The 144179-nt window shown below is 41.2% G+C and overlaps 2 protein-coding genes and 1 pseudogene across 2 annotated transcripts; all 3 read left to right on the top strand.

Moving 5' to 3' along the window:
* Positions 1-28714: 28714 nt before the first annotated feature.
* Rbbp8 (RB binding protein 8, endonuclease) lies at positions 28715-99065 on the top strand. Its single transcript, XM_032885473.1, has 19 exons — positions 28715-28921; positions 32616-32819; positions 42625-42667; positions 47438-47533; positions 58795-58907; positions 62275-62341; positions 67526-67701; positions 70687-70791; positions 73868-73965; positions 75696-75808; positions 76899-77784; positions 77863-77989; positions 79448-79536; positions 81497-81608; positions 86580-86720; positions 90049-90118; positions 94257-94353; positions 96887-97028; positions 98799-99065. Exons 2-19 carry the CDS (start codon positions 32711-32713, stop codon positions 98894-98896), a joined length of 2682 nt encoding a protein of 893 aa, XP_032741364.1. The 5' UTR covers positions 28715-28921; positions 32616-32710; the 3' UTR covers positions 98897-99065.
* On the top strand, positions 55004-55309 carry LOC116884339 (annotated as a pseudogene).
* On the top strand, positions 65754-66287 carry LOC116884338 (60S ribosomal protein L23a-like). Its single transcript, XM_032885472.1, has one exon. It carries the CDS (start codon positions 65761-65763, stop codon positions 66229-66231), a length of 471 nt encoding a protein of 156 aa, XP_032741363.1. The 5' UTR covers positions 65754-65760; the 3' UTR covers positions 66232-66287.
* Positions 99066-144179: the final 45114 nt, after the last annotated feature.

Raw genomic sequence — 144179 nt, 5'->3', positions numbered from 1 at the left:
GATTAGAACAGAATTTCTGGTAATTTCTGAAATGGCCTAAACTAATTTCAGTCACTCTATACTACGTTCTGTGTATCTGTTGTTTTCTTTACAATGTATTTTATGTGAAGCAGTGTTTGCAGCAACTATTATAAAAATAAAACATCAACCAACTATGAAAAACATTATTAATGGTCAATCAACTATACAAAATATTACTAATGTTCTACATCCTGCAGAATGAAATATTTAGCCAAGAATAACTCTTTATGTAAAAATAAACAGAGATAAACTTTCATTAAATTAGATTCTTCTTTAATAAAATTATAAATATAATATATAATAAAATTGTACATATAGCAAAAATGATTTTAAAGTGAATTTGTTTTTTATGATTTATTGTAAGTAAATGTTTGGTTGGCATACCTACTCTATATTTCTAGGTACCCAAGGTGGTGTAAATATTTCTCAGTTAAAAGGGTGTTGTGAGTAGACAAAGCTTATGAAACCCAGCTTGGAGCTGAAGGCAGCTCAGTAAGGAAGAGCACTGGCTGTGCAAGCATAAAGAGAATGGTGTAGGTCCCAGCACCCATGCAAAAGGCCAGGCCCAGTGTGCATGTGTCTATAACCTGAGCACTGTACAGGGGAAAGGCAGGAAGGTAAGGTCGTCACCTAGGCTTGCTGGCTGCCAGCCTAGCTCCAGGTTCCCTGAGAGGTCCCTGTCTCAATGGGGTAAGACAGAAAATGACAACAGGCAAGGGGCAGGGCACATGACATCCTCCCCTGGCCTACACACACACACAGAGAGAGAGAGAGAGAGAGAGAGAGAGAGAGAGAGAGAGAGAGAGAGAGAGAAAGAGAGAGGTTTTTGGAAGGAGCCCTGCTCTAAAACAGTCTTCTGTAACACGTTCACTGTTCTCACAGTGGTGCCCGCTCTCTTCCCTAGGATTCCACCTTCCTCTTACAATTATAGACCTTAGGCAGTCTGATTCACAGAATACTTACTCGCAGAGGTTTTCCTGGCATCTAGCATTGCTGTTTCAGAACAGACAGTCACTTACAACATTTATTAAGCATTTCAAAATGTCAGTCATTGTTCCAGACACATTGGAAAAGTAAAGTAACTTTGTGACTTTCCTAATCAGAATGAGAAGAGTACTTGAAGTTAGTTGTGATGGCTCATGGAATCTCAGCACTTGGGAGCTTGAGGCAAGACGCACGTGAGTTCAAGTCTGCATAGTATCAGGGCAGTCTGAGTTATTCAGTGGGTTTCACACACACACACACACACACACACACACACACACACACACACACACACACACTTAATTTTTGCCTGGGACAGTGGAGCACAGTTATAACCCCCACACTTGGAAATCAGAGGCAAGAGGAACAGGGGCTTAGTCACCCTCCACTACAAAACAAAAAACTGAAGCCAGCCTGGGCTACCTGAGACCTGTTTTAAAAAGATAAGTAGAAGAGTGGGGGGTCAGGGAAGAAGAAGGGAGTGAGGGAGGAGAGCAGGCAGAGCATGGAGTCTGAGCCTTCTGGGCTTTTCAACAGCAGTGCTTGGCCACACTGCACCTATCCAAGCACAGTGCCTACGTGAGATCCGGCACTATGTTTTTAAACATCGCCCCAGTTGGATGATGCTTGAGCAGAGAAGATAATCACTGTCTCAGTACAAAACACTGTTTACACATACATGTGTTATGAATAAGAACCTCACTTGATATTGCTAAAAATGACATAAAATAAAATCTCTATCAAAACGCAGTCCTAAGTGCCCAGTGCCTCCTTGCAAACGTGTACTAGACCTGTTTAACTGAGACTTTGACATCATTCCCATCTCTCCTTAAAACTAGCTCTCCCACCATTACCCTGAAATTGGCGCAGTTCCTGGAACATACAAGATATTAATAATCGGTGTCAAACTTAATATCTGAAGTTAGAAGTTTCTAAATCAACCAGTCCCACAGCTCCCTGCACCCAAATCAGGGAGAGAGCTGAACTCCCAGAAGTGCAGAGAATCCTGAGGTCTCAGGGGAGACTGCCACTTCTGCTCACATTCCTGGCCCAAGAAGAACCTGCATAGTGGCCTCTGGATACAGGAATATAGGAGCTGTCAGCAGCAGGAACCTGCTGGTTTCTGCCTGGGCCTGGACCTGAACTGAACTGGTACCACAGCTCCCTGTACCCAAATCTCGTCGGGGGAAAGAGCTGGACCCTCAGAAGTGCAGACAATCCTGAAAACTCAGAGAAGACAACCACTTTCTGCCCACATTCCTAACCCAAGAGGAATCTGCCTAGTACCATCTGTGCCCTCTGGGTACAGGGATGTAGGAGCAGTGAGGGGCGGGATCCTTCGGGATTCTGCCTGGGCCAAGAGCTGAAAGCCACTTGCCAGGAGCACCTACACACCTGAGAGCAGAAGTAAAAGCAACTCTTCTGGACCAAGCAACCCACCTGGAGGCTTCAGGTCACACAAACCCAAGAGCTGCTCTCTGTTCCAAGATCCAGCTGAAAGAAAACAGGTCTACAGGAGTGCTGACAGAGAGGCTTACAGGAGGATCAAGCCACAGAGACAGCAAGACAAGCAACACCAGAGACAACCTGATGGCAAGAGGCAAGTGCAAGAACCTAAGAAACCAAGACTACTTGGCATCATCAGAGCCCAGTTCTCCCACCAAAGCAAATATTGGAATATCCAAACACACCGGAAATGCATGATTTGGATTTAAAATCACATCTCAAGATGATGATAGAAGACTTTAAGAAGGACACAAGTAATTCCCTTAAAGAAATACAGGACAACAAAGATAAACAAGTAGAAGCCCTTAAAGAGGAAACACAAAAATCCCATAAAGAATTACAGGAAAACACAACCAAACAGGGGAAGGAATTGAACAAAACCACCCAGGATTTAAAAATGGAAATAGAAACAATAAAGAAAGCAGAAAGGGAGACAACCCTGGAGATAGAAAAGCTAGGGAAGAGACCAGGAGTCATAGATGCAAGCATCACCAACAGAATATAAGAGATAGAAGAGAGAATCTCAGGGGCAGAAGATACCATAGAAAACATCAACAAAGTCATCAAAGATAATGTAAAACAAAAAAGCTCCTAGCCCAAAAGATCCAGGAAATCCAGGACACAATGAGAAGAACAAACCAAAGGATAATAGGTATAGAAGAGAGTGAAGACTCCCAAATAAAACAGCCAGTAAATATATTCAACAAAATTATAGAAGAAAGCTTCCCTAACCAAAAGAAAGAGATGCCCATAAACATACAAGAAGCCTACAGAACTCCGAAGAGATTGGACCAGAAAAGAAATTCCTCTGGTCACATAATACTCAAAATACCAAACACACAAAACAAAGTATTAAAAGCAGTAAGGGACAAAGGTCAAGTAAAGACAGACTTATCAGAATTATACCAGACTTCCCACCAGAGACTATGAAAGCCAGAAGATCCTGGACGGATGGAATATAGACCCTAAGAGAACACAAAACTCTCAATTAACATAGATGAAGAAACTAAGATATTCCATGACAAAACCAAATATACACAGTAGCTTTCTACAAATCCAATCCTGCAAAGGATAAGAGATAGAAACTCCAACACAAGGAGGAAAACTACACTGTAGAAAAAGCAAGTAATGGGGTTGGAGATTTAGCTCAGTGGTAGGGCGCTTGCCTAGCAAGTGCAAGGCCCTGGGTGTGGTCCCCAGCTCCAAAAAAAAAGAAAAAAAGAAAGAAAGAAAAAAGCAAGTAAGTAATCTCCTTGCAACAAAACCAAAAGAAGAGAAACACACAAACATACTACCACCTCTAACAACAAAAATAACAGGAAACAACAATCACTATTCCTTAATATCTCTCGACATCAGTAGACTCAATTCTCTAATAAAAAGACATAGATTAACAGACTGGATACATAAAGAGAACCCAGGATTTTGGTGCATACAGGAAACACACCTCAGAGACAAAGACAGACACTACCTCAGAGTAAAAGGCTGGAAAACAACTTTCCAAGCAAATGGTCTGAAGAAACAAGCTGGAGTAGTCATTCTAATACCCAATAAAATCGACTTTCAACCAAAAGTTATCAAAAAAGATAAGGAAGGACACTTCATATTCATCAAAGTTTCCTTTGATGAATCAAAGTTTCACTTTGAGTTCATCATCCACCAAGATGAATTTCTCAATCCTAAATATCTATGCTCCAAATGCAAGGGCACCTACATACATAAAAGAAACCTTACTAAAGCTCAAATCACACATTGCAGCTCACACAATAATAGTAGGAGATTTCAACACTCCACTCTTATCAATGGACAGATCGTGGAAACAGAAATTAAACAGAGACATAAAGAAACTAATAGAAGTTATCAACCAAATGGACTTAACAGATATTTATAGAACATTTCATCCTAAAACAAAAGAATATATCTTTTTCTCAGCATCTCATGGTACCTTCTCCAAAACTGACCATATAATCAGTCATGAAACAGGCCTCAACAGATACAAGAAGATTGACATAATCCCATGCATCCTATCAGATCACCATGGACTAAGGTTGCTTTTCAATAACAACAGAAACATCAGAAAGCCTACATATACATGGAAGTTGAACATGAATGCTCTACTCAATGATAACTTGGTCAAGGAGGAAATAAAGAAATTAAAGTCTTTTTGGAATTTAATGAAAATGAAAGCATAGCATACCCAAACTTATGGAACATGATGAAAGCCGTGCTAAGAGGAAAACTCATAGCTCTGAGTGCCTGCAAAAAGAAACAGGAGAGAGCATATTTCAGCAGCTTGACAGTAAACCTAAATGCTCTAGAATAAAAAGAAGCAAATACACCCAGAAGGAGTAAAGGGCAGGAAATAATCAAACTCAGGGCTGAAATCAACCAAGTAGAAACAAAAAGGACTATACAAAGAAGCCACAAAACCAGGAGTTGGTTCTTTGAGAAAATCAACAAAATAGATAAACTCTTAGCCAGACTAACCAGAGGGCACAGAGAGTCTGTCCAAATTAACAAAATCAGATATGGAAAGGAAGACATAACAACAGAATCTGAGGAAATTCAAAAAATCATCAGATCCTATTACAAAAGCCCGTATTTTAAAAAAAACTGGAAAATCTGGGGAAATGGACAATTTTCTAGACAAATACCAGGTACCAAAGTTAAATCAGGATCAGATAAATGACTTAAACAACCCCATAACTCCTAAAGAAATAGAAGCAGTTATTAAACGTCTCCCAACAAAAAGAGCCCAGAACCAGATGGGTTTAGTGCAGAATTCTATCGGACCTTCATAGAAAACTTCATACCAATACTGTCCAAACTATTCCACAAAATAGAAACAGAAGAAGCACTACCCAATTCTTTCTATGAACCCACAATTAAGCTTATACCTAAACCACACAAAGACCCAAAAAAGAATGAGAACTTCAGACCAATTTCCCTCATGAACATCAACACAAAAATACTCAATAAAATTCTTGCAAACCGAATCCAAGAACACATCCCAACGATCATCCATCATGATCAAGTAGGCTTCATCCCAGGGATGCAGAGACGGTTCAATATACAGAAATCAATCAATGTAATCTGCTATATAAACAAACTCAAAGAAAAAAACCACATGATCATTTCATTATATGCTGAGAAAGTATTTGACAAAATTCAAAACCCCTTCATGATAAAAGTCCTGGAAAGATCAGGAATTCAAGGCCCATATCTAAACATAGTAAGAGCAATATACAGCAAACCAGTAGCTAACATCAAACTAAATGGAGAGAAGCTTGAAGCAATCCCACTAAAATCAGGGACTAGACAAGGCTGCCCACTCTCTCCCTACTTATTCAATATAGTACTCGAAGTCCTAGCTAGAGCAATCAGATAACAAAAGGAGGTGAAAGGGATACAAATTGGAAAGGAAGAAGTCAAAATGTCACTAGTTGCAGATGATATGATAGTATACTTAAGTGACCTCAAAAGTTCCACCAGAGAAATATTAAGCCTAATAAACAACTTCAGCAAAGTTGCTGGGTATAAAATTAACTCAAACAAATCAGTAGCCTTTCTCTACTCAAAGGATAAACAGGCTGAGAAAGAAATTAGGGAAATGACACCCTTCACAATAGTCCCAAATAATATAAAATACTTCAGTGTGACTCTAACCAGCTAGTTCTGTATGACAAGAACTTCAAGTCTCTGAAGAAAGAAATTGAAGATCTCAGAAGATGGAAAGACCTCCCATGCTCATGGATTGGCAGGATTAATATAATAAAAATGGCCATTTTGCCAAAAGCAATCTACAGATTCAATGCAATTCCCATCAAAATTCCAACTCAATTCTTCATAGAGTTAGAAAGCAATTTGCAAATTCATTTGGAATAACAAAACAATGCAGGATAGTGAAAACTATACTCAACAATAAAAGAACTTCTGGGGGAATCACTATCCTTGACCTCAAGCTGTATTACAGAGCAATAGTGATAAAAAAAAACTGTATGATATTGGTACAGAGACAGGCAGGTAGATCAGTGGAACAGAACTGAAGATCCAGAAATGAACCCACACGCCTATGGTCACTTGATCTTTGACAAAGGAGCTAAAACCATCCAATGTAAGAAAGACAGCATTTTCAACAAATAGTGCTGGTTAACTGGCAGTCAGCATGTAGAAGAATGCAAATTGATCCATTCTTATCACCCTGTACAAAGCTTAAGTCCAAGTGGATCAAGGACCTCCATATCAAACCAGATACACTCAAACTAATAGAAGAGAAAGTGAGTAAGAATCTCGAACACATGGGCACAGGGAACTTTTCCTGAACAGAACATCAATGGCTTACGCTCTAAGATCAAGAATCAATAAATGGGACCTCATAAAACTGCAAAGCTTCTGTAAGGCAAAGGACACTGTCATTAGGACAAAACACCAACCGACAGATTGTGAAAAGATCTTTACCAATCCTACATCTAATAGAGGGCTAATATCCAAAACATACCAAGAACTCAAGAAGTTATACTCCAGAGAGTCAAATAACCCTATTAAAAAGTGGGGTACAGAGTTAAACACAAAATTCTCAGCTGAGGACTATCAACTGGCTGAGAAACACCTAAAGAAATGTTCAACATGTTTAGTCATCATGGAAATATGAATCAAAACAACCCTGAGATTCCCCCTCACATCAGTCAGAATGGCTAAGATTAAAAACTCAGGTGACAACAGATGTTGGTGAGGATGTGGAGAAAGAGGAACACTCCTCCATTGTTGGTGGGATTGCAAACTGGTACAACCACTCTGGAAATCAGTCTGGAGCTTCCTCAGAATATAGGACATTCCACTATCTGAGGACCCAGCTATACCTCTCCTGGGTTTGAGCACCCAAAAGATGCTCCAACATACAACAAAGACACATGCTTCACTATGTTCATAGCAGCCTTATTTATAATAGCCAGAGGCTGGAAAGAACCCAGATGTCCTTCAACAGAGGAATGGATTCAAAAAATGTGGTACATCTACACAGTGGAGTACTACTCAGCTATCAAAAGCAATGACTTCCTGAAATTCATAGGCAAATGGATGGAACTAGAAAATGTCATTCTGAGTGAGGTAACTCAATCACAGAAAAACACACATGGTGTGTACTCACTGATAAGTGGCTATTAGCCCAAAAGTTCGAATTACCCAAGATACAATCCACAGTCACATGAAGCTCAAGAAGGATGACCAAAGTGCAGATTCTTCATTCCTTCTTAAAAGGGGAAAACAGAAATAGTCATAGGAGGGGATATGGAGACAAAGTTTTGAGCAGAGACTGAAGGAATGGCCATTCAGAGACTGCCCACCCTGGGTATACAGCCCATGTATATTACAGCCACCAAAACTAGATAAGATGGATGAAGCTAAGCAGTGCATGTCAAATACAGAGATGAATGCTAGCAGCAAACCACTGAACTGAGAATGGGATCCCTGTTGGAGGAGTTAGAGAAAGGATTGAAAGAGCTGAAGGGGCTTGCAACCCTGTAAGAATAACAATACCAACCAACCAGAGCTCCCAGGGACTAAATCACTACCCAAAGACAGACCCAGGGCTCCAGCTGCATATGTAGCAGAGGATGGCCTTGTTGGGCACCAATGGAAGGAGAAGCCCTTCATCCTGCCAAGGCTGGATCCCCAGTGTAGGGGAATGTCAGAGGTTGGGGGGCTTTGTAAAGGGTGGTTGGGGAGGGGAACACTTCTAGAATAAGGGGAAGGGGTTGAGATAGGGGGTCTTATATCTGGGAAACTGGATAAGGGAATAACATTTGAAATGTAAATTTAAAAATCCCCCCCCCCAAAAGAAATTTCTAAATCCTCTTTTGTGTGAGAGCAGGCTTTCTTTTTTTTTTTTTTTTTTTTTTTTTTTTTTATTAACTTGAATTTCTTATGTACATTTCCCCTTTCCGGTTTCCAAAAACATCCCCTTCCTCCCCCCTTCCTTATGGGTGTTCCTCCCCACCTCCCCCATTGCCGCCCCCCCCGACAGTCTAGTTCACTGGGGGTTCAGTTTTGGACCCAGGGCTTCCCCTTCCACTGGTGAGAGCAGGCTTTCTAATTCTAGACTCTGGAATGCTGTGAAGATCAATTGAGAACAAGGAAGACAACACACCCAGGCAAATGTTTGGTCAACCTACACCTGTTTCTCTCCCTCTGGTAATGTTTCCTTCTAGCTCCTAGGGTAACTACCCTTGTAGGGAATAGTTATCTCATTCCTCAAACCTAAACTAGAAAACATACCTAGATGGATAAATGGAAAAGGTCAGGCATCATGGGATTCTTCTTCATAGTAGATAATCTGTGTAGAGCCCTTAATTGGCACGGAGCCCTAGAATACATTTTGAAACAGATTACCCACCTCTGAGGATAACAGACCACCTGCTTACACATCTCTACTGGCAGAAGCTTTTAACAATGGACTCTTGCTGTACCTGGCACGTAGCTACTCCTCCCACTAGAACTGAATTATTTTGCTGCAGGCTACAACATTCTGAGTAGTTTGTTGGGAGTTGATGGGAGGTGGGGATAACTCACAAGCTTAGCAGAGCTGAGCCGCTGCAGCATGTTGGGCTAGCCTTTGATGCAGACTGGTTGGACAGGTTCTGGATCTACAGAAGAACCAGTTTGACTGGCCTGTTATGCCAACATATTCTGGTTTGATTCCATGTTCCACAGAGCACAGGTAGAAAACCTGCCCGGCGAGTTCAATGAAAGGCATATTAGGTTATCCATCGCACAGGGTATAGCTTAGATGCAGCCGAGCTCTGCCAGCTCGCAGCAGTGTCTAGCAAACTCTGGTGTGCTCCAGAGAGGTGTCGGACTCTGATCTAACATCTAGGTTCATATCTTCAGGTTTAGTGGTGACCCTCTGACCAGGTGCCTCTGACCAGGGACAGACATTGTCTAAATGAATTGAAGGGTAAGTTCATATTTTTTTTTATATTTTCCAATTTTTAAATGCATCTTTGAAAGATTAAATTAAATGATGTTTAAGACGAGATATACTTTAACATAGCAGCATAAAATACCTGCATTATTATACTTCTCTGGAAGCCTGGTTGAATATTGTTTTATGAAGTTGCATCTATGTTCATTTGATTTATTGAGATAAACTACATATTTTGCCATACTTTTTTATAAGTTAGTTATAAGTATTGTCATTTTCAAAGCCAAGTCGAATAACTCTGCTAAATATATATCACTTATTAATGAATCATCTTCAGCCATCTATTTCTTTGATAATATATACTATTATGTTTTACAGGCTGTTGCTACATGGTAACAATTTCATATGGTAAATCTAATTGTGAATAAAATAATAATTGTTTCTTTAAGGCAAAAGAGAAAAGGTATTGTCCTGCTTGAGGATCCTAAGTACTTGAGAGGAACAATTACCAGCAAGATTTGAGGAGTGTGAAAAACAAAGATTGTGGAATCTGGTAACTGATTAATGATTGGGTTCTAAAGCACTTGCTGAGCTGAACAGAAAGGAATGAAGACAGGTTGTGTCATGCCTGTTAGGTCTGAAAGCTTTTTATGTTACAGAGTCCGTGATCTTCCTTTCACTTACATTCTAAGGTGGTTCTTTCACTTCCTTCATGAATCCAGTTCCCTTCTGTACAACTGCCATGTAGACCGTAAGCGGTCCTGTAGATTTACTTTAGTACACCATACATCCTGTCAGTCATCCACAGACAGACAGAGTGCACTCATCCTCTGGGGAATTTATTGTAACAGCTGACATTTTAATGTATCAGGGAACTTTTAAAAATTAACAGATTCGTATTGACTAACCCGTAGGTTATCTTGACAGGACTTTACCTGGGACTGAGTGGATCTTTTCACTGTTCTTAGTATCCCTAGTTTATGGATATGTCCAAACATAAAAGACTGCAATACTATAGTATGTTAATAAATCAGGGGCAGGAGATGCTCAGATGAGATTTCCATTTTTATAGAGAAAACTTCTTCTTAGTCCTGCTTCTAGACAGTTCTGCATAAACTTTCTGGTAATTCCATTAAACTGAAAAGCTAGGCAGTATGCCGCAATAGGAATGTGCTGATTCTGCAAATCAAGATTCATTTTATTCAATATACGTAAATTTTCCAAGTTTGAGGAAATATGCGTCAAAACTTTTATTTAGTTGAATTTTCTCTTTTCAGTTAGTTTTTAGGTACAATATGCATTCAGAGTGTATCATGCTGTTTCTGCCATTCTGATGCATATTGTAATTAAAACTGTAAACTGCACTGTTTAAAACTCAGGGATTTCTGTTCAGACAAACTTAAAATCTGAACTTTTTATGTTAATGGTTTTTGAAGAAAGTAATTAAGGAACCAAATACATGTTTTACATGGCTAAAATTCCAAGCCCAATCCTACAATTTGGAATAAAATTCTGTAATTTTCATTTAATTGAACTTTTACCCCAACTAACTGATTTGGATAATTGAAGACAGGCAGAGTTGTTATGAGTAAAAAATGAACTAGAATATTAAGAATTTCCAAGTTCGTCGTATTAAAGACAGACAGCCCTAAAAGTAACCAGAAACGATGGAATAATAAAAGAGTCCTTCCAACTAAGGCCATGGACACGATCAGAAAAAAATCTCAAATGCACATGTTCAGTAATAAAGCATTACCATCTTTACAAACAGCTATGTACAACTGGTTTGACTCCCATCTACGCATGCAAACTTGTACGTTTTTCTGAGGTGGAGCCAGGTTTGAGACAGCATCTCTCTATAGCCTTGGCTCTCCTGGAACTTGCTGTACAGACCAAGCAGATTCTCTGTCCCTGCCTCCCAAGTGCAGAATTAAGGTGGGCCACCATGCATCAACTTCTTAAATGTTTAATACCTTTTCATTAGTGAAGAAATAGTGAAACGAAAACCTCATGTGTCTCTTACCCCCCAGTCAGTGTCCTCCACAGGAAGTAGGGCCTGCTCTGCTGGTCGGTGTGTAATTCTTTATTTGGGAAGTCATCCCAGAATCAAGACTGAGAGAAGAAGAAGAAGAAACAGGGAACAGCCAATGCAGACCACACTTTTTTAAAAGATTATTTTAAAATATGTATGCCTGTGTGAATTTATGCCACCTATATTTAGGTGCCCATGGAGATGAGGAACTAAGACATAGGTGGTTGTGAACACGTGATATGAGGAAAGAGAACTGAACAAGTGCTCTTAATCATCTTTCCAGCCCCTAGACCGCACTTTTAAATCCATCTGCAACTTCAAACAAGTAGTACTCAAAGGCCAACATATTCTTAGGAGTCATGAAACAACCTCAGATTTTCCTGTCAGAGAACAGAGGCAAACAGCACATGTGTACCAGCTCTGACTTCCAGCTAAGGGGCCTCGCAGGCTGTTAATTCGTACAATTTCAAGTTGTGTAGAGTCTCCAGTAGTTTCAAAGAAAGCCACAGGCCGAAAGGTCAGGGAAGAGCTTTCAGGTTTCATCTGCCTGGATCTGATTGTCACTTAAACAAGAAAGCCCCCCAAAGTGTCTGATATACTACAGGAAAAACATTAGCAAAGTGGTTTTTCTTTAGTTAATCAATAGAGTTCTTTAAATCTAATATGAATTTTCTGAGCTAATAATACAGCAATTTCAAATGGAAAGTAAGGAATTTTAGCTTTATTTTTTGTTTCATGTATTCAATCCATTCACACAAAACCTGAGATGCACTGAAACCTGACTTTCTGTGAGAAAGGCATTTTCTAATAAAGGACAACTCATTTCCTGAATTTGGCTGCAATTTTAAAGGGCCAAGCAGCAGAAAAATGATCAGTTAGTAATCACTCTATTCCCAAGATTGATCCAAAGACTTCATTAAAGTCATTGGTAAAATTCACATAAAAACACATTGTCTACGTTGGACTCTTAAGTAACACCTTTCATTCTGCTGAAGCACAGGGTTTTGAAGAGTACAAGTTTGTTTGGGAATGTTTCCAAGAGGGTCTGGTTACCAGAAGTAATTAAGTGTGACCTATAACCTGATGCCAGAGCCTTAGCCTGCAGAGTACACATGCAGGTTCTAGTCAAGTAGACTAAAAATGGAAAAGCTCACCAGCCGTAGGCATGTGTTCCAACTACATGGATGTCACATGGGTTTACATAATGAGTTGAACTTGGTCAGAGAACCTGAAAGAGATGCCTGGCATGGTAGTTCTCCCCGTAGTCCTAGTTCAAGGGAGGTGAGGCAGGACTGAGGCAAGGCGGAGGCCAATCTAAGCTATAGCATGAGACATGGTCTCAGTAAAAATCAGAAAGAAAGCGAAGGAGAGACAGGTGCAGATGAAAGAGAAAGCTGGCAATCTGACAAGGCATATCTTTTCGTGTAGCTTGAATTCTACTAGAACAATTATGCTTGAGATTAAAAAGAAACGCGAGTTGTTAAGGTGACTGATGAACTGAATCAGTTTATTCTGCTTTATTACAAGAAAACCAACCCTAATGCACAGCAAATAAGAAGAGAGGATACGCGTGCTGAGCAGACCCCAATAATAACAGATACACTTTCATAGGGAGAACATAGTCAGGTATTTACGACTACACAGTAGCAAAGGTAAAAATGTACCAATGTCACCTTCCCCTGGTCATTTACCACCGTTATGAAATAATTCCAAACAAGCAATAACTTCTGACGTTTGAAACTGGGATAGATAACGTTTTAAATGCTTGTATTAATTTCTTGAAAATTCTATATAATGTATATAGAATTCCATTCCCACCTCCTACCCATCCATATTACTACTGCTACTGCTACTACTACACAGCCCATCCTGTCCAGTTTGTGCTTCCCAAATATTCGCAGACGTGAGGCTATCCCCTAGATTGTGGTCAACTGAGTGGGCTCATCCCTTTGAAGAAAGCTGACGAGCCTCCCTCTTTCAGGAGCTATTAGTTGCCAGTAGCTCCACAGCTGGGAGTGGGGGGTACTTTGTGTTCACCCCCTTCTCTCTGCTTAGATTTCCGTCTGACTTGAGTGTGCTGTTAGAACTGCCGTGAAGTCATATGTGTGAAGGCCCTGTTGTGCCCAGAAAACTGTTTCATTGTAGCCATCCGTCACCTTCGGCTCCCACGATCTTTCTACTCCCTGTTCTGGAATGGTCCTTGAGCCTTGGGAAGAGGGTATGACATGGACATCCCACTTAGGGCTGTGCACTCTGCAGTCTCTTATGTTTTTCTTATTTTTTTTTTTGTCATTCTTAGAGCAATCTCTTTGGGTATAACAAACACTAACTTGTCTCCTTTCTGTTGGAAAAATAAGAGCAGTCTAGAAAACATGTAGGTAGAGATAGGGCCAGAGCTTGAAGCCTGGTCCTACTTCCAGCTCAGAACTCTTGCTAAGAATAATAGGCATAGGCCATCTTTGATAATGGGATATGATCAGGTTTGCTGCTGCTGTTGGTGGTGGTGGTGGTGGTGGTGGTTGGTTGGTTGGTTGGTTGGTTGGTTTTGGAGCACTTCCTGCTCTGCTCTTTTCTGAAATTCTGAGATAAGGCCCTTGGATCTATGGTTTTGTTGTTCTGATTTGTTGTTGTGGCTTTATTTTGGTTTTAGTTTTTGTTGTTTGTCTTTTGAAACAAAGTTCTTCATACATAGCCGAAGCTAGCCTCGAACTTGCAGTCCTCTGCCTTCAACATCATGCATTCTGGGATTACAGATAAGAGCCACTATGCCTAGCTCAATGTAATAAATCTTTGGCCTGGTTTCGGTTTTTGAACGAGCCTTCAAAACGAGCCTTCTTTATTCAGTAGCCAGACTGGCCTGGAACTCAGGGCAGTCCTCCTGCCTCAGGTTCCTAAGTGCTAGATTATAGGTGTAAGCCACTATGCCTGCTTTGATTATTATACTTAATTTAGTACATGAGGATGTGGAGAGAGATGACTCAGTGGTTAAGAGCACTTGCTGCTCTCGCAGAGAAGCTGGGCTCAGTGCCCAGCATGGACATGGCGGCTCACAGCCCTTTCTAACTCCAGCTCTTGAATCCAGTGCCTCCTCTGGTCTCTGCAGTACCAGGTACATGCGTGGGTCACAGACATACACTCAAGCAGAACACTCCTACACCTCAAAAGTAAATACATCTTCAAATTTAGTACTTGAGAGAATCCACAACAGAGGAATGGAAAAGCTAGTACAAATTATTATTACTAATTCCATCAGAAGTTGATTTATAGTCATCTTCATCTTTCATACATGTGTGTGTGTCTGTGTGTGTGTGTGAGTGTGTATAGTAAGATGAGTAAAAGTCTATGAATAATAAAATTTCTTAAAAAAGAAATTATTAATGTAAAAATGTCTAAAAAATTGACCCCAGTATTGTAGTGTATACCTGTAACCCCAGCACTTGGGAGATGATGGCAAGAGGGTCAGGAGTTCAGGTCATTTTCAGCTGCACAGTATAAGTTTAAGGCCAGCCTGGTCTGGGTCCTGGTCTGGATCTAGGGGAGTTAGGGAGAGAAGCCAGGGATGAATATTACATATATATGTATATATATACATATATAATATTATATATCTATATTCATATATATGAATATTATATATATGAATTATGAATTTCTCATAGAATAAAACAGGTCTTTTTAGTTAATCAGTTTCAAGACAGGGTGTTCCTATGTAATCCAGGCTGAATTTGAACTTGTCATCTTCCAGCCTTAGCCTCCTGGGATTATAGATAATGTGCTACCATGCCTGACCAAAAAGGGCTTATAAATTTGATGTAACATAGTTAGTTTCACAATTAAGAGGTTCTCACATACATAGGCATTTAGCCAATGCTGCACTTAAGAACCTGTTATAAACCACCTCCATTCATTATTATTGAAATTTACTTCACAATTTTTAAGAAATGTGAAACGTACCGGGATAAAGTTTTCCCAGTTTATTCTGTTTAAACTTTTAAAATATATGATATTTTATTCTAATTTTGTAATTTAGAAAGCTTTCTGAAGTAAGTTGATATATTGGGGCTATAAGTTAACTTCTATGTAATGATTTTTTGTTAAAATTGAGGCACTATTTTTTTCCAAAATATTTTTTAAATTAAAAAGTTGAGGTCGGTGGGTGAATGAATGCCTGTACTTCAGCACTGAAGAAGCTGAGACAGAACTGGAAGTCTGAGGTCAATCTAGAACAAAAATAAACTAGAAAACAGAAAGTGAACAGGATGATTAAATGGATTTTAAAAGAGAAGCAGCTGAAAGCTTTCGTACGGATTCGATCATTAACAACTACACAGCCCCTGAGAAGACTACGGCTGCCAACAAACCCACAAGACTCACAGAGAGCTGAGGCAGGAGCCTTGGGTCTCCCTAGGAGTTATTTAGTCTTCAGACTCTGTCATTGCTTAGTTTGATTTTCTGAGAGCAGGACTTGCTTTGTAGCCCTAACTGGCCTGTTCCTTGTTACCTGCCCAGTTTTTCCTCAGACGTGTTCAGTCCACCAGTCAGCCTGCTGAATGTAGGATACATCTCCTTTATTGAACCTTAAAGCAAGTCACCGAAATAAAACAGGTACAAGTTCATCTGTATGTCCTAAACAGCTCACAAAGAAAGTCACTGAGGGTGTGCTAGCTTAAAGCAGGATTTTACTCCAAAATTTCGTAGTCTTGATTACAACTAAGAAAAACTGAAAAAGTACTAACTGAAACTCAGTCTGCTAACTAGCCTGTGGGCATGCCAATAAGGCATTGTCTTGATTGCTAATTGATGTGCCCTGCCCAGTATGTGCACTTCCACTGCTGGATCCTAACTTCTATAAAGAATGTGGCTGAGCAAGCCGGAGGAAGCAAGCTGGAGGAAGCAAGCCGGAGGAAGCAAACCAGAGGAAGCAAACCAGAGGAAGCAAGCCGGAGGAAGCAAGCCAGAGGAAGCAAGCCAGAGGAAGCAAACCAGCAGCAGCTTCTTCAGTGGTTCCTGCCTCTGCTCCTGCTTGAGTTCTTCCCTTGGCTTCCTTCAATGATGGACTCTGTGTTGTATACACCAAATAGACTCTTTCCTCCCCAAGATACATTTGGCCAGTTTTAACACAGTGAAAGAAGCAAACTAGAACAGAGATGAATGTTAAATGTGTTTGTTTTCATAAACCTATCGAGGAATATTTTAACAAACACATTCTAAATGCTTTCAGAATACTTTCTGTTTCTGTAACTATAGATAAGTATTAAGTATTATTCTCACTTTCTGACATGGTTACAACACACACACACACACACACACACACACACACACACACACACGCCAATAAAGTATATTGACTAGATAAAAGAATTGTTTTTCAAGATTCCTAAAATAAACAAACCTTTTCAGTTTTATAGTCTTGGTGATTGTGTTTATGCTTTTTTGGCATCTCTGTGGCAGTTAAGTCCTGAGGTTCTCCTCAGTACCAGTGTTAAAAATGAGACCTAAAAGATAACTACTTAAAATTCTTAGACTTCATAAACCTATAATGTAGTCATAGAGATGAAATATTGCCTAAATGACTACTACATTGTAAGTAGATGTCCAGGGAGAACTATCTGTCCCTGTCCAGGACACGTCATTTTGAAAATAGATTAATAACATTCTTAAACCATCACAACATCTACATCTAGAAATAAACTGTATAAGAACCTTCTTTATCAAGCATTTCTGTATTCCTGAACTGAGAAAACCATATTCCAGGAAAATTTGCGCATTATTGACATGAAATGAAGCTCAGTGAATGATTTTTAAAAACAAACGAGAAGACTGGTTGGATGATTCAGTTGGTAAAGGTGCCTACTGCCAACACTGATCACGAGTTCAATCCCCAGAGGACACACATGGCAGACGGAGAGAACTGACCCCTGCAAGTTAGCTCTGATTCCCACATTTATCCTGTGTCTCCAGATTCAGTAAACAAAAAAAAGCAAAAACCACATCATAATGTACTTTCCATCCAAGCATGAGGATCTAAGTTCAAATCCCAGGCACCCAAAAAACTCCAGTGAGTGGAGACAAGTGGATACCTGGGGTTTAGCACCCAGTCAGTCTATTTTAATCAGTTAAGTTCCAGGGCCACTGAGAGACCGTGTGTCAAGAGATAAGATGGAGGGACTGGAAAGATGGCTCATCGGTTAAGAGCACTGACTGTTCTTCTCAGAGGTTCTGAGTTCAATTCCCAGCAACTACATGGTGGCTGTAATGGAATCCAATGCCTCTTCTGTCGTGTCTGAAGGCAGCTACAGTGTACTCTTACACATAAAATAAATAAATCTAAAGGAAGGAAGGAAGGAAGGAAGGAAGGAAGGAAGGAAGGAAGGAAGGAAGGAAGGAAGGAGGCCAGGCTTGATGACACATTTTAGTTCCAGTACATTTGAGTCAGAGGCAGGTAGAGCTCTGTAAGCCCAAAACCAGTGTGATCTACATGGCAAATGTGAGATCCTGTCTCAACAAACAAACAAACTAGCTAACTAGCTAACTAGCTAACTAAAAGGAAGCACAGCTGAGGAAGACATATGATACTGACTTGGCCTCCGCACACATATGCATGCATGCCTGTATGTGCACATGCAAGTATCCACACTAACAGGTACACACATTACCTGTTATGTAACAAAAATACACACCAAAATCAAACACATTAAATTGTATTAAAATAAAAACACATGCCATTAGGTCCAGTAGCTCATGCATATGATCCTAGCCATTTGAAAGGCTGAGGTAGGAAGATTGTCTCAACAAGACAGAGTAAGGCCCTGTCTTAAAACATTTAAATAGTTTCTAAAGGAAAACTAAGAAGGACACTTACTCCAGTATAGCTATAGCTTCACATTTAGCCAAACTTAACAAAGCTTCTAGCCAGGTATGATGGTACACGTTTGTAATCCAGGCTGAAGGGGGTGGGAGGGATTAAGGCTAACCTGGATTACATAGGGAGTCAAAGTCTATAAATAAATAATAAAACTTGCTGATCTGGGCTTAAAATTGGCCAGACTAAATGAGGCTATTCTCATTGAAAGTAATGTGTAATAGTTTGTGTTTATGTATGCATAGTGCTGGTATGAGGGATCAAACACAGGGCCTGTGCATGCTAAGTAAACTACCAATGAGCTGCATTCCTTAGCTATGGGTACATTTTTTTCTGAGAAAGGATTTGTTATTATGTAGCTGAGGCTAGCTGGAACTTTCCACATAGCCAGGCTAATCTGCAACTTGTAGCAATCGTACCTCAGTCTTCTAAGTACTGGGATTCCAGATTTACAAGTGTAAGCTACCATACCCTCATCACCTTTAATGCCTGCTATAAGTACTTACGTGAACACCAAAGGCACTGTCAACAGAATTACATCTAAGGCACTATCAACATAAAAACATTGATGCTGACATGACCCATGGATGCTAAATATATCTTTTGAAGTTATTATAAAATCACTGAAACTGACTGGAACTTAAACACTTTTCTTTCTTTCTTTTTTCTTTCTTTTTCTTTTCTTTTCTTTTTTCCTTCTTCTTCTTCTTCCTCCTCCTCTTCTCCTCCTCCTCCTCCTCCTCCTCCTCCTCCTCCTCCTCCTCTCTCCTCCTCCTCCTCTCTCTCTCTCTCTCTCTCTCTCTCTCTCTCTCTCTCTCTTTTTTTATCAAAACAGGATCTCACTATGTAACTTTGTTTTTTCTGGAACTCAGTATGTAGACCAGGTTGGCCCTGAACTCACAGAGATGCACCTGCCTCAGCCTTAATCCTGGGATTAATGTTGTGTGCCACTATGCCTGGCTAAACTTCATTTGGAGCAAAATCATTAATAGATGTATTGCCCACCTACAAATACCATTTACCAATAACTATAAACAATTCGTTAAAATTTATCAAGTGCTCATTTAACTTGCCCCAATATTTTTAGTTAATATGCTTCTGTCTTCAAGTCCTATTGCCTTTTGTCTCTCCAATAACTTCTGGACTGATTTTCACATAATGTTGACTGCAAGTATGCCAGCTCCCTCTAATTTTCTAGCATTGTGTGTTTATGTTGGAGGTAGTGTTTCGTTTTGTTGTAAATTCCCATAATGGATTTAATCACTGGCTTAACTGTTGAGCCAGGAGATATAGGTTCTCACTAAATGGTATGGAAGAGGACAATATGAAGGGGAGGAGATTAAAGAAAAATGGGGAATTCCAAATGCAAATAGAGGACAATGAGATTCAGATACTCATTGCCTTACTTCTGGTTCCGTCTTGGGTCTATATATGAATCAGATCCTTAAGCACTAATTTGTTCATTATATACAGTAGGCCTATATCCAAAACAGTAATCACTAAACACATGCCTTTGAGCACATGAAATGTGGCTTGGCTAAACTGAGATGAGCCATTTAGGTAATGTCTTAGTCAGGGTTTCTATTCCTGCACAAACATCATGACCAAGAAGCAAGTTGGGGAGGAAAGGGTTTATTCAGCTTACATTTCCACATTGCTGTTCATCACTAAAGGACTGGAACTCGAGCAGGTCAGCAAGCAGGAGCTGATGCAGAGGCTGTGGAGGGATGTTACTTACAGGCTTGCTTCCCCTGGCTTGCTCAGCTTGCTCTCTTATAGAGCCCAAGACCACCAGCCCAGAGACAGCACTGCCCACAGTGGGCTGGACCCTCCCCACCTTGATCACTAGTTGAGAAAACGCCTTACAGCTCGATATCATGAAGGCATTTCCACAACTGAGACTCCTTTCTCTGTAATAATTCCAGCTTGTGTCGAGGTGACACACAAAACTAGCCAGTACAGGTAAGAGACACATTAGTCTCAAAAACTTAGTACGGAAGCAGGGTGTCACTTAGTTTGAAAGTAGTGTCACTGGCCTATAATCCCAGAATGTGGAAGATGGAGGCAGGAGATTTCTAAGAGTTTGAGGCTAGCCTGAGTTAATATGAGATGCTGCCTCAGAAAGTGTGTGTGTGTGTGTGTGTGTGTGTGTGTGTGTGTGTGTGTGTGTGTAGACATGTGAGCACAAGCACTGGCATGGAGTGAAAAATTAACTTCAGGAGTTGGTCCTTGCCTTCCTGTCATGTTTTGCTGCTGTGCTCACCAGGCTAGCAGGTTCTTGAGTTTGTCTCTGCCTCTCATTCTCTTAAGTTCTAGGCCTCTACCTACTAAATGCTGAAATTACAAGCGTGACTGACCACGACCAACCACATTCTGTTATCTTTTTTTCAATGTGGCTATTAGAAAATTTTATTTTATATCTGTGGTGTTATGAGATGGCACAATGCTGAGACTCTCTGGCAAGAACTATGGTAATAGATGACTTGAAGCAAGCATCCTCTGGTATTTAGAAGCTTACAACATTGCTGAAAAAGATAAAAGCTTTATGAAAGTAATTAGAATATAGTAGCATTAGAGTACTGCTAGAGATCAGTGTTGAGACATGGGTGAATGAGGAGGGCCTCTGTGGAAGTCATGGTGAATGAGGAGGGCTTCTGTGGAAGTCATGGGTGAATGAGGGCCTCTGTGGAAGTAAGTCATGGGTGAATGAGGAGGGCCTCTGTGGAAGACAAGGTGAAGAGAAGTGTCAGATCAGTGGAATGGAAGCAGCAACACCTAAACTGAGTCTTAATGAAGAAGTAGAAATGGAGGAAACAACTGGGTAAACCAAGTCAAAAGGAAGAAGAGTTCTGTGCTGCCCCTAAAGGAGGTGAAGGTGGAGTGGACGAAAGTCTCTGTGACACTGGGTAAAGGGTCTCATTCTAACCTCCATGCAGCAGAGCAGTCAATGCAGGTTTTAAAACAGTGGTAAAATCAGAAATACTGGTTTTGGAACTTAGGCAAGTGTACAGACTCCACTACAGTGGACAGAACAGCAGAGGTAAGAAATGGTCTAAAGTAGGGCAAAAAAAAAAGTATGAATGAAAGAAAGCAGTGAGCCAATCCTATTTAGGAGAAAACATCGATAGACTTGGGTGTCGGTGACTTGTCCTGACCACGTGGGAAGTGTTTGGAACTTTTTGGATCTAGCGTGGCAGGAAGAGCCTGGCCTGTTTTGAGGAGGCAAATGCAATCTGAGGCTTTTAAACAACTGTCCCTCCCTGGAAGGAGGGACTAAAGGATATGTGATGCCAAAACACTAGTGGAGCCTGGGCTACTGGTCACCTCCATCAAAGTGGATGCAAAGAAGGCGGTGAGGAGCAGACCTGCTGGAGCTCACGCCTGTCATCCCTGCACTGGGAGATGAGGCAAGAGGCCAGCCTGGACTTTAGTGATTCCAGAAGAGTCTATGTGATGGTGTGAGGTGCTGTGCCCTTAAGAAAGAAAAAAAGGCAGGGAGGGAGGAAGGGAAGGAGGAAGGGAGAGAGGGAAAAAAACTGTCTTACTTAATCTGGACAAGCTTTTAGCTGAAAATGAAAATACTGAACAGAAAAGCTTGAATAATACACTGAGGGTTTGGAAGACAGCAAAGGAAATTGAAGGAGCCAAACAAAGGCGATTTGAAAGATTAACCAGTGCCTCCCATGAGGTTTAAAGCCCTGTAATTTTATTTCATTACTCTAATCTGACATGTGATTTCCCTTCACATTACTGTTATCTAGCTGTGGGAAGTAGGCATACACTGTAGAATCAAGAATTTCATTTTTAAAATGGTGAGAGTTACGTGATTTAGAAAGCTACATGAGTCCTAAATTCTAAAAATCCTGTAGTTGTATTGCAGGGTAAGACACAAGAAATTTAAATTGGTTAAACATACACAGCCAAGACAGAATTTACCATTTTAACTATTTTATCAGAGCTTTTAAACTGAGATCCGAATAGAGCAACTAGTGTATGGAAGGCGTTCTGAGACAGTGCATTCACAGTCCCGAGACAGCTCTGTGTGTGCGTGCTGGGAACCCGCCTTATTCTACCACCACAGTACAATATACAAACACAGATGCTCCTGATCTTAAAACAGGGCCATGAATTAAAAATATTTTAAGTCACAATACATTTAACAAAACTGGGAAAATAGCTCAGTGACAGAACACTTGCGCAACATGAATAAGGTTACTCATTCATGCACATTCTCTCTCTCTCTCTCTCTCTCTCTCTCTCTCTCTCACACACACACACACACACACACACACACACACACACACACACACCAACACACACACCAAAAAAAAAATCAACAACAAGAAAAAGTTAACATCTGAGCTTGGCCACACAGTACTTCATGTGACTCTGTCTCCTCTAAGACCAAGCAACTGTCTGGGGGCAGCAGCTCTAAGGGGATGTCCAGAATTACAGCAGAATCCTGTTATCACTAGCCTAGGAAAAGGTCAAAGGTCAAAATTCTGAAGTTTGGTTTCCACTGAGCACATATCACTTTCACACCAGAGTGAGGGGAAAAATACATAAATATACAAAATTTCTAAACTACAAGTTATGAGGGCAGCAGTATTATAAAGAGTTCGAAGTAACTTTGAACTACTTTGCTAAGTATGCTTTCTCAGAAAATACTTGGAACTTCCTAATTTATTCCCATGGTAGTTCTTCAAATTCCTTCTTGAAGCCAATATCTAGGATTAGGTTCTCCATTTCCACAATTTAAATGAACATTATAAAATCTCAGAAAAACAATGGTGGTATACCCTGGTATTTGTGGTGGGATACCCTGGTATGTATATGTGGTGGGATACCCTGGTATGTATATGTGGTGGTACACCCTGGTATGTATATGTGGTGGTACACCCTGGTATGTATATGTGGTGGGATACCCTGGTATGTATATGTGGTGGTATACCCTGGTATGTATATGTGGTGGTATACCCTGGTATTTGTGATGGTATATCCTTGAGAGGTAGAAAGCCAGATGACCAAAAGTTCATGATCATCTTCCAATACACAATGAATTACAGGCCAGTCTGACCAACAGAGCCTGGACTGCATAGTAAACCTGCTTCAAAAAACAAATGGAAACAAAAAAAGAAAACAGAGACAGAAACAGCACCTTAGGCATCATCTCTTGGATTTCCAACCTTCAAAAAAACAAGAGCTAAATAGACCTCCTTTTTCCTGTCTAAAGTAAAATGTGGTCCTTTATATCATTGCTCCTGAGCATGTGGCAGACCTTTTGGAGCTGGTTAAGAGGGAAAGGCCGGGGAGTCTAGAGCAGCAGGCTCCTGGAAGATCAGACTGCTGCATAGCCTACAGTCTAGGTGAGGGCCCAGAGAACCGGAAGGCCATGCTGATGAGGTTTCTGATAGAAAGGAGAGCTGTCTTGGGAACTGGAGGAAAGGCCATCCTTGTTTCCTTGTGGCCAAGAGTTTGGCTTCCTTGTGTCCTTGTCCAGAGGCATGTTGGAAGACTGAACTTCCAAGGGATCTACCAGTGCACCTAGCAGAGGAGATCTCGAAACAGCAAGGCGTCTGGGCTGCAGCATGGCTGCTCTTAATGGCTTACAGTCAAATGAGAGAGAAAGGGATCGTTTTAAGACAAAGTTTACTAAAAAGAAAAGCAGAGTGGCCCGGCGTAGCCAGAGGAGGAGCAGCCAGAATGTAAAGATGAAAGGCTTCCCAGAACAACCTGTCCCAGGAGACTAAAGCTGAGAAACAGAGGGTGCTGGCGGTAACTCTTGGCAATAAGGATTCCTTGAAGGGACCCCCGAAGAGAGCCCCAAACTAGACTGGGAACTCTAGTTTGCTGGCAAAGGAATCCTTGACTTCAGCCATGACTCCGAGGGGCCCGGCTGCAGCCTCTACAAGCAGCAGGCCTTAGCAGCATCCATGCTGCGCGGGGACTGTAGAGGCCTGAAGAACAGAGCTATGGAGTTCTGGTGGCTCTCACCCCGGCTGAAGAGGAAACCCAGGAAGACCAGGAAGACCAGGACGAAGACTGCCTTCAGTTTGGAGTCTCTGTGGAAAGAGTCTGAGGTGATGATGTCTCGTGGCTCTGTGATGTCTCAAGCCACAGTGGAAACCCAAGAAGAACCCAGCCCCTTGAAGACTGAAACATGGGCGGAGTCCAGGAAGGCCTCACAGGAGAGAAGGTAACTTTGAGGACTGGGATTAGATGTTCGCTCCATTGGCTTGGTTTGGCTTCCTTCTTGGGCTCATTAGACATCAGACCATCCCTTCGCCCGTCCACCCTGTATCTTAGAAGGGTGTACCTTGTTTTGTTACTCCAGGCTCACCGCTACACGAGGTTGTCAGCTATATCAGATGAGCCTTGTGAACCTACACTGGGATAAATTAAGACTTTGGGATTATTTAATGGGATTTTTGTTTGTGAGAAGGACAGGAGTTTTAGGAGCCAGTAAGAGCTAGGAGTTGAATGCTGCAATTTGTTCCCTGAACTCAATGTAGGCATTTCTTCCTCTAAATTTTCACTAATGATAGTAAGAGGGTAGAAACTTTTCAAATGTATGCAAAAGTTTCCACATACAAGAAAAATGGAAGTCGACCAAGGGATGCCCAATTTATCCATCAACCAGAGTCCTGCTTAGGTTAGTTTGAGGAGATTAAAAGTGAACAAGGAAGCCAGTGTGGTGGGGCACATCTTTAATCCCAACACTTAGGAGACAGAGGCAGGTGGATCTGAATTCAAAGCCAGCCTGGCCTACATAGTTGAGTACATCAGAACACCAAGGGCCATAAAGTGAGACCCTGTTTCAAAAAACCAAAAAGACTGAAAACAAACAAATAAAAACCCAAAAACCAAACAAAGAAAAACAAAACAGCAAACCAAACAACAACAAAAGTTTAAAAAAGAAAAAAGGAGCTAGACAGATGTGTTAGCATAAAGAATAAAGAATACTTACTGCTCTTACAGAGGACCTAGGTTTGGCTCTCAGCACATATATCAGGGAGCTAACAACCACCTGGAACTCCAGCTCTAGAGGATCCAATGCCCTCTTCGGACCTCCAAGGACACCTGGTGTACACACAGTGCTCATAACATGCACGCGAGCACTCATATAGACACAGTTTTAAAAAGTGAACAAACAAGTTGTGGTTATGGAAAAAACTTAACATGCCGAAAGGTGAGAAAAACTAAGTAATTAAAGCTGTATATAAAAAAAAGTGTAAGATAGGCGGTACATGGTGCTGGAAAAGGAACTAAGTATCTACTGTGATAAAATAAAAGATGACTATTGAAGAGAAATGGGGTTTGGTGAGAAATCCAGGACCAGAGGGACAGCAAGGTCTAGGAGCACCTACAACAGAAGGCTAGTGCAGACAGAAAATGGAAAGGGGCCTTGACACAGTGACAGGAAGCCCTGAAGGGATTTAAGCAGCAAAATGCCATTATCAGATTTAAATTCACAGCTGCTGTGCAAAAGTCCTCTGGAAGTAAGCATATCTTAAAAGGGAATTTCAATTTACCTTTAAAACAAAAAAGCTATGTTTTTAAATTTAACTACTCTGTTGGCCTGCCTGTCTCTGCCTCTTGAATGCTGGGATTAAAGGAGTGTGCCACCACACTCAAATTAAACACAAGTTTAATTTTAAAGTATTTACTTTTGTTTTTGGAGACTACACCTTTAATTCTATTATTCAATTTTTTAAAATTAGTTTTGTGTCACAATATTTGTGTCAGGAATACTGATAATAGCTAACTTGTACTGAGCATATACATATTTGAACACTATTGTAACTGGCTTTCACATACTCATTTAATCCTTTCGCCCCGGGAAGTTTGCACCACTATCCTCATTTTACAGGCAGGGAAAGTATGACAGAAATCAGTCAGTCAGTCAGGTAATGAGAGCAGGATTCAAATTCAGTTCTGTCTCCAAATTCTCTTACTAATTAGACTATGTATGTTTCTTTACAAAACAAAACAAAATATTTAGCAGCACACTCAAATAGTAAATATATGCATCAATTGAGAAAAGATGCTCAAGTTTTCCTTCAGAGACTAGGAAGGTCTAGATAGGTGACTGTGTGTGTGGAATGGAGAGTAAACCAGTAGTAGTTTAGGTCAGAGATTGATAGCGTATGACTGTAATCCCACTGCTCTGCAGGCAGTGTACAAACTGAGGCCATGACTGCTCCATGGTATGGTCAAGGCGAAGGTTTTTATTGTAGGTATGAGAGAAAATAACTACAGGCACCTTAAGAGTCCAGAGCAAAGAGAAGGTAGACTGAACACAGTCAGCAGACTGGACATGGCCAGAGCTATTTGGGACAAAGGGGAGAATAGCAGGGGTTAGACAACAGAGAAAACAGTGAGAGAAGCAGGAGCAGAGAGAGGGGGAGAAGGTAAGGGAGAGGGTGAGGGAGGGAGGGAGGGAGGTTGGGAGGGACGCTAACATGGACTTTGGAATGGGTACTAGGTTACTTAAGACAGTGAAGGAACTGGGGGCCTGCATGACCTTTGATATATAATATGCACCTCACTCAGGTAGCCATATGTCCCTTCTGCCAGAGGCAAGGGAAATGACTCCTTGAGGCAGAGTGGAACCAGCTTCACAAGTTCCTGAGGAATACTGGTTTTCTCTAACTGCCAGAAATCCTCCTATCCAGGTAGAGCTCACTTCTGGCTATTTGGATTGCCTTTTCCAGTTTATTGGTGTTTCATCTGGACCTGACAGATAGGAATGTCAGGAGTTCAAGGCCAACCTCAGCTACATAAAGCCAGTCTAGGTTACATGTGTCCTGTCCTAGCAACAAACAAAAATAAGAGATCATGGTAGTTAATGGGGTCAATAAATGAAGGTAAAGGGATGGATTTAGGAGATGAGTTATAGGTATGACTGACAGGATTTGGTGATAGATTTGATAGGATATTTAGGGGAGAAGTTGTCAAGGATTCTGATTTATATAAATAGATTACATACAGAGATGTGCTTTGTTTTCATTTTGCTTAAGGCGGGGTCTGGCTATGTTGTCTAGGCTGGTATTAGACTTACAGCAATTGTCCTAGCTCAGGTTCCTGGGCACCCAAGGTCTGGGATTGTAGGTGTGTACCACAATAATCATAGCTTCAGAAATAGCTTTCTAAAAAGATCTATTTTGTATTTATGTGTATGTGTCCTGTGTGAATTTATGTACTTGCAAGTGCACTCAGAATTCTGAATCCTGGAACTAACACTAACCAGTTGTGAATTGCCTAATGGGTGCTGGGAACAGAACCTGGGTCCTCCCTAAGAGGATTAAATATTCTCTTAACAACTAAGCCATCATCTCTCCAGGCCCTCAAATACCTCAAATAGCTTTTCTTTAGAAAATCAGTCTTCTTTAGTATTTGATTAAATGACAAACTGATCTTAAGTTCTACCCATCTCTATCCAAACTTGCTATTTCTACTAGAAACTATACAAGTCCTAGTATGCAATTTTTAGTATATAACTTTGTGATAGAGTGTTTGCTAGAGGAAAAATATAACCTAATTTTCATTGTCTTATAAAATAGAAAAGGTGCTGGAGAGAGATGGTTCAGTAATTAAGAACACTGGCTGCTTCACAACCATCTAGCACTCCAAGTCTAGAGGACCCAATGCCTTCTTCTGGCCTTTGAACCTTAAGCCACAGAAGACTTCTGATTTTAAAACAAAATTACATAAGGGCTAGAATGTGGCTCAGTTGATAGTGTGTTTACCTAGCTAGCACACATAAAGTCTTGGGTTAGATGCCCAGCACTGTCAAAAAATAAACTGACCTGGTGTGGTGGCTGCCACACGTCTATGATTATTATGGTACAATACCAGCACTCAGAAGATGGAAACAGGAGAGTCAGGAGTTCAAGACCATGCACAGTGAATTTGAAGCCTACCTGGGGTTACTCAATAGCCTGTTAACAAATAATTCTAGACACTTCTTTTTTTTTTTTTAACTCTGCACTTGCCAGAAACTCATCATTTAACTTTACCAGCATCCTTCTGAGTTGTGGCATTCCCACCCAGGCCTCTCAGGTGCCCATTCCTACACTGTAGGCAATGGCTATAAAGCTGAAAACTAAGGATGAGCCTATCCATCCCCACATCCTTCCATCTCATCCCTAAGTTGGTACAGCTCAGGCCCGCCACGAAACGTGCGAGAGTCACAGAACAGTCCAGGCTAACTTCGCCCAACCCAGGGGCTCGTGGTCAAGTTCCCAACAGATGGCTTATTTTCCAGACAATTCCACAAACGCTGCCAGAGTCGGGAAGCTCCTCTCAGAAGCACTTCCCACCCACCAACCAGCTCAGCCGCCGCCCCGCGGCTGGGGGCAAAGGGGCGTGACGCCGCGGGAACTCCCGCGTGACGTCACGAGATGCCGGAGGCCTCCAGGGCCGGGTGGGGCCGGCCGCCCTCCGGCCAGCCTTCGGGAGGTTCTGGCCGTCCTCTCCGTGGGTTCGGCCGCCTGGAGAGGTAGGGCACTCGGCGAGAAGTGGACAGTAACGAGCGGCGGAGCCTTCCCGGCCCGGAGGACAGATCCCGAAGACTCTGAAGGGAGGCTCGGAAGCTGTGAGTAAAAGGACTCTCCTTCCTACCCTGCGTGCAGGGTCCAAGCAGCTACTTCCGGTCGGACGCCGCGCTTTCGCAGTGGCTCAGGCGGCCGAGACGCGTGAAGCACCCGCCGACGTAGTCTGGGCTCGGGCCGGTCCGGAGGACGCGGGCCGGGCTCACGTTCCACGCAGTCTACCGGGCTCCCGCGCACTTCGGGACGCGCCCCTCAGCGCTGAGCCCGCCCCGCGCATGCGCCAAGTGCGCAGCGCGCTCTTTTCGCGTAGCGTTTGAAGTGTCTTCCGTCTGACCCGGGAAGCGCTGGGAGCTCGAGGAGCGTCTGAGGCTGATGGAGACCCGGTGGGAGTGAGGGCCGCGGCGAGTGTGCATTTTGCTTGTGAGAGGGACGCTGAATGTCCTGTGCGTTTCCCTTGTGTGGTGTGACAGTCTAGTTTTACCGAGCGTCTTCGCGTGGAGGTTATCGATGCTGTGGATACACGGAAAAGGATCGTCACTAGCCTTTGTGTCCACAGAGACCCGGGAGACGGGATGAGTGTTGTGAGAGAGAAGGGCTCAGTGCGCAGCGAATAACGGTTCAGAGCAAAAAGATTGGCTGCAAAGTGCTGAGCGAGCGTACTAGATGGAAAGGATGCTGTGAGCCGAAATTTGCAAACATGGTATTGATAGTTTTTACTGTAGCCGTTTTCAAAAGCACTTGAACAGTCGTGGTGGCTCCGGTAGACGAAAGCGGATTTTTCAGAGTTCCAGGCCAGCTTGGTCTACATAGAGAGTTCCAGGTCAGCCAGGGCTAAGTAGTGAGACCTGTTTCAAAACAACAAAAGCTCTGGATTATTTTAACTACTTTGTCATTGATGCATTTTTCTAAAGGATACTTCGATTGCACTGCTAGTTTTAACTCAGCTTTAAGTTTTCCATTAAAGTAATTAAACCTTTAAACTTTTCTTCCTTTGTTTTTTTTTTTTTTCTTAATTTGGGGGGTGGGTTTTGTTTTGTTTCTGAAGACAAGATTGCTCTGTGTAGCCCTAGCTGGCCCTGAACTCGCTCCATAGACCAGGCTGAGCTCGAACTCAGAGAGTGCGCTACCACTGCCTGGCATACTTTTTTTTTTTTCTTGCTACAGGAAGTATAGTTCAGGGTTCAAATCCTAGCCCCGAAGTAGCCACGCCCTAGCTGTATTACCTTGAGCAGGTCACTTAATCTGTATAATGGTATGCCCAACTCTACACTGAAATTAGTAATTGGACCTCTTTCTAGAGTTCTGATATGGCCAATAAAAGTCTATTCCATATGCTGTTGTACATAAAGGCAGTCTCTTGTTGGCCGTAGTATATCTTTTACACACAGGCTTGTGAAGCAAAACTGTATTAGTTCTCAGGGAGAGACAGCAGTATTGATCCCTTCATATACCCATTCGTCACTCAGCTTCAATAATTGTCAAAGTGAGCTGTTCTTGTTTCGTCTTTCCACCCACATCAGTTTTCAAACCAATCCCAGAGAACGGTACGGTAGTTTATCTCACAACGTTCCTGTAACAGACAAAGCCTTTTAATGGAAAAAGAAAAACGGGGTTGGAGACGTATCTCCGTGGTTCTCACCTAGCACGCCTGGATTCTTTTCAGGGTGCATAAGAAATTCTTTTTTTTTTTTTTTAAGTTTAAATAGTCTCATCACTATTGCATCCAAGAGGACCAACAATAACTTGGCGTACCCAAGAAAGTTAATAAGATTATTTTAAATCTACTTATGCTCGATTTTTGCTGATTCTTTTAGGAGCACCTAACTGCAGTTTTTGTAACACTTAGTAAATGCATGTATCATTTCTGTAGTGCTTTACCAAGATCCAAGTAGTTGCATACATTCTTTTACTTAAAAAGTTAACTTTTAGGCTAGTATACAAAGTAATGGGTTTCAGTTTAGACTTATTTTTATTTTGTGTGTATGAGTGTTTTGCCTGCATGTATGTCTTTGCCTGCATATATATATAATGTATGCCTTAGTGCCTATAGAGGTTAGAGAAGAGTGTGTCAGGTCAGTCTCTAGAACTGGAGTTATAGAAGATTGTGGATTCTAAGACTTGAAGTTCAGTCCTTTGAAAAAGCAGCCAATGCTCTTAAACACTAAGCCATTTCTCCAGACCCAGAAGTTGTTTTGTGTTGTACAGAGTCTGTGCATCCCAGACTGTCCTCAAACTCTCTGTGTAGCTGGAGAATAGAGCTCCTGATCCTCCTGCCTCTACCTAAGGACTAGGGTTATAGGCATTCACCACTCTGCTCAGTTTGTGGGTGCTGGGGATGGAACCCAGAGCCTTATGAGTGAGCCAAATCTCCAGGCTCTTTATAAGCCCTGCCCTTCTCTGTTCCCTCCTTTCTCTTCTGCTTTCTCCCATCATTTTTCTGTGTAGCCTGGGTTGGCCTTTAGCTTGCAGCAGTCTCTCTCAGCCTCCGTAGTATTGAGGTTCAGGCATGAGTCACCATGCCCAACATTTTACTTTTGTAATGGCTAATTAATGGTTTCAGTTAAGAACACATTTTAAAATGTGTATTAAATCACTTGAGTTTCTTAATAGACTGTTGCTTCTTTTTAGGGGCCACATAAGTTTTAAAGTTAATCATTAACTGTTACTATGAAACAATCACAACATACCTCTACCCTAATAGCTTTGTACCTCTGAATATACATATGTTCTTAGAGCTTTGCTGCATGTGTATCTTGATGACTTGTTCTCAGAAATATACATGTGTTGATATGTCAACCATCTACCTGGTTTTAAAGCATGTATATGGGAATGATTGTAAAGTCAGTAATATTTTAGAATGTTTCTAGTTCTGGTTCAGTACAGTGTTGGATTTCACATCACTCCAAAACTTAAGGCAGTAATTTTTAAGTGCTAAGGATTGCGCCCAAGGCCTTGGACTTGCTCAGCAAGCACTCCTTTCATGAGCTACATTCTCATGTACATCAGTACATGTATTTATTTACCGTGTAAGTGAATATATGTGCCCTTCCCACTGGATCACATGTGGAAGTCAGAAGCCACCTTGTTAGAGTCAGTTCGTCCCCTTCTTCCCCTTCCAAGGATCAAACTCTAGTTGTCAGGCTTAGTGGGCACTTTTACTTGCAGGTCCTTCCATTCCTTTTTTTCCCCCCCTTTCTTTTTAAAGATAGGGTCTCCTTATATAGCCCACGCTGACCTTGAACTTGAGATCCCCCACCTCTGGACTGCTGTGATTATACATGTGCCAGCATAGCTGCCCAGTAAATCTTACGAGAGTAAATGAATTCTGATTGTGGATGACTGTAAGCCTTTCAATATTATTAGAGCCCTTTTCACTTTAACATAAGTTTGGTAATTTCTCCTTCTTCGGTGGGAAAATTGATAACCTGCCTGAAAATTTACCTATATGAAGGCCAAATAACTGAAATCATAGTTTTCTCACTGTACACGGTCTCTCTGTGTAGCTCCCACTGGCTGTGAATTCACAGAGACCCACCTGCATCCACCTCCCAGTTCTGAGTAGAGGAGTGTACTGTGCCCTGCTCTGATTGTCATCTTTGCCAGCTTCTGTCAAACTCTCTGAATGATTGTAAACATTTAGGAAAACCTGAGAATAGCTGCACTTGTGCTTTCATCCTGATCTCAGGCTTACATAAAGGTGCGTGCAAAAAAATGACATATTGCAATCCGTCATTTCAGGTATTTCAACAATCCAAAGACAACGTCACACCTATGTAAGGACACAAAGGTCAGGCGAGCATCAACAAAAAGAAGTGTGGAGCCGGGTAAGCAAGATGAGCATTTCAGGAAGCAGCTGTGGAAGCCCTAATTCCACAGATGTATCCAGTGACTTCAAGGAGCTCTGGACAAAACTAAAAGAATATCATGATAAGGAAGTACAAGGTACAGTCTTTGTTTAAATGCTTGAGACTATAATAGTAAAAACTAGGTTTGATTATTTTATATATTTTTACTTAGAAATATTGAGGGGCAAATGTCCCAACTTTAAAGGGCATTTACTGTTATAATGCTTTATGATTTGTTTTATTGATGAATTGTTACATTGTAACTACAAATACTACAGAATATATAGAGGGGGATTGTTTTTTAAATTGGTATATGTGGGAGAGCCTGCATGAGTATTTATGTACAATGTGTGTTCAGGAGGCCATGGAGACCAAAAGAGGACTTCAGATTCCATGGAACCAGAGTTATTGGCAGTGAGCTGAACTTTGGTTCTCTGCAAGAGTATAAATGCTTTTAACTGCTGAATCATCTCTCCTGCCTCTAGAACATAATTCTCATATAACTTGTCAGTAGTTACTTGTGGAACTATGCTTTGTGGTGCTAAAAACAGAATTTATTGACTGCAGACAGATTTCAATTCTAACTTCATCTTCCTGCTGGCTTTGTAATCTTAGCTGTCATATAATCTTTTATCTTTTTCCTATGATTATTTGTAGGATTATTTAGAGCTGTAAAAGTGCTATTTAAGGGGTTGAGGATTTAGCTCAGTGGTAGAGCGCTTGCCTAGCAAGTGCAAGGCCCTGGGTTCGGTCCTCAGCTCCAGGGGGGGGAAAGTGCTATTTAAGCACTTCGACAAACAATTCAGGAGCTGTTTGCTATTAAACATTCATATACAAAAGTGAATGGCAGTTTGCTTCCAGAGTTTCTATAGGCTGCCAGAGATAGTCATGTACAGTGAAATAAGAGCTGTAAATGATTTATATGAAGTATAGTGAATGCATGGAAGATTAAGTAGTTGTATTTAGAATGCGTATATAAATATTTGTGTTAAAAGATACCTTAGAGACTGGGGATATAGCTCTGCGAACAGAATGGTTGTCTGGCTTGTACAAAGCCTTGGATTTAATTCCCCCAGTACCATATAAACCAGACGCTTTGTATTCACCTGTAACCTCAGCTCTTGAAGAGGGGGCAGGAGGATCAGAAGATCAAGGTTTTTCTCAGATTTTTAATGTGTGATAGATTTTGCTCATATATGTTTCCTACTGCAAGTCTGGTTGGTTTTTGTGGTGATGCTGAGGAAGGAAGCCCAGGCCTTACATATATTGACTGAGTACTCTCCCCACTTTATGAATATGTCTTGATTGCCTATTGCAACCATGTGCTTTATATTATGGTGCCCCACAACTTTAACATTATACCATAATGCCATTACAGTGTGGTCTACCTGAATCAGTTCTAACATTATGGGGGTGTATTGAATCTTTTCCATGGTAAAGTTAGTTTCTTGCAAAACCTTATGATAATAGCCTGAGTAGATTCTGACTGTGACTTCAAAGTACCTTTGCACGTCTTAGTGTACATAGAGATACTGAATCACAAGATATATTTTGGGCATTTGCTGTGACAGAATTCTGATACAGCCTATTATGTGTAGGAAGACTCAGGAAGAACCAGTGTGTGTTTTGATGTTCTTTTGCACCAGGCTTTCTAGTTGGGTGCATCTAGGCAGTACAGGCAGTAGGAGTGTGAGGAAGGCAGAACTTCTTGAGAAAAGAGACTTAGGGAAAAATAGAGATCAAACTTGATTAATTTTTTTCTCCAAAGAGTTATAGACAATTGGATGTATTTCCAAGTGGAAACATGATCTGTTAGGTAAGATGTAAGCAGATAGGTTCAGGTGAGCAGTGTGCGTGCTGAGACAGTTCTCACCAGCAGTGTTCAAAACAGGGTTTCTCTGTGTAGCCCTGGCTGTTCTGAAACTCATTCTGTAGACCAGATTAGCCTTGAACTCAGAGAGTCTCCTCCCTCTGTCCTGAGTGCTGAGATTAAAGGCATGGGGCCAACATGCCTAGCTAGGATTAGCTCTTGAGTGCCAATCCTGTTGGTTGTGGGTGGACTGGCCATAATGAGAAAGAGGCATGAGATACAGCAGCCAAGTCTGTAAGTTATAGAATTAACTACAGGTGCTAAAAAGCTATTCTCTCTATGTGATTTCAGTAGAGATGGTAACTGTACAAGTTGTTTAACTTTATACTGCTTCAGACGCCTCATGATGCGAAGGTATCTATAGTGATTGCACTGTATAACTGAGTGGAGTGTTTGGAAGGGTGTCTGCACACAGTAAGCAGTGCATGTTAGTTATCCCCGTCATTCTGAAGCCCCAACTATATTTTATAAATGCCTGCGGCAGACACCTGACAGTGGGATACTGGAAAAAACTTTCAACCTAAGTCTCATGTACTGATTAATTTTATTTATAAAACTTATTTACTTGTGTAAGAGTGTCTGTTACTGTAGTAAAATTAAAATAAGGCTGCACTAGATCTGTCACCGTAGTGCCCCATGACATCTGTTGGATGTTTTCATCTCAGTCAGCAAAGCCTCTCACCTGCTTAGCTCCATCCCATATCACACTGCCGATGGCTACTCTCTGAGCCTGACAACAATCTCTCTAGCCGCCTACTTCCCAAGGCAAGTTTCCACCATGCCAGACATACACATCTCAATTCTGTGGCAGCCCAGTGTCTCCAGCCACCACACACTCTCTCGAATTCAATTAAATCGCCACATGAAAGAACACACAACACAATAACCTCTGATCCATTTGCTAAGATAAAATTGCCTACTTAGATAAGACATAGTTTGCTCATCTAGATACCCCAAATCCTGTACACATCCATCCCTTAAGACTATTCATAGCAACCTGTAAATGTGCAGAGAAGAGTCTTTTGTTCTTTTTTTTTTTTTTTTTTTCCGAGCTGGGAACCGAACCCAGGGCCTTGTACTTTCCTAGGCAAGCGCCTACCACTGAGCTAAATCCAACTGCAGAGAGGAGTCTTAACGTCTGCCTCCATGTTCTCTCTGCTGCTCTTCTCTCCTCTCTTGCTCCCGTCTCCTCCCCCTCTCTAAAACTTTTGTCCCACCCATTCTTCCTTCTCGTCCAATGACAGGCCTAGTTCTATTCTATACCTGCCTTCACCTGTATAATGACATCATCCTACAGTCTGTGCTGTGGTGCTTGTGTGGAGGTAGAAGGCAACTCCATGAGTGAGTTCTCTTTCTTCACTCTATGGGTCCAGGGGGCCAAACTTAGGTTGTCAGGCTGCAAGCCTGTGCTAGACAGGTGGCTCCTATTGTCTTGTCTTGTCTGTCTGCCTGTCTGTCTTTCTTTCTTTACTTCTTCCTTCCTTCCTTCCTTCCTTTCTTTCTTTCTTTAACTGTTTTTTTGAGACAGGGTTTCTCTGAGTAGCCGTGGCTGTCCTGGAAATAGCTCTGTAGACCAGGCTGTCCTTGAACTCAGAAATCCACCTGCCTCTGTCTCCCGCATATTAGGATTAAAGGCAAGGGTCACCACCACCACTAGGCTTCTATTCTCTTTTTAAAGATGGGATCTAGGCCTGTCCCAAATTCCTATGTAACTCAGGCTGATCATGAACATGAAATATTTTCGCTTTCTGTAATTTTTTTCAGAAAGATTTTATAACTTTTAGTGAACAGGTCCTTTGTCTCTAAAGCATTTTATTTCCATGTTGTATCAGATAGATAGAGCAGGTATTACTTAGTTCAGGCTGGTTTTTGACCTTGCCGTGTAGTTGAGGGCAGACTTGACTGCCTACATCTCCTGGGGTGCTGGCATTACAGGTATGTACAGCCATGCCCTGTAGGCATCAGCCTTCTTCCTTTCCCTATCTGAATGCTTATGTATAAAACACCTAGATTAGGTGAGTTCAGAGGACAGCTCTGGAGATTGTTCTCCCCTTCCCTCATGAGAACGTGAGGGATCAGACTGGCTGTACCTGTACTTGCTGAGCCATCTTGCTCCATCTAATCTTTGCTCTTTCTAATTTAAATGTTTTACTGTAATGATGGAAAGTTGACTGACATACCCGTTTATAGTATGTTATATATTTAAAGGGAAATATATTTTGACAGGCTTCCTTTTTATGTTCTTCTTATAAGTAGGGTCTTCAGGAGACCTCTATCTTATGATGAAGTAACATTAAGAAAATATATATTTCTTGAGAGCAAAACAATATGTTTGTTATAAAATCTGACAAATACTACATAGTAGATAGCTCACCCTTGTTTTATAGTAAGTAACTCTTTTATATTATGCAATTCTTGTTACTGTTCTTTAATAGGCTTCATGGTCTCAGGAATGCTGGTGTGCTATAAAAAGCATTAAGAGAGTAGGGTATAAGAAGCAGGCTTTTGTTTCCTGCTTATAGATTTTTGAAGGTCTTAAATAATTGTGGTCTTTGTTTATTTGTTTAAGACAGAGTTTCACTATGTAGCCCAGCTGTTCTAAAAATTGATATGTTCTAAAAATTGATTTGCAGGCCTTAGACTCAAGATCTTCGTGCCTCAGCCTCATAGTCCTGGGATTACTGGCATATACTGCCATATTTAAACACTATTTGTAGAAACCGATGTTATTTAAAAGTTTGGTTTGGGTCACTGAATATTTCCCAGACAAAAGAGGGCTTTTGTATTATTAGTTCTTTGTCAGTGAGTTTCACATAGTTCCCTATAAAACTAGATCCTCTGACTATGTAATCACATCAAAGACCTGCCTGGAGGGTAATTTTTAAAAAGGTGATGGGGGATCGACCTAGAAAAACCAATACAAGAGACTGTTTGCAAGACATCAAACATAGACTTGTCTGGACAGTGCAGGTTTTGAAGTCTATATAGGAATCAAATTTGGCTCATTACTTTGTAAACCTTTGTGTGAGTAAAAAACAAAGGAGAATGTTAGGAAGAGTAAGTAGCACTTGAGGTGCATGATTTTATGTAGACAGCCAAGGAAGTCTACACATAAGAAATTACACACATCTGTAGATCCTACTCTATACAGATAGCATTTGGGGTTTCTTGTTGGCTTCATTTGACCAAAACATAATAAAACAACAGCGGTGATCTATAGAACCCTGTGCACACTCATCATGATAGAATAAGCTACATGCATTTCTTCTAAAACTAAGAATAAATGGTCTCCCATCCTATATTAAAAGTCAACCATTTACCAGCTGCATTATTTGCAGGGGATAATTGTGGAGAAACTTGTCACTAAGTTTTTAATCTTTTTAGCATAGTCAATTCCGTTCATCATTGTTCATCCTAGTGTCTAAGTTGTCATTGAATAGACAGCTTTCATGCTTTGATTTTAGAATAACAAGTTTTAATAGAAGTTTCAGAATTCTTTAAAATTCAAGTTCCAAGAGTATATTTGGGTAGGATTTTTATTTTTTAAAATCTCAGTATTGGATTTATTATTAAAAGCACAAGTAATAAAGTAGAATTTAGAATATTTTATACTATTTTATCATGTTTACTGTCCACACTAGGTTCTACTAACACACTCAGCTAATATAAAATTCTATGTTTCATAAACCTAAACCATTTTCATAGGAAACTAGGCTTTTGGGGGCAGGGTATAATTGCAACTGCTCTAAAGAGATGGACAGTGTGGAGGCTCTAACTTGACAGGGTGTTTATATTTCAAGTGTAGGGATTGCTTGCTTGTTTTGGTACAGCTGTTTATTGTCCTACACATTCTCCCATGTTTCATCAGCATTACAGAGAAGCATTTACAGAAGCATTATATACATGCATACCTACATATAGTACATACGACTTTAGTACTACAGAATCAACAGTTTTGACTCATAGTACTAGTGCCTATTAAGAACTCTCTAGGGCTGGAGAGATGGCTCAGTGGTTAAGAGCACTGACTACTCTTCCAGAGGTCCTGAGTTCAAATCCCAGCAACCACATGGTGGCTCACAACCACCTGTAATGAGATCTGATGCTCTCTTCTGGTGTGTCTGAAGACAGCTACAATGTACTTAAATTTAAGATAAATAAATCTTAAAAAAAACTCCCTAAGTAGTTATCATATATTATTTTATTTATAACTACTTAAGCTCAGTGAAATTCACAACAATTAACTTATATATTTTGAAATAATTAAATATTAGGCAAAGAGCAGATAAAGTATAGCTGATTTTATAAATATAGTTTTTAGTTTAGAATAGAAATAATTTATTGTATAGTTAGAGAGATAGGATTGTTTTTGGTAAAACCAAATTACTTGATCATTAGATGAAGCTCTGCTTCTGTGGTTTTTATCTAATAAGGAACTAAAACAAGAATTCATAGCATGGGTTATTGTTTATACATCATAAATTGAACTAACTCTTGCCTCCTTTATGAACTTTTAAACTTGTTTAGTGTAATGTAACAGCATGTAGTTGCCCTGATTTTCTCCAAAATTCATAGAATGAGTAGGTGTGTGATTAATTAACATCCTCTAGTGCTTTCGAGTCTTTTGAGCACTGTTTCCTCAGTAGGTTCATGGGTTGCCGCTGTTGTGATCCCAAACACTTTGTTGCACAGACTGCCTGTTCATACAGGAGCTCCATTGTTGTACAGCCTCATTCCTTCCGATGGGTGTGGAGCAGGATTAAAGCACACTTTATAGGGGTTCTAATTGTACATTCCTAATTGACTTGATGAATAGCAAATGCTAAAATTTAAACACACGCATACACACATACAAGCCTGTTTCAGGGCTGATGTACGTGACAGAACAGATACCTCACAGGTGTTGAATGCTTGTAAGATAAAAGAGTAGTCTTTCCACATTTCTCAAGAATTCTCTTTTGAAGTTTATATGGATTTTCCACTTCATTGTTTCTTTTCTAAAAAAATAAAGAATCTTTATTTCATGGCCAGAATCCATTTCATCATTGGCTACTTCTCACTTGCAGAAGCAGACCTGAATTTTAGATGTTAGCCAAAATTAAAAACAAGAAAATCTGTCATCAATTAAAAATTCCCCACAATTGGGAGGAAGAGACAGAAATTGCTGACTGTAGTCTTCATTCTAATGGGGGTCATAGTTCTTGTTCTGCAGGAGGGCTGCTTTGCTGAGGGTTTCCAAGGTCTCTTGAGTTTGTCACCCTTACCCAACGACAAGGAAGCTCTCTTCAGCTCAGCAACTTGGCAGCTGGGAAGGCTTTTTTTAAACCAAAGCATTTTTTAACCAGTTTACTCTTGCCAATTATAGCACAGTCTTTCCTTTTCATTATCTCGCAAATATTTTAAAAGTAAATCACTTTTTCTTATTATTGCTTTTTATTTCAAGCTAATCATAGACTCACATGTAATTATAAGAAAGAATGCAAAGGCATCTCATGTACTCTTTCCACAGGTTTTCCTACTGGCAGTGCATTGACTGTTTTTTTGTTTGTTTGTTTGTTTGTTTGTTTGTTTGCTGTTTTTGAGCTAGGAGCTCACTCTGTACCCCAGCTTGGCCTTAAACTCATGACAAACCTCTAGCCTAACCTCCTAAGGATGAGATTATGAGTGTGAACCACCATACCTGGCTATACTTTATCTTAGACACATATGTTATCACAACCAAGACATTTGTATTGTTATAATTTACTGCTTTTATTCAGATCACGTCCATTCTGTGTGCATACTTATGTATGTGTGAAACCTAGACTTGTGTGTTTGGTTCTGTACAATTTAGTAATATATACATTGTGTCTACTTCTCAAGATTCCATGCCACTTATCTAGATCTGTAGCCTCCTTTCTCCCATTCTTCTCCAATTTCTTACCATTAGTAATCTGTTCTTTATCTAATTTTATTTCAAGAATGTTAAATAAATAGAGTCATACAAAAAGAACCCCTTTGAATTTGGCAAATTTTACTCAACACAGTCCCCTTTAAGATCTATCCAAATTTTGCTTGTTAATAGCTAATTGTTTAAGACTTTCTCGTTTGAAGCCAACCTGGCCTACATAGTTGTGTTTGAGGTCAGTCTGAGCAACTTAAGCTACTTTGTCTTAAAATTTTTTAAGTATATGTTATTTTATGTATTTTATGATTGTTTTGCATTAATGTACCTGTGCCTGGTCCCCATAGAAGCCAGAAGAGCATATCAGATCCCTTAAGACTGGAGTTACAGGCAATTATAAGCAGCCATGTGGGTGCTAGGAATTGAACCTGGTTCTCAGGAAGAGCAGCCAGTGCTCTTAAACACCAGCCATCTCTTCAGACCCATTTTTTTTAAGATTTGTTTTATGTGCATGAGTATTTTGCCTGCATATATGCATATGTGTCATGTGCATGCATGATGTCCATGAAGATCAAAAGAGAACATCAAATTCCTTGGAACTGGGGTTATAGTGGTTGTGAGCCACCATGTGGATACTGGGACTCAAACCCTGTTCCTCTGAAGAACAGTCAGTATTTTAACTGCCTTAACCATTTCTCCAATCTGGGAGATCCAACTTTTAAAAAAACAAAGGAAATGAAACTCTTAGAGAATGTTAACAATTTCTAGGCAATTTATTTTTAAATTAATTTTAATAGTTGTAGTTGAAGAAATTACAGAATGTTATAATATGAACTTAATTAGGAATCAAAGTCCTTTTATTCTCCTTATATTAATCAGATTTGTAGAGGATGAAAAGAAAAGCTATATTCAACTAGAAAACTTCAACTAATTTGACACTATTTTTTTTTAAGATAGGCTCAATTATGTATCCCAGGATGATCTCAAACTTGCGAACATCCCTCTTTAGTGCTGATATTACAGGCATGTACCACAGGGTCCAGTTCAGTGTGTGTTTCAAGAGTTTTTTGAATATTGTAAAGATTGTTTAATATACTTAATATAGTTTGATTTATTAAACAGATTTTTTTTTTTTTGGTTCTTTTTTTCGGAGCTGGGGACCGAACCCAGGGCCTTGCGCTCTCTAGGCAAGCGCTCTACCACTGAGCTAAATCCCCAACCCCTATTAAACAGATTATTATTCCAGACTATTATTATATATATTTTATGTAGACATCTCTACTTTATTGCTTAACATTGAATTTTTTATTATGTGTTTCTACATAGGTTAAAACCCAAGAAATCAGATACTAATGAGAACAACTTTTGATATATTGCTAAGTTGTTTTCCAAAGACTATACTAGTTTCTTGTATCTTCAGAAAAGTATGGTTTTATAGTTTTATAACCACTTCATTTTTGTAATTAGTAATTAACTATTTGGTTTGCATTTATATTTAGTTGCTAGTAGTGTTGTAGGCCGTGTGTGTTGTTGTAGCAAGTATTTCATGCTCATTTACTGGTTATTTTTCTATTAGATACTACCATGAAAATTAGAAATGCCCTATTACTTTTATCCGTATTTTCCCTTGCCATTTTTTAATCAGACTTAATTAAAATTGGAAAGTACATATGTCTAGAGTTAAAAATTCTAGTGTCCTTTCTTAAGTACTTTTCTATAAGCAACTTTGCTTCTAATCCAGAACTTCCTGCCACAATCTAGCTTAATCCCCAGAGACTTGAGCCTACATAGGCACTATTACTGTTAGCAAATATGTAGGCTATGTCAGAACACAGACCCAAGTTTATAGTGAACTGATAATTATATGTTTGCTCTCACTATTAGAAAGGAAATAACTCACTTTTAATCTACTTGGCTGTCATATAATAGACTAAAAGCAATAATGTTGCAGATTTATTTTCCTAGCCTGAGGGTACAAGTAAGGGGAATACACTGTACATCAAATGGGACTGGGTTCAGTATTCAGAAGCTAGTCTAAATTGGCTTAATAGTGTAGCATTTGCCTCATAAAGGAACTTAAATAACTGCTTTAGAATTGGTACAATGTGTAACAAAATACTGTGCTTTTTTTCTTTTGTTACTTTGCAGGTTTACAAATCAAAGTAACCAAACTGAAAAAGGAAAGAATTTTGTAAGTATCAGTATGTAATGCCAATGTCTTATTTATTAATTAATTGATACTAATAGCCAGTCTCATTTAAAAAAAGCAAAAAAACAAAGAAAAGCTTTATGTCTTACTTAAAAATAAATTAGCTTTGAGCTAATTAATTGTGAAAGTGGGTGTGTTACTCTTCTTTATTTTAAACTATGTCACCTTGACGGGCATTGAAATCTATGTAGACTCTGCTGGACTTGAATCAGGTGCATCTGCATCTGCCTTCTGAGTGCTAGTAGGATTAAATGGTGGCTCGTGACTGTCAGCTCCAGTCTTGGGGTCTGAGGCTTTCTTTGGCCTCAGAACACCAGGCACACGGGTGGTGAACAGACATATATGTAGGCAGAATCCTCAGACATGTGAAATAAGTAAGTAAATACATAGTTTTAAGTAACCTATGTCTTTGGAGAAATAGTGATAGCCATGTGAGGTTTATAGCATGCAAGATGAGCTATAATGGTTTGTGGTGCCAGAAAAAGAAAGTCATAGTGAGAATGGCGGTATGCTAACCATTCATTAATCAAAGATGGCTCCTGCAGCTCAGCGGTAGACTGCTTGCTTGGCATGAGCAGAGCCCTGCGTTGATTCTTTGTACCAAATGAAAACCAAGCATGTCAGACATGTCTGTAGTACCAGCACACGGGAGGGTGAGAAGAGAGGTGGTAATCCCTGGTCAGACATGTGTGTAGCACCAGCACCTGGGAGGGCGAGAAGAGAGGTGGTAATCCCTGACTCCACAGTAGGAGCCATGTAACCTGGGCTCCATGAGACCTTGTCACAAACAGTAAAAACAAAGAAAGTGAAAAACCTCACAGTAGTTAAGTGTAAGACAACTGGAAATAGTGATCAGTTACAGACCTCTAAAACAAAGTGATGACTCTTGATTAGTGGGATTTCAGTTAGTAAGTGTAGAAAGAATTGTAGACACAGAAAAATCATTGTATAGCAAGCTTTACAGCAATTGTTTTTTTTTTTTTTGTTTTTTTTGTTTTTTATTTTTTTTTATTAACTTGAGTATTTCTTATATACATTTCGAGTGTTATTCCCTTTCCCGCTTCCGCAAACATCCCCTCCCCCTCCCCTTCCTTATGGGTGTTCCTCCACACCTCCCCCATTGCCGCCCCCTCCCCCCAACAGTCTAGTTCACTGGGGTTCAGTCTTAGCAGGACCCAGGGGCTTCCCTTCCACTGGTGCTCTTACTAGGATATTCATTGCTACCTATGAGGTCAGAGTCCAGGGTCAGTCCATGTATAGTCTTTAGGTAGTGGCTTAGTCCCTGAAGCTCTGGTTGCTTGGCATTGTTGTACATATGGGGGTCTCGAGCCCCTTCAAGCTCTTTTCCAGTTCTTTTCTCTGATTCCTTCAACGGGGTCCTATTCTCAGTTCAGTGGTTTGCTGCTGACATTCGCCTGTATTTGCTGTATTCTGGCTGTGTCTCTCAGGAGCCATCTACACCTCTGCACTTTTTTGCTTCATCCATCTTGTCTAATTGGGTGGCTGTATATATATGGGCCACATGTGGGGCAGGCTCTGAATGGGTGTTCCTTCAGTCTCTGTTTTAATCTTTTGCCTCTTCCCTGACAAGGGTATTCTTGTTCCCTTTAAAGAAGGAGTGAAGCATTCACATTTTGATCATCCGTCTTGAGTTTCATTTGTTCTAGGCATCTAGGGTAATTCAGGCATTTGGGCTAATAGCCACTTATCAATGAGTGCATACCATGTATGTCTTTCTGTGATTGGGTTAGCTCACTCAGGATGATATTTTCCAGTTCCAACCATTTGCCTACAAATTTCATAAACTCGTTGTTTTTGATAGCTGAGTAATATTCCATTGTGTAGATATACCACATTTTCTGTATCCATTCCTCTGTTGAAGGGCATCTGGGTTCTTTCCAGCTTCTGGCTATTATAAATAAGGCTGCGATGAACATAGTGGAGCACGTGTCTTTTTTATATGTTGGGGCATCTTTTGGGTATATGCCCAAGAGGGGGGTAGCTGGATCCCCAGGCAGTTTAATGTCCAATTTTCTGAGGAACCTCCAGACTGATTTCCAGAATGGTTGTACCAGTCTGCAACCCCACCAACAATGGAGGAGTGTTCCTTTTCTCCACATCCTCGCCAGCATTTGCTGTCACCTGAGTTTTGATCTTAGCCATTCTCACTGGTGTGAGGTGAAATCTCAGGGTTGTTTTGATTTGCATTTCCTGATGACTAAAGATGTGAACATTTCTTTATGTGTTTCTCAGCCATTCGGCATTCCTCAGCTGTGAATTCTTTGTTTACCTTACAGCAATTGTTAAAGGCAACAACCATCCATTAAACCTAAAATAAGTACGATAAGTAGGAGAAGAAGCGGTGCTTGTGGGGAGAGAGAGACGTCTCAGTGGTGAAGAGCACTGCCTGCTCTCCACAGAACAGGGTCAGTTCCAGCACCCATGTGCCTGTTAACAATAGCCTGCAACTCTAGTTCCAAGGGTCCTGGCGCTCTCTTCTGACCTCTTCGGGGATCAGGCATACACATGGTGCACATAACATACTTACATGCAAAACAGTCTTTATCTATAAAATATGTGAAGTTTGAAAAGAAACCATACATTTTACAAATTCCTCAAAGTGTCTCTTTACATGATACTAACTACAAAGGCAGGGGTGTCATTGCAACCGAGAAACCCAGCAGACTTCATAAGTCAAGATCAAGTTAACATCACTAATAAGGAGATGTGTCTGCCTAACGTATTTCTTGATGTGGCCTATTAAGAATGGCACCATGTTGCTTTTCTCATATTCTTAGCAAAACTGTTTTATGAAACATAATCAACAAAATAACTGTGCAGTCGTTTGCAGTGATGTGACAGATGTTTCCAGGTTGAAGGAAACATGAAAGAGAAGTCATAGTAAAGGAACAGCTGGCAAAATTTAATCAGGCTTTCTTAATTAGTTTCCATTTAACATTGTCGTTATTGGTGTTAATTTTTTATGTTGATGCTTTACGTGGTCATAAGTCTGAAATTGTTTCCAAAATGAAATATTAGAAAATATCAACAACTTTCCTCCAAACCACTAAACAGTGACAAAATGAAGATTAATCTTAGCAAGAAGTAAGCTGGCACAGTGACCGTCGAATGGGGAGCTGAAGATGTTGCCACAGTCTGACTGCCACCTCGCAAAGGAGCCAGGAGAAAGTCATTACTAGTGCAGCTCCTGGAGCGTAATGTTCCTTACAGGACACAAATTTTATGTTTCATAAACTGACCCCTGCTCTCCCAAAGCCTGATGGTGGTGGCACACACCTTTAATTCCAGCACTTGGGAAACAGAGGCAGGAGGATCTCTGAGTTGGGGCCAGCCTAGATTACAGAGTGAGTTCTAAGACAGCCAGAGCTCCTCAGAGAAACCCTGTCTTGACCCCTCCCCTTCCCCTCAAAAAAGAAGTTTGCAAACTGTCCAGCCTTTTAATGGCCTTTAATACTAATGGTATTGCCTTATATTTATGAATCATGTGTGTGTATTATGTGAATATAATGAATTGTATTTGTGACCTCAGAAAAATTTTATGTTTAAGTTCTCCCTGTGGTGTACATTACTCCAAAGCTAATACATTTTATTGGATGAGACAAAAAATAGGATTATTTTATTAATATGTAAAATTTATTTTCCTATCCACTTGAAATATAATGGGAATATGTTTTACTTAGGAATAAACTTTTCTTTGCTGCTAAATTTTTTTTTGAACTGCTTGCATTTTAAAATTCTGAACTGCACTTGAATGCTGTAATTTTCAGCTTCATTTTTGTCTGTGTTAATGTCCTTTATAAATGTTGTCACTGTTACTTCTTTGTTTGTCTTTTTTTTTCTTTTTTTTTTTCTTTTTTCAAACAGGGTTTCTCTGTGGAGCCCTGGCTGTCCTGGAACTCACTTTGTAAACTAGGTTCATCTGAAACTCACAGAAATCCTCCTGTCTCTGTCTTCCAAATACTGGGATTAAAGGAATGCACCACCACTGCCCAGCTTACTTTTTCTTCTTAAAAAGGGGTTTTATTTTTGTTGTCTTTATTTGTAAGTGTATGGTTGTTTGCCTGCATATATCGCTGTGCACCATGTGTATGCCTGATGCATGTGGAGGCCAGAAAAGGTCTTCAATCTTGGAACTGCAGTTCCAGATGGTTGTGCTAGGATTCAAACCTGAGTCCTCTAGGAGAGCAGTGTTCTCCAGCACCAGTGGTTGGCTTTTCCTAATTGGGTCAATGTTTCAGAATTGATTAATAGAAACAGGATGAAATCTTTTATATGGTTCCTTGGGTCAGTGTTACAGTTACTAATGTCGTAAATCGTGAAATACAGCCACTAATTCAGATGCCATCCTTAAAGTGAAAGTGAAGATCATTTTTAAGAAGTACTAAAACTCAGAAATCACTGTGCTTACCATTTGATTATACATTTTAAATTACTTCACTACATGTTTTTGAAGGACTGTAGTTTTATTAAGATGGATCTTTCCTGTCAACCTATTGATTGTACTTTCTGAAATATTACAATTTTTTAAACATTTATTTATTTATTTATTTATTTATTTATTCATTATGTACGCACTCTTCTGCCTGCATAACAGAAGAGGATGCCAGATCCTATTACACATGGTTATGAGCCACCATGTGGTTGCTGGGACTTGTTGTTTTTTAGGTCAAATTTAGGAGTTATAATATCAGAACTGTCTTTATAATTTTCTGTAAATTTTCCTAACTTTAGAGATGCACAGAGACTAGAAGAATTCTTCACCAAAAATCAACAGCTGAGAGACCAGCAAAAAGTCCTTCAGGAAACGATTAAGATTTTAGAAGATAGGTAAGTTTGATACTCGAATGGGAAAGTATTTCCTCCTCAGTGGAGTCCATTGGGTTTACTTTTAATCATTTCTGGGGTTGGGAGTGATTTTTCTCCCTTAGCCTTGTGCCATCGTTGAGTAAGTTCTTTATAGACTGACAATATACTCCCAGGTTTTATATGTGGTTTCCAACCATGTTTAGCAGTCATAGCTTAGCCAATAAATGTTGTTTTTAATGTTAGATATAAGGGGAGCTTCAAGGTGGAATGTCCTAATCCAATGCTTATATTTCCTATAGTTTCCAAGTATATGGAAACTAATAAATTGTATTTCTGCTATCTTTTCTTACTCTGATTTCTTTTCTTTTATAGTTTTTCACTTTCCTTCAATATAGGAATTTTTCTATCTATATATTCCTGAGATAACACAGTCAGCCCTTGTATGTAGACCTTTTTCCCCCACTCAGATGAGATCTATACCCAAGAATAAAAAATACTTTTAGAATTAAGTACGTTTTATTTTCAAATGTGCTACCTACCAAAAGGCTAACGTATTTGAACTAGGATTTTTTTATTTCTTTAGTGGTGAGATAATTTCTTGTTTTACTTATTTTGTGTGCATGTGTTGTATGCCTGGATGTGTATGGGGAGGTCGGAGAACACTGTGGGGTTCCAGGAATGTTATCATACTTGACAGAAAGAGCCTTTACCTGCTATAAGATTTTAAAATAATCTAGTATTCTGCATATTCACAAACTGAAGGTGAATGCCATCTATATGGTGACTTTGAGAATATCAGTTTACTTGAACATGCAGTATTTTGTAAAAAATTTTGTGGAAAAGATCTATGTGCTTTCGGATCACATATGTATTCTAACTTTCCACTGTATCTTTAACTAAGATTTAATAACAAATATTTCTGTCCTTGTTTTACCCTAGTATTGCTCTAGGGACTTGGAGGACTATTCTCCTTAGTATTTTATGGACCTTATATTTAATTGTCAAATTCTGGAAATACTCAAACAACTAGCAATAAGAGGATTTCATATATGAAGTGCTATGAAGAAAATAGTTAAATGATATATTTGAGTGACTATAGAAAGGTTGCTTATAGATGGTCAAAGGGTGACCTTTCTGAGGCAGTGCTATTGAGATAAAACCTGAATAAAAGGGATGTGAGGAGATAGTTATCTGAGAAAGCAAGAGACTAAAGGAGATAGGATATAAAATTTTAAGGTAGGCCAGGCATGCTGGCACATGCCCTCAATTCCAGCACTTGGGAGGCAAAGGCAGGTAGATCTCTGAATTTGAAGTCAGCATAGACTGTACAGTGAGTTCCAGGCCAGTCAGAGCTATGTATTGAGACCTTGTCCCAAAACAAAACTTAGTTTAAGGTAGGAATAAATTTCAAGTATTCGAACATAAAATCTCCCGTAGTTCTGGTATACAGAACAGACGTGGTGAGGGAAGGGAGATAAGACTGCAGATCTTCAGTACGTTGTGTGTGGACATGGGCTACAAGTTTAGATTCTCATTGTGATGGAAACCATTGGAGAGTTAGCAAGGGAGTGACAAGGGGTGGGTGACTGGGAGCCAGTAGCGTCCACGTGGAGATGCCAAGTAGAATACTGTGTGTATTTTCTGAGCTGAGCTCCATAGGTCTCAGAGGACAAAAAAAAAAGAGGAAAAGCAGGCTGTTTAAGTAAAGGAAAGTTAGACCTACAGGGCATGCTGTGAAGAATAATTTCCTTGAAGGAGCAGTTTGAAAATTAAATGAGATAATAAAACCAATTTATAGCAAGTTGAGTAAGATTTCTGTACTATATCAGTTGGTGACTGTAAGTCTAACCTTCGGCACTCTAGTACAACTATATAGTGCACCCAGATTTAAGCCGTCTCCAGCCGAGCCGTCAGAGCTAGAAAGTCCTCTATCCCTCAGTTCCCCAGCCCAGCAATGAAAAAGAAACCCTGAATTGCTCTTCTGTTAGCATAAACAGAGCACTCCACCTTGGTTATGTGCTGGAGGATTTGGGAAGAATGCTGAGCACAGGCTCTGCCTTCTTCCTCTTCCTCCTCTTGTTTCTTCTTTACATTTCCCCTTCCCTCCTTCCTCCTCCCACCCCACTTTCCTTTCCTTCCATCCTCCATGCCACTTCCCATAACAGTAATGTTTTTTCTTTTTCTGTAACAAAGGAAATAATGGCAAGAGCTTATCTTCCTCTCTGTGATTCCTATATAAAAAACTTAGGGCTTGCATTAGCGTATCTCTGCCCTACCTTGAGGCACTCCGTCAGAGAGGGTTTGGGAAGTAAAAGAAATGGATCGGGAGTATGGGTGATGAAGCGGAGCTGGAGGAGGGAGAAGAGCAGAGCTGTCAGTCCACGGGTAACGCAAGGAAGGCAGGGCCCAGTGTGGTTTGCTTGGTGGGAGTTATGGAGCCACCGTATCTGTTCTGTTCACACTTGGAATCTTACCTTCTGCTGTCTTACCTGTTCACCTGTGGGACCAGGTAAAGGATCTCAGTTTATACAAGATGGAGCCAGTGATTTTACTCCTCAGAGTAAGAGATAAATAATTTAATGGCCGCCATGCTCCAAAGCTGATAGTATTAGCTACAAGTGCTACCTCACATCTATAGTCCCAGCCCTCAGGAGGCTGAGGCAGGAGAATTACCATTACCATATGTGGGAAGCCAATTTGTGCCATATAATGAGTGAGTTTCAGCCCTACTTGGGCTACAGTGTAAATTGTTGCAAAAAAAAAAAAAAAAAGAGAGCCTTGATTATATGGATTTGCCATATCTTTCCTGTGTAGTTAGTCATTAGCTAGTTATTTAGGACCCAAAGTGTAGAAATAAATTTCAAGGTTTTTTTGTTTGTTTTGTTTTGCTTGAACTGACTTCATACAATTGACTTTCAGTTTCTTCCCTTGAAGATCCACCTTTTCCGGAGTCTACAAAAGTGTTTCACTTTGTAGCTTATTTGGTCTTCCAGTTTAGTTAGCTTCTGTATTGTGCACATTCATGTATGTATGTATGTATGTATGTATGTATGTATGTATGTATGTATTTGGGGGTGGTTTTGAAACAGGGTCTCACTATGTAGCTCTGGCTGTCTTGGTGTATGTAGACCATGCTGGCCTTGAACTCACATCAGTCTGCCCACCTCTGCCTCCCAAAGGCTGTATTAGAAGTGTGTATTAGAAGTTTCTTTAAAACTTTCTTATGACCTGTCCAGCTTCTGGTCATTCTGGCCATTAATTTCATGTGGACTATGCCTCTTGCTGTTTTACACTTAAGTTTTGCCTATCTGCCTTCTTTTCTTTGAGATAGGACTTGACTGTAATTTCAGACTGTCTTCAAACTCAATTTTTTGGCCTCAGCCTTCTGAATGCTTGGATTGGGGCTTCTGTATTATCTATGCTCGATGCCATGGTTCATTTGAATGTGAGAGTTTATATGCTTTGAGGATTATATTTATACTCCGGCTTCTAGCAGTTAGTTTTCAAATTAGTACCATGAGACATAAGACACTTGATAGATCTTTTTTCCATAGAAGAAAACAGCTGGCAAACAAGGGAGAACCTTTCCCAGGATCTTATTGACTGTAGTTTCTGATGTTTTGTGATACCTTGTCTTTTGTAAATGTGATGTAAATTAATTACATCTCAGAGTATTTCTGTTTGATCTACATTACCAAAACTGACTCTCTGAAGTGTTAAATCTTCAACATTTTTAAGAGAAGATTCTCTTTTTATTTGCTACTGAATACTATCTTTAAATATACTCTTAGTAAAGTTTTCCTTTACTTAAAATTTCATTTTAGTTCTATGTCATACATAAGAATGGTACACAGAGGGTCTAGAGAGATGACTCAGTGGTTAAGAGCACTGACTGCTCTTTCAGAGGTCTTGAGTTCAATTCCCAGCAACCACATGGTGGCTCACAGTCATCTGTAATGGGATCTGATGCCCTCTTCTGATGTGTCTGAAGACTGTGACAGTTTACTCACATGTATTAAATAAATAAATAAATCTTTAAAAAACAAACAGAAAAGAATGGTTCATAGAGTAAGGTTTTAATTTTTCTTTTTTACTTTATGTTTTCATTTATGTGTACATGTATATCTGTGTGTGTATGTGTGTGTGCACATGTATAAGGGTACCTGCGAAGTCCAGAAAGGATGTCAGATCACCTGGAGAGGGAAACAGGCGGATGTGAGATGTCTGGTCTGGCTGCTGGGAACCACACCCATCTTTCCAGCTTCCTAGAACGAGCTTGAAGCTATAAAAACTGATACTTTGTTGAGAATGTTAAAAAAATAACATCTATTTTGTGAAAATGTGTTTTCTTTTTCCTCTTTAGACAGAGTCTCATATATTACAGGCTGGGCTGTAGAGCTAAGGATGGCTTTGAATCTGAGTCTCCCATCCCTGCCTCCCTCCCAGGTGCTGAGATTACAGTGTGCGCCACTGCACCCAGTCTCTGTGGTGCTGGGCGCTGGCCCAGGCTCTGCAGTGAGTATCCTACCAACTGCACTACTTCCAGCCCAGTTTCATCAAAAATTCTAGGCATTCGTTTCGATGCTTGCTACATCTTCTTAAAAGGAGGGATTTTCCTTCTTTTTAAAAGTTACATGAGGCAGTTCATTAGTGCAGTGCCTTTCATACTGACCCCTTTTCAGTGGCACCTGCATTACTGCTCATATTGTGGAGACTACCGTAGTGGGAAGCACATAGGCCGTGAGCACCATGTTAAAACCTATGATGCTGTCTTACCTGTAGTGCATTTCACTTTCATAACCTCTCTGAATGCTCCAGCAGAGCCTGCGGGAGTGAAATCAAGCATCAGTACCCACGTTTAACTTTTATGAGTTTTTCTTCATTGGTACAAGTGATGCTTTCTTGCTAGGACCACAGATGCAAGTGAGCACAAGGGCAGCTTGAAAGGGAGCCCTTGATTCTCATTTCTTAATGTTTATGTAAAACAAATGGTGTTTGCTTTTTAGGAACTGCCCAGTACATAAAGCACATGAGATGGTGAGGAGTTGTAATTTTTAAAGCACTAGCCATCTGGGCTACAGAAGCCAAGTCCTGCTGCTCCTGTTTTTAAACACCCAAGGCCCCCACTGTATCCACCATTCCTTCTCCTTAGTGCCGCAGCCTCCCTTCTCTCCTCTCCACCTCTTATCCTAAAGGTGGCTTGGACTCAGTCCTTTTAACCAGTATTGGAGGTGATTTACAGAAGCTGCACCACTGAGGAAACTAGGAGAAAATGAATGAGCCTAGAAGTTGGTGGAGTAGGAGCTTCCTTTAGAATAATTCAGAACATAATAAAAATTGACAAATGAGAGTGCATGAAATGAGAAAGTTTCTACACAGCAGAAGGAATAATGAATGAAGAGACAGCCTGCAGGAGAGAAAATATTTGCCAGCTATTCATCTGACGTTGGATTAATCTCCATAACATATGGGGTACTCAAATGCCAGGAGAGCAGAAAATCAATTAACAGGCAAGAAAATTGAATGGGTGGTTTTGAAAGATATAAAATAGCTAATACAGAAGTGGAAGGAAAAAAGTATTCAACATGTTTTATCCATCAAGGAAAAGCAAACCAAAGCTACATTGAGATTTTATTTAAAATCCAGCCAGAATGGTTATCATCAAGGAAACATCAAATCTGCAAGGATTTTGAAGGGAAAGAACCTTTTAACACTGTTCAATGAAAAGGGAATTAATGTAGTCCAAATGAAGGCCAGCATGGAAGTTCCGTGAAGTGGAGAATGGGACGGCCACATAACCCAGTCATGCTTTCCTGGGTGTGTATGCAGAATATTCAGGAGATAGACCTACACATCCACATCTACCGTGAGACTGTTTACAGTAGCCAGGTTAGGTCTTGGGAAATAGCTTGGCTAAAGCTTCCCTTCACATGCTAGAGTGGGTTCAGGATCCTCAGAGCAGGCCAGCTAGGGACATCAGCCATAACGTTGTGATCTGGATTGGTCGAGAGGCCCTACCTCAATAAAGATGGGAGAGCTATTGAGATGATCCCTGACATCTGAGGACTCATGTGCACCTGCACCCACACATGACAGTGCACATATACAAACGAGCACACTTCCCACAGGAAACAGGGAAAAGGCAATTTTAAAAAGCCAAGTTATGGGATTAACTTATGTACCCTTTAACAAATTCTTTGTTAAAAAACATATGTATACAGTGGAGTTTTACTCAGCCAAAAGAATGAAATTATATCTTTGCAAGAGAATACATGGAATTGTAGAACATCATGTAAAGTGAAATAGCTATACTTAGAAAAACAAACACATGTTTTCGCTTGTGGAATCCTTTTTCCAATGAAGAGCGGACACTTTTCGGACAGGAGAAAAGAAGCAATAGGAGAGGAAATCAAGAGTGTGAATATTATCATGTTACAGTATATATAGAAAGTGTCATAATGAAACTCATTCTGCACAGTGCCAATAAGATATTCTAATTTTAAGGCCATGCTTGGTGATTCATTACCATTAATCCAAGAACTCAGGAAGCAAAGGCAGGCAGGCAGCTCTCTGTGAATTGACTACATAAAAGATTTTGCCTCAAAAAAGTTCATAATTTCATAAACTATAAACAAGCTATAGTTCCTTTATGTTTTGCTATTACACATATAGAACTTTAGGAATCCATAATTTTTCACTAAATCTAACAGCTATTGTAGTAGAAAAGCAAATAGAATACATTAAAAGGTGTTTCATTATTGTGAATACATGATTTGTGTGTATACGTGGTGGGTTCACCAGTAGAGATCAAAAGACAACTTTCAAGAGTCAGTTCTGTCCTACCATAAATTCTGGAGGTCCAATTCAGGTCATCGTGTAGGCAGAGCAAGGACTTTGTACCTGCTGTGCTGTCTTGCCAGCCCTAGAATGCATTTTTAGAAATACCATTGAGACTGGGGACTGGGTTGACAGTAGATAAACACATTTGCTCTTGTAAGCATGAAGATCTGAGTTTGAATCCCCATTATGTACTCAAAAGTCATGTATAGTGCTCATTGCTGTAACCCCAGCTCATTGTTGGAGGTGGGTCCTAAGAAATCTGTCACCAACCAACTTAGCCAAAATGGAGAGTATAGTGACCCTGTTTCAGGACTCAACTCACTATCCTCCCCACCACTAACGAACTAGAAGACCTATGGTTTTACAACTGTTCCCTAACTTCAGAACCTAGATTGTCTTTATGCTTTTCTGTATTTCTACTGTCAAAATGTGACCCAGATTACTTTTCTGTATACTATTTTATCACCTGCCGTTCTCTAGTAGACTATGAGTTATAAAAAAGAAATGATTACTGAATACACTATAGTAGTGTTCATTGAAACCCTATTGAATAAAATGAATAAATTTAAATCATTGGGCAGGGGTAGAACAATTGTGCATGTTTGTTACTGTGGTGAAGATCTCTCAGGGAAAGGGCACAGCATTTGAAACATGGCGGACGAGGTAGATCAGCAGCAGTACCACCAGTACCATAGAGGAGCCCCTCGAGCTTATCAGGCTCAGCTTGGATGAGTGAATATGTGAAAATGAGAAATGACCAAGAGCTTTGAGACAAATTACATGCCTATGATCAACATTTAAATATGATCCTGGGAGATGTAGAAGAAACTGACAACGATGGAGATTGATGAGGAGACGTATGAAGAGATAGATAAATCCACAAAACGGAATATCCCCATGCTCTTCGTCCAGGGAGATGGTGCTGTTCTAGTCGCCCCTCTATTGAGAGTTGGCTGAGACAAAAAATGGAGCTTCTGTAGCAAAGTGGAGACTGCCTCTTGAGATGTATAGGTCACCCCTAGAGAGAGAAGCTCACACACATCTGAGAGTCAGGAATGACCTGAGGATCCTTCTACCCTCAAAGAAGTTCATTTGCAAGTAACTCACAAGCTCTCCAGTGAAATGACCTGTCCCTTTCTCCAGCCAGTGTGACTGCCTTGCTCTTTTCAGGAGTTGGTTTGCCCATTGTTCTCGTAGTTACTTTCAGGATGTTTTTCTTTAAGTTAAATTTGGTGTTTCCTTTTTTAAAAAAAAGCATTTCAATATATCAACTTAAATATAAGTATAAACTAAAATTTATAAACAATCAAGAGTTGACTCTTTTTCTTAAGAGTGGCAGTTGCTGAGAAAAACTAGCAATAATAGACAAACTAGAGGATATTGCTTTCTCTTATACTAAACAGTGACACTGTTTATACTCCTTTCGTGTTTTAAAGAGTTCCTTTAGCTTTTCTGTTTTACTGTAGACCATACTCCATATTTTCACATCTTTGCTTTCTTCTCCTTCTCCTTCATGAGGCTGACTCATTGGTGTGTTACAAGAGGACACTAAGGTTTTACCTTGCTTTTACTCTTCCTGTAGTCAGTGGTGTCTACTTGCGGCTTCAGTTAACTTACCCTTTAAAACATGAATGTTGTTACATTGTTACCAGATTGCACTCTGGAATTTTGTTGATAGATTGTTTCTCTCATGCCCCTTTGCTTTTAAAGCATATGTTATGCGATGTTCTAGGTTCATCCCCTAGGCTTTTTTCTTTGCATTTTTATACGACTTTGGTGTAAGATTTCTCTCAAGTTGTTGGGTTTTGTTGTTATTGTTTGATTGGGATTTTTCCCTACTGATATTTTTAATTTCCAAGATCTCTTATAAATGTTTGTAATTTGGAGGAAAGGTCTCATTGTGTAACTGGGCTGGCCTAGAACTGTAATGTAGATCAGGTTGTCTTAGAACTCACTCCTGCCTAACAAGGGCTATATATTCTATGTATGTCATGATTTCAAAGCCCCGAGCACCTCAAGGACTATCTGCAGAATATATTTCATCTAAGAGACCAAATTGGCAAGAGACCAATTCTTTGTTTCTTTTATCTGTAAGCTATAACTCTATTAATGAATCCTCTTCATTCAAGTCAGTATTGTTGTTAGGACCATAACTTTCAGATAAAATATCTAGGTTTTTGTTTGTTAAATTATATAGCTTTTAGTTTTTCTTTCTTCACTTACCTTAAAATTATGGCATTTACTACTGTGCTACAATTTCCATAGACATTTGAATGCTCACTCTGTAAAGTATTAAGGTAAAGTTACCCTAAAATGTATTTAAGTATTGATATATAGGATATTTCATTTTAACTACATTTCTGATTATGTAAGTGGTAAGGTTGGAGAAAGTTTGATAGTGTGTGTGTGTGTGTGTGTGTGTGTGTGTGTGTGTGTGTGTTTGTGTGTAAAACTAAAAGAATTCTCATATCATTGCCTACAAGGTAACAAATAACATTTTAGAATATATTTTCTATCCCCTGCACATACTTTTATTATATATACACTTTTCAGTACTTACAAGTTTACTAAAAGATACTTTATGATCTTTTTATATAATAATATGTTGTCATTGTTTTCTCATAATACTGCTTTCTTTGAAAGAAATATAACTTTTTCTTCCTTTGTATTCACTGATCTGTCATATTTATAGAACAAAAACATTGTCAAACATTTAGATGTGTCTTGTGTTTACTGAGCAAAACAGATGCAGAGCTACCTAAAATATCATGGCTACTCTGTACTAGGTAGGACTTACTTTTTACTATAATAGATAAAAATCAAATCTTTAGCTTTCTTTAGAAAAGTATCTTGGGGCTCGTAAGATGTCCAGTGAGTAAAGCATTGTGGGCTGGAATTTGGGTCCCCAGAACTCATATACATAGTGGTCTTCCCATAATCCCAGAGCAAGCTGACGAGCCAGATTAGCCAAAAGTGAGCTCCAGGTTCAGTGAGGGACTGTACCTCCATATGTAAAAGGGAGAGCAATTAAGGAAGGCCCCATTGTCGACCTTGGGCTTCCATATCACCCACCTGCAAGCACATGTGTACCCACATGCACAAATATACAACACACATAAACATACAAATACACACTCAGCTCCCCCAAAATAGAGAAAATAGTTCCCTCAGTTTTGGAGGCTAAGGGAAGGGAATTACAAGATCATGATCAAGGTCCACTTTTTAGGCTGTGGCATCACAGCCTTTAATTGTAGCACGTGGGAGTCTGAGGCAGGATGTTGATGAGTTCAAGATCAACCTGCTCTACATTGAGTGTTCAGACTAGCCAGGGCTACATGGTAAAACCCTGTCTCAAAATAAAAAGTACATACATACATACATACATACATACTTAGAAAAATGTAAAGGTTCCAAGGAAGGGAAAAAAGAAAAAGAGATTTTGGATAATATTTAAAATGATAATATCACCCAGAACTGCAGTATTTAAGGAATGATGCTATAGCATGGTTTCAGTTTAGGTACAATTGCACTAAAGGGTTAATGTTAAGTAGTTTGTGGTCATTGTAGTTGCCAAGTCAAGTTTTTAGATCTTTAAAAATATAAAACTCTTTCAATACGGTTACTTAGTTTAGTCATCCATAATCCAAAATTTGTAGCTGAAGAGATGGCTTCGCCATTAAGAGCACATAGTACTCTTTAAATTTTGTTTATGTATTTTTTAAATGTGGAGTGCTCTCCACATGTGAGAAGGGGACGTCAGATCCCTTTACAGAGGGTAGTGAGCCACCATGTGGCTGCTGACATTGAAGTAAGGACTTCTTGCCTGCTAAGCCACCCCTCCAGCCTGAGAGAGCACAGGCTGCTGCTCTCAGAGGACCTGACCCCAGCACCCATGTCACAGAAGCTCAAACTTCATGCAGCTTTAACTCCAGGAGATTTGGGATCTCACCTGCAGCGCCTGTACTCACATGCACACATGCACACATCTGTATACATAATTTAAAAATCTATCTTCCTGGGTGGTGGTGCCAGTTCATGCCTTTAATCCTAGCACTTAGGAGTTAGAAGCAGGTGGATCTTGGTGAATTTGAAGTCAGCCGGGTCTACAGAGTAAGTTCCAGGACAGCCTTGAAAAATAAATCTGAATGAATGAAAGAATGGACGGATGAATACGTGAATGAATGAATAACCTGAAATCTTTTCCAAAATTCAAAATTCTCTGAAATCCCAGAACTTTTCACGTCACCATTCCAAAAATTTTAGATTTAAGCATTTCAATTTTTAGACTTTAGGAAAAAATTTTTTAGAGTTTTGGCTTGTTATCTGCAAATACTATGAACACCAAGAAACTAAAATCTGAAGTGATAGAGTCACAAGTATGCGAGAAAAAGGATACTCACTCTATATCAGGAAATATGCTTTGTTTTATTTCTGTTCCCCAGGTTAAGAGCAGGATTGTGTGATCGCTGTGCAGTAACTGAAGAGCATATGCACAAAAAGCAGCAGGAGTTTGAAAACATCCGACAGCAGAACCTTAAGCTTATTACAGAGCTCAGTGAGTTCCCTTTCAAATTCACCATGTGCTTGAAGCATAATGTCTGTTGATAAAATTTGCTTACTTTTTTAAACTTTAGGTGTCTTTTATAGATTTAATCTTAGTAGAAAATTGGACACAAAAGTGCTATATATTGTTTACTTTATCCTTTAAATTTTTACCAAGTTTAAGATAATAAGCCTATTTCTGAGCATATCTTATTTGTGTCTTTTATCTTGATTGCAAGATCAGTGCTATTGTGCAAAATCAACTTGCTCTTAGGTAATGATTACTGTATTTCATATTGTGCGAATTCTATGTAACTGATTAACTGATAATTTTATATAATGCTTGTAGACAAAAGAATATTAAGGAATGCAGTCTAATTATTCATACTGAGAATAAGAAAAAATTCCATCTGGGTTATTTAGTCCAATTCTCAAATATTATATTAGATACTTACCTTGAAATAAATATAATTATAAAAATAGTATTTCCTAGTGTTCCCAAGGCTCTGGGTTCAGTGGCCAGCACTACAAATAATAACGCTGAAAATTAAAAACATACATATAAGCACATTTGTAAAATCAATCTTTCTTCTTTATCATAACTGTTAATGAATAAATATGTCCCACTGTAAGTGTACCTGTTGGAATCTGTCTTTACTATATCTTCCTATTCTTATTTAATTTTTATAAAGTAGAAAAGTAACTATAGGATGCAGTCTCCACTGGAGGCATCCCCAGGTTCCTGTCAGTGAGTTTGTATGTTACTATGGGTAAGCATTACTAAACTAAGAGAACGAGATCTCAGAAGATATCATAGCAAAATAGCCTCTTCCAATAAAAGTTAATCATATTCTAGAAGTTTGTTAAGTGAGTAGCACCTTATAAACCTGAGTAAACTACCTTCTGAGCAGAATCTGGAACTTAACAAAAAAGAAATATATGGGCATGAACCTAAACAAATAAATTGGGAAATGTGGTACATGTGGTAAATTTACACAGTGAAGTATCACTCAGCCATTAAAAACATAAAATCATTAAATCCACAAGGAAATAAATAGGACAACAAAAGCATCCTGAATGAGGTGTTCCAGGCAGAAAAACAAATACAGTATATTCACTTGTATGTGGGTATTAGCTGTTAGATCCGTGAGAGCTAAGCTACAATCCATAGACCCACAGGATTTAGATACACAGTAAGGGATAGATAGATATCCCTGGGAAGCAGATAGTTATAGATGGATTGGGGGTGGGGCTAGAACAGGAAGATCAAGTGGAGAGGGGAAGGGAATAAAGGAAGAGGCAGCTAAAATTAAGGGCCATTTGAGGGATAGTACAGAAACCTACTTTAGTAGAAGTCTCCTAAAATATAAATATATGAAGGTGATCCAAATGAAATAGTCAAATAATACAGCCCCAACTGGATATCTCGTTACCAAGTGAAGCTTCCACTATCAGACTTTGGTTACATCTAATTAATTTGTTGATCAGTGAATACCCCCAACAACCCAGGCTTTTTGTGAAGACAGTAGGTTGTTCTCCATAAACACAAAGGCCCCATTCCTGAATACAGTACCCACACAACCCACTGAACGTGGAGAAGGTTAGCATCTTTGGAACAGAACGGTATTCTGTACACTAACAAAGGAGAAATAGAAAAACCAACCCAGCCATAAACCTTTGGTGCCCTGCCTCATGCTATGCTGATGTAATGGTGGCACAAAGCTTGTGGGAGTGGCCAGCCAATAACTGACCTGACATAAGATCCACTCCACCACATGGAGCCCATACCCAACACTGCTTGGGTGACCAAGAAACTGACAGCCTAGAGATCAAGGGTATAAAACCAGATACAACTTTTCTAAAAATACAAAAACAAAGATAAACAAAATCTATACCAGTAAAATGGCTCCTACTGGCAGTCTGCCATTCTCACAAATCAGCTGGCAACAGAAAAAGGTCCTCCTGCAGCAGATGGGATGGATGGAGAGGCCTACAACCATCTATGCAGAGTGAGAAACCTTGGAAGACTTAGCCCTAAGTGGGTTGTCTCCATCAAAACAAGGCTCAGAGCACAGCAAGAGTATAGAACCAGAGGGGATGGAGGACACCAGGAAAACAGTGCCCTGTAAATCAACAGGATCCATGCACATAAGCACTCACCGAGACCAAGGCCTGCCTGGGTGTGCAGGAAACAAGAGTCTAGGACTGACTAGGGCTGAAAGAAGTGACGCCCCTTCACCCCAGCCAGAAGCAGGTCCAGTCGATAGCCTCCCTGGGAATCTCACTTAAAAGAACCAGACTTAAAGTATGGGCTGCTTAGACAGCCAACAGGAAGTGATTCACTGGCCCCTTTGGAGGCTCCTGTCTCACAGGGCTATGCCAGGGCTCTCCCCACCCCTGTATTTTTTTTAATGTTTTTTTCTTCCCTCTTTTCATCCTACAGATCCTTTGCATATATATTACGACTTCCAGTTTAGTTTTTGTGGGATTCTGAGGGTGAGATAAGTAGACCTCTGCTTCCTGTGCCTGCTCTTGCACCCCTTTCCTTCTGGTTCGTCCTATTCTAATGTTAGTTTCTGTGGGATAATACTAAAGAAGTCTGCTTATCCCACAGAAGGCTGTTTTCTAATGAGAGACAGAAAAGGAGTTGATCAGGATGGGGGAGGGCTGTAGAGGATATGGGAGAAGTAGAGGGGAGAGAAACTGTTGTCAGGGTATATTATGTGGGGGAAAAATCTATTTTCGATTTTTAAAGAAAGGAAAATAATCTCATTTTACCTGAAGCCAGAGTTATCCCAACACATGTGAAGTCATTCTGCAGAATGACTTTTTTTTTCATATGCACTAGCAATATATACAGAAGGGAGTCGTGGGACAAATGTATAAAATTCAGCCTGAGCTGGACGGATAGCTCAGGGTTGAAATGTTTGCTGTACAAACAGGAGACTCTGAAATCATTGCCCAGAATGCTCTCTACGGCACATGTCTGCAGCCTTAGTACTGGGCATGTGCATGAGGGGACAGAGACTAAGCTATCTTACGCCCACTGGCGTTTATTCTCGTTCTGTTGCATGTTTCTAGGTTGGGGTGCTTCCCACACGCTGGTTTAAGTTGGGAAGGCCAGGTGTCTAGGCTAACATCCCAACACTGCCTTTCAAGGGGTTGAGACAGGAAGATTTCTGTGATTGCTGAGACTGCTCTGGCCTGTGTGCTGAGTTCCAAATCAGCCTGAGGGACAGAGTGGTACCTTGTCTCAAAAAACACAACAAAAAAGAAAAAAAGAAAAGAAAAGAAACCAAATCCTAATTTCTTGATAAACGTTGGCATTTGAAGAGCCTGACATAATGTTAATGTGCTTTTTCCTCCATGCTACTCTGAAGTGAATGAAAAGAGCGCTCTTCAGGAAGAAAACAAAAAGCTTTCTGAGCAACTGCAACAGAAAATGGAGTAAGTATTTCCTCTTAACTGCACAGAAACTCTCCTACTTTTCCTGCTTTTATCGTACTTAGTTGTACAAGCTGAAAGTGTAGTCACAAGTTTCATTTTTTAAAACTATGCAGTGCATTTCAGTCACATACAAAATAAGTCATGCAGTTTTGTCTGTTCTATTGTCTATTGTAAGCATCTTAAAATATGTTGTTTTATAATGACATAAGCAGTCATTATAAATTATTTAAATGCTTCATATTTACTTAAGATGTTTTGCTTCTTTTTCCAGTGCTCTAGAAGCTTTATAATAAATACTTCCTCTTGCAGAATTCTTTGGCATATGAACAACTTCCCTTCCCTCTTCTTTTTTCTTTCCCTCTCTCTAGAAATAAAAGTAACTTTTTTTCCTGCATTCTCTTTCCTGGTCTTCTGTTCTGTATCATTCCTAATTTACAGAGTATCCCTAATTCTGCCAAGTAGTTTATTATCTAGACTTTACAGATGAGAGAACCAAAGCTCAACAAGGCAAATGACATGTGTATGGTTTCATCACTGGTAAACAGCACGAGCTTTAATCAAACCTAATCTTCTGACTTACTGTACAGCACTGTCTCAAGATGCAAAAAAAAAAGGTTGTTTGTTTGTTTGTTTGTTTGTTTGTTTTCTCTAATGTGGTCTGACAGATTTCAGAGTAGAAATAGGGCTTACTTCATAGTTCCCAATTGTGCTGGCTACTTACACATCAACTTAACACAGGCTGAGTCATGTGGAAAGCAGAACCCTTGGTTGAAAACGCCCCCAACAGGCCTATGGGACTTTTTCCTGATTAATGATTGATGTGGGCTCAGCCTATTGCAGGGGATGCCACACTTATGCAGGTAGTCCTCAATCGATCGTAAAAGACAGCAGGCTGAGCAAGCCATAAACAGCAAGCCCAGAAGCAGCATTTACATGGTCTCTGCTTCAGTTCTCACATCCAAGTTCATGCCTCTGGTCCCTGCTTTGACTTCTGTTCATGGTGTGTGACTAGGCTATGTAAACTGAAATAAACCCTTTCCTCCCCGAGTTGTTTTTAATCATGATGGGTTTTTTGTTTGTGGTGGTGGTGGTGTTGTTGTTGTTGTTGTTGTTGTTGTTGTTGTTGTTGTTGTTTGAGACAATTTCTTTGTGTAGTCCTGGCTGTCCTGGAACTAGCTCTATAACCCAGGCTGACTTCAAACTCAGAGATCCACCTGCCTCTGCCTCCCAAGTGCGGGGATTAAAGGCCTGGGCCTCCACGCCTGACCTTGATCTTGTTGCTTTATCACAGCAGTAGAAGCCTAAGTAAGAAACCACTTATGTAGTTATGTTGCTTTTATCTAGAGTTTTTGTTGGTTTTGCTTGGTTAGTATTTAAGTTTTAAAGTGGAGACTTGGGCCTTACTATATTTGTTAGCTAAGTGGCTTTGAAATTGTGATCTCAACCATTTGTCTTACTTACCAGTTAACAAGGACAACGGCCACACTGAATGACGGCTTCCTGTAATTTTTTAAACTTTTGGGTTCAGGACTGTACTCATAGTATTACAGGATTTTTTTTTATTGGATAGTTTATTTATTTACATTTCAAATGTTATTCCCTTTCCCGGTTTCCCCTCTAGAAACCCCCTATCCTATCTTCCCTCTCCCTACTTCTATAAGTGTGCTCCCCCACCCACCTACCCATTCCCACCTCCCCACCCTGGCATTACCTTACTATGAGGTATCGAGCCTTCCCAGGACCATGGGCCTCTTCTCCCATTGATGTCCAACAAGGCCATCCTCTGCTACATATATGGCTGAAGCCGTGGGTCCCTCCATGTGTACTCTTTTTTTTTTTTTAAATTGGATATTTTTTATTTGTATTTCAAATGTTATTTCCTTTTCCAGTTTCCTGGACATAAGCCCCCTATCCCATCTCCCTCCCCTTCTTCTATAAGGGTGTGCCCCTCCCCAACCACCCCCCTTCCTACACCCACCCCCCACATTCCCCTGGAGAATCCAGCCTTGGCAGGACCAAGGGCTTCTCCTTCCATTGGTACCCAACAAGGCCATCCTCTGCTACATATGCAACTGGAACCATGGGTCAGTCCATGTATAGTCTTTGGGTAGTGGTTTAGTCCCTGGAAGCTCTGGTTGGTTGGTATTGTTGTTCTTATGGATTGCAAGCCCCTTCAGCTCTTTCAATCCTTTCTCTAATTCCTCCAACAGGGGTCCCATTCTCAGTTCAGTGGTTTGCTGCTAGCATTCACCTCTATATTTGACATGCTGTGACTGTGCCTCTCAGGAGACAGCTATATCAGACTCCTGTCAGCATGAACTTCTTAGCTTCATCAATCTTATCTAGTTTTGGTGGCTGTATATACATACATATATATATGGGCTGTATACCCATGTGGGACAATCTCTGAGTGGCTGTTCCTTCAGTCTCTGCTCCAAACTTTGCCTCCATATATCCTCCTATGAATATTTTTTTGTTCCCCCTTTTAAGAAGGAGTGAAGCATTCACACTTTGGTTGTCCTTCTTCTTGAGCTTCATGTGGTCCGTGGATTGTATCTTGGGTAATTCAAGATTTTGGGTTAATATCTACTTATCAGTGAGTGCATATCATGTGTGTTTTTCTGTAATTGGGTTGCCTCACTCAGGATGATATTTTCTAGTTCAATCTATTTACCTATGAATTTCATAAGGTCATTGTTTTGATAGCTAAGTAGTATTCCATTGTGTAGATGTACCAGGTTTTCTGTATCCGTTTCTCTGTTGAAGGGCATCTAGGTTCTTTCCAGCTTCTGGCTATTATAAATAAGGCTGCTATGAACACAGTGGAGCATGTGTCCTTGATGTATGTTGGAGCATTTTTTGGCTATATGCCCAGGAGTTATATCTGGTTCCTCAGGTAGTACTATGTCCAATTTTCTGAGGAACTGCCAGACTGATTTCCAGAGTGGTTGTACCAGCTCGCAATCCCACCAACAATGGAGGAAGGTTCCTCTTTCCCAACATCCTGATCAGCACCTGTTGTCACCTGAGAGAACAGGTCTACAGAAATGCTGACACACAAGCCTACAGGAGGGTCAAGCCACTGTCAGAGAGAGCAAGACAAGCTAACACCAGAGAGAACCTGATGAAAACAGGTCTACAGAAATGCTGACACACAGGCCTACAGGAGGGTCAGGCCACTATCAGAGACAGCAAGACAAACTAACAGCAGAGGCAAGCTCAGGAACCTAAGTAACAGAAACCAACACTACCTGGCGTCATCAAAGCCTAGTTCTCCCACCAAAGCAAATACTGAATATCTAAACACACTGGAAAAACAAGATTTTGATTTAAAAATCACATCTTATGATGACTTTAGAGGACTTTAAGAAGGGCATAAATAACTCCCTTAAAGAAATACAGGAACCCTTTTCGCCAAAATGGCGCCGAAAGCGAAGAAGGAAGCTCCTGCCCCTCCCAAAGCCGAAGCCAAAGCGAAGGCCTTGAAAGCTAAGAAGGCAGTGCTGAGAGGTGTCCACAGTCACAAAAAGAAGAAGATCCGAACGTCACCCACTTTCCGGCGGCCCAAGACCCTGTGGCTCCGGAGGCAGCCAAAATATCCTCGAAAGAGTGCACCCAGGAGAAACAAGCTTGACCACTATGCTATCATCAAATTCCCACTGACCACCGAGTCGGCTATGAAGAAAATAGAGGACAACAGCACGCGTGTGTTCTTTGTGGATGTCAAGGCCAACAAACACCAGATCAAACAGGCCGTGAAGAAACTCTATGACATAGATGTGGCCAAAGTCAATACCCTGATACGGCCTGACGGAGAGAAGAAGGGGTATGTTCGCTTGGCTCCTGATTATGAGGCTCTAGATGTTGCCAACAAGATTGGGATCATCTAAAGTGAGTCCAGATGGTTAATTCTAAATATATACTTTTTTTTCCACCATAAAAAAAAAAAAAAAGAAATACAGGACAACACAGGTAAACAAGTAGAAGCCCTTAAAGAGGAAACACAAAACTCCCTTAAAGAATTACAGGAAAACACAACCAAACAGGTGAAGGAATTGAACAAAACCATGCAAGATTTAAAAATGGAAATAGAAACAATAAAGAAAGCACAAAGGGAGACAGCTCTAGAGATAGAAAAACGAGGGAAAAGATCAGGAGTCATAGATGTGAGCATCTCCAACAGAGTACAAGAGAAAAAAAAAGAGAATCTCAGAGGCAGGAGATCCCATAGAGTCAAAGATAATGTAAAACTCAAAAAGCTCCTAACCCAAAACATGCAGGGAATCCAGGACCCAATGAGAAGATCAAACCTAGGGATAATAGGTATAGAAGAGAGTGAAGACTCCCAACCTAAAGGGCCAGTAAATATCTTCAACAAAATCATAGAAGAAAACTTCTGGGCTGTATTCTTAAGGAAGTGGAAAGATGTGGCAGGGTTTCAATCAGATTCAGTGGCTATGGCTTCAGGTTTGATGAAACTGTTGTAAACTGCAGGGTTGAGAGAAGATGGTAAGCAGAGCTTAACAGAAGCTGGGACAGAATCCTGTTGGTCTTTAGACTCAGGACCTTATTCTGTAACTTGTCCAGAATCTATGCTAAATTCCAACTTAGCTCTTTCACTATGGAAATAAGTTACTTTACTTCTATCTATTTCCCAATTACAATATGAGAGTAATAGTATTTCATCCAGCTGTAATAATTAAAGTCATGCACTTAGCATTTTGAATAATTCCTGGAGATGTAAACACACAACAGAAGTTGGTAGTTGGACTGTCAGCATTATCATCCTTGTGTCATTTGCTGAGTCTTATTGGTTCTAATACAACAGTCACGTGAGGATTACAGTTCAAACCACAGGATCTGGCCTGTTCTTTTACAGTGACTGTCTGATTGACATCCCCTTCTTCCTGTTCCAGGCAGTCTTGTGTGCTCCTGTTACCTTTCCCATTTCTCTTATGCTCTGACATTCCAAACATTTCAAGTAATTTGGGTCAAAAATTCTACTAATATTCCCCACTTTATACTAACTTATTTTCATACATCTCTATTCCCTGAGTTTAGGGCATTACATAGGAATAACATTTCTGATATTTTTGTATTTATGTTCTATTGTAGTTACTACATGCTATTTAATATTTAATATTTACAGAATTCATTTTCTTTTTATCTGTCATTTTGCACTAGAAGTGGTCAACAGGATCAAGTAGCTGAGCTTGAATGTGAGGAAAACATTATTCCAGACTCACCGATAACTTCCTTTTCCTTTTCTGGCATTAACCGCCTACGAAGAAAGGAGAATCTCCATGTCCGATACGTTGAACAAACGCACACTAAATTGGAGCACTCTGCGTGTACAAGTGGTAAGGGTCAGAGCTGGGTTTTGTAAAGTATTCACTTACTGTTTCTATGTAACCTAGTTTGATGGAAGGAAAATGGACATTGTTCAGATAATTAAGGATACACTGTGAATTAACCTCTATTCATAAAATGACTAATAAGGTATTTTTTGCTGGCATTATATACAGACGTGAGCAATAGTTAGTCTGAGTATGTGTATGTACCTGAGTATGTATATATGTATGTGTTTGGAACCCATAGAGGTCCAAATAGAGGGTTGAACTCTCTGAACCTGGAATTACAGGAGGTCGTGAGCTGCCTGCCATGTGGGTGCTGGTGGCCTAACCCAGGAACTCTGTAAAAGCAGAAAATGCCTTACTGCTGAGCTATCTCTCCAGCCCTCTGCATAGACTTTCTAATGTATATACTTTATGGAATCTATTTCTTTCCTAGTACCCTTGACTATCCTAGAACTCACTGTGTAGTCAGGCTAGATTTGAGCTCATAGAAGTTCACCTACCTCCGCCACAGGGATTGAAGGCTTATGCCATTATGCCCAGCTTAATGCACCCCTTTTGTTTGTTTTATTTTTGCTTTTGTTTTTCTCAAAGATTTTCTGTAGAGCCCAGGTTGTCCTGGAACTTGCTCTACAGACAAGGCTGGACTTGAACTCAGATCTACCTGCCTGTGCCTCCTGAGTGCTGGTATTAAAGACAAGCCTCACCATGCCTGGCCTCACCATGCCTGGCCTCACCATGCCTGCTTGTAGAACCTATTTCTAATTCCATTCCACTTTGCTGTTTTGCCTAAATGCTTCAAAAGCTACATTTTCAAATGGTCTTGTACTTGTAGTTTATGTGGCATGATAATGTGATTATTTCTTTTATTGTTCCTTTAAAGTAAATGACAAAGACTTAATTCTTAACCCAAAATATTTGAAACATTTGAGAAAAGGTGGTTTGCTAAATTAGCTCTTTAAAAGTTAGTAGATCTATATAGCTGGAGCGATGGCTTAGCAATTAAAAGCCCTGCTGCCCTTTCAGAGAACCCAGGTTCAATTCCCAATATACACATGGCCTCACACAACCATCTTTAACTCCAGAAAATCCAGTGCCCTTTCCTGGTCTCCACACCAGGCACATACATAGCACAGACACACATGCAGACAAAACACCCGTGTGTGTGTGTATATATATAAAGTAAAAGATCAACCCTCACAAACATCACAGATTATTTACAGGGCTGTTGGTTATTCTCCATAATCTGATGGTAAGGTCCTATTTCTGAACGTATAACATACTTCTTAGGCCACTATCAAAAAGAAGTCGAAATGGTGCCCAGCTAGAAACTTCATCCCTATTGACTAGTATTCATGGTTCTGGAAGGTTTTGCATACTAGCAGAGGAGAGAAATGATTGATTTGGCCCTTTTACAACCCTGTGACGTACAACAGACACTTGCCTGCAAAATATACTACAATAGTTGCTACAAAGTGTTATTGGAGCAACCAGCCACTTTTTGAATGGATTTAAGGCCTACTTCATGAGACAGATGCTGTTAAGGTGGCCGAGAACCTGAAACTAGATAGGTCATGGGCCTAGGAGAAAACCTACTACTGTTCTGCTAAAGGAACACAGCAATAAAGACTCCTAATGACATGCTGTTAAACCCACAGAACAGAGAGCGTTGTTCAGTCCTCGTCAGAGAAGCTCTTGTAGTAGACGATAATTAACAAAGAGGTACAGCGGGATAGCATATAGCAGGCACCCAGCCCTAAATGGAATGTCCCCAGTCCGTGGAGGCTCTGGGGTATGAGCAAAAGAGGATGCAGAGATATTGTAAGAGTCAGGGGTGGGAGATGAATGACTCCAGGAAACAAGCAGCTTCCTCCAGACACAACAGGATTGACACATAGGAACTCACATCTGACAGTGTGCTCAAGACCTGCACAGGTTTAAACCAGACAGCCCAGGAGTAGTTGACAAAAACAAAAAACTGTGTGTGTGCTTTTTTTGTGTTTTCAGTTTTGATTTGGAAGTTTAAAAATGTTCTTGGTCTTGTCTTTGAGAGCAAGAACATGAGGCTGAATTGGTAGTAAGGATCTGGGAGAAAGTATATGACCAGAGTATATTGCATAAAAATGTTAATAAAAATTAATTACATCTTTATTTGAAAATGTCAAGTTGGCAGTTTCCTTCATTTTATGTGTTTTTATCACCATCTAGTGGAGAACAGCAGAAATGTTTTTAAATCCTTTTATTTGGAGCTAAATTAAAATATGTGCTAGTCTTTAAGGTACAGATAGATAGCTATGTGTATAATTTATATCATGGTTAAATTCATCCTTATGAACATCCAGAGAACAACTGCAGTGGTTTTATTAGTAGTTATTTGTATCCATAAAGGCTTATTTTCTAATTGTAAAAAACAAGCATATGACTTTAAAACTTGGTTTTAATTTTATTCTTTTTTTTACTTAGAAAGTGAAATACCTAAAAAAAATTTAAATGTCCTAATGACTTAACTAGTGGTAATTTCTTTACCATAGTTACTTATCTTAATAGTGTCAAGCACTTTTTAATCTTCATGTTATAATTAAAGTATAATTCTGTTCCTTTACCTTATCCTTTGGTTGTCTTTGAACTAAGTATTTAAGCTGTAGAGATTTCCAGTAAAACACATTTTGGTTTTCTTTCGGGACAGATTTTAGAGAAACAGGAGCCAGTAACATTTTTAGTAAACTTAGTGCCTTGTCCCCAATGAGAAGTGACCGAGCTGTCACTACTGAGGTAACTCAGGTCATAGCAACCAAGCTGTTTCCAGGCCTCTCTCCCACTGTCCTAGCCTGTAGCTGGGTTTCTCAGTAGAACTAAAGAATTATGCAAATTATGTCTATAAAATAATGGTTGTTATGCGTTAAAGACAAATTTACATTGACTTACCAGAATAAAGCTAGATAGCATTTTTTATCGTTATTTACTGTTTATCCTCTTTCTCCCCCATCTTAGAATTAAGAAAGTTTTCTAAGGGTTCAGCTCCTGCACCAGTTAACTCTGAGGAACATGAAATTCTAGTAGCCGACACTTGTGATCAGAGTCACTCTCCACTGTCTAGTAAGTAAATACTGTGGTTGTAAGTGTAAGGTCGCGGTTATTGCTAGGCAACAAGACCTACAGTCAGAGTTAGCCAGTGTTTTAGAGATATGTTTAATATGAGAAAGTAATGTTAAGGCCAATATTAATTCATGTTAATATCTAAACTTATGTAAAATGTTGATGATTAAGTAAGAAAGACTTGTGATTTTTTTTTTATCCCTTCATTAAACAAGTATTTAAGGTTCTGCTATGTCAGGCACTGAACAAAGGAAGTATTTGTTCTTTTGGAACTTTTAGTCTGATTATGGGAGGAAGAAAACAAATTTATGTCAGGTAGAGTCACGTACCTGAAGTCAACAGATGGCAAGGACAGCACCGTCTTACTAAAGTGACACTAGAACAGAGGCTAAAAGGAGTGGGTGGCGTCCAGGAGCTGTGTCCGTCATAGGGAACTCCAGTGTCAGTTGGTCTGTTTGGGGAGCACTATGGAAGTCTGTGGCAGAGCAGGATGGGTAACAGGAGAGATCTGGGCAATAGGGATAATAGAATTGCTCCTTGACAGATGGAAGGGACTCAGAGAAGCTAAAATTCAGGAGTTTGGCTTTGAAAATATTGTTTGAAATTCAAAGCAAATGTTCAGATAAAGTTCTTCTTTAGAAGGAAAGGTTTGTGTACTGAGATACGTGTGGAGGTTGTTAACATACTACCTAACGCCGTGAGGTAACCAAGCAAGTCAGTGTAGGTGGACAAATCAGTGTAGGTGCACAGGTTTCAGGTATCGAGGCCAGCCTACTTCTGTCATTGTTAAGCAGTGATTTTTTTTCATTATCTCCGTTTTCAGAGATATTTATTATCTCTTTCCAGAAATCATTTCACACATTTTCTACCCTAGTTATTGCCCCCATAGAGTTAGTACTATAGAAACACTGTATCTGTTTGTGTACTCTATGTTATTTGTACTTTATATAAAAGGGGAAAGACATGTTAGTCCCCTAAAGCCCCCGCCCCCCATACACACATAGACATACACATACACACTGACAGTGTTGCAGCTGTATCTGTTGTGATTTAGAGGTTATTAAAAGGAAGTAGATCTAAGTAGCCAGAAGAAGAGCTTCCAGTGGGAAAGGAGGACTAACAATAATGGCCAGCAGAAGACAGGAGGAGGGGGGGGGAGGGAGGGGAGGAGGGAAGGGAGGAGGAGGAGGAGGAGGAGGAGGAGGAGGAGGAGGAGGAGGAGGAGGAGGAGGAGGAGGAGGAGGAGCAACCATATTGAACTGCACTGATGGGTCAGAAAAGACGACAGCCTCTTAGACCCTACCATAGAGTTCAGTTGCATGGAGATCACTAGGTATTAAACTAGTAGCATGATTCAAAACTTGACAAGTATAACTGATTATGTGAGATTACCATAAAAACTACAAGTAGAGAAAACAGAAATCACACACACAGATTTTTCTGTCGTGCCCTCCCTCTCACCCCATGTTAGAGTCTGAAACCAGAGCTTTGCACATAGGAGACAACTGACTTTCTGCTCTGCCGTATCCCTAACCTCTCCACTTACATTTTATTGTATCTCCAGCTACTCTGCTGGACTCTTCTTGCTGACATGTACACGTATATTATCTTATTATCTTCCATTTAAAAAATCCTCTTAATCTTCACTGCTTTAGTTACAGCCTCTTCAAAGTTAGCAACGCAGTCTGTTGTCAGTGTCATTGTTTACCATCATCTATCCCAGCCTGCTCTCAAGTCACTCCTTCTGTGCTCCTGTGACAGGAAGAGCATGAAGGAGGAGGAGGAGGAGAACAGTGTAGGGAGGAGGAAAACACTGTGCACGTTCACTTAACTCTGAAGTGCTTAGAGGAAAGTCTTCACAGTGGTTATCAGAAGTGTTGGGAGCAGAGCTTGCTGCCGTCCTTCTCTCTGTAAAATCCTCACCTAGAATCAGTGCTCTGCTTCTACCCTTACACTAACAAGCTCTAAATCTGTAGCCGTTTAAGACGTTTCTCCTGAATTCCAGACCACACGTCTGCCTGCTGTTGAGTCTGCCTACACGTATTTCATCTTCAGCGTGTCCAAACCTGGACGCTGTCCCACCATGCTGTTGTCCTTCTTCTCAGTGGATGACAGTGTGCACATCGCTTTGGTTACTCCCGTCCTCAGCCTTGAGTCATCTGAGGCTCTTGCTCCTCATTTCAAACGTCCTCCAGTCTACTAATCCACTGCCTCCTGACTCCCCTACGTGTTCTCTGCCCTCTGTACTGTTCTAGCCACCAGCATCTTCAAGACTGCTTTAGACTTTGTTTCATTCCTTGCCTGTTAGATTTGTTCTTGGCTATGAGGCTGTCAGAGTCAGAATTATCCTTTTACCCAAGTATTTATGTCTGGCCTTTCAAAACTCTTGTCCCTTTTCCTTGGTCCCAGGAGAAATTCTGAACTCTTCAGCATAATCTGACCCCTGACCCCTAGCTAGCAGGTGTGAGCTCATATTATGCTTTCATCTTCCACGAGTCGGTGCCTAGCTATTAAATCATACGCAGTTCTCTGAAAAGCCATTTTGTCCCATCTATCTGGGTCCTTAAAGATACCTAAAACCTTGCTTTCTGCCCCCGGTCCTTAAATGGTGGCTTCCCTTTCCCTTCAGCATCGTCATGTTAGGCATCCAGTTGTATAGTTTGTCTTGATTTCCCTGAGCAGATTTAGGGTCCTTATGTATTTAAACCTTTATTATGTTTTTTTTTTACATGTTTCTGCAAATTCTGTTTGGTTTTTCCCTTAGAAAACAAAAGTTCTGTTTTTTACCTTTTACTATAGCAACGTATAACTGAAGTGTTGTACTAAGTTACTTAAGGAAAAGTAGAAAACTTAGATGAATGAAAAAGTCTCATAATTTGTCTGCTAAAATATCTTAACACATGGCTATTTATAAGAAAGCATTTTGGACCTTTTGAACAGTTTAAAATGTGTCCACTGTCATCTTAAAAATGGTACCTTGATTTTTTTCCTAATCTTTGTGATTTTCATGCATTGATTCTTCTATGTGATTTTTTTATATCTTTTTAAAGTTGTCTGTGTTTTTTTTCTTCTTTAGAAATATGTGGAACTAGCAGTTACCCCGCTGACAAGTTATCTTCTAACTTAGATGCTGTTGTCGCTGAGACGCTTGGACTTGATGGTCAAGAAGAGTCTGTAAGCACTCACAGTTTGATAATTATGCATTGTTAATAATTCACATGTCCACTTAAATCTGTTCTTAAAGAGTTGAGGAGGACCGGTTATGATGGCACAGGCTGCTGGGATGTGCTGGAGAGCCAGGCTCTCTCTCCGTGAGAATGAGCAGGAAAGAAGTCATTGAGCCATCATCATTGGACAGAGGTCTAGAGCAAAACTGTCACACTCTCTTTTCAGTGCAGTCAGAGCGACAGACCCTGAGGGTATGAGCTGCTTGAAGCTTAGACAATTTATTTTGCCAGTTCTTTTATGCCCCTTCTCCAAAACGTGTTTCCTTCCCATATTTATTGTAAGAAAACATCTTTAAGATTGAATTTTCTGACAGCCATTAAATTTTCATTTGGTTTGAAAAATGACCTGAATTTTAAGAACCTACCAATTCAGCTAACCATAATCTTTAAAAGTTGGGTCAGAGACTGACTTTCCAATTGTTTTAGTTACTTTAATACTTTCCTATGTCTGTCTTTCCCCTTAATCTTACAACATAAAACATTTGCAGTTCCCAGTCTTAGGTTCTTGGTGTTTGGGGGTTTTGTTCTGTTGTTTGTTTGTTTGTTTGTTTGTTTGTTTGTTTGTTTGTTTGTTTTAGATGTACATCTACCTGCTGGTTTGTATATGTTCTGGTCAGATGCCTGTGGAGGCTAGAAGAGGTCCTGAGCCCTCCCTGAAGCTGGAGCTAGAAGCAGTTGGAGCTGCTTGATATGAGTGCTGGTAGTCAAACTCCAGTCCTCTGCAAGAGCGGCAAGAGCTGCTCAGCCACTAAGTCGTTTCCGGAGGGCAAAATTAGAGAGTTTTCATCTGTCTGTAGTTCTGAGTATTAGAACCCAAGGCTCCACAAATGCTAGGTTAAGTTCTGTTTTGATACAGTTTAAGGACTGGGGATTTAAATTGGTTCAGTGATCAAGCATTTGCATAATGTATGTAAGGCCCTAAGTTTGACCACTGACAGTACGAAAATAAACAAACAAGTGACAGATTTAAAATAGTCTTCCTTTGCTTTTCTCTTAGAAAACTGTCTCGCTGTTGAGTTTCTTAAACTTGAGTTAGTTTTTCATTACATTTTGATTTTACACTTTTAAAATTCATCCTGAAGTTATAGTGGGTAATTCTTAGCTTGTGAACATTTATGTGTGTTTTATAGTCTCTAGTTCCTTACTAGCCATAGATCTAACAAGTTTAGATATGAAATCTATTAGAGGAGAAGCTATCAAAGGACTCTTCTTACAGTCTGATTCACGGTCAACAGCGTCTTTACCGTTCTTGAATGTATCACAGGCACAGGATTTCAGATTTATTGAGCTTGTGCTTTTATGATCGATTCCCAGGTGACTTGTGTGCAATCCTAAGAATTTCCTCTAAAGTTTCCTTTTACATTCGCCTGTGTTTTCTACCCTTCATTTTAACATATTTTGGTATTGAACTATTTCTATGCAGTAGTAAGTTATATAAAGTATTAAAACATTAGCACTTTCTTCTCTTCATATTTTTTATTGTGATAAAATTTAGATAACAAAATTAGTGGCTTTAAAGCCTACAGTACAGTGATATTTATATCCTCACAATATTGTGCAGCTCCATTCTCTGTCTGATTACATAGCTCTTCATTCTGATTCCTTTCACTTCATATATTTTGGGGATTTATTTGCATTGTAGCATTTATCCACTTTAAGCATGCTTTACTATTGAAGGAACCCCAAGGTCCTGTGAGCCCTCTTGGAAATGAGCTCTACCACTGTCTCAAAGAAGGTCACAAAAAACAGCCTTTTATGGAGTCTGCAATAAGGAACGAAGACAACGTAAGGTAATTTTGAGCATGGATTTTTTTGTTTGTTTTATTTTGTTTAGTTTTGTTAGTGTAGCTCCATAAAGCTTACAAGGCTGAGTGTCTCAGCACTGCACTCCCCCAAAGTGGCTGCTGGTGCCCTGTCCATATCCTCCTCCCGCATCATCAAGCATCGTCAAGGCCTCCCAGCTCTGCTTTATCCCAGTAAATAAAGTCTTTACACTGTGTCTCCACACACTACATGGTGCGAAAGACCCAGCTTACGTTACATGTGTGTGTGGGCCTGTGTGTGTGTGTGTGTGTGTGTGTGTGTGCGTGTGCGCGCGCGTGCGTACCGTGTATTCCCAGGAGGTCATGGCTCAGAAGCTCTCGAGCTGGAGTTGTAAATGTCTGTGAGCCGCTGTGTGGGTGTCGGGACTCAACCTGGATGCCCTGCAGCCGTTGTCAGTGCTTCTGACCAGTGAGCTGCCTTCTTCTTGTCGTTTTTCTCAGATATCATAATATTTACTAACAGTACTTATGTTGATAAAGCATGCTTAGCATATGAATTGATCAAAGCTTAGAGGATTTATTTTGCTGTCTTGTTCCTGCCCCTTCTCTCATGCTTTCTCCCCACATCCTGCTTAGTTTAGGTTCATCTGTTAATAACTCATCAAGTAAGTTTTATTCCCATTTCTCTTTTATTTAAATGGACAACAGAAATGTGGCTCCAAGGGTTGAATATCTTGTCTAAGATCGTATAGCTATTGAGAGCGTTTACATTCAGTTCTGCGATGTAGGAATTTTTTCTTGGGATTTCTCATAAGTTTAATAATAGCAAAAGGCTCTGGAGTCCTCCGTGGGCTCCGGAGTCCTCAGTGGCTCATTTCTACTTTCATCTGCTCTGCTAAATAAGGAGAAAGCAACACTGCTTCTTACATTTGTGTTAATCATCTGCCTCTAATAAGGAGAAAACAACACTGCATCCTACATTTGTGTTAATCATCTGCCTCTAATGGGTGGATAGCACCTTACTATTCTGTATCAAGAAATGTTTTAATGTACTGTTTTTTAAATTTTTACCCCATTTTCAGTTTTAAGAAATCTTATATATTCTTTGTTTATTTAGGTTTTCAGACTCTGCTTCAAAGGCCCCTCCCCGAGAACTCACTACTCGGGGGTCATCTCCCGTGTTTGGACCTACCTCTACCGTGAAAACTCATTTGGGTTTGAAAACAAGTTTCTCCCCTTCTCTCTTAGACAATGGGAAAAAAAACCTTCTGAGCACAGCTCCCTTTAGCAGCATTTCTGTTTCTAGATCAGAGAAAGGTAGATCCAAATCAGAGGATAATGCCCTTTTCACACAACAAAGTGCTGGGTCTGAGGTAAAGGTCATCAGCCAGTCATTTCCTGGTAAGCAGATTCTTACAAGTAAAAACGTAAGTGACTCTGTAGACGAGCAGGGTGGTGCTGATCACATGAAAGATGCTGTTAGTGATAAACACCTGGTGCCTTTGAAATCACTGGGAGGCAAAGCGTCCAAAAGGAAGAGGACTGAGGAAGAGGGTGAGCACGCAGTACACTGCCCGCAGACCTGTTTTGATAAGGAAAATGCCCTTCCTTTTCCAATGGAGAATCAGTTCCCCGTGAATGGAGACCATGTGATGGATAAACCTCTGGACCTGTCAGATCGGTTTGCAGCTAATCAGCGTCAAGAGAAGAACCACGGGGATGAAACTTGCAAACACAAACTTAAGCAAGTGACTATTTATGAGGCTCTGAAGCCCGTTCCCAAGGGCTCCTCCTCAGGCCGCAAGGCCTTGAGTGGGGCCTGCACGCTAGCCAAAGACTCTGCAGAGACATACTGCTTACAGCAGCGCACCCTCCAGTGCTCTAGTAAATTCTCTCCAGACCATAACACTCAATTACAGATAAAAGAAGAAAATCCTGTTTTCAAAACACCTCCACGTTCGCAGGAAAGTTTGGAGACAGAGAATCTTTTTGGTGATGTGAAGGTTTGTGTTAAATGTTCAGACATTTTGATTAACACTGTTTGTGATTTCATTTAGGTGCTAATAATTATTTCTATTTAGGGTATTGGGTCTCTTGTGCCAATAAAAGTAAAAGGCAGATCAGCCCATGGAAGATGTGAGCTTGCATCAGTTCTTCAGTTAAACCCCTGCAGAGTTGCTCAGACAAAGTCTCTGCCCAGCAACCACGGTGCGTGCATTGCGAACAGCATCTCTCCTCTTTAGCTGGGTGCAGTTACAGTCTCTGTGCACACATCTGTATTTATCCTCACAGCTTTCATCTCACCTTGGAGGTTTCTGCTCTTACGCTTTTTCAAAAATCATTTTAAATACATTGATATATATTTTTAGATGATTGTGGACTTACTTATGTAGTTATTTCTTACTTCCTTTGCAAAAGCTTTTAAAAAATATTTTAACTATTCAGTTGGGATTTTTGTTTGTTTTTCGTGTTTTAGTTTTCAGAGGGAGTTTAGTTTGTTTTTAGAGGGAAACAATATTAGGGATTGAGCCCAGGGCTTCACCCATGCTAGTTAAGCCGCTTGCCACTAAGCTGCACCGCAGTCCTAAACTGCGTGATGTTTAAAGTGGTTCTTCGTTCAGAACTTGCTCTTCGCCCCTTACATAGCCTTCCCTTTCTTTGCATTGAAATGTTTATCTGTAAGCCTATACAAGTTGATGAGTTTCTAACTTGTTTAACTCTTATAATTGCATGTATGTGCACACACCCCATTGCTGTGCATGTGTACATATGTGTGTGTGCACATCTGTACAGGTACACGTGAAGGTGTGTGTGCCTGGAGCTCTCTGTGGGCTAACTGCCAGCAGGCCCCAGGGATTCGTTTGTCCTCTGTCTCTACTGTGCCTGGACTTTTTGACTACATAGACTGCACTGTCCGCTTGCAGTTAGCATCATCTTGCTTCATGTTCTTAATCTACAGTTCATGGTTGTCGAGTGTTTTCTACTATAGTACATTACAATCCAAACACTTCTACAGTTCTAACTTCTAAACACTCACTTTACTGAAATACAGATCACTTGCTCTCGTGTTCAGCCCAGCGGTTTGGTATACTCACCGAGCTGTATAGATGTCTGGAACAGTCTCGAGTTTATCATCTTCAGTGCTTTTTCTTCCTTTGCAACTCTAGCTATCACTGGTCTCATAATGATCATTGGCCACTTGAGCTGTCTGGTGAGAGTCTTGCCTACTCTGACCTGGGGTATTTATTTATTTTATTTTTTGAGGTTTTTAATATTATGTATATGACTGTTGCACCGTGTGAGTGCCAGATGCAGAAGTGAGTGTCAGGTCCCCTGGAACTGAAGGTATAGATAGTTGTGAGGTACCATATAGATGCTAGGAAACAAAGCCAAGGCCTCTACAAGAGCAGCAGGTGCTTCTGCAGCTGAGCCATCTCTCTGCTCCTGGGGACAGCAGCGAGTGCTTCTGCAGCTGAGCCATCTCTGCTCCTGGGGACATCCATATTTTAGTTTGTGCTCTGGGAATTCTTTATATATCCTAGATGTCCTGCATCAGATAGGTGATTTGCAGAACATCTTCCATTCTGTGGGTCCCCTAACGTTTTAAAGCAAAAAATGGGTTTTTAATTTGTGCTTCTTTCCCTACCCCACCCTCCTTTTCCCAAGATATGTCATTTGAAAATATCCAGTGGAGTGTAGATCCGGGAGCAGACCTTTCTCAATATAAAATGGATGTTACTGTAATAGATACAAAGGTAAGTCTGAAAACTAGAACTAAAGCCCATCTGTTTCTTAGTCTAGTGAATTATCAGGCTCTCCTTGTAATACTTTTTTACACATTTCATTTATTGTGCATGTGATTGCGTGTATACATTAGTGCGTACCATGTGTATCATTCATGTAGATGTCAGACCATAACCCTCAGGTTCTCTCCTCTACCATGTGAGTCCTGAGGAGCAAACCCAGGTTGCCAAGCTCATTGACGGGTATATTTACCCAGAGTTATCTTGTTAGCTCAGGATAGGGACTTCTTAGCACTTGCACGTATTCTCTCAGGAAACAGAAATAATAATACCTTTTCTTCTAGCACAATGCTAATCTTGAAAGGCTAATAATACTTCCTGATTTTTAAAGGCCGTTGATATAAAACATTAGTTGTCTTTTTTTCCAAAGATTTCTTTACTTTATGCATGTGAGTACACTGTTGCTGTCTTCAAACACACCAGAAGAGAGCATCAGATTTCATTACAGATGGCTGTGAGCCACCATGTGGTTGCTGGGAATTGAACTCAGGACCTCTGGAAGAGCAGTCGGTGCTCTTAACCACTGAGCCACCTCTCCCACTCCCAATGTTGTCTTTTTAAATAACAAAAATATTAGTTGCGTATTCCAACTGATTTCATTTTTATCGGAAAGCATCCGTCAGATGTCCTCAGTTATTTCTGATAGGATCTCATTGTACAACCCAGACTCCTGCTTCAGCCCCAGCCCTGGAATTGTAGGTGTGTACCACCATTCATTCTATCACATGTCTTGATTACCTTTCATTTTTTTAGATTTCGGATTTATCTATTTTTTTATATGTATGAGTTTTGCCTGATAGTGAAAAGGTCAGAAGTTAGAGTCATATCCCTGGAATCAGAGTTACAAATTGTTGTGAGTGACCATATGAGTGCTGGGAATTGAACCTGGGTCTTCTGCAAAAGCAGCTAGGACTTTCAACTACTAATCCATCCCTCCAGCCACCTTGATTAGCTTTCAAAAAAGAAGAAAAAGTGCTATCAAGACATTTATTTTTTTTCCAGTTGACTTTTTAAAAATGCAGTGTGTGTGTGTGTGTGTGTGTGTGTGTGTGTGTGTGTGTGTCTGTGTCTGTCTGTCTGTCTGTCTGTGTTTGAGATAGGGTCTCACTATGTAGTTCTGCTATCCTGGAATTCAATATGTAGACCAGGCTGACCTTGAACTCATGAAACCCACCTCTGCTTCATGAGTACTGGGATTGAAGGTGTGTATCGTTACTCACAGCTATGGTAGAGGGGCGTGGGGAGGGGTTATTTGGTTTGTTGTTGTTTGTTTGTTTGTTTGTTTTTATTTTAAATTGTATTAGAAATGTGTTTGCTCTCTGTTCAGGTTCCATATAGTTTGTGAAATTCTCCTACTCTATTAGGAAATAATATAGTTTATTAAAATTACACATAGCTGTGGAAAAATCAAATTTGATTTTCAAGTTACTTTTCTTGAGCATTAAAGTTCATTACTGCCAGGCAGACTAGAGAAGGTAGGTGAAGCATGAAGGACTTGAGTGGCGACTAAGTCTCCATTTCCTTGCCCTTGCTGCTTCTTCTTCTCCTCTGATTGACACAAACTGTTTATGTACTGAGGCTAAAGTGTTCTCCTGGCAAGAAAACCTGAATCTCTGCTCCTGAGATACAAAGTAGCTTAATGCTTTAAAGTAGTGAAGTGCTGGGCGGTGGCGCACACCTTTAACTCCTGCAAGAGTTAAGAGGCAGGCAGAGCTCTGGGAGTTTGAGGCCAGCCTGGTCTACAGAGTGAGAGTGAGTTCCAGGACAGCCAGGGGTTACACAGAGAATCCCTGTCCTGAAAAAATAAAACAGTGAAACTTTGTAAGAGTTTTTAACCCTTTTTGTTGTCAGAAGCAGACATAAGACTATGAGGAATGAATAATTGCTAAACTTGGATTTTTAAAATACATAGGACAGCAGTCACTCACGACTGGGAGGAGAGACAGTGGACATGGACTGTACATTGGTCAGTGAAACCATGCTTTTGAAAATGAAGAAACAAGAACAAAGAGAGAAAAGTCCAAGTAAGATTTGCTTTGATTTTGGTCACTTTAATCAAATGTGGAATGAGATGTATAGTTACATCATTACAGTGATAAGTGCAATAACTTTCTAAACTAGATGTGGGGCTTTTTCCTCCATATAGTATATTCTAATCACACTTTCCCCTCCCCAACTCATCCCAGGTTCTCCCCACCTCCTTACCACCCAATTTAGTGCCTTCTCTTTCTATCTTAAAAACAAACGAAGAAACCACAAAAAACAAAATATACAAGCAATAGACCAATAAGACAAAAATTGCCCAAACAAAGTTATATGAGATTTAAAAAAGTCTACAAAAATGCCATTGTTTTTTTTTTTTATGTTGACTGACTACAACTGGGCATGGGGCCTACCCCAAGATGTGGTTAATGTACCCAGTGAGACTCCAGTAGAGAAAACTAGTTTTTCCTTTGCAAGTGGTTGTCAGTTGCACATAGCTTCTTGATTATGTATGGGAGCCTTTGTGCACCTTCCCTTCAGTGCTGAGACCCCATCTGGCTTGAACCTGTGCAGGCAGCTTCTATACCTGCTGCGACTGCCTCTGTAGGTCATATGTGCATTGGTCCCGGAGTGTCTGAGAGACTCTTTTTCGAGTCATCCATTGACTCTGGCTTTTATAATCTTTCTACCTCCTCCTCCACATAGATCTCTGATCGCTGAGGAGAGGGTTTGATGGTGATGTCTCACTTAGGACTGAGTGTTCCGAAGCCTCTGTACTCTGCACATTGTCTACTGTAGGCCTCTGTGTTAACTCCCATCTACTGCAAGAGGGAGCTGCTGTGATGATGGGTAGACAAGGCCAGACGTGAATATAGCAAAATGTAGTGAAGAGCCATTTTATTGCTTACAACTTCAGTATTGGTTTCTCCTTAGGCACATGGCCTATCCAGACTCTCGATTACCCTAGCAGTGTTGGGCCTGGGTTCCATCTCATGTACACGCCTTACGTCCTATCAGAACAGGGATGGTTCTACCCACACTGTTTATGGCAGCATATCTTGAAGGTCACAGGGTTTGTAGCTGGGTTGATGATTGCCTTTTTCCTCTGATAGCTTGATTACCATGAACAGTAGCTGGTAGGGGTGAAGCCTCTAGTTAGGTGCCTGCTAGGCTTCCCCATGTGTGTTGACATACATAAGTATCATATTTTTTTACTTACAGCCATAGGGCCTTACCATCAGTTTGTGGAGAGCCACCAATAGCCTTGGCAACAGCCTGAGATATTTGGGGGTTTCCATGGGGCCTCTTTGTCCAACAACTCAACTGGATGTAATCCATTCTTGGCACTGGAGATTTCATTTAAAATGTCTATTTGGCAGTGTCTCTCCCATTATTTGGTGACTCCATTTAGATACTTTTTGTGTATTATAAATTTTAAAAACCTTTACAGTAACAAGTTTCCATACAATCCCTCAAGTGGCCCTTACTATTATCGTCATATTGTATTCCTCACCCCTCTTCTATCTCTGCCATTTAATCCTCTATTCTAGTTCCCCTTGTTTGTTGTCCCCCACTCCAACCCCACCTCTCCATAACAATATATTCTATTTCCCTTTCCTTGGGAAATCTTCTCTTCCCCAATATTCCTTTACTCCGTACCTAACTTCTGTGGTTAGATGGATTGTAGCATGCGTATTGAAGGCTTAAAAGCTAACATCTCCGTATAAGAGAAAGCAAATATTTGTCTTTGGGGGTCTGGGTTACTGTACTCTAGATCAGTGGTTCTCAACCTGTGTGTCACAACTCCTTTGGGTTACATATCAGATATTTATGTTACAATTCATAATAGTAGCAAAATTACAGTTATGAAGTGGCAATGAAGCAACTTTATAGCTGGGGTCACCACAACAGAAGGAACTGTGTTAAAGAGTCACAGCAGTAGGAAGGCCGAGAACCACCACTCTAAATGATTTTCTAGCTCCATCCATTTACATTCACCTATACATTTCATAATTTAATTTTTTAAGAGCTGAATAATATTCCATTGTCTGAGTGTACCAATTTTCAGTATTTATTTTAAATTGTTTTTCCCCCTTGGTAATGTTAGGAGTGGTTTGGTGTTTAAATCTTGAGACAGGGGTCTTGTTATGTAGCTCAGGCTGTTCTTGAACTTGCAGTCTTTCTGTGTCAGCCTCCTGAATTCTGACATTATAGACTTGATTCCACCCCACCTTCAGCTATGTTAATGTTATGTTCTTACCTAGGAGAGTTCAATTCGGTTATTTCAGTGGGGGAAATCCCTTAGCCATAATAACTTTTATCTCAGGATTTATTTCACTTCAGGGGTCCACAAGATCTACCCAGTAGCCAGTTGGTAAACAAAGTTTTATTGGAACATGGCTTTGTTTGTTGAATGCATTACCTGTGACTGCTCTGTGCAAGACTACCATTGGCTAAGTGGTAGAGAATTTATGGCTCCATGAACCTAAAATATTTCCTGTCTAATTTTTTTAGAAAAATGTTTACTTATCTCTGGTTTAGACTATTTTTAGTATATAGTGCACAGGTGAATCTCAAGAGCCTTTTTAGAATTATAATTATTTTCTGATGCAATTTAATAAGATGGGAATCGGTAGAGAATAATAGATTTATAAATTATAACTAAGAAAAGAAGTTAATCTGTTACATTCTGTCTCTACCAAAAACAGGACTTAGTCAAATCAGGAGCATCTACCCCTTTGTAGTCAGAATTCGTTAATTCTTTGCTAAAACCTTGATTTTTTTAAAAGACAAGGCGACTAGGCCTGGTGGGCACTAACCCTAGCAGCATGTCTACATACAGAGGCACGTAACATGAAGAGTTGTCACACTTCACTAGGCCTGCCCGTGAAGACAGGCAGTACTAAAATCAAAGGGAAGTGTGAGGACATCCATCCGGGTTTACATTCTACATAGTTGTCTGCAGCCTGTCCCCCTCAGGCTAAAAAATCTAAAACGTCCATTCATGTTTTCCTTAAGTTTATTTTTTTAATATGTGTTTTACCTGCACATATCTATATGTGTACCACATGTGTGCATGGTCTCTATGAAGATCAGATTGTATTAGCTCCCCTGAAAGAGGAATTACAAATGGTTATGAACTACCACGTGGGTGCTGGGAAACAAGCCTGGATCTGCTGCAGGAGTAGCCATGGCTTCTTTGAGTGAAATTCTGTCTTAGTACCCTAAATGCAGTGAGAACATTTCAATAGTCTTTTAAGTTATTGGTCTTTAATAACCAATAGCAAATCATATGGCCAAGCAGATGGCTGTCATCAACATCAGATTGCAAGAACAATATTTGTAATGCTACAGCATTTGAAGCCATATTTGAAGTAGAAAAAAATGGGGGGGGGGAGCCTCTGCGTAATTAAAGTAAACCTCTTTAATCCAGAAGCGAGATCCACCAACTCTCAACTACTGCTAATATCTTTGTACCCCTACTGCATTAGACCTACAAGGTGCAATGATAGAAATATCAGAAAGTGTGTGGTATCTTTGTACAAGTACTTCACACTCGGAAGTTAGACCAACCACAAGTAAGTTAGCACCTTGGCCCTCGGTTCACTAACGGCTGTGCAAAGTATTTTGGAGAGTGTATGTATTATATCACCCGCCATATCACTAAAAGGCCTTTGTACCTTGGCAAAAAAAAAGAAAAAAGGAAAAAGAACACAATTATGTAGCCGTCCAGTAAATCAAAGAAAAATGACATCGTAGGGAATGCTCTAGAACTGGAATAAATGGAACAGGAACACCTGCTCCATGGGGTTTACATTTTAATGGGAAAGAATGAGTGAATATATAATTTGATAATGATGAATGTAAATATTGAAATAAATCAAGATAAGAGTGATAGAGATTTCTGGATTGAGAATTAAGGGCAGGTTACACTAAGCAGTCTTTGTTGGCTCTGGTCTGTCATATTTGATAGGCAACTGAATCTGTGATTTTCTTAAATTGGAACTTTTTAAATTGACTGTATAATGGGTAATGTAGTTAATATGTGGAATTGAATTCAGCATTTTGATGTAGTAAATAGTATGTGAATTCTTTATTTCTATCCATTTTAAATCACCAAAACAGCAATTTTTTTCAAAGGAGTAAATTTTTGCTGCTTCATTAGAAAAATAGTAAAATTTTATAGAGCTTAATGTCTGCTATTTATACACTTGTTTTATTTAGCATTTTCATCATATATTATAGTATATCTTCCAGTCTTCACAGTTTCCTTGATAAGAATTCTTTTGATCTCTGTGAATTATATATGATGAGAGCTGATAAAATAGGAAAGACGTCAGCATTTGTAAGAGATCCACTTATATGAAGTAACAAAAACTAGGTTTCTTGTCATAGGACAACACTTGAGTCATCACATAAACCTCTGTAAATGAACGGTAACTACTAGGACTTAGGAGCTTATTATTACCTCATGTGCCTCTTGTGAGAATTAAGCTCCACTGAAAGAATCTTGACTTAAAGGTCTCTAAATACTTAGTTATATGTTTTATAGTATGTTACCCAATTTGAGTCACTAAGTTTTACTCTTCTAACTTTACATCTTAGAATCATCTTTTTAGCATGTCGATGGCTGCCTCCAGCTCACTCCATGCCCAGTAAAACACTCTTTACACCTAGATCTGGTCTATACTGTAGTTGTGTGTGTGTGTGTGTGTGTGTGTGTGTGTGTGTGTGTGTGTGTGTGCGTTTTAAGTATCTTTAAACACTCCATTACACATATTAAGGTGTGTCGTCCATTCTTGGCAAAGTGTCAGAACACTAATGATCTTAGAATTAGAATCACTTTGACATGTGTATCTATAAGCATCTCAACACTCTTGGAGGTATAATCTACAATTCACATGTAAAAGCCTCTCTCGTTGTTTTACGGTGGTTGCTATTAATACATTTCATATTGGACTATGTAGAAGGCCAATGCTTGCTTGCTGCTTAGCTGATGCTCTTTCGTGTAGATGGAGACATAAAAATGAATGATAGCTTGGAAGATATGTTTGATCGGACAACACATGAAGAATATGAATCCTGCTTGGCAGATAACTTCTCCCAGGTACCAGATGAGGAAGAATTGTCTGATACCACAAAGAAACCTAACAGTAAGTCTTTTTTCTCTTTAATTGTATATTTTCTGTTAGACCGAGTTCACTAAATCATCAGACAAGTTAATAGAGGATTGATTAGAAATATTACAAAAGTTTCATATTTCTTATATAAATTCCTTTTTTGGTTATTAAAAAGAATTATGTGTATGTATGTTTTGCCTGTGTGTGTGTGTGTGTGTGTGTGTGTGTGTGTGTGTGTGTGTGTGTACACCATGCATGTTGCTTGTGCTCATGGATGCCAGAAGATAGCATTGGACCTCCTGAGACTGGAATTACAGAAGGTTGTGAGTCACCATGTTGGTGCTGGGAATCAAACCCGGTCCTCTGGAAAAGCAGCCAGTGCTTTGAAATAATTTCAGACTAATGGAAGAATTTTTAAAAAAGTTCAGAGTATTCACCTATACCTCTTTATGATCACCTCTTCATGCAGACATTTTACACAACTGAAATGTTTATTAGAACTAAGAAATTAATCTTGGTTTGGTAGTATAAATTTATATATAAAGAAGTTTACAGGGGTTGGGGATTTAGCTCAGCGTAGAGCGCTTGCCTAGCAAGCGCAAGGCCCTGGGTTCAGTCCCCAGCTCTGAAAAAAAAAAAAAGAAGTTTACATATTGTCTTAGGGTCTTACTGCTGTGAACAGACACCATGACCAATGCAACTCTTATAAAGAACAGCATTTAATTGGGGCTGGCTTACAGGTTCAGAGGTTCACTCCATTATTGTCAAGGCAGGAGCCTGGCAGCATCTAGACAGGCATGGTACAGGAGGAGCTAAGAGTTCTATATCTTCATCTGAAGGCTGCTAGCAGAATACTGACTGCCAGGCAGCTAGGACAAGGGTATTAAAGCTTACACCTATAGTGACACACCTACCCCAACAAGGCCACACCTCCCAACAGTGCCACTCCTCAGCTAAGCATATACAAACCATCACACACACATACACACACACACACACACACACACACACACACAAGTGTGAGAAAGTTTAATTTTATGACTGTACTATGGTAGGAAAAAGGTTCATAGAAAGTTTAGATCCATGTACTGCTCTGAGCACTTTGCTAGTGTTCTGTGGGCAGCATGGCAGACTCCACCCAATTAGACCTCTTAGCGAGATCTGTTCATCTCATAATTTCTTCCCATTAACTTTTTTCCCTTTTTGGTTTCTAGAACTTCTATTTCCCAGAGTATTCCCCTCACATGGCATTCTTTTTGCTCGTTGCCTTCATAGTCATTACTGAAAATAAGTCCAAATCTGTATTCCTGTGTTTGACTTCTGGTGAATCCCAGTTCTGCATTTGTAGGTAATTGTTAGATAACTTTGTGTCTCAGCAGTTTAAACTATAAATGCTGAGCCATATTTTTTCCATTTATTTCTTACCAAGTAATTTCTTATTTTTTCAACCATAGGGATAAATTAAATTATAAGGTTTAAATTCTCATTTTCACAACTTGCATGCCAAAGTTCTAACTGATTTTCCTTCATAGGAAAAAGAAAATTTAGGGAACACTATCAAAAGCTCATTCTGGGGGTTGAGGATTTAGCTCGGTGGTAGAGCGCTTGCCTAGGAAGCGCAAGGCCCTGGGTTCGGTCCCCAGCTCCGAAAAAAAGAACAACCAAAAAAAAAAAAAAAGCTCATTCTGACAGATTTTTATTTGGTAGACAATTGAATGGATCTATTAGTAAGTCAGTGTATGTAGACTTTGAGCAAGAAATCGAGAGTAAGAAGATCATTTGAGGACAGGAAGTTTACAGAAAGTAGGCACTCCATAAAGCCATGACACTGAATGAGATACCAAGGTGTTGAAAAAGCAGAAAACCACTTGAGGCTTCTAACCTCTGGAATATAGCAGCTGCGGGTTTGGTGATCGTCCCCTTAGTGGCAGTCATCTCTCTAGCCCAAAGGGGACGGCTACATAAAGGAAGCAGAGATGAAGCAATTCAGTGGCTCATGGGGCAAAGGCACCTATTGCCACACCTGACTGCTGAGTTCAGTCCTTGGGATCTTCATGTAGAAGGAGGGAATCAACTCCAGGATTTGTCCTGTGACCTCCACGGCCATTGTGGCACCACAGACATGTACACACACACACAATAAACGCATTGCAATATGAAGCACAGGAGACAGAGCACACAGAGATTAACAGAAGCAGCAAGGGAAATTGAGGTGACACTCTGGGCATGAGGGAGAAGGGGACAGTTGTTCTGGGCATGAGGGAAGATGTTTTGTATGCTCTCTGTTCTCTTCTCCCCTGACCCCAGACTAGACTCCTTCCTCCATGGCATCTCTAAAAGCATCAGACCTAGTACAATCAACTTAGAAATTTTTGTTTTCTTTTCTTTCTTTCTGTTTGTTTGGTTGGTTGGTTTTGATTTGGTTTTGGGTTTTGGTTTTGTGAGACAGGGTTTCTCTGTGTGGCCCTGGCTATCCTGGAACTCACTAGGTAGACCAGGCGGGCCTTGATCTCAGATCTGCCTGCCTCTGCGTCCTAAGTGCTGGGATTAAAGGCATGCACCTAGTGGTTCCCAGTACATTTTTGTTTACCTGCCCCATATTTTATGTTCTCCTGACTTTCCAGGTTTCATTATCTGTCCAATATCCAGAAGCTAAAATTAGAAATGTGAGAATCATTTTTACATAGTTCATCTTTTAGTATGTAATTCAAAACAAGCTGTAAGGTAAAGAAATGAATTAGTGTTGAGAGGAAGGTGAAAAAGAAACCCAGGAGGACATTCCTATATATCAGAAACAAAGGAATAACAGGAAAATCAGAAGTGAAAGAAATTTTATTTCATCATCAATTTTTGATAAAATTCTTTAATCTCTTAGTTTTTCAAATCATGATCTATCTTAAAGATGCATTATACAAATTAATAGAGCACATAAGTGCAATACACTAAAAGATGGCTATTGATATCTCCCGCCTTATAAAAACAGACATCTAGATAGCTCTAATGTAAAATGCTCCTCGCCCAGGTGTGGTAGGTAGGCCTTTGATCCCAGCCTTAGATCCCATCCCTGGGGAGGCAGAGGTGGGTGGGTCTCTGAGTTTGAGGCCAGCCAAGGCCATATAGTAGGCCCTGTCTCAAAATATCAACCAATTAAATATTTCCGAAATACATAAGGTAAGATAATCATCACATTTATGTAGATGTTTATGTAGATGTTATGCAGAAAATGTAAATTAATTGCCCCCCAGGACTCAAGTGTGAAAATCACTACCAAGGGAAGTTGGTATGTGCAGTAGGTTTTTCAAAGCAAACTAACCATTTCTCATCAAGCTTTGTATGTGTGAAATTCTTGTTTTGTTTACAGTACACGGTGATAAACAAGATGGAATCAAGCAGAAAGCATTTGTGGAGCCATATTTTAAAGATAAGGAGAGGTAAGTGGGTCTCATTTAACATTACCAATGTGATTGGAAATACATCTGAGCTGTCTCCAGTCTGTAAGCTATTTCATTGTTGCTTTGATTAAAACAAATAATGTATAAGGATATTCAAAGCTACATAGTAAAAACAAAAACAAAAAAAGACCTTTGTCAAAACAAAAAAGAAAAAAGAATCCTTTGGAGTCAGGCTCACATCTCTAGCCCCAGTCCTGGGAGACTGAGGCAGAGCAACTGCACGTGTGAGACCAGCTCGGCCTCACAGTGAGTCTACCTCAAAGGGAAAATCAGGTGGGGCATGGGGCAGAGAAGGAGGCCAGCGAGAAAGTGCTCACCTACAGGTATGAGGGGCTGGGTTCAGACCCCTACGCCTGTGTAAAGCCAGGCACGCCGGGATGGCTCAGCTCAGTAGCCCAGCACAGGCCTGTTTAACAGAGAAAGCGATCGTTGAGGTTCAGTTAGAGAATCTGTCTCAAAAGACGGGGACACTGTTGGGTGAGTAGGGAAGAGGGCCACTTGGATATCAATACACGGTGTGAAATTCTCAGAGAACTAATAAAGAGTGAGGGAGCATCTGAGGGCTTCCTGATGTCCTTCCACCTCTGACCTCCACGTGTGCCCTTGTGAGTGGGCAGGCACGCACACTCGCTGCCTTCTACTCTGACTGTAAACAGAGACTCGGGCTGAGGCAGACTTGGCATGAAGGCGAGCCTTCCCAGTACCACTTCTCTCCCGCAGAAGTGGCGCTTTCTCTGCTTCCTGGTGACAGATGCACTTTCATTTTGTTTTGTTTTATTTTGAACTTTGGGAATTTGTTGAACTTTGTTCTGGTAACTGTCACATGTGCAATGCCTGGTCATGAGCTTTAGGTTGCCAGGCCTCAGTTCCAAAATCCTTGGAACAATAAATTTCAACTTAGTTTTGATCATCAATGCTACTTTCTACCTTTTTCATGAAGATTGTAAATTTTGTTACTTTCAGTTATATTCTGTAAGTTTTTAAAGTAAATTTAAGACATAATACTCAGTCCAAAAAACAAATGCTTTTTTTTTCTTTATGAAGTTCTCAAAATGAATCACTTAGTCAGTTATTCATTTTTAATTACATTTATTTGTATATTACTGGGGAGGACATCTTGGACGAGCAGGCTCCCTTTCTTCCTGCCTTAGGTCCTACAGGTCACACTGTACATCAGGTCTGAAAGCCAGTGCCCTCATCTGCTGGACATCTCATCACCCAGAGTAGACTTATGTTTCTGTTGAGAATTTTTATAACCTAAAAAAAGGATCTCTGTGTAATTGTATAATTCTGACTCACAGAGACCTGTCTTCTGAGTGTTTGAAGTAAAGGCCCAACCATCACACTGAGCCCAAAATGAGTTTTTATTGATTCTTATGAGTCTCTAAAAGAAATAAGTTGACATTTTGTCATTAAATGTTTAATTCTTTTTCTTTGTCACTTTTCCAAAGAAATGGCGGCCTAGAATCCCAAGTGAAAATAGGCAGTTTTTATTTGTTTCATAAGCTCATGAGTTTGAACACCTGGCGTGTTTTTGCCTCCATTGTTATGTTTGGCATCCTTACAGTGGCAGTCCTCTTGCCAGCATAATATATTTAAGGCCCGTCCTGCTACTTGAGACCACAAATAGTGCTGAATCCTGTATGTACAACATTCTTTTCTTTGCGTATTTATGAAAAGTTTTTACCCCATTTAGAAGATGCATCTTACAGCACTTTTTCTCACACATCCAAATTGTCAGCACTACTGTTTTTGTATTTGAGGGGCATTGTGAGGTAAAATAAGGATGATGTGAGCGCAGGCATTTCCATGGCCAGTCTAATCCCCCATGTGACTGAGTGGGTAGCATATACAAGTCAGAACCTGGATAAAGGGCAAGATGGAGCATGGTGATGCAGGCCTTCTTCATACTACATACAGAGAACTTGATACACTTAAAACTCTTAGGTTGTTTAGTCCTGAAAGTGTCCATGTAACAGTTTAACAAGCAGCAGAAAATGAAGCTCCAAAGAGGAACTGCCATAGTTGTGTTGTTATTCTAAGTTCAGTTGCTGGTCCACACCTGTCCCAACTCCCCGGGGACAAACAGTTCCCTATACATCTTCCTCAGCTCCCTTGTGTCTGAGAGATGATGTTCTTGGCTGGGTTAGGGAATTAATTGGCTTAGCAGACTTGAGTTTGGTTCCCAGCAACCACATCAGATGGCTCACAATCGCTTGTAACTACAGCTCCAGGGGATCAGCTCCCCATGCCCAGCGGCCTGTGAGGAGCACCCGGAAGCATGTGGTTGTGTGTGAGGTACCTTCAGCAAGTGATGCAGTGGTACAGGCCTTTTTCCACCTTACAAGTCTTCATCTGATTGTGTATCCTGGAAGTTAGTTGAGTTGTAATAATGATAGTTTTTTAGCTGTGTCATATAACTGTACTATGATTTGTTCTCTAGCACGTGTTCTGTTCACCATGATGCTAGTACACCTAATGATGCAGTGAATAGCTTTGCTCCGTATCTTTAGACAGAGTCGTACGTTAACGTGACGTTACAGAGCAATACCTTCTATTTTAAATGTTTCTTAGCAGAGTTTCACTAAGTTTTAAAACATGAGTAGTTTTATTTCTGAAGCCAATGGATAGCTAAGGAAACAGGAAATGGATGAGGGTAGAATGATGGTAAAAGGTCTCATTACCTTGACTGCTTTCTTCTCCTGCTGAAAGTTCTAGAAAACCCTGAGGTACTAGTTACTGAGCTCACAGAAGTAACATGAAGAGAGAAAGGGTTTCCTTTGGCTCACAGTTCTAAGATGCAGTTCATCATGGTGGGCAAGTCACAGCAGCAGGAGGGGAAGGCAGCTGGCTGTATGGCATCCCCAGTCAGGAGACAGAGAGTGACGGATGCTAACACTAAGCTCCTCTCCTTTGACACTGTCTGGGCCCTGTGGAGTAGGCTCACCCACAGCTAAGGTGGGTCTCCCATCTAACCTGATCAGTACGCATAGGCATGCCCAGAGGCTAACCACAACATAGGTAGTCTCTCATAGATGTCCTGAGTGATTCTAGATTCTGTCAGGTTGACGACATTGTACTTCAAACAGTAACCTGCTTTTGTGTTGTCAGGGGCGAGGCTTACTAACCTTTTAAGTGAGGCTTCCTTTGAGGTTTTCTATGAATGCTAGTCTTCTAGTGAATTCCTTGCAGTATATATTATACTCAGGAGAAGGATATAGCAAAAATGGGCTCGACATAAACCTACTTTCATCAATCTAGGAAAAAGTATTGGGGTTGGGGATTTGGCTCAGTGGTAGAGCGCTTACCTAGGAAGCGCAAGGTCCTGGGTTCGGTCCCCAGCCCCGGGGGAAAAAAAAAAAAAAAAAGTACTATATAGCAATATGTTTTATCTGTCCATTCATGCCCTCCCTTTTTAAATTCATACATTACTCTGAAGTTGGAGTTCCTAAAAGTTAAAATACAGAAGGGACCTACAACTCAGTATAGTTGAAAATAGAGTATTTAAAATTTGTTTAGAAGAAAAATGCTTTCCAATAAAGGGGACATGATATTCAAATACTCTGAAGAGTAGATGTGCCCCCAAGGAAAATCATTTTAGAAGTTATCCTCTATGTTTCCAAGTATTTAGACTGTGTCATATAGTTGTCTTCTAAAAAACTTAGATTTAAATTTGTATGTACATACAAATCATTAAACTAAGAAGGGAACCATAAGAGAAGACGAGTGTTAAGGGAAGGAATGGGACAGAGAAAGCAAATCACCTGACAGGAGAGCAGGAGGAGCAGATGCAGAGAAGAAGGGGCCACAAGCATAGGAAACGAAGGGGCAGAGAGAGCAAGAGCGGAAGGGAACAAATGAGCAGTCATGCCTGCAAGGGCACAGTGACACCTGTTCCTGTGTGTGCTGAATTAAATATCCACCTAACGTAATACTTGGCATACAGTGAAATACTTGAATCACTTGTTTTCCTAATATGCAGAAGAACCTCTCAAATAAAATGAGTGTTTTAAGGGATTATTTCTCTTTTAAATTCTTACAGTTTTGATCCATATTTTAAACCAAACAACTTTCTAGCAACAAATAGGTTAACTTCTAATTCCTTTTTTCCCTCCAGAGAAACTAGCATACAGAATTTTCCTCATATTGAGGTAGTTCGGAAAAAAGAAGAAAGAAGGAAATTGCTTGGGCACACATGTAAAGAATGTGAAATTGTAAGTATTAATGTACACACTTCCTTTGAAGTGTGATTTTATAGCTCATAAGTGCCTGATTTAAAAATCACAGCTACCGATCCTGTTTATATTCAGAACCTTTGCTCACTCAAGTAATAAGAGAAAGAATAAGGAGGGGACCAGCTAGGACCAGCTAGGACCAGCATCTATAAACAGATAGACAAACTGAGAAGGAGAGACCCGGCTTGTCCTAGAGCCTGAGGCCTAACCCTAACTCTCTTTAAGTTGCAGGTCCTTACTTGAGTATGGAGTTGGGTGCATGTGTACCACAGAGAGGGCGTGGGCTCAGAGTCACTTGTGGGAGTTGGGTTTCTCTTCTCATCATGTGGGTCCTGGGGACTGAACTTAGGTCGTCCGACTTGGTGGGCAGCAATAACTTGCTAGGCCATTTTGCAGGTGCCTACATCCTAATTCTTAGGGCTCTCTTAGAACATTATGTGCCATTTTCCTTTGCTGTCGTCACTTGCGAATGCTGATAAATGTGTACCATTTAGGGGAAAATGATACTTCAGCAGAAAACTAACATTTACTCCTTTCACTATCTGGACATAGGTGTACCCATAACTTTTTAAAGAATCAGTACCATTGGGGTTGAGTTTAGCTCAGTGGTAGGTGCTTGCCTAGGAAGCATAAGGCCCTAGGTTGGTCCCCAGCTCGAAAAAAAAGAACCAAAAAAAAAAAAAATCCAGTACCACTATAAGCCCCATTTTTCTCTGATATACTTTTCATCACAAAATGTTAAAAATAAGTTTTCCTTCTTCCTTAGGACACTTATTACATTTTTGCATTGGGTGTCTTACGCTGAAAAAGTCAATACTAATTATCCTATTAATATGCTGTCCCAGACAGGTTCTTTAATATCTTAAAATGTGCTGTTTTTATTTTCTGTCTCACTATCAGCTGTCAGATGCCTTCCTCATTTAGACTTTCTTATTAACTGCTGTCTTGAAAATTTAATAATGAAAACGTATTAAAATAGGGTGTCAGAGTATGACTTGACTATAGTAAGGACTTGGTGAAAATATGCTCTTACAGCAGGGATATAGACTGAAGCCCTGTTTTGAAAGACAATTTGACAACTGTCATATTGCTTTCTATTGCAAAGCATTATGATTTACATCATGTATTGCTTTCTATTGTAAAGCATCATGAAAAGCAGCTTGCGGAGGAAAGGGCTGGTTGGCTCATACTTCTGTGCAGCAGTCAGCAAGGAAAGAAGTGAGGGCAAAACTCAAGGCAGCTTCCTGGAGGCAGGAGCTGCAGCAGAGGCCCTGGAGGGTGTTGCTTACAGGCTTGCTGCTCAAGGCTTGCTCAGGCTGCTTTCTTACAGAACCCTGGGGTGACCCCACCCACAACGAGCTGGGACCTCCCCTCTCAGTCACTAATGAAGAAAATCCCCACACAGTTGCCTACAGGCAGTGTGATGGAGCCATTTCCTCAGTTGAGGCTCCTCTTCCCATATGACTTTAGCTTGCATAGAGTTGATTTTAAAAAATAAGCAGCACATCAGTGTAAATGAAGCCACTTATATCTCGAATTTTATAGCACAGACGCTGTTCCTGTTTTCCTTCTCATGATGAGTTCCTTTCTTGCTTCCAGTCATTGAAATGGCAAAAAAATGATTAAAGTACAAATTTCATGTACTTAAATGTCATCTGTAGCTTAGTGTCTGTAAATTTATCCCAATTTCTATTCTATACATTGTGAAAGTGTAAGGCAAGGACCACAAATGTCACATGTGTAAAACAAATGTGTTTCCTACATTTAATTCCTATGCTTCTTTATAAGTCTGGGTTGATTTTTTGAGGGGTTTGTGTTTGTTTGTTTGTTTTTTGTTTTCCTAATTTTCCTTTGAAGAAAAGATTCTAGTTATTCACTGTGTCTTTGCATATATCCTTAATTTATCTCTCAGCGAACCCCGCTGGGTTTTACCTTCAGAGCACTCCCTTCACATTCACTCACTGGCTCTGTCACACCACAGCTGCACAGCAGGCTCCCTCTTGCGAGGTCTGCTGAAGGCCTCTGCCTTCCTTAGCACACTGTAGCGTTTAGAGCTCGAGCAGAAGGACAGTCCTCAGAAATGCTCACCTCCATATTCTCCCTCTCTTTTGGGTCTGATCTCTTACTAAACACCATTTCGGCCTTTTGTATTTTTTCCTAGTGATCTTTTAGAAAAAAGCAGTGTCTTCTCAGGTTACTAAGTAGAGCCCAGACCCAGGGGTAGCTCAGTGCTAGCCATGGCAGGCAGGGTTGGCAGTTGCCAGGGCAACTCTATGGATAAAGGAAACTGTCCATTGATTCAGCTGTGATACGAGCTGCTTCTCATGAAGGGGAAGCATTGCAGACTGAACACTGACTGTGTTCCTACTACTACTGCCGCCCTATATCAGTAAGTATTATCTCCTCAGAAGGTTTCATTCAAATAGGTTCCTAGCTGCTAGTTTACACTCAGTAAACATGCCACTCTGGTTGTTATTCCTAAGTGGAGAAACTTACCTGTTGTTATTGTTAGTATTACGCAGATTTGCCAGCAGAAGAAAGAGAAAAGAAGTTGGCTTCCTGCTCAAGACACCGATTTCGCTACATTCCAACCAACACACCAGAGAATTTCTGGGAAGTTGGTTTTCCTTCTACTCAGACGTGTCTGGAAAGGGGTAGGAATATAGATTTCAGTATCTTAGAATTTTTTTTAAAATACTGTATAGATTTAAATCTGAATATTAACCTTTTCTCTATAACTCTTTTTCCTGTGCTTTGAGTTAAGTACTGTTTCTGCAACAGACAAGTGAACTCCTGAGTGGGAAAGGCTTTCCTTTAGCTATTGTTATTTGACTTGGGACTAGACATTGCTTACAGTCATGTTGATGTGACTGTGTCTGTAGTAGCCTGGCTTGTCATTCAGACTTCAGAGAGCAATTCTATCCCGTCAGGACGACTCCTAAGTAAACAACTTAACAGAGATTAGGATGTTGGCATGCAGCCAGTGCCTTCAAACTGGGCATTTTCATTTAAGGGTCATAAAAGCTAGTTCTTGGAGCAGTGACGTTTGTTCCTCACTGTCACCAGCAACATGGGTGGTAAAACAAATGGTAACTCTGAGTTTGCTTGCAGGACTGGCAAATATAACAATGTTCATACTGTAATTTGACTAGGAGGTCTATGGCACTTAACTTATTTGTAACTTTTTGGTCGTAAGCCAGGCTTTAAAACTTTTACACAAAGAAAGATAAAACAAGGAATAAATATCAAGTGATAAAATGACCAGTTAGACTCTCAGTTCAGCTTCACACTCAGTATTTTCAAACTCACAAAGGTCTACCTGTGACTCACTCCTGGAAGTGTCTTCCTGGCTGTGGAGAGGCTCCATGTCTGTATCTGTAGGAAATACAAAGGCACTGACATCATCTCTCCTCCTGGTCACGCCCAGAATCAGATGAGCTGGCTACAGCCAGTGCCCTACTATCCTGGCCCAGAGCACAGACCTCCTCTGCAAATTATGGCTGGAGATCCCTTGGGAGAATCAGAGTGTGGAGAATGCAGAGACTTCCTATCCTATGAAATAGCTACTACAGAAGACTTCGGGGTGAATGACTCTACTGTAATAATAGTAGAGTTTAGGGTTAATATGTCCCCATGTACAGACGGGGGCGGGGGGGGGGCAGGCAAAAGAGTGACACCGAGAATTCTGGTACTGGGTTAGAGTGTGGGAAAGATTCTCATACTCTTCCAGTTCTGTGAACTTGAACACGTGATGTGTGAACTCTGCAGGTCTCCATCTCTCAGTGTAGCAGAAACTACTTAGAAGGAATATGAGAGCTATCTGAGATCCTGGATACTGACCATTTTATACATTTTGTGCTTCTTTTTTTTCTCTTGGTATAAATGAGGAAACTCTGTTTCTAGCTAGTAAAATCATTTGCCAGTATCACACAGCTAAAATCAGAAGTATCATGAAATCTAGACATTACACAGGTTAAATGTATAATGGATATATACTGAAAATCAGAAGTATCATGAAATCTAGACATTACACAGGTTAAATGTGTAGTGGATATATACTGAAAGTCAGAAGTGTCATGAAATCTAGACATTGCACAGGTTAAATGTGTAGTGGATATATACTGAAAGTCAGAAGTGTCAAATGTGTAGTGGATATATACTGAAAGTCAGAAGTGTCATGAAATCTAGACATTACACAGGTTAAATGTGTACTGGATATATACTGAAAGAAGTGCTGTTGTTCTGTTACTCGGATGGAGACTATGTTTGGTTGTGAGATGGGGCTCATACCTGGGCTGGCCTAGGACTCCTGATCCTCCACGTCTTAAGCATTGGGATCACAGACATGAGCCACCATGCTCACCCGTGCAGAAAGAAGTGTATGTTCATAATATACTGTTCTAAAGTCATAATTTGTTTTTCAGGTTATATCAAGGAAGATCTCGATCCTTGTCCTCGTCCCAAAAGACGGCAGCCTTACAACGCAGTCTTTTCTCCAAAGGGCAAAGAACAGAGGACCTAGACACTGGAGTGAAGGCAGGAGAGCAGGCCTTTTTGTGTTTCATTTAGTTATTTATAGTTAAAGTTGGAACAAACATTGATCTTTGATTTTTCTTCTATAAATTGATTTATAAATGTTTTCTATTAAAAATGTTCTAAATGGCATATACTAAACATACAAATAACTAAAATGTGGCTGTGTTTGTTTTTTCTTTTGTACCTTTAACAAGAAGGTGCTTTATTTTGCACTCTGACTTTAGGGTTTTATTCATTTACTTTATTTGGTAATTACAGCTTTTGAAATACAGCTGTGGTAGCCTATAATTTTCTCTGTATGGATCTTCTTGTTGTTTATCTGCAGAAGGGCCCTCACAGTAATCTTCAGGGGTTTTCAGTTTATTTATTCATTGACCTGGAGAGCATACCAGTTTTTGACATGCAGGTATTTTTTAGATGGGCGGAAGCTAACTTTTCAATATAATCCAGCATCTTTTGTTGAATTGAGTGCAGTGCCAGTCTGCAGTAAATTCTTCTCAGAGACCACAAATACCAACAGACTCTAAGTTAAGCATGCCCTCTGACCTGATCACGGCAGACTCTAAGTTAAGCGTGTTGCGTGTAGTTTTTATAACACACTTGGCTCTTTCTCAAGAGCTCATTCTGAGCTCCCTCAACTACTGTCCTGGCTGTGCCCTTTCTCCTGCCCACCTTAGTCACCGTGGATGGAAAGCACCAGACAGCCTTAATATTTCAAAACTAGCCAGATAACTCAGTGGCTGGCGAAGAATATCCTGCCCCCTTCCTTGGGCTCTGCCCCCTGCAGAGGCTATGAACTATAGGTGCCCTTGAGATCTATATGTCTGCCCTTCCTCTGCTCCACCGCCTTCTGCCTTCTGCCTCCTCCCTCTCATTCCCTTCCTTTTCCTTTCGCCTAGTGATTAGCTTCTGATGTCTTCATTGACACAATCAAGAACCAATTAGGGAATGGATACCTACCCTACATAAGCTTGCCCTCTGACCTGATCACAGCAGACTTAAGTGCACCCTCTGTCCTGATCACAGTATTCCAGTTCATAATTTGTTCTTTTCACCGTGTTTTCTAATAAACCAGACTAGAAACAGGGTGCCACACACCTGTAGTGTCTGCCTCCAGGAAATTCTGCTTTTTCAAAAGCAGCCTAAGCAAAGGAAGGTTGTCTGTGATGATTGTGAGACAGTAGTCTAGTAATTCTTTAATTTTTTTCTTGTCACCCCATGTAAGGTTGGGCAAACTGATGCCACTGTACCTTCTAGATACTATCAACCAGCCAGCCCTGTCTTGAAAGTAATAAACTAAAGACTTCTTAAAGCCATTTGAGCTAAAAGGCATTTACACGAAAGTGGAAGTTTATGATACAGTGCACTCTGGCCTTTTAAAAGATGGTGTGTGGGAGCCAGAGCTATGGCTGGGTGCACTTGGCCTTTTAAAAGATGGTGTGTGGGAGCCAGAGCTATGGCTGGGTGCACTTGCAGCTCTCCCTGAAGACCCAGGTTTGGTTTCTAGCGCTCATGTGACATCCATAATTCTAGTGCACACCTTTAATCCCAGCACCCAGGAGGCAGAGGCAGGTAGCTATCTGAATTCTAGGACAACCAAAACTACAAAGAGAAACCCTGTCTCAAAAACCAAACAAAAAGAATACACGGCTTCCCCACCACCACCATAAAAGCAAGCTTTTAAGAAACACATGCCTGAACATCCTATTCCACTACCCCTGGCACCTGCACCAGAATAAATTAAACTTGGAAAAATGTCACTTGCAAGCTAAACATGTGAGCTGTAGCTCATATTCTACCATCCAGCTGTGTCTTTTACATTTCTTTATTTTGTGTGCATTGGTGTTTTGCCTTCATGTATGTCTGTGTGAGGGTGTTGAGTCCTGGAGTTACAGATAGTTGCGAGCTGCCATATGGGTGCTGGGAATTGAACTAGGTCCACGAGAAGAGCAGTCATTGCTCTTAATTGATGAGCCATCTCTCCAAAATCTCTTTGTTGTTAGTTGGTTTTGGGTTTTTTTCCTAGACAGGGTTTTTCTGTCCTAGGCCTGGCTGTCCTGGAAGTTACTTTGTAGACCAGACAGGCCTTGAACTCACAAAGTTCTGCCTCCTGAGTGCTGGGATTAAAGGTGTGAGCCACCATTCCCAGTTCAGCTATTTTTTCAACATACCTACCAATTTAAGACTCTCAGTGTCTTTACGATAACTAGAATAATCAAACTTTTTTTAACATTAAGTCTAACAGGTAACATGAAGTTGTTACCTGTTATTGCACAGCAGAGGGCAGAAGAGAGCCGTTTCTAAAGAAATACGTTAGAAAGCTGGGTAACTTCAAAAGAAACTGGGTAAACAGTAACAGATTTCTCAGTGACAACTTACTGGATCGAAGAGAGTTCAATATAGTTACTAGTATAATAGAGCAAATGACAGAAATCAAGGTTTATGGTTTTGAGAATATGTCATCAAATGTTTGCTTTGAGTTTGAGATACAAAGAAATGCAAGAGGTCCAAATACTCCGTGAGAAAACACAGACATACCTTAGAGTCCAAAGAAATTCAGACTGAGTACCTAAAAACTGGAAAATAATCAGAACTCAGTTGTCTTGTTAGTCAGCCTGGAGAAGCAGAAGAAAGAGCAGTATAGTCTGTTAGGAGGTGAAACGCTAAACCTCTTAAGAGCCTTAGCAACAACTTAGTTACAGCCTCACACCATAGATGGATTAACAGTAGCCTAAAGTTTTAGCAGTTCTGAAAAGCTAAAACTAGAATGTTTTCTTCATCAGAGTAGCTAAGAGAAGGCTCCAAACATCCTTGTTGTTTTACAGTATGTAATGGTTCTGGTGTGCAGCCAAACTTGAAAACGTCCCTAAGACATTCAGTGGTATTCAGGCTTTAGCCTAGAATCACCTAAAAGGTGTCTTAAACTCAACATTGCCATACCCCACCTCAAAGTTTCAGATTCTATCAGGTCTGGATTTGAGCCCTAACATTCATATAACAATAGGTGTAAATTATTTACATTTCTAACTGATGTTGCTAGTGTGAGGGCCACAAGTCTAATCATAAAAATGACTGAGAAGCTCGGTAAGTGTAGATTCTCAGCCCCACCCCCATGGGAATTCTGACTTAGGTATAGCCTGAGCACATACATGTTTAGGTGTGTGTGTACATAAATATGCATTTTTGTACATAATGTATACATATGTATATACATAAGTACATTATGTATATATGTTACACGCTTCTTGGTATCGCCCCAATGTTCTGGATGCCCAAAAGAAAGACACACATACACACAACCTTATATTTTAAATACCTTGCACAGCCTAATGGCTGGGCCACTCTTAACTCCATGTGCCTAACACACACTCCCCTCCGAGATTCCTAAGCTAATACTAACTGAATCTGTATTTTATCTGTGTTGTCCTGGTCCCTGCTGGCTGCCCTTCTGGGGCCGCTTTCTCCCTACACCTATTATATCAGCTGCCTCACCCTCCTGCACTTTCTTGAAGTGATCCGTCCCCTATGCCCTCATCTTGGTGAATTCCCTCTTCTTCCTTCCTTGGTCCCTTCCCAGGAATCCTAAAAGTCCCACCTCTGTCTCCCTGCCCAGCCATTGGCAGCTGGCAACTTTACCAATTAGAACCAACTGAGGGCAGGGACTGGCAGTGTCTCATGTGATTTGGGGAGCCAAAATAACACAAACAGCATTAAAATCAATCCCCAACCTATGTATATGTACATACACATGTGAAGATATACACATTGCTTTAGGTATCTTTGTGTGTGTGTGTGTGTGTGTCTGTGTCTGTGTGTGTGTGTCTGTGTCTGTGTGTCTGTGTATGTGTCTGTGTGTGTGTATCTTGAAGGGTTTTTGTTTTTGTGATACAGGGTTTCTCTGTGTTGTCCTGGCTGTCCTTGAACTCATTCTGGAGACCAGGCTGGCCTCAAATTCAGAGATGCACCTTCCTCTGCCTCCTGAATGCTAGGATAAAGGTAGGCTCCACCACCACCCAGCAAATATTTATATTTTTAATAAGTTCACAAATCATTAGTATGAAGCAAGCTTAGAAATATTTCTGTGACAACAGGAAATGGCAAGAAAATAAATATCTAATAGAATCAAAGACCGACAAAGATGGAAGACTGTCAGTGAGATCCTGAGTGATAGATAGCTTTAACAACTGATTAGATACATGAAAGATAAAATTAGTAAATTGAAATGGAAGTCAATAGGAAGTACCTGGAATGAAGCACACAGTTCAGAGGAAGGAAATAGAACATGCATAACACACCGGAAAAGTTTACTATAATTGGATTCGGTCTTAGAAAATGGACAGAGGTAATATTGGAAGTTATATGGAAAATTTTTCAAAACAAAATATATCAACCTGCTAATTCAAGAACTACTTCAAATCCCAAGCAGGAGAAATGAAAAGCAAATAATTCTAAACACTTAATACTAAGACGGTGAAAAGTGGAGCAAAGTATTTAAGCCTCTGAAGGGCAGTGTCTGCCAGCCCATACTGCCTTACCCACATCACTGAAGAAAACACAGGATAAACACAAAGGAATTCAAGCCAGCGCTACAGAAAGAAAATACCTATAGCAAGCTTACATGCTGAAGAGAAACTATCCATGAGACCACAGAGAAAATAAACCTCACCGATGGTAAATACACAAAATTAGGAAAGCTTCAAACATTATCGAAATCAACAAAGAAAACAGCCTTTATTAGTAAGTCTGAACACTAATGTTTCAGCTCTCCAATCAAAGAACACAGTCAGAGCTGGGCATGGTGGCCCAGGAGACAAGCAGCCGGGTCTACATAGCCAATTCCAGGAGACCCAGGGCTGCATAGAAAAATCCTGTCTCAAAAAAAACACAACAAAACAAATAAAGAAAATAGCAACTGTGTGGTATTGGTACAGAGACAGGCAGGTAGATCAATGCACTAGAATTGAAGATCCAGAAATGAACCCACACATCTATGGTCACTTGATCTTTGACAAAGGAACTAAAACCATCCAATGTAAGAAAGACAGCATTTTCAACAAATGGTGCTGGTTCAACTGGCAGTCAGCATGTAGAAGAATGCAAATTGATCCATTCTTATCTCCTTGTACAAAGCTCAAGTCCAAGTGGATCAAGGACCTTCACATAAAACCAGATACACTCAAACTAATAGAAGAGAAAGTGAGTAAGAGTCTCGAACACATGGGCACAGGGAACTTTTCCTGAACAGAACACCAATGGCTTATGCTGAAAGATCAAGAATCCACAAATGGGACCTCATAAAATTGCAAAGCTTCTGTAAGGCAAAGAATACTGTCATTAGGACAAAACAGCAACCAACAGATTAGGAAAAGATCTTTACCAACCCTAAACTGACAGAGAGCTAATATTTAATATATACAAAGAACTCAAGAAGTTCATCTCCAGAGAGCCAAATAGCCCTATTAAAAAATGGATACAGAGCTAAACAAAGAATTCTCAGCTGAGGAATCTTGAATGGCTGAGAATTGCCTAAAGAAATGTTCAACATCCTTAGTTGTCAGGGAAATGTAAATCAAAACAACCCTGAGATTCCACCTCACACCAGTCAGAATGGCTAAGATAAAAAACTCAGGTGACAGCAGATGCTGGCAAGGATGTGGAGGTGGAGTACTACTCAGCTATTAAAAACAATGACTTCATGAAATCCTTAGGCAAATGGGCGGAACTAGAAAACATCATCCTGAGTGAGGTCACCCAGTCACAAAAGAACACATATGGTATGCACTCACTGATAAGTGGATAGTAGCCCAAAAGCTTGGAATACCCAATAAAATTCACAGACCATATGAAGCACAAAAAGAAGGAAGACCAAAGTGTGCATGCTTCATTCCTTAGAAGGGAGAACAAAATACTCACAGGAAGAAATACAGGGACAAACAGAGCAAAAAAAGGGCCATCCAGAAACTGCCCCACATGGGGATCCATCCCATATGTTAAACCCAGTCTTGGCTGATGCCAAGAAGTGCTTGCTGACAGGAGTCTGATATGGATGTCTCCTGAGAGGCTGTGCCAGAGCCTTACTGATTCAGATGAGGATGCTTGCAGCTAACCATCAATCTGAGCATGGAGTCCTCAGTGGAGGAGTTAGACACAGGACTGAAGGAGCTGAAGGGGTTTCCTCATATGAAGAACAACAGTATCAACCAACCAGATCCCCCAGAGCTCCTAGGGACTAAACCACCAAACAGAGTACACATGGAGGGACCCATGGCTTCAGCCGCATATGTAACAGAGGATGGCATTGTCTGGCATCAATAGGAGGAGAAGCCCTGGGTCCTGTGAAGGCTCATTTCCTCGGTGTGGGGGAATGCCAGAGTGTTGAGGTGGGAGTGGGTGGGGGGATTGGAGGGAGGGAGGGAGAGTATCCTCATAGAAGCAGGAGGAGGGGGTATGGGAGAGGGGTCAACTGGGAAAGGAGATAACATTTGACATGTAAATACATAAAATATCCAATTAAAAAAAAAGTAGCACATGAGATTAAAAAAAAAAATTTGTTGACTACACAAAACACACTTCACAGAAACAACCTGAGAGTAAAGGGACGGAAAAAGATACTCCAGGCAAATGTAATTGGAAAGTAAACCAGTGTATTACTGCTGACATAATTAGCCTTAAAACAAATTAGTATAGAACTAATTTCATGTTAATTAAACAACCAATTCATCAAGAATTCTAATCATTCAGATTCCAAACATCAGCAAAACTATTTTTCATAAATACTGTGGCTATAAAAGCACAGATTGATCCCAGTACATTCTCACCAGCAGATAGGTAATCAGAACAACAACAAAAGCAAATGAAGCTATAGATCTGTGCTGGCTGGTTTTATGTCAATTTGACACACAAGCTAGAGTTATCAACAAAGAGGGAGCCTCAGTCAAGAAAATTCCTCTATAAGATTGCGCTGTAGGCCAACTCTAAGACATTTTCTTAATTAGTGATTAATAGGGGAAGCCCCAGCCTATTGTTGGTGGGGCCATCCTCAGGCTGGTGGTCCTGGGTTCTATAAGAAAGCAAGCTGAGCAAGCCATAAGCATAAGGAACAAGCCAGTAAGCAGCACCCTGCATAGCCTCTGCATCAGCTCCTGCCTTCAAGTTCCTGCCCTGAGGGAGTTGCTGTCCTGACTTCCTTCTGTGAGGAACAGTGAAGCCAAAAGCCAAAGCCAAATAAACTCTGCTCCCCAAGTTGCTTTTGGTCATAGTGTTTCCTCACAGCAATAGTGACCCTAACTAAAGCAAGACCCAGTGAACCAACTAGACATCAATGGACATTTGCACAGCCACTGCAAAATTCACATTCTTCTCAGAAGTCCATGGAACTTTAAAATAAAAGGCAAATCTTAATACAAGGAAATTTAAATCATTTCTAGTATTCCATTTGATGATGTCAGACAAAACCAGCAGCAGGTGAAACTACAGAGCATACCCAAATTTGAGTGTAAACAAATTATGAAATTTAAAAATTCCTAAAATGAAATGGACATAGGACCCGTGAGATACAATGAAAGTGATTCTAAGTTTATAATTATGTCTACATTAAAAAATTAAGAGGAATCTCAAATAGTATACCTCAAGATCTTGCTTAGAAAAATAAATCAAATTGTGGTGGAAACTCCCCAGTGCAGAGACCATTCTGCCCCATTCGTGGTATCTGCAGGCATTCCAGAGTTGAGGAGATAGGGTAGCTGAATTTTAATTTTTTTTTTTTTTTTCCGGAGCTGAGGACCAAACCCAGGGCCTTGCTCTTGCTAGGCAAGCGCTCTACCACTGAGCTAAATCCCCAATCCCTAGTAGCTGAATTTTAATCCTGCCCAGCAACCACCCTGTACTGCAATTTACATGCTTCTGCCCTTGTTCTTGCTTGTTCTGCTCTCCCATCAATAAAAGGGAACTGAACCTGAGGGCCAATGCCATTATGAAGTGATGCAGGCATTGGCATCATAAACTTTCCTCTCCCAACTGAAAATGGCTTGATAACTTAGATTCCCAGAAATTCCCATAACCAAGTCCCTAAGTCAATAGGACAGAAATAATAAAGTTTAGGGCAGAAATTAATAAAATGGAAACAGAGTTTAAAAAAGATTGACAAATCCCTTAGCCAAATTAACCAAAAGAAAAGACCCAATTTAAAATTAGAGATGAAAATAAGACATCACAGAACGCAGAAGTGAAATTCAAAAGATCATTAGGGCATACTTTTGAAAGCTTGTATTACAATACAATGAAAAAATCTAATCGAAGGGGCTAGAGAGATGGCCAAGTTGTTAAGAGCAGTTGTTGCTCTTCCAGAAGACCCAGGTTCAATTCCCAGCACCCACAGCAGCTCACAGCTGTGTGTAACTCCAGTTCCTGGGGATCCAGACGTACATGAAGGCAAAATACCCATACTTATAAAATAATAAAATAAAAATATTTTTAAAATCTAATTGGATAAATCTCTAGACACATATAACCTACCAAAATTAAACTAAGTGAATATTTAAATAAATTTGTAACAAGCAATGAAATTAAAATAACCATCAAACGTGTACACCTTTAATCTCAGCACTTGGGAGGCAGAGGCAGGAAGATCTCTAAGTCTGATTTACAAAGGACAGTCAAGGCTACTAAAACAAACAAACAAACAAAACACTGTCTACAAACAACAATAATAATAATTTAACAAAACACAAAAGCTCATGTCTGGACAGTTCCCTGCTGAATTTTATCAGACCATTAAAGAACACCAATTCTCCTCAAACTATTCCATAAAATAGAAAGTGGAGGAAAACCAAACTATTTTGCAGAACTACTCACCCTGACATCAAATCATATAAGGACACAGCAACAAAGAAATCACCCACATTTTTTCAAAAACTTTCAGTAAAATACTTGAAAATCAAATTCATCGTCAAAAAGACCGTTACCATAGCAGTGTCCTTGCACTGATGCGGAGTTCAACACAACCCAATAGACGTAATACATACAGCAAGCACATAAACAGATGCAAATACAGGCATTGCGTGATCATCTCAGCCCAAAACAACTAAACAAAAGGTCTCCTCTCCCCACCCTCCCACCCTTAACCCCATCCCCACCGTCCCCAACCATGCCCACTTGGAAAGGTGCCAAACAGCCCAGTTCCAGTTCCAAATTCCAAACCTTCCAAACAGTGGTCCCAACTCCCCTCACCTGAAGTCACCAGCCACCTAAGCCTCAAACCCCACCCTATCTTTGGTGGATGGTGGTTTAGAAGGGAGGTTCAAGGACCATCATTAAAAATAGGCTTAAAAAATTAAAGTTATAGGAGAAATGGACCTGTTTAGAAATGGTTCTTTAGAAACACTCTCATCTATGTTGTCTAGAAATCACCAGTTCAGCTCACAAGTCCACGGCAACAACTAGATCTGCTCACAAACACTCATGGATGACCAATAGTCAATTGAAAAGTGTGGAGATATAACACAGCACAACTTAATAAGAACAGTCAGACAGGAAAGACTTGGACCAACAGGGACGTCAAGAGCAGTTCTCAACCATGCCTCTCTCAGCAAAGCAAAGATCAATGAAGCCCCGAGACTAAGGTTACACACTAGCTGTACCAACAAGCCAAGTTCTGCCTCCCACTGCCCATCAAGTCCTGTTTATACTCCCTCCAAGCATCACTTGTCCTCCACAGGTCTTATCTCAACACATGTTGTGCCTTAACAAATGTCTCTCAGCTGACATCATTTGGCCAATCAGTCTGAATCCAAAAAAGCAAAAAACAGTGACACATCACCAAAAGTTTTGGGGTATGTTTCTCTCTATAGAGTCCCAACAAATAGAGCTCAGCCACACAACGTAAGGCATACCAATACATATATGTCATTACTGAAAAATCCTTCATCACATGTCCTTTTATGTGTTTCCTTTATCAGAACACCCTTTCACCTATGTCTATTTCAATAAAACATTCTTTCATGAGTTTGTCTTAACCTTTCATCTGTGTCTACTTTAATGAAAGGTTTCTTTACAAAAGAGCCACAAAACACCATCTAAAACAACTGACTTTCCAAAGAACCCTTAAGTCTCCACTTCAGGAAAGCACAGGATGTACTTGAAAATAAATTGATGTTAGGAAACTCATTATTACGTACCATTATATGAAATAAATAATCTTTACATCAACTAGAAAAGGAAATGATTATTCTCAAATAATTGTTAATAACAAGATACTTGGTTTCTTAGAGTAACATTGTAGTAATACCTTTTAATTACTGGAAGAAACAGAGACAGCTCACGGTCAAAGCACTTTCTGTGCAAGCATATGGGCCTGAGCTCAGATGGACAGTGGTCACATATGAGTAGGGCACAGGGATTAGTGCGCATCTACAGCTCCAGTACTGGGGAAGGACAACTCACTGGCCAGCCTAGTAGAACCACGAGCCCTAGGTTCAGTGAGAGATCCTATCTCAAAAAAAAATCAGGGGAGCCTGGCAGAGAAAGGACATGTTTCATCAGCCTGTGCACATGTACACACATGCACATACACAACATATGCAAAATATTCCCATTAATTTATACAATAAATATAGGCTAGTAAACGAAAAAAAAGATAAAATTATTCCAAACAAAAATGCACAGTTACAAAAGAGAAAAGGAGAACAAGGAAACAGTAAATATTGTCAGAAATTTTAGAGTGGAATTTATAGAGTTTGACTCAGGCTCAAGGAAGGCACACATGATAGCTAAGTATCGGCTCTGGGAAAACATCCTGCTAACACGCATTTGATTGACAGATTCACAGTATCAAAGATTAAAGACTTTAATGCTAGAACTAACATAATACATAATAAATAAACTGTTCAGGAGTGCAGGAGCGATTGTCTTTTCTTTCATTTACTCTGGTAAATTAGAAATTTGCAGCTACAAATGGCAGACACAGAGTTATGTCAACTTCAGTTTCCTTTTCGATATGCTGGTCACTTGGCATCAAGAGTATCTTGATCCATTCGGGTAAGTTATTGTCAGTTGGGTTGGTCATTTGCTTTTGTTTTAATCTGTCTTGTATCACAAAATCATTTTCTATAAAAATACATCAAAATCTTGAAGAAAAGCAAGAGCAATTTCAAGACCTAGCTGAATCATTTGCAATATGCAGTACCATGTTAAGTAGCTCAGACTTCAAAGCGTGCTCACTCATCTTAGACGTATCTTGGTGATAAAAAAACGCAACTGGGTTTGTTGCTATTTTACTAAATATACTAGAGATAAGTGGTGTATTAATTGCAAGGTTCGGTGACTTAACAGAAGTAGACTAAACATTACTCAGAAGAACCTGCGCGTTGGTACTTGCCTTCAAGCTCAGCACTTAGGAGGCAGAGGCTGTCAGGTCTCTGTGAGCAAGTCCCAGGCCAGGCAAGATTACATACTGTATTTCAAAAAGTGAACAAACAGAAGCCCACAAATTTATGCAAAGATAAATATTTCTGACTCTCTCCACATTAATATTATCCTAAAATAGTTGGGAAAGCTTTCATATGAGTTATCATAAAACTTGGGTCAATTGGTCAGCACATCTTAACTCCATGATATCCAAATTATCAAATTTTACATGTGCTTATGATAGATTTTAAACTAAAAAGAACTCCTAGAGAAGGAGTTAGCAGGGGTTGGGGATTTAGCTCAGTGGTAAAGCGCTTGCCTAGGAAGCGTGAGGCCCTGGGTTCGGTCCCCAGCTCTGAAAAAAAAAAAAAAAAAAAGAGAAGGAGTTAGCAGGCCAGCGAAGTGCTTGAATTTATCAGGATATAGCATACCTTGTTGGCTGAATAATGAGCCCAAGAACCAGAAGTAAGAGTGTTTGTCTACACCACCCCAAACTTCCCTGTCTTAATTTGGTCAAGATTGCCTGTTGTGCCTTTAGGCAATCCTGTGGGTAAAGAGATGGGATGGTGTGGCCTGTGAGTCCATCTAGCTTCTGGGCTTCCCACACTTACATAAGAGCACCTCTGTGTAGAAAACTAGAGAGTGGGTGACAGCACCATCTTCAGAGAAAGTAAGGCGAGAGCCGCAGTTCCACCACCGAAGAGTAGGCGATCCCAGTGACCCTACTTGTCACTATTACAGGTAGCAAGGCCATTATGAGGACTAAATGAGATGATGTGGATTCTCACCACAGTGCCTGGAACATAATAACCTCAGTAATTAGACTGTCATCCTCATATTATTGTCCCTACTGTAGAGATGTAAGATGAGAAGTCTGAATGGCAGGGGTGAAGACTAGATAAAATCTGGTGGAGGTTAGGTCAATATCTCTTACATGGTAAAGAATCACAGGAGAAAAGCCTCAGGCCCCAGGAGGGGTGCCACACGTGGTGGGGGGTGGGGGCTGTAGGATCCCAGTCGTCCTAGGCAGGAGAAGCCAGAAGGGCACTAGCATATCCTTAGGAGACACAGACACAGATAAGCAAAGCTGTCCATTACACAAAGCAACTCTCTTACATCAAGACCCTGGGTCCTCCCTACTCTCTGAAGGGAAGAAGGGAAAGAATAAAGAGCATTTATTTGCATTCCTAAGAGCAATTTTAAATGCTGTCACTTTTGAAGAATAGATTTTACTCCATATTAACTTATCACATCTTATTTACTCACAACAAAGTAGGCAGATAATAGACAGGTGTGGAAATCTTGGGTCTGTGTCTTTGTTAGGGTTTCCATTGCTGTGAAGGGACCATGACCAGGACAACTCTTATACAGGACAACATTTAATTGAGACTGGCTTACAGGTTCAGAGGTTCAGTCCATTGTCATCATAGCAGGAATCATGGCAGCATGAAGGCAGGCCTGGTGCTGGAGAAGTGGGGAGTTCTACATCTTGATCTGAAGGAACTCAGAAGACTGACTTCCAGGAATTGAGGAAGAAGGCCTCAAAGTACACAGTGACACACCTACTCCAGCAAGGCCACACCTACTCCAGCAAGGCCACACCTACTCCAGCAAGGCCACACCTACTCCAGCAAGGCCACACCTACTCCAGCAAGGTCACACCTCTAAATAATGCCACTCCCTGGGCCAAGCATATTCAAAGCACCACAGTCTGTATGAAAACTGAAAGGCCAAATGAACACTTTTAGAACAATAACTACACACAAATACAGGCATGTGTCATGTCTCTGGGTATCTGATACCTTGCACCACTCAGGACCCTGCCAGTGAAAGGGGCACCTTCAGAGGAGCTCTCTAGACCTTGCAGTTCTAGAACCATGAGCCAAAATAAGCCTGTCTGAAACAAACAAACAAAAAACAATTAGCGAGGGGGAATGTTCTAGAACGTGCAGAGCCCTGTTTCATAATTCAGAGCTTGAAAGGAAAGCTGCTTCGACCTTCTGCAGATGCAGCACCACTGAATAGCTGGTCAGCAGGTGTGCATTTCAGGTACAGGGCGTCCACTCGGCTGTCCACTCGGCAGTACTACCTGTTCCCTCAAGTGTACTTTCCTGTTGCAACCATTTGTTCCAGATAGGGTGAAGGAGACGCCGGTTAAATGACACGGCTGCTGAATTATCTATGGGTGCTCCCCATTGCGTGCCGCTCCCTTTCGAGTGCCTCTCTCCGTCGCATGCTTCCCTTTGTCTTTGCACAGCCCATGGGGAAAACTGCATCAGAAAAACAGCATGTTGGGGAGCTGTGGGGACCCGTCCCTCAAATGTTAAATATACCCTACATAGTAATGTCCAAACATCACAAGGAAGAATAACATAGAAGTATTAAAAACATGGCTGTCTATGAAATCAGCTGTATAACCGGAGACAGATAACATGATTCTAGTTGTCCTTTGACAATGTATATTTTTTATTTATGAGAAACTAAAATGTTTTAAACTCACAACTTTCATCTCACAAGGAAATGAATTACTGTCATAACGACTTTGTCTCTTTCCTCTAATCATCTAATCATTTACTTCCTCAGACTTGCCTGGGCTGAGTAGGCCCTTGCTGCAAGTTCAGTGGTTCCAGGATCAGCCATTTGCTTCTAAGCCTCACCTGAGATGTTCCCTTACAGACGGTTTCTTTTTAATTCATTTTATTTGTAAGAGTCTCTTATGGAAACATGAGCTCTCACACATAATTTTTTACATGTGAATGTGTGTTCATGGGGGGGTGTATGTGTGGTGGGGGAGTGTAGTGTGTGTATGGTGTGTGTGGTATGTGTGTAGTGTGTATGTGTTCATGGTGTGTGTACATGTGCTATGTGTGTATAGTGTGGTGTGTATATACACATGGTGTGCATGTGTGCATGTGTGGTGTGTGTGTATATAGTGTGGTGTGTGTATGCATGATATGCATGTGTGTGTGGTATTTACATGGTGTTCATGTGTGTAGTGTGTTATGTGTAATGTGGTATGTATTTAGTGTGGTGTGTGTGTGTGTGTGTGTGTGTGTGTGTGTGTGTGTGTGTGTGTGTGTGTAGCTCAAAGGACAGTTTGAGATGTGGTTCTTTCCTATAATATGGGTCCTAGGGATTAAACCTGAGTAGGACAGGCTTTTGTAATAAGCTCCTTCACCTGATAACTCAGCTCACTTTTCAACAGATAGCCTCACTCAGGTACCACGAAGAAGAGAATTTCAAGAAAGGGTTTTCTTGGGGGTGCAATGTTGGAAAGAAGAGGAAAATGTCTGACATCTGAGTCACAAACTCCTTCCCTTGTGGCCAGAGGTCAGACTGACCGAGCATTGCTCAGACAGCCTGAAGTCACTTACAGTTTGTTCCTTAGCTTCTGTGGCTGTGCTGTGGCTGAGCATGGCATTACTGGTCACAGGGTTACAGCTGCTCTGCACAACAGGGCTCTACTGTGTGGCCTCAGGCAGCAGAGAACACGGGCATCTGGCATTGGTGGGAAGACGCCAAAGAAAAGCTTCCCAGGGAAATGCCATGGCTGTGCCTGGCTCTGGTTCCTCCAGGTAGAAACTGTGCTCATCCACAAGGAGCTTTGAGCAGCTGTGTCTGATGCCTCTGAGGCTGCACAGAGCCTTAACAGACCTGATACTGTCAAGCAAATCTGAGCAGAACTACCCAGGCTAGGAATTACCTTGTGTCCCTCCAGCTGCACGGAAGCCCTGTGTTCTGTAGGACGATCCTTGTGGGCAATGTTTAATAACTAACACTGCCCTGCCTTTCTAATATGCCAACACTTCCACAGACAGCACAAAAGCGACACCAGGTAATTTCTGTACTTAGATCAAAACAGTGGCCAGTACATTCTCCACCACTGACCACTGCCAAGATGAGAAAGGCTTTTTTTTTCTTAAGAATATAATTAATGGGGGTTGGGGATTTAGCTCAGTGGTAGAGTGCTTATCTAGCAAGCGCAAGGCCCTGGGTTTGGTCCCCAGCTCCGAAAAAAAAAAAAAAAAAAAGAAAAAAAAAAAAAAAAGAAGAATATAATTAATGAAATTATTATAGAATAAAAGAAGCTGAGGAGAAGTAGCAACCCCATAGCAAGTGAGATCCTGGATCCACCATTGCCTGGAAATTTACATTAGCAGGAAACCGTGAAATTTGAACAATTACGGGTTCTGCTGTCTTGTTAATGGTGTTTTATACTGCTAAAGGTCTGGTTTTCCCAAATGATCAAAGTAAAATGTTAAATAATTATGCTTATGACTAGAAAGTTGGCTCAGCTGTTAAGCTCTTGCTCTTGAAGAGGACCTAGGTTCAGTTCCCAGCACCCAGCTCACAACCTTCAGGACTCCAGTTTCGGGATCTCTAAGAGCTAAGCTGTCGTCTTCTGGCCTCCCTCTAGATGGAGCACACATATGGTGCAAACACGCACAGCAGGCACTTGTGCACATAAATACTTTACAAACCTTTTAAAAACCTTTATTATTATGCATTTGGATTCTACATGGTAACTAGCCTTTTAAAAAACTATACTTGTTGAACATTTGCTTATATTTAAGTAAAAATCGGATCACTTTTATCAATAAGAATCTCATCTGCATTCTTGCAAATGTTATTCTTTTTCAAAAGGATTTATGCATTCATTATGTATACAGTATTCTATTCTACATACCAGAATAGAGCACCAGATCTCATTACAGATGGTTGTGAGCCACCACATGGGTGCTGGGAATTGAACTCAGGACCTCTGGAAGAGTAGCTAGTGCTCTTGACCCGAGCCAGCTCTCCAACCTGCAAATGTTATTCTTGAAATCGCTATGAGAAAAACTTAGCCATATTCCACAGCAATGTCAGAGTGGTAAGGATTGAGTCTACTCACCTAAGGAGACCTCTTTCGCTGCGTGCATGCGTACATGCGTGCGTGCACACCTATAACATGAACTCCTTAAGTCTTTGTAATTTGGGAAATAGATACAAGAGTATCTTCCTGTGACCAGAAAGAACAATGCAAAATTGGGGGTTGGATCAGTCAGCCTCAGACCTCACCCAAAGTCCAGTTCTGATGAGAGGAGACAAAGACTGGATTAATTATCTGTAACCAATGCTTTGATCGACCATGCCTACATGATAATCCCTCACAGAAGCTCTAAAACAAAGCTCTGAACTACCCCACAGGCAAGAGGGGCAGAAACCCCTGTGCTCACGATCCTTCTGGACCTCACTCATGTGACATGCCACTAGCCACTTATTTGTGTCCTTTAAAGTCCTTCATAGTAAACTGGCAAAAATAAGCAAAACGTTTCCCTGTCCTCTATAAACTTAGAGAAAATCATCAAGTCTGAGAAATTTGGAAACGTCTGATTGTTTTAGTCGAGTAAATATTTGGGCATCCGGAACAGCCAAGTTGCAGCTGGCCTCAGTAGGGAGCAAAGCTATCTGAGTCACGAGCACACTTTACACGCAACATCCAAAGCACGCTGCCGCTTTCCACAGGCATCAGAATTTACTGAACAGCAATCAACGGCAGCTTTAATGACAGCAGTTTTTAATAAATTTGTAATAAATCTACCATCTTGGTAGCCCGGCCAAGTCAAATGCATTTATTACTATCTTACAACTATTAACTCTCATATCACCCAGCACATAGTAAATATATCTATAAAATCTATATGCATACATGTGGGTTACAGAATGAGTACAAGTTAGAGGTGGCCACAGAGTTCAAGAAGTTTCAGAAGGGGACTGAGTCTGTATTGACGAGCTAGTGAACCAGACAGATGCAGGAAGAGAGTCACTTTTTAAGTGCGGTGTGACTCCAGAGGTCAGTCGTAAGGTAAAAGGCCAAGTAGATCCAGTGTAGGAAGTCATTCAGGAGCAGGAAACAGCCAGTCACATCAGGTCCAAGTAAACATACAGCTGGGCAGGCAGGCTACATTGAGCAGGAGCTACAGGAGTGCTCAGTCCTGGTGTAGACGAGAGGTATCAGATGAGAGGTTGTGAGTGGGGTCATATCATCACTGTCCCTGGTTCCTCGATTCATGGGGTCCAGCTAAGGGAAGCACACCCTTCCCTCAATCAGTATGTCCAGTTAACTCTTGGGCCTGGGTTCCGTGATAAAATTTTAATATGCCCATGTACCTCCATAATTTAAACTCACCCGAATAACTTACAGGGTGGTGTTCTTTCCACTTCCAGGGATAAGTGGGTCATTCTGAGTTAGATGACAGATAATGCAATTGTTGGTCCAGCCAAGGGTTGGCATCATTGCTCTCCCCCAAAATGGGGGAGGGGGAAGCTGCTTGTAAAGTAGAAGTCTCCTAGGGTAAGGCATGGATAGAAAACCAATGCTTTATACCATATGGAGTGGGGAACAGACTGAGCTCTTAAATTGTGCAAACCAGTGCAGCTCCATTCTAGGGTGTATCACCACTGAAGTAAGCTATGAGCACAGGCTGATAACCATAGAGAACTGGAAAATCTGAGTATTTGCAAGTGGAGAAATGGGGGGTAAGATTCTGAGGCCTTGTTGGTTCATATCCATTACATTGAATATTGGCATGAGTTACAGGTAGGAGCCACCCTGGATGAAGATCTGGACTGAGCTGGATATTTCCACCCAGAGCAACTGTTTGTGTTCCATAGTGACAGACTTGGCAGTGGGATGGGCACAACGGAGAACATTGCTCAAGGCTCATTACTGACTCCGGGATCGCTGTGTCCAGCATATACTCAGATTTGGGATCTTCCAGAAATGCCCCGTGACCAGGAAATGTAGGCAGGGATTAGGGAGCAGAATTCTGAATGTCTGTCTTCTGAGGTCTTGCTAAGAAGACATTACAGAGGGCGGTGTGGAGGTGGCTGCAGCTTAAGCTTTTTGCAACCTAGGCAATCTTAATGTCTCAGCCCCTGTCCTTACCTTATCAAAGTCCTCACCGTATCAGCAGAGGCCAGCACTTGCTGACTTAGAAGCTAGCTTTTCTAAGCCTGACAGAAGATTTAGAAGTAATTATGAAAGTGTTCTTCATCTCAGGGTCTTTGATTCCACTCCAAGCTTTGATGTCACCTAAAAAACATTTGTTACAGTGACCTTGCCCTGCTCTACCATTTGCTCAAAAGAACCACAATGTCTATTTTTTCTCCTTCAGGAAAACACACACACATGCACACATACACATAAAACTTTTCTCATGATCTATTTTATTTTTAGCTGTTCTAGGGGGTCAACAAAAATCTGACAAAGAAACGTGGTAATAGGCATGGTTTTTTTTTAAACATTTTTTAATAGTAAATAGTTTTTTCCATCTGGGAACGACTAATCGCTTTTTCAGCAACTAGGCACACATCCGAATAATTTATTTCTAGCAATTAAAAATAGGTGTATTTAGATCCGAATCACCGTAGCCTTTTGGTTACAGGCATTTCCTGGCCCTGGTGGCTAAACCCTTGGCTGCTTCCTTCATCCCCTGGGATCACAAACTCCCAATATCAAAGACCCTTGGCTCACCAGACACTGCCCCCTGCGGATCAGTCACCCTGTTGCAGGAGGGTATTATAGTGTGTAGTATGGAGTCCAGACTACGTCCATCAGCAAAGCATCATTCAGTGTCATATCTCAACAGCTTGGCTGTCCTGGGTCCTGTTCCCGCAACTCACAACCTCTTGTTTAAAAAGAAAGAGGAGGAGTCAGGCAAGGTAGCTATCTGATGAAAAGTGTAGTTCTGACAAGAACAAGGTCAATACTTTTCTAAAATGAGAGAGGTGTGGAAGAGCAAACGCACTTGCTGAGATATCGATTCCTCAACGATGCGTGTGATCTCTCCACATATTAAATAATTGCTTTTGAACAACAGGTTTCCCGTTTCCTGGATCATCCACAGTATAATGGTTATGGGCACAACACAAAGTTTAGCCTGCATTATGGATAATTTCATCACTGTGTTGTTATATTTAGATAATTAACCAACTACCCTAAGCCCTGACTCATATCATTTGCTGATTTACATGTGAAATACTCCCACCTTAGCCAACTCCCGCCCATCAGTGGGGATCTACTGTCTTAGTGAGGGTTTTATTGCTATGGAAGAGACCCCATGACTAAGGCAACTCTTACAAAGGCAAGCATTTAATTGGAGCTGGCTTATAGTTTCAGAGGTTAAGTCCACTCTCATCATGGTAGGAAGCATGGCAGTATCCAGGCAGTCTTGATCAGAAGGCAGCCAGGAAGCTGTCATCTGCAGGCAGCCAAGTGGAGGCTCTCTTCTATATTGGGTGGAGTTCGAGCATAGGAGCCCTCAAAGCCCAACTACACAATGACCTTTCTCCAACAGGACCACGCCTCCCATAAAGCCACACTTCCTAATAGTGCCACTCCGTAAGGCCAAGCATTCAAACTCGCGAATCTATGGAGACAAACCTATTCAAACCACCGCCCCGGTCACTCACACCCATCAGTGTGGACCCACAGAGACAGGGTTAGGAATGAATGTGTAATTACATATCAGTTGTAGTTTGCTCTCAAATGCTGTGATAAAGCACCATAACTAAAAGCAACTGGGGGGTGTATTTTAACTTACAGTTTATAGTCCATCATGCAGGCAAATCAGGGCAGGAACTCAAGGCATGCAACCAGGGGCCATGGACGAGGTCCATTTACTTGCCTTGCTCTGTTTGCTTTCTTATACATCCAATGACAACCTACCCAGAGAGGACACCGCCTACAATGGGTTGGGCCCTTCCACATCAATCATTTGTCAAGACAAATGTAGGGTTTCCTACAGGCCAATCTGATGGGGGATTTTCTCAATTGAGGGTCTCTCTTCCCAGAATACCCTAATTTGTATCAAGTTGACAAAAAAAGAAAACTGACTTGCATGTCTTCATCAGTGTTTTATTGCTGTGAAGAGATACCACGACTTTGGCAACTGTGATGGTTTGAATATGCTTGGCCCAGGGAGTGGCACTATTAGGACATGTGACCTTGTTGGAAGATGTATGTCATTGTGGGTGTGGGCTTTAAGACCTTCAAACTAGCTCCCTGGAAGCCAGTTTTCTGTTGTCTTCAGAACAAGATGTAGAACTCAGCTCCTCCTGCACCATGCCTGCCTGGATGCTGCCATGCTCCCGCCTTGATGATAATGGACTGAACCTCTGAACCTGTAAGCCAGGCCCAATTAAATGTCCGTTTCACGAGTTGCTTTTGTCATGGTGTCTGCTCCCAACAATGAAACCCTAAGACAGCACCTCTTTTAAAGAGTTCTGTATGTGGATCCACAGGCAGCAGGAAGAGAAAGATACTGACTGGGTTTGTCTTGGGCCCTTCACACCTCAAAGCCCACCCCCAGTGACACACCTACTCCAACAAGACCACACCTCCTAATCCCTGTCAGGTAGCTCCACTCCTTATGACCAAACATTCAAATATATGAGCTTATGGGGGCCATTCCTATTCAAACCACCATACATCCTTGTATGGAGTTCCTTCCTAGGGATGTGACCAACCTACTGTGGCTCAGTTAGAGACATGAGCAACGTGATTACAATGGCCGTTTATGTCCTGGTTTGACTCTAGATTATATAAATCTTTGGCTTTTCACAAAATAATGTTTCAAGTACTGTTTTTTAATATTTGTGTCACTTTAAGTTTATATAATTTAATTTTTTAAAGTAACTATGTCCAACAACTTGCTTACAAAATTTCTAAGACGCCCTATTTTTCATGGGAATTAGAGGGTCTTGGAGAAGCTCCCCATGACAATCCCACAAAGCACTGAAATTGGGAGCTTTCTGTCATGTGGGCCTCACAAGGGTGCCCTCAGCTCTTCTGTCTTTATTGTCTCAGTCCTTCCATGGACTTAGTTGTCACAGAAACAACCCTCTGAGCAGCGCCTCTCACAGGTTCTGCTTTCCTCCCTGTGCTATCTCTGTAGGTCTCTGCGGTCCCGCCACTTGTGAGTTCCTTCTTTCTACTCTCCCTTCTCATTGAGCTCTTGGCTCTCCTCCAGTTGTTCATGCTCCCGTCTCTCCTCAACCAGCACAGCTTTTCTGTTGGTGCTTTCCACGGTTTCTCCAAGCCTCCCTCTCTTCTTTTGGCACAAACGTTTGCAGGGAAACCATGCCTACCAGAGGATCGAGAAGAAATCTACAGCAAACTCAGCTTCGGGACATTTTCTTCTGTTTTCAACCCTCAGTGCCAAACTCTTTTTTGAATTCAGCAATCAGGAGAGATTGCTTGATTGGTTGGTTATTTGGTTGGTTGGTTGGTTGGTTGGTTGGTTGGTTGGTTGGTTGGTGGTGGTTGGCTGGTTGGTTGGTTGGTTGGTTGGTTGGCTGGTGGTTGGTTGGTTTGGTTGGTTGTTGGTTGGTTGGTTGGTTGGTTGGTTGGTTGGTTGGTTGGTTGGTTGGTTGGTTGGTTGGCTGGTTGGTTGGTTGGTGGGTTGGTTGGTTGGTTGGTTGGTTGGTTGGTTGGTTGGTTGGTTGGTTGGTTGGTTGGTTGGTTGGTTGGTTGGTTGGTTGGTTGGTTGGTTGGTTGGTTGGTTGGTTGGTTGGTTGGTTGGTTGGTTGGTTGGTTGGTTGGCTGGTTGGTTGGTTGGTTGGCTGGTTGGTTGGTTGGTTGGCTGGCTGGTTGGTTGGCTGGTTGGTTGATTGGTGTTGGGAATTGAACCCAAGGCCTCGTGCATGAGAGGCAGATGCTCTTCCAGGATGCATCTTGAGATGGGTCCTTATAGTAGCCTCGAAGTGGTTAACTAATAAATGGGCTTTTATAAAGAAGAAAAACATAATATAGAGGAATTGGTAGAAATTTTAGCAAGCCCTGTAACATAATGAAGCATTAAAAGCAACAAATCTCTGAAAGACTGATTATGAAATTATCTCACTTTAAAGCCTGGGTGATGAATGGTTATCAAATATTAAGTAATTCATGAATCCTTTTAAAGCAAAATATTATAGAGTCTCTCTAAAGAAAAATTATTCTCATGAACAAGTGGTGTAGAATTATTGTTTTTATTATGTTCTTAATGACTACAAATATAAAGGAGACATAAATATAACCCTCATGTAATATAAAAACAAATGTAAAAATCAATAACATTTTAACGAGAAATGTTAATTCTACCTGATGAATGTTGTTTTCAAAAGTAAGTTGCCATTGTTAAAGTAGTTTATTGAAAGTTTATTAATTGGTTAAGCAATGAATTAGTAAACCTCATCCTTATTCACTGATGCCCATAAATGGCAATATGATATCTTTGTTGCCGCCATCCACACAATATTGCCCCAGGAGCACCACCTTCCTTGTCACTCACACAGACATTTGGAAATAATGTTGCTCCTGTCCTAGATTCTTTCATACCACCACTGTCAATAAATAATCAAAAGAAAAAAAAAATCCAACAAAGCACACTTTCCAGATAGTTCACAGATGTCAGCAGTATTCAATTTATAGTTGCGTGGAGGAATTTTTAACTTTCCCTTCCATTAATTGGTTTTACCTTGGAAGCCATCATTTCTATGTAACTATTGAGAGAGGGGAATCTAGTGACCAATCTCAACTGTGCAGCAAGATGCCCTCACTAAGCACAATGGTATGCCCCTCCACTTTTGCAGATGTTCTAGACTTAATCACAGAGTCTTGAAGAGAAGGAGACCCTAATGTCCCTCTGTCTGGCTCTCTAGCTATCAGTCACCGGGGGGCGGGGGGACTGGAGGCAGAAGTCATGACTGTGATGCTCATCCCTTATCCACAGCCACTTGTCCTAATGACTTCGAAGAAATCATTTACAGTGGAGCAGTGGTTCTCAACCTCCCCGACGCCGTGACCTTTTACTACAGTTCCTCATGTTGTGGTGTGCCCCAACCAGAAAGTTATTTCGTTGCTACTTCATAACTGTAAATTTGCTGCCGCTACGAATCATAACGTAAATGTCTGACATGCAGTCCCTGGCTCTCACATGTTGAGAACCACTGCAGTAGAACTTCTGGAAACACTAAGATGGTGGAAAGAGAATGAGCTAAAGCTAAAGCTCGAGCCGCAGCTGCCACGCCAGGGCTGCGGAGGCAGGAGCAGGCCGTCATCACAAGAGCTGGAGGAGCACCTGCTTATGGCCGTTGTGCTCAGGTTAGCTGGTGTGGTGGGAGCTGAAAACAGCAACTGCCAGCCCCTGGGATCTGCTATTGCTATCACTACAAATGACAAAATGGCAGCAAGCTAGCTTCCTACCATGGAGTAGGAAGCTAGTCAATCCTCCACAAGTGTCCCTCTAGAATCCTCTATAGACAAACCCAACTGAATCCAGTTGGAGAGGAGGAAATACATGCATTCCCCTGACTTGCATGCGCTGTATTAGAACATCCCTTGTCTTCACTCCGTTTCCCAGTGGATGACTGAAACAGGAGAAGTCTCAGCCACATGTGACATTTACTGCGCCTTTCTCTTGCACACAAATACAGGTGATAAAACTTGATTTATAAATTATGCACACTAAAAGATTGACACAAGCTGATAATAACACAGAATAATTATGTCAACAAGCTGAACTAAAGGTTATATGACAAGCCGTTTTTCTCAAAATACTGTAGTTGGTGTTCATACTCTGCATGATTGCAAGTACCTGAAAATCTTGAACATAAAGGTTTAAGTCAGGGTTTAAGTTAGTGTCAAGGACTGGTACAAAACAACAATCATTTTAAGACTGTCTCCACACAGGCATGGAACAGTTCCAAGAATGACTCCAACTGTCGCTTTCCATCAAGTCAAGCACAGCAACCTATCCTCCCCCAGTGTACCTGGAACATCTTTAAGCCCTCCTACACACAGACACCACTGACTAGTCTAAAAGGCACAGGTACAGGCAGGAGCCTCCTACTGCCGCTGTTTCCAGAAGCAGTGTCAGGTCGTGAGGAAGTGAATGCAAACCTGGATGCAGCCATGGAAATCATGGGTAGGCATGGAATTACTTTTAAAATTTTACACTCTTTGCAGTTCTTTTTTCTTTTCCTCTAGCTCATTGGAGAACGTGTAACAAAGAAAAATGCAGAAAAAGAGAATTACCAATAACTTTTTACTCAAAGTATATAGTGTTTCCAGCCTAAGAGCTAAGAGAATTTATCAGTTAATTAGTATCTTCAAGTGTCCTGTTGTCTGACCTCCATGCAAACATCTACATCTTCATCTACAACCCCAAAGTCATGTGCACACTTCCTAGGCCAGACTTCATCTTGGGCACAGCTGGTGACATATACCTCATGAAATATGTCAAAGAGGAAAGTCAAGTTAAACACAAAACTCTCTTCTGTTTTTACAGACTAAATGTTGACATTTCGTAGACTAAATGTAAGTATATCTAGTATTTTTTTAATAAGTCTGTGGTGATGGCTAATCTCGGTTGTCAACTTGAAAACACTAGGAATCAACTAAAATCCAAACAGCTGGACAAGCCGATGAGAAATTCTCTTGATTGGATACTTTGAGGTGGGAATATCCACCCTAAATCTGGGTCACACCTGGTGGCAGTTCACATAAAATGACACAGAAAACAAAAGCTTGCTTTTTGCCTGTTTGCCCTCACTCTTTTGGGCAAGTTCATCTATTCTGCTGCTGAGGCCTTCCTCCTGTGGTATTAAAACCTACTTCTTCAATATTCCACCACAGACTGAAGAACTGATTCCTGTGAAGTCCAGCACTTAAGACTCCTGAAACATGCAGTCTCTGTACTGAACAACATCAGATTCTTGACTTCTCTTTGGGAAACAGTCATTGTTAGACTACTTGGACCACATCCTGTAAACCATATATATAAAATATCTCTCTCTTCTCTCTCTCTCTCTCTCTCTCTCTCTCTCTCTCTCTCTCTCTCACACACACACACACACACACACACACACACACACACACACAAAAAAAAACCCCAAAATTAAAAAAAAAAAGTTGGGGAGGAAAAGGTTTATTCAGCAGACACTTTCACATCGCTGTTCATCACCAAAGGAAGTCAGGACAGGAACTCAAACATGGCAGGAACATAGAGGCAGGAGCTGATGCAGAGGCCATGGAGGGTGCTGCTCACTGGCTTGCTCCTCATGGTTTGCTCAGCCTGCTTTCTTATAGAACCAGCCCAGAGGTGGAAACAACCACCATGGCCTGGGCCCTCCCCTATTGATCACTTGTGAAAATGCCTTACAGCTGGGTCTCATGGAAACATTTCCTCAGCTGAGACTCTGTCCTCTCTAGCTTGTGAAAGGTGACACAAAACAAGTCAGTACAAGTTTCTGTAGGAAACCCTGACTAATCCATCTGTGTATAAAGCAAAATTTGTACATTAAGGCTGACAAGGCCCAAAACTGCCCTTTTCTGCCCTGGAGATGCTAGATAAACTGTCTGGTGCTGTCCTGCATTTGCCACCATTCTTCATCAAAGGTGCAGAATGTCTATTTCTGTCTAGTGTCAATGCTCACAGAGGTTGGGATCTTGGAGTGTTTTTAGACTTTAGAACATTTGGACTGAAGTGGTAACCTATAATTACCATTTTGTAATTTTCCTAGAGAACCAGCTTGTGTAAAGAATTCTGGGTATCTAGGTCAGGAAACAATAGCCCTGGGTCAGAATGAGTCTTTTCACACCAGGCACCCCTCATTGACTCTTAAAGTTCTCTAACTTAAATGTGGCCCTTTGAACAAAGGTTTCAGAGTATTGCTGTCCAGTGTTTTAGTCCTATTTCACTCCATCACCTCTGAGAAAGCTGGTCTGAGACCTAAATGTTATACCACAGACATTTATTTTCCACCTTCTTTTTTGAAAATAGTCTTTTGTTGAGAGCTTCCCCACTGTTATTCTTAAACTCAACAGTGAGGTTACCAGGCTGAGCTGTGATTTCCCACGAGACTTTTCTCTTCCCCACACAAGCTTCGGGCCTTCTCGACATCCATCTGTACATCCCACTTAGCCGTGGTTCTGGGTTCACTGCCCCACATTTAAGTCTCTGGAACTGTCTTTAAGAAGGGTCATCCTGTGTTTATTAAGAAGAATTTGGCGGTATTTTCCAGGCACCCATACAATGAACCCATCCCTTGGTTTTGCTTTTTCAATTCTTTGATGTTCCCAAAGCTTCTGGGACATTTTTTTTATGAGTCATTTTAAGCAGTCATTTTTATTCTTCCTTAGAAATGGGAAGTTGACAAGAAGTCACAAATATTTGTTTTAGTCCCTCATAGTGGGATAGTAGAAGTCAGATGGATCTCGAATAGAGTAAGCAGCCCTAACACTAGGTGCACACTTCACAAAAGCCCACAGACTTTAACTGAGGATGGGCTTTGCTCAAAACTCATTTGGCTAAGTTTGGAGGAATCTTTATACATACTAATATTCTCGCTTTATTTTTCTTCGTGAGAATCTACGGCTAAGAATGTCCCACTCCTCCAGAGTCTCGCTTCAGTTCCGGTCTCCAGTTTCCTGCGTTGGTTTCCTGCCTTAGCTCCCACCAGTGATGGTCAGTCATATAGACGAGGAAGCCAAATAAACCCCTTTCTCCTCAACTTGTGCCTGGTCATGTGTTTATCTCAGCATGTGTATCTGCCTAACCGGGATGTGTATCTGCTCGTCTCTTGTTGGACCCTGAGCTATCACAGTGCCGCAATGACATGAAGTGTGCGTCCGTAATTCCCCTTTCCCGCTCCTCCTGCCAGTCCTGCCCATGCTGGCCCACTCCATACTCCCTCCCAAATGTATGGGCTCTTTTCCTTAATTGAGATGTGTATGCACAAATATATAACTATACCTCGCCAGTTCACTGATATTCCCTGTGCTTATGATTGATTATAGGACTGACCACTTGGTGTTGGACAATCAACATGGGGCTCATCACTGGAGAGGACTTCCCCTCTCAGTACCCCTTAGCCGCCTGTAGTTCTGTTTGTGGGTATGTCCTGGGAGATTTCCTTCCCCCATGTTAGTATGTCTATTGATGCTGCGCTTATTCGGGTCCTGTTTAGGTGGCCATAATTTTGAGGCATCGTAATTTTTTCTGAAGGCCGTTGTTCTTTTGCAGTTGTCTTCAGTTGCTCACATGGTTCTAAAAAGGAGCTCGCAAAGTTCTCAGCCGCTCAAAACTCCTGAGCTTTCTTATGTTTACATGGTTTTAATTCTTTCAGAGGCAATGGGGAGGGGAGATGGATGAAGGAAGACTTGGAGGGGGTGACCAGGAAGAGGGGCAACATTTGGAATGTAAATAAATGAATCAATTAAAAACAAACAAACAGGGCTGGAGAGATGGCTCAGCAGTTTAGAGCTCCGACTGCTCTTCCAGAGGTCCTGAGGTCCTGAGTTCAATTCCCAGCAACCACATGGTGGCTCACAACCACCTGTAAAGAGATCCGATGCCCTCTTCTGGTGTATCTGAAGACAGCTACAATGTACTTATATATAATAAATGAATAAATCTTAAAAACAAACAAACATATACATGGACTGACCCAGGACTCCAACTGCATATGTAGCAGAGAATAGCCATATTAGGGTACCAGGGGGAAGGGGAAGCCCTTGGTCCTGCCAAGGTTGGACCCCCAGTGCAGGGGAAGATGGGGGGGCAATAAGGGAGATGGATAGGGGAATACCCGTATGGGGAGGGGGGGGGGAGGGAGGGGAGGGAGGGGAGGGGGAGGGTGGGGCGAATAGCCTTATTTAGCTATGTGCTTTTATGTGATTAATAATCTCCAGGTCAAAAGGAAGGCTTCCAAACAGTGGGCAGGGAAAGTTAAGTTTGTGATTTTCTGCTGAGGTTTGCTCTGTTGCAATGTATTGTAACATTCCAGCTCCTTGCCGTGATGCTGTTCCCAGAGACTTGCTTCCAGAACAACTTCAGAAAGGCCTCATCCAGACTTTCAGACCCTTCCCCTCAGGACTTCAGTTAAGCCTTGAACTTTCTCAATATATAAAGACTGGGCAACAAATAATGCCAACTAGCTTTATTGAGACTATCCATTTTTCTAATTTTCTTAGGTCCCACATAAAGGAATTCTTTGTCCCAAATCAGCAGAAAGCAATTATAAAAAGACTGTCTTCTCAATTATAAAAAGACTGTCTTCCCAGTCCTTTAAGTTGGGGTAGAGGTTTTGATCATCTTATAGGTATATGGTCATTTTAAGGAATGATTACAAAAGCATTTTATAGCTATAATCTTACATTGGTGCAGAATTTGTATATTGATAAAAATAATAATAGCTTGTTATACTGGTACAGAATTGTGTATATTGATATAGGTATAAGGTTTTCATGGTATAAATCTTTGTATATTGAGAAAAATTTAAGATTAATTTTGTTACAACATAATATATGTGTGCTTCAACTCTTCAGTAAGCATTGTGCCTATGTAAGTCATTTAAAAGCGCAAGGTTTAATCCATGTCCTATTAACAGCTGCTATTTGGAGACCATTTAGGATAACTAAGTTACTAGCCAGTCGGTCAAATTCATGAATTCTAGTCTGGATTATCACAGAAATATAAGCCCTGTGTTGTACAGATAATAGGTAGCTGGAGACAGGCAATATCTGCTTGTTCAGATATGCTATGAAGAGAGAGATGGTCTTCACACCCTCAAAGACTCACAAATATAGCATTTCAAAATGTTTTTATTCATTTAAGGCTTTTTTGAATTGAGACACATCAGCTCCTGGCAGCACCCCATTAGACCTGGAAGATGATGATGAGAATCAAAAGGCCTCCATATGGAGTTGTTTCAATTGTGGCAAGCTAGCCACTGTGCAAGAAAATACCCTAACTTTATCTGTAGACAGAATGCTGCTGTCCAGAATGGACAAAGTGCAGCTCTGCCCATACAGGGTAAGCTAGTCCTTCATATTTCCTGCTTCACAAAAGGTCTGTCTGAAAATAGATGCTCCAGTGTTGTAGAGAATATTGGGGACTGTTCAGGCAGTCAACTGTCTCTGTCATTTCTACGATTTTTGGGAGCTGCATTCTTGTGCTCTCTGCATACTCAGGTAATATTTATTTCCTTCTCAGGCCTCTAATGAGGTTGAAGAATAAATAGTTATAGTCTTGCTATAAGCTTAAGTTGGCTAGGATTTAAAAGGATGTTCTATGTCTAAGAAGGTAATTTTAGGAGTGTAATACAAATTTGGATAGAAATCGATTTAGATACAGAACTCTGAACTCACCAAGCTAGGATAGATAATAGAATACTTTCTCCTGAGTTGCCAAATTTGAATAGACTGGATTTTTTTAATGTAACTTTTACTTAATAATTTTCATAATTGTTCTTAGGGTATGTTGTTTATGGTCATATGAAAAAGAACAGTTTTATTTAGACCAAAAAGGGGGAATTGTTGAGATTAGGTCTGTTGCTATGTATTGTATACTAAAGTGACTTCTCATGTATACAACCTTTGGTTGGGCAAACTTTGTTCCTTGATTTAAAACTATTGGTTAGGTAAAATTGGCTACAGTCAATTTACTGGAGAGATCAGAGGTAGGTGGGTTAGGATGACCTGGATGGAGGAGAAAGTCAGAAGAAGAAGGTAAAGGAAGAGGAGGAGACTCCATGAGTCAAGGGCTGGCCAACTGAGTTAAGAGGAGCCCAGATAAAACATAATAAGTAATAAGATAGGGTAATCGATAGGAAATAGATTTTAATACCAAAGAGGGTAGATATCTGCCCGGCTCTAGTACTGACTAAGGCTTATTGTAAATAATAAAAGTTGTTACCCAGGACTGAATGATCAAACGCAGGGTAAAAACTCTGAATTGGGATTAAAAAAATGTCAACAACATTTTCCTAAAAAGGCTCAGACATAATTTTTCTCAGGAAAAGACATAAAATAAATAATAATGAAGAAAGTCCCCAATAATGCAGCAGCAGAGACCAAAACCCAAAACTTACAGACAGACAGACAGCAATCGTAGCAATCGGCGCAGCTTTGCTGAAGTCATGACTCTCGATGTCTCCAGTGGGTATGGTGGTGCCACTATACCTTTCTCACCACTGTGGTCCATGTCTGCTCCTTTCCTTGTCTACCCTCTGACTCTTCCATGTATGCTTTCTTCTCCCAGCATATCTCTCTCTCTCCCTCTCTCTCTCTCCACCTCCTACTTCTTTCCCAGCTTTATTGCAACCAGTCAGCAGTGAGACACCCTCTTATATAATTGCAGATTGCCTGTAGCCGTGGAGGAATACTTGGCCTTCAAGTATCTGATCAGATGTAGAAGGACAAATATTTACAAATATAAGACCTGAGGTGGTGGGTGTAAGGCTGACAAACATCCCTAGGGTCCTTCACAGGAACCCCATAACCTACCTACTTTCTACCAGGCCAAGCTTCTTAATAGCTCTTACACATCAGTAAGAACTAGGGTCCTTCATTAATGAGCTTTACAAAGTTGTCATTGAGAGCAATGCCAGCCCCAGCATTAAAGGTGGAAAAGTGGAAGTTGCTGTTAAAGTCGCAGGAAACAACCTGGTCCTCAGTGTAGCCCAGGATGCCCTTTAGTGGGCCCTCAGACGCCCGCTTCACCACCTTCTTGATGTCATCACACTTGGCAGGTTTCTCCAGGCAGCATGTTAGATCCACAACGGATACACTGGGGGGTAGGAACACAGAAGGCCATGCCAGTGAGCTTCCTGTTCAGCTCTGGGATGACCTTGTCCACAGCCTTGGCAGCACCAGTGGATGCAGGGATGATGTTTTGGTCTGTCCCACGGCCATCACGTCACAGCTTTCCAGAGGGGCCATCCACAGTCTTCTGAGTGACAGTGCTGGCATGGACTGTGGTCATGAGCCCTTCCAGGATGCCAAAGTTGTCATGGATGACCTTGGCCAGGGGTGCTAAGCAGGTGGTGGTGAAGGATGCATTGCTGACAATCTTGATTGAATTGTCATATTTCTCATGGTTCACACCCACAACAAACATGGGGGCATCAACCAGAGGGGCAGAGATGATGACGCTTTTGGCTCCACCCTTGGAGACTCCATGACATACTCAGCACCAGCGTCACCCCATTTGATGTTAGCGGGATCTCACTCCTGGAAGATGGTGATGGGCTTCCCGTTGATGAAAAGCTTCCCATTCTCGGCCTTGACTGTGCATTGAATTTGCCATGGGTAGAGTCATACTGGAACATGTAGACCATGCAGTTGAGGTCAATGAAGGGGTCGTTGATGGCAACAATCTCCACTTTGCCAGATGCAGAGAAGGCAGCCCTGGTAACCAGGCACCCAATACAGCCAAATCCGTTCACACCAAACTTCACCATCTTTACTATGGGACGAGGCTGGCACTGCATGAGAAAATGCAGCTGTCTCTGTAACAGGGAGGAGCAGAGAGCCCCAAATGATCCTTAACACTACTGTCTTCCAAGCTGTAATCAGGACATCCCACTAAACCCTGCTTACGGTGTTCACTGATTTTCTAGTCCAAAGGCCCAATGTCTTCCATATCACCCCCAGTTACCTGTGAGGTCCGAATCGACCCCTGTCCGGGACCCCTTGAGTGAGACTCACGGAGGCGGCAATCGATACAATTGCAAAAGAAACTTTATTCTAATGAGTTAGGGTTGACTCCCTTTTTTTGGTGGGGGGACCTGGAGCAGACTCTAACAGGGAGTTATGTACCTTGCAAACAATTGGGGCAAAATGCAAATAATTGGTAACTTAAACGATTGGTAACTAGGCAGGGAACTTAGGCAGGGTACTAACGGTGGGGCAAAGCAACCTTCAATTTGACTCATAGTCAGTGGACCATTCTGGACTCTCTAGGGTTGGGGACGGTTGGGAGTCAAGGGGAGGTTGGGAGTCACAGGTAGCTTTGTTTGACAGTTTGGTTTGCAGTTGCTCCAGGAACTAACTACTCCCTGGAAGGGAGGGGGCTTTGTGCTTAGAGGTTTGTGGTGGAACTTCCCTGACCTTAGACTGACCACCAACTCTGCCTCTTTCAACCCTGGACGAGTGACTGAGGTGTCTATTTAATATAACAAAGTAGACCTGGTCTCCAAGTTTTCCCAGCATCCCTCAGTCCTACCTGTTACAGGGTATGACTGGCATACCCCACCCTCTACCCTGAACTCTCCAGCTCAAAAAAGCTCTTCCTTATATAATCCAGATACCTTGGTTACCTACCCTCTTTTTGTGCCTTTGACTTCCTGGCTGCTGTACTTGGCTCCCCCCTCTCTCCCCCTCCTCTTCCCCACACATGAGTCAGGCTCATGACCACTCAGCACTGTCCCAGCTGTGTGGGCCTGTGGCTATGCTCTTCTATTATCTATAATAAACTTTCTCCTCCACCATACCTAGGACCACTCATGTTCCTTTCCTTTACTTTTTATTTCTTTTTTTCCCCATTAACCTTGCCACCCCCCCCCAAAAAAAACCTCAAGCATGGTCATGTAATTATGCACCCCATTGCTAGCTTCTGCCTTAGTTACTTTTCTATTGCTGTGACAAAGCACCAAAATCAAGGAAACTTCAAACATTAAGTGTTTAATTGAGGGTTCATGATTCTGCAAGGTTAAAGCCCATGACCACTGTACTGGCAGACAGGCAGGTAGGCGGGCGGGCAGGCAGGCATTGTGCTGGAACAGTAGCTGAGACCTTCTTATATCTGACCCACAAGCAGGAGGCACTGAGAGAGCTAGCTGGGGATAGTATGAGCTTTCGAAACCTCAAGCTTACCCCCAAGTAACACACTTCCTCCAACAGTGTCACGCCTAGTCCTTCCCAAACAGTTCCATCGAATGAAGACCAAGCATTCAAATATGCAAGCCTATAGGGTCCATTCTCATTCAAACCACCACAACAAGAAATTGTGAAGAGTAAAAAAATATATTCACGCTGGTTTTCTGTTGTACCTCAAACTACAGAAGTTAGATGGTCATTTGGAGGTGGTAAATGCTTGGCTTATGATGAAAAACAGACTGAGTGTTTTTAATGTAAGTAATGGTGAGAGGGCTGAGTCAGGTTGACTCCATGACAGGCTTCAAACCGGCAGCTCAGGAGACTAGGCCTAGTTCTCCGTTTCCCAGAACTGGGCAAGTCAGTTACTGGGGGGGGGACCCCACAGGTCTCCTGCAGCCAATCAGAAGCTGCCCCTGGCCTGGGGCAAGAGCAGTGAGTCAGCAACAGTTTCCAGCCCCCACCTCCACCCCAGCAGTGGTTCCAGAATGTCCTCAGAGCCCTAGCCAATCCCAAAGACCTCACACCCCTAGAGATCGAGCCAACCAATCAAGATAAAGGTTACCTACCCCTCCCAGGAATTCCCCCTAATCTGCTTTAAATTGGACCTACAAGCTCACCTGGGTATCTCCATCTTGGTAAATGGTAGACCCCTGAATGTTGGACTTCTGCAAGATAAAACACTGCACTTTTGCATACTATTTGAGTCATCTAGGGTGCTATTTTTCAGCGAAACACAAACCCTGACAGTGGGGTGAAAGGACCAAACTGTGTATAGAATTTGGTACCTATCTGCAGTTTCGGGCATTCATGAGGAGATTGGGAATGTATTACCTGTGGTGAGAATTTTGGAATTTAATGTTTTTGCTCTAATCCCAGGTGTGAGCTATGGGACTGCTTCAGACTGTCCACAGCAGCTGACTGTGATTTGACATGTGCTCTAGGAGGAGTGTAGATAGTTCTGCAATGGTACGATGTCTGGGATCCTGGGAACTTTTTAAAGGGTATAAAGTGCCAGGGCCCTGAGAGGTGTGGTGGGTTACCGGCTGCTGTTGGTGGAGGTCTGTAACGTGGTTGTGCACAACAAAGAAACAACAAGAAGAAATTAGAAATTCTGATTGTGAAAATCAAGCTTGCCTCAAGGGCCTCAACATCCCCAATCAGCAGGAAGTAGCCCAGCGATAACATCACCCCTTTCCTTCCTATCCTTTTCCTCTCCTGTCTAATGATCGGGGGTTGAAAGGGTGAAAAGGGGGTTGGAGAAGAGTGGAAGAAGGAAGAAACCACAAAGTAGTCAACGACAGCTACAATTACCTACCAATAGGAAAGAACTAATTGTGTAGAGCACTCTGCCATGGAGTTACAGCTGCACTCCACGCTGGAAACTGGCGCTCTCTACTCACGGTCTGCTGCCCGCGGCTCCGTAAAGCCAAATAACTGAGCGTCCATGAGCGCCTGACCCATCCACACAGGTGAAAAGGCAGTCAGCAGAGCAAACCCAGCTTAGTGAATATTTTCAACCCAGAGAGGGGAAACACGCGTCTCTAGAACACGCCGTGGCTTGTGCAAAGGTGAGCTTGGCATCCTTGTAGTATGAGGAGACACCCACAGACTGACATCGCCAGAGCACAACTTCTTCCCACCCTGCAGGATGTGCGACCCTGGGTGAGACGCAGCCCATGCCCAGAGCACTGGTTCTACAGAGCAGAAGGCAGACATCTGCATTTTATTCTAGACAAAACATAACACTTCAGATAACTTGCTAGTCTGCCATACTCTGTTTTCCACTGTGCCAGCATTGAGTGCTTTGCCAAAAAAAAAAAAAAAAAAAGCTCCAGGGGGCAAATAAATGTAGAGGAATAAAAGATTCCCCTAGCTCTGGTAGGGGACAGAGCACTGGAGCCGTTGAGGGTGGTATGCAGAAGTCAGGTGCATTCCCCCTCCTTACAGGTTTGCCTCAGATCTCCTTACTGAAGACAATGTCTTTGCTCCCGGACTTCCTGGATTATCCATGTGCTCTCGTCTTTTACTCAGAGTCATTCTTTATAATCATTTTAGATGACAGCTATTTATGGGGGTGGGTGCCACAATGCATTGGTGTGGGTCAGATCGCAACTTTTGGGTGTCGGTTCTCTCCTCCCACCAGACAGGCTCCAGGGTGGAACTCGGTTCTGTAGGCTCGGGGGCCAGTGCCTTTACCTGATGGTCCATCTTATCGGCTCATAAACATCATCTGGATATAATTTTTTTCATACGTTACCATTCAATTCTCTCAATTCTAGAGGCCCCAAAGGTTTTTGAAGTCTTTGCTATTCTAACCCTTTCCCATAAGTCCTGCTTCCTTACACCCACAACCCAGGGCCCTGCTCCTTCTTCCCAGGTCTGCTCCACCAGGGAAACCTTGGCTCACCTCTAGACCCCACTCACAGTCCCGTCCAGACAAAGCCTTCCCTATCTCAACAAAGCCAGGGCCAGCACCGGAAGCGGAAGTCTGCCTGCCAACTCCATCTGACTGCTGTTTTGTCCTTTGCTTTTTTTGGGGGGAGGGGGCGGGGTTGGCAAAAAAGCTCTTTGAAACTAAATCTCAGCAGATTTTATTTCCAAGTAGAATTAAAACAGGAAGTGAAAGTTGAAAGTATGCCCGGCTGTGACAAATGTCACATTGCAAAACCGAAGCCTCTTCACCCCTGAGGACACTCAGTTCTACTCTGGGGCAGAGGGCAGCTTCCATCTGAGATGCTGCAGAAGCCCTCTCAAGAGGCTCTGAAGCAGAGACAAATGCTCTGTGGCTTTCAAAGGGCCCGCAGTGTCAGTCTGAGAGAGAAAGGCCTTACAGGGAGCCAGGCAGCGGGCCAGTGGGAGCCTAGCAGGGACACAAGCATTTCCTTTATTCAAGGAAAAACCTGCTTTGTGGAGGAAGTCCCGGGTCTCCAAGCAAGTGCTAACTTTGTTAAAAATACCGAGCCAAGCTGTGCCAACCAGTTCAGTGCTCTTCCAGGACTGAGAAGACAGGTGGCTGTCTACTCTGCTCTTGGTCTGAGGGAGTTAACGATGAATTCGTTCGTCTTGTCCCATAAGCCAACGGGACGCACATTTGTCCGCTTTATCCACTAAGGCCAAGTGGTGCCTCACAGCTCCCCAAAGCTCCTGCAGTTGTTAGTGTTATTATTGTGTTGTCGCCGGCTGGGTTCTTCACACAACTGTCAGAAAACCAGTCAGCAGACACCAGGAACTGGCAAGCCATCTGAGAGCAGAAGGTAGCTTATACCTACGGGGGAATTCCTGCCAACATCTCAGGTTCTCCTTTTGTAATTCACTTATTGACTCACTGTTACTATTGAGCAGTGTGGGAGGCCTTGTATTGATTTGTTGTTCTCATCCTCATTGTTGTTTTGAGACAGGGTTTCCTGAAGACCAGGCTGGCCTAGAACTTAGAGATATACTGGCCTCCACCTCCCTCTTGCTGGGATTAGAAAGGCATGCGCCAGGGCTGTTGGGCTGAGACATTATATTGAAAATCATCTCTTAGTACAGCTTAAAAAATGACAAACTGTAATGCACTCAGTTACCCCAATAACTTGTTTTTAAAAAGTCCCCACTGTTCTACAGATGCTGCTCTCTGGATTCTGACTCTCAGAGTGTGTCTGATGACTTGGCCCCCAGGGTACTGTGCTGGCAGGTGATGCAGTCTCTGAGGGGCAGGGGAGTAGTGGGAGGTCCTGCAGGGAGAGGACACATCGGGTCACCTGCTCCTTTACACTGAGCTCCCTTGTGTAACTGTGGGATAAAATAAACTTTTTCTCTTTATAATTTGTTCAATAGTGTGACAAACAGTAGCCACGGGTGAGGAATTTACACTTCCAGTAAATTTCCCAGTAAATTCAGCTTACTGCTGCACATCTACTGTTCCACCCTGGGGAGTGGAAGTAGGGTATCAGATGTTCAAGGTCATCTTTGACTGCATAGATTCAAGCAAGACCGGCGTGGGCTATATAAACCTCTCTCTCTCTCTCTCTCTCTCTCTCTCTCTCTCTCTCTCTCTCTCTCTCTCTCTCTCTGAAAGAGAGAAAGAATTGCAGGTAATACAAACGTACCAGCCCTGTGCTCCCACTCTAAGAACCACTGTATCAATACATCCACTGCCAAATCCCTAGAATGCCTGGAATTGAGAAGATAATAAATATTCATTACATTGAACGAAAGCAGATTTGAGAAAATTCTGTCATCTCAGATAACAGATCAGCTTGTGCAAATATTTACACTTTTCTCTCAATGAGACGGCAATCCAAGACTGCAAGGACAACTTCATAGAGCAGGGCAGGCCGCTCTCTGCATTCGGTATGAGAGTGAGCACAGGGTTTGCAGCTGACTTGGTCAGTGAGCTGACACTGTGTGGGTGATGGGGAGAAAGCATGGAAATTAAGCACAATGGAGCCTGTGCTCAGACTGCAGGAGGCTCTGACTGAAGACCCAGCACCAAATGGGTGGGGCAGGGGAAGGGGCCATGAAGAAAACTTCATCTTTACTACCTTCCTGTTACCTCCTTCATCATTTTTCCTTCTCTTCCACCTTCTCTCCCCACTTATACTCCTCCACCATGATATATATTACAGATATATATGAAATATATAATATATATGTAATATATTTATACACATATTTTGAAGGACAGAATTGTTGCCAAATGAGATCTCCCTGTGTGTGTGCGTGTGCTTGTGCGTGTGCGTGTGAACAGGGGCATGAGATGCTGGCAAGATGCTCAGCAGTTATGAGAGCTGGCTGCTCTGGCAGAGGACCAGGATTTCACAGCCATCACTCACGGGGCAGCTCCCAAGAGTCTGACCCCCTGTTCTTGGAAACTGGATATCCTGTTGTGGCCTCTGCAGTCACTGTGTACAAATCGTGCCCATACGTACATCGGGCAAAACACCCATGTGCAAAACAATAACATAATAAAAAATAGGGGACAAAACCCCAAAGCGTCTTTTAAAACCAGCTGACATTTGTGGAACACTTGTCACATGCCAGCACTGGCCTAACTATTGGAAGGAAACTTTGAGAATGCATATAATGACTCACAGATATAAAATCTGCTCTTCTAAAGTGTACATACAGTTCAGTGGCTTGAGCATGATACATGATACAGTCAACACCGCTGTCTAATTACGCAGTATTACTGCCTCATTCCAGAGAGATGCCAATCCACCAGCAGATGCCAGATAGAGGTACTTAAAATTAACTCTCTAAATACTGACCTGGTAACTCAACTTCTTTTCTTTGCTATGAGAATTATTTCTAGGGAGAATCTTTCTTTGGATGCTGTTCTGTCTGGTTTTTGTCAGCTTGACACAAGACAGAGTGATCTGGGAAGAGGAGCCTCAGTGGAGAACTCCATCAGACTGTGTGTCTCAGTTATACAGGTAACAACTGTGGAGAATGCCATCAGACTGTGTGTTTCAGTTATACAGATAAGAACTGTGGAGAATGCCATCAGACTGTGTGGTTCAGTTATACAGATAAGAACTGTGGAGAATGCTATCAGACTGTGTATTTCAGTTATACAGGTAAGAACCGTGGAGAACGCCATCAGACTGCATGTCTCAGTTGGAGAACTCCATCAGACTGCCTGTCTCAGTTATACAGATAACAACTGTGGAGAGCTCCATCAGACTGCGTGTTTAGTTATACAGATAACAACTTGCTTTCCAATGTTTGTACCAGTTATAGTTTCAACACTTTTCAGTCCCCATAGTTCCATGCTATCTCCAGTATTTGTAATCCTTTCCTAAGTTCCCCTTTTCTGCTTCGAGGTGGGATTGGGTGATGGACAGGAACTTGTCTGTGACTCCGGGTCTCTTCTCTACATTCTTCTCAGAGTCTCATGACAGTCCAGTGGTGCTATATGTCCCTGTTGACATATAGAAACCCTTCGTGTACATTGAATTAGGAGTTTGTTTGGAGCTCCTGCACAGTGTCTTCTGCTCTGTGTTGGATTACTTTATTTTTCCTATGTCCCTTATTAGACAAAATATATGTTAAAACCTTTAAAATTCGTTATATATAAGAACATTTTCAATAAACAGAAAGGTAACTGTAATCTTCTTCAGAAGAAAGCCAAGGACTGCTTACTCCAAGTTACTTAAATTGGGACAGCAAGACAGGCCTGACTTCTACTGTCTTCTGCTCTAGTGAGAGTCAGGTTTTTGCATCCTACGGTCATGTTCTTTAAGCAGACTGCTTCCTTTAGAGCTTGCAAAGTTGTTTTCCTGAAGCCTTTGCCCAGGTGATTCGCCCTTCTCGGGGCAGACATTGTGCAAATCTCTGTCATCTTTCGCATCTGCAAAAACGAACCAGCGCCCAGAGCGGATCCCTGAGCTACCCTGAGAGTGTGCTGACAGCCAAAGTCCAGTGAGATGCAGTAGCTGTCAGGAGCTCTGTCTGCCTCACTCCTTGCTTCTGAGCTGGAAGCCAGGATGGGCTCATCTGTGCACTGTGTTCCCCGTGCTGGGCCTGAGCACTAATAACAACTCATTCTGTTAATGTTGCTGGACTATGATTTCTTTCTTGAACGGAGCCGAAGAGCTCCAGGCTAAGCTAGTATCAAGGTTCTATTCAGTTCCAGTGGGCTGATCACTCGATTTAAGCTGTTTTACAACCTTTTATTTGCAGATATTGTAGATAGCGGTGCAAAATAATTCTTGTCTCTAGATTTGAAAATAAAGCCTGACCAGTGGTGGTAGCAGAATTGACTCCTTTTGTCTGAACATTTTCATTTCAACCCCATCCCTCCCCAGTTCCATTCCTACTTGTGAACTTATTTCCACATTTCTTCATTCCCCCATGTATATGTGTAGATCCCCACTGTCTCCTCATAAGGACTGTACCAGCTGCCTGCTCTGAGTAGAAAGTATCCACTCCAAGCTCAGGTGGCCCTAACACTGACCTAAAAGGTGGTACTGCAAGAGCAGAGAGGCCACAGGGTGCCACCCACTGGAGTGGGATTGAGTACTTTGAGGAAAAGAGCTTGTCTAGGGGGCTTTTTGTTTTTCCGTGTGGGAATGTGGGTCTTGAAGTACCATCTTGGAAGAACTCAGCCCTTAGAAGACAACACACAGGCAGGCTGCCAGTGCCTTAATCTTGGGCTTTCTAGTCTCCAGAACTGAGAAATATGTTTTCATCCTTTATAAATGACCTCAGTTGGAAGGCTTTGTTTTAGCAGTACAAATGGACTATAATATCTTACACACGGTCCGTTAACGGCTAACCTTATGTTTAAACCTTTGAAAACTCGGTGTTTAAGAGAACTAAAAAGCACAATTACACCTCCAAATGTTAAGAACTGTTCAGGCTTAATTTTTCCCTGCTGTTTCTGCTTCTGTAGCCACGTTTGTTTTGCACAGAGGACTTTCTGCCTTCAGGAGAACAAATTGTAACTTTGTATTCTTTGCCTTTAAAAAACACTGACCAAGATGGCTGCCGGCTGCACTCTGGAGTGCCAGGTTTGAATAAAAACCTCCACTTGGTTAAACTGTATTAATGATCAGATTGGTGAGTCTCTAAAAACCCCAGACCCATAACAATTGGGAGGTGGTAAATAAAATCTTTAACTCATTAATTTTATATTTGTGTGAGAGTAGTGAGTTTAACTTTTATGAAATCGTTCTTTAACAAATTTGTCAATATTGTCCATTGCTTGTGCTCTTAAGAAATAATGTCATGGGACTGGAGAAATGGCTGAGCGGTTAAGAGCACTGACTGCTCTTCCAGAGGTCCTGAGTTCAATTCCCAGCAATCGCATGGTGGCTCACAACCATCTGTAATGGGGTCTGGTGCTCTCTTTTGGTGTGTCTGAAGACAGCTACAGTGTTCTCATATTATTAAAAAAATAAATAAATCTTTAAAAAAAAAAAAAGAAAAGAAATAATGTCATTTTCCTACTACAAGATCCAGAAGATGTGCTCATGTACATCTTTTCAGTTCTTTTCCAATTTCACTTTTATTATATAAAGCTCTCTGGAATGTACATTTGTTTATGATGTGATGTAGTAGGGGTGAAATGTACTGATTTTGCTTTAACCATGGAGAACCTGTTTGCCAGTATCAGTTACTAGAGGTCACTGACCAAGGCTCCTGCAAGCATTGTATCTTTCGGGAGTCTCAGGGTCTCTAGGATTAGATACTCCAGGGTCTGTTTTTCCCTGCCTGGGCCAGTACCACGCTGCCTGAATTCCTGCATTTGTATCCTAGTATCTGGGCCAGCCTCCTGAGCTCTGTGTTATTATTGGTCATTTACTTCTCTGTATGAGATTTTGAAGAAGGTAAGGAAGAGCCTTGAAATACCCAGTAGGATTTTACCTACGTTTTATCCCGTTCATAAATTATTTTGGAAAGTAACTTATTTAAGATTTCGTTTTTCTCTGCAGTGAGTGGCATCAAACCCAGGGCTTGTATATGTCAGGTATTCCAGCATCGAGCCCTGCCCTCAGTCCGTTTCCTTCCGACTCTGAGTCTTCCTGTCCACAAGCACGCCAGGCGGCTCTATGTAGGTTTCTGTTTTCTCTTGAGCTTTGCGAGTCTTACTCACCTTTCAGTCCTCCATAGTATCTGTTAATTTAATTCCCAAGTACCTTGGAGTTTACAGTTGTAGATGGTATTTTTCAGATATTTACTGCTAATTTATAGTAATACAATTAACTTTCCTAAAAACAAACTGATTGGTTGTGATCCCCTGCACAAGCTGGGAAATCCTGTCTGCCTTCCTTCCACCAACAGCCCGCCCCCAACAAAGGAATTCAAAACAAAGGAATGGCCAAAAGCTCAGCTCTGCATTTCCGGAAGCCTACCAACCTGTCATTCTGACATGGCCAGGTTACTCAAGGGCCTGCCCGTGCTCAGCTTTTGGCCATACCTGGCCCTGTCCCAGTTCCTGGCTTATACCTCATCTATAAAAGATCTATAAAACTCCCTTGGCTAGGCCCAGGCCCTTAACTTCCTCAGCCCTGTTCTTTGGTGTTGGTGAACCCATCTGGGAGCAGCACCTAATAAACCTGCCTTTATCTACTTTTAATCTGGTCTGATCTAACCTATATTTGCTCTCTCTCTCTCTCTCTCTCTCTCTCTCTCTCTCTCTCTCTCTCTCTGGGAGGGAAGGATATTAATTTCTGTTTTAAAGCCTAAAGCCAACCTTTGGAAACTTTTGTTGTTGGGAGACAATGTCATATAGCCAAAGATGGCCTTGAATTCCTGGTTCTCCTGCTTCTGCATCCCGGATCCTAGTACCCCTGGAAAAGTTCTGATACAATGCTTTGCTAACTCTCAAGACTGTTGTAGACATCCTGTGAATAGCTACTAAATAATTATGACTAAGAGAACTAGGTGAGGTGGTGCATGACTTTAATCCCAGCACTTGGGAGGCAGAATTCAAAGCTAGCCTGGTCTACAAAGTGATAGCCAAAGCTAAAAGAAAGACTCTGTCTCAACCCCCTACTCCCAGAAGGACAAAAACAAAACAAAACAAAATAAAACAGAACCCAAGACCAAAAACAAAAAGCTGTGAAGAGACACCGTGACCACAGCAACTTTTATAAAGGAAAACATTTAATTGGGCCTGGCTTACCGTTTCAGAAGCATGATGGCATGCAGGTAGGCCTGGTGCTTGTGAAGAAGCTGAGAGTTCTACACCACAGGCAGCAGGAAAAGGCAGACGGCTACACCAAGCTTCACTTGAGCATCCAAGACCTCAAATCCCACCCCCACAGTGACACACTTCCTCCAACGAAGCCACACCTATTCTAACAAGGCCATACCTTCTCATAGTGCCACTCCCTATGGCCCAAACATTCAAACACAATTCTATGAGGCCATTCTTATTCAAATCACCTCACTAACTGCATTTTAAAAACTCTATACTTCTACAGAGTGTTGCAAATTCCATGTTTTACTGTTACTGTAGGAAGAATATCACCTATGCTTTGTCTGCCTTGTGATTGTTTGTAGGTAACATCTAGTTAAAATGGACACTTAGAATAGCACTATAAGAAGGCCAGGAGGAACAGAACATCACAAATTGATATCTGGAGGGCAGTGATAAGAGGGCATGTTGCTAAGCAACCAACTTCATTCCTAGCAGTTCCTGGCCCCAGCTGTAACGGTCTCGGTCTCTTTTGCTTCTCTCCTAGCTGAGACAGTAAACAAAAGGATCAACCCTGGACACCAGGAAGTGGACGCTGAGAGTAGGGAATTTGCCCACCAATTTCGATGTCTAGGGCAAAGCTGTGATGCTATTTGTAAGACACCCACATTACAGAACCTGATTCATTTTCCTCCGGAGAGGACACGGTCCCATTAATCCTGCTCAGGTTCCTATATGAGATTTGTTCTATAATCATGCACTGGGTTACTGAGAGCTGTAAGGAACCCCAAAGTCACTGTGATCCTATTTATTAAACACACTGTCTTGAAATGAGGAATTCATAGCAGACTTTTGTAAAACTTTTCAGTGCGGGGATGATTTTTGTAAAAAATGTCTGGGTGCCTGAATGTAGGGGTGGGGGTTCTGTTTTGGTGTTTGAATGACTGGGAGTAGCCAGGTACAAAGCTGGGAACTCCAGGGCTGGAGGCAGCTGGACCGCCTTACGTGCAGATGGCAGTGCATGGAGACAGAGTGTGTGTGACTCATTGCACAGCAGTCTGTGATAGAAGACAAACCAGGGTTCTCAGCCACTGCATGTAATGCTGTCTTGGGGGTGTTTTGGATTGTGTTTGCTTGGCGTTAGTTGTCATATGCATACCTTTTAACATTCCAAGGCCTTAGCTCAATCCAACACTCACTGAAGTTGGACTCTGAAAATGAGCCGAGGCTTTATTCATTTTAAAAGTTGTCTAGGTAATTAGAGCTGTAGACACATTAAGGAACCCTAAGTCCCAGTTTGCAAAATCCAGCAAATTACCTGAATGGCCTGTCTCACCCAGATTCCTGAGTTTAAGAATTTGCATTCTTAGCTAAGCCAAGCTTGTAGACCATGCTTGTAATTCTAGCATTTGGGAGGCAGAGGGAGGAGGATTGTGAGTTTGAGGCCAATTTAGGCGATGTATCAATAGCCAATCCCCAAATAAAAGAAATAGCAGGAGGAGGACATAGCTCAGTAGGAGAGATTTGCAGACCCTACCAGTCTCTGGGTTATTCTCTCTCTCTCTCTCTCTCTCTCTCTCTCTCTCTATGTCTAATAACTTACTGCCAACATGAGAATGAGAATCAGAAAAACCTCTGATCTAAAACTTCTGCTGACTGTCCTGGAACTCACAGACACCCACTTGCCTCTGCCCCTGAGTGCTGGATTAAAGCATGAACCACCACACCTGCCGATCTCAACTTATTTCTAACAAGCCACACCCAAACTCTTGACTTTAATGAGAGGCTTCCTGTGTCTTTTTACTCAATGCTTCTGGTCCGAAGGCTTCTCCTTACACAGACTCACTCACACAAATGAACATGAGACTATGGGAACCAAATGGACTCTGAAAGCCCGAAGGCATGAGAGGCATGATGGGACAGGAGAGGCTTGTACTCCGAGAAGAGAGTATGGTCTAATCTCTTTGGAATTCACTCAAAGGAAGAGATGGCCAAAGTGATTTCTGCAAAGTATGCCTCTAAGAAGCAGCCAGAGAAGTGGGGGTGGGGGTGCGGGGGAGGGGGTGTCCTCAGAAGGAGCTGCTGACAATGGGCTGTTAATCATGAATGGCTCTGACAAAGGGAGGCTATGCTCAGAGATGAGTCAGTTCCTGGCGTTTCCTCAAGGCCCCACTAACATAGCAGCCAATCAGAAACTGACGCCTGTAACCTCCCTGGCACCCACCTAACCCTAGCTAAAATCCCCCTAGTATCCTATAAAAGGCTTGCTTGCCCTTGTCTGGGGTTGCCATTTTGATGAATGGTGGACCCCCACATGCTGGCAATTTCTTCAGAATAAATGCTCTCTGCCTTTGTCTAGGGTCTTCCTTCAGTGATTCTTGGACCGTACCATTAGTGGATGGAGAAAGGAGATATAGATGCTTTGAGGAAGAACTAGGAGTCACATATCAGAATCTCTGTGGTCCTGGAAGAGTCAAGAAGGGGCATCCGTGTACACTCACTTGTCACAGCGCCCACAGAGAGACAGTAAGTTCTTCTCTGAACCCTTTA

This window comes from Rattus rattus, chromosome 15 (assembly GCF_011064425.1).
Source record: "Rattus rattus isolate New Zealand chromosome 15, Rrattus_CSIRO_v1, whole genome shotgun sequence".
In the NCBI taxonomy this organism is placed as follows: Eukaryota; Metazoa; Chordata; class Mammalia; order Rodentia; family Muridae; genus Rattus; species Rattus rattus.
The sequence above is the reverse complement of the archived record's forward strand: the minus strand, read 5'-3'. Positions and strand labels throughout refer to the sequence as shown.

Bases quoted from the DNA above. Each gene is read 5' to 3' on its own strand.
- Rbbp8 (XM_032885473.1), top strand. From the start codon at position 32,711: ATGAGCATTTCAGGAAGCAGCTGTGGAAGCCCTAATTCCACAGATGTA. The intron at 77,785-77,862 runs GTTTGTGTTAAA...ATTTCTATTTAG, and splicing joins ATCTTTTTGGTGATGTGAAG to GGTATTGGGTCTCTTGTGCC. The intron at 97,029-98,798 runs GTAGGAATATAG...TTTGTTTTTCAG, and splicing joins TCAGACGTGTCTGGAAAGGG to GTTATATCAAGGAAGATCTC.
- LOC116884338 (XM_032885472.1), top strand. From the start codon at position 65,761: ATGGCGCCGAAAGCGAAGAAGGAAGCTCCTGCCCCTCCCAAAGCCGAA.